Raw genomic sequence first — 134700 nt, 5'->3', positions numbered from 1 at the left:
ACATTCTGTGCCGTATTATATTTAGCAGTCTGATACAGAGAGAGGGGCCGAGGCACTTTCGAACTTGGCAATCAGAGTAAGGTAATGCTGCCAGCCAAGAGAGAGAGAGAGAGAGAGAGAGAGAGGGTTGTATTGCGAGGCGGTTGACATCTTGTGTAACCTGACGCAACCTTGATTCATCGCTAATGTGGACACCAGAGCTGGGTGAAAGCTAGAACAGAACATGGCTCCCTCCCTGGTCACCTGGCCGCCACCTTAAGTGAAAACCCAGGATCCCACACAACACACACGCACTCTTGGTGGGGGGGGGGAAACATAAACTGAACACAGAACTGAAGAAGAAAAATAAAGAAAAAATAAAAACACAGGCCAGGCCAACATCTGGACAATTTATTCACGAGTCACCCCCCACCTGGGTGTTTTCTGGCCATCTTTGCGGTCGGCTGCGGTGGAGTTGTAATTCCAGGCACATTTTGCCGATCGGCCGGCTCCAACGGGGGGGAGTCGGACAATCGTTCCTCAAGAGCCGCTCCCTTGCCCAAATGGAGTAGGCTTTAATGGCCCTCCGCGCTGCCCCCCCCTGATTAAACATGGCATGTGAGTGAAATACTCACCCGGTAAGAGTCCGTCCGCTCCTAAAACATTCACAGCCCCCACAGGGGGAGGGCTGGGGTTACTGCATCCCACCCCCCCCCCCCACACACACACACACACACAGAAAATCAATAGTCAACCCTGCTGTAACTCAGCCTACTGTAACTCCTGAAATATTTTCTCAAGAAATGTACCTGGAGGGGCACTAAGAGTTTATGGACAACAAATCCACGGCGGAAGTGTGATTATAAACGATACGCAATGCTGGGGGAGGGGGGGGGGAGGAATGGGAGAGGCTTGAAGAAGCTACAAAAAATCTCAATTATGCTGTGACACTTTCAAAATGTTCACGGACAATGATGAAGGCAATTAAGACTTGTGGTGCTGTTGAAAAGGCTGAAAGATCCCCTTAGTAATGTATCAGACATTCAGTTTGGTCCAGACAATTGATGGTAGGGTAGTAGACAGAAAACATTCTAAGCTGTTGAGATCAACGATCCTAACTGAAGAGTAAAATATTGCTTTGGACTGTCTTCTCACCACAGACAAAATCAGCTATCCTCTGAGGCCGAAGGAAGAGAGAAGATGCAAGATTTCGGAGTTGCCGCTCATTACTTCGACATGAGCAGACAACTTATAGGGGGTTCACTTCTGGCTTTGATCTTGGTGTTTGTGAGAGTGGGAAGAAACTGCAAATTGCTGTGACTCAGCAAGGTTCCATGAAAAACGTATGAAACCGAAATTTGCAATTTAATAGACAATACAGGGCATCTAGACAAAAGGCATCATATATTTCATACCGTCAGATTGTAGCACTTTAAGAGCGGTTGCTTTTCAAATGTTTTGTTGAAGATGGCAAAACAACTACTGAGGCCATCCAGACTTATACGTTTGCTATCAGAATAAGAACAACATAAGCCAATTTATATCGCGGTATTGTCGCTCATTTCAGGAATACTAGGCTATATACGCAGCACAATGATCTCTTACAGCCATTTCTCTAACGATAACTCTCATCACAACCTTGCTTCGAATTGGAGAAGGTTCCGGACTGAAACTCCCTGGTTTGTACCAGTTTAACGTCGAGGACCTGCCGAGCCAGATGCTGCATCCTGTCCGGCTCTCCGCATGTTACACATCCATCTCTCGATTGGGGAAAGAGGGGCTGATTTCTTTTCCATAGCACTTAATTCCCAAGTACTTCAGGTTCCTTCATTTCTTCCCAACCATTTCCAGATGTGACTGCACAGAAGCAGATAAATTGCTGCTCTAGTTTCCCCCTCTTCACCCCCCCCCACCCTTTTTTCTGTTTCACAGCAACGACCCCCCCCCCCCCCCTTGTTTTCAGTGCATGCTCACAGTTTCAATTTAGCCACTGAAGCTTGTAAGACGTTCTGGTGAGGCGTTTTTATGCTGACTTGCATTAACGTTCTTGACCGCAAAGTGTAAGGCAATGTCTTAAACATCACAGCGAGTGCCGGAGAGACCATAACAAAGTCATGCTAATACAGGAGCCCATCACACAGAGTCCTATCATCTACTGCTCTTGAAGCACAGTCGCTTCAAAGCACTGGAAACTGGAACCAAAAGACCTGTCAAAAGGGCGACGTTAACATCCCCTCAGAAGTTCTCTCTGTAGAATCTGCTTAACCCCGACGATAGAGACATCCCTTTCATTGTGCGGTACAATTCAGTGGGTTGTCAAAGCGCGCACTGACGTATCGCATGTACCATCTGGATATAGCCTAGCGCGAGTGGGAACATGGCGGCCTCGATGATTGGTGGGCTGTCCGTGACCCGGCGCCCGTCCTCGTCGGTCCCCGAGGCGCGCGTCCTCAAAACTCAAGGCGAGCCCGACAACGCGGGCCTGCCAACGCGCGTGGCTACAGCGTGACGGAGCAAGGAAGCCGGCGCACAGGAGACCCAACAGGACGACAGAGACACGTCGTCTACGTCCTCGCGCTTTCATTCGCGAGCGTCCTCCAGCCGTGCCACACGTCAACAAGCAGTCTCAAATGTATAGTTCAACACCCCCCCCCTCCCCCTCCCCAACCCCCCCGGCCCCATCCCTCCCAACAATGTGCTTCCACTTACTCCGTATATTGATACCCCCCCTCAGTAACAGTAACAGAGAAACAGAGACCGACGCTGCCAGACAGTAGCTTACATAGCCGGCTGAGGAGAAACAGGCGTCACCGCACTCCATAGTAAATGAAAAGGGTTGGGGGGGGATGAATAGTGAATGGAGGCTAGGGGGCAGTTTGTGCGTGGGCACACTCTGGTAGAGTAACCTTGACGTCAGAGCAAGTGGGCGAGGGGAGCGAGCGGGGAGGGGCTAACACCATGAAGCCCCCGTCCCCGTCCTCCCCCCTCTATCAAACCCACCCACACCCTCCCTTCATCCCTCCCCCCCCCCCCCCGCCTGAAATGGACAGCACATTCCAGGCTAATTATGCATTTGGCGTCGGGGTTTCTATAAAACTGTGTGAGGCAAAAGGGGCCCCTATGAAACCTCAGCTCCCAGAGAAAGGGGGAGACAGGCAGGGGGTTGGATCCAGTCAGTGAGGTAATGTGGAGAGTTAAGAGTGTGAACTGGCTCTGGGCCTGACCCCTCTCTCCATTCCCAGGGCTACAGAGCTCATCTCTCGACATCTGTATCCAAGCCCCCTTCAAAACAGACTACCCTACAAGACATTGCAACAGCACACAAACAAAAACACAAAGTGTGTTTCTTTTTTAGAGCTCGATCTTGTGTTCACACTGGTTCTACTCTAACATCAATGACAAGTCCTGCTGATTGCAGATTCTTTCCCATGTTCCCAAACCTGCACCGTCTCGGCCCACAAAAACTTTGGGTGATTACTCAGTCTGAAATGTATACATTGGATGAATTTCAGTTGCTTTGTTAATGCTGCTGCGTCATGAGCAAAAAAAATAAAAAAGACAAAAGGAAAAAAATAAAAAAAGAAGATGATTCATTCCACATCACAAACATGACCACAGACAATGAGACTCTTTTGGAGCTTTTACAGTCATGTCTGACTTGTGCTGTTTCGCGCGGGAGGGATAACAAGATACTGAACATAAGTTACACTGAGAAAGTCTTACGGAATTTAACTGCAAGGAAGACAAGAGGTTCCAGCTGTGATCATTCAGCACAGCTCTCACAGTCTGACAGGCCGATCGAGACAGAGGTTTGTAGCCTCTGAAAGGAATTTGGCCCAAAAATAGGGCAGGGTCCCAAATGCTTTGTGAGAACGCATAAATATCAAGCTTTCCTTTGCAATTACGAAATCCCAGGGAAAAAGCAAAGACGCTCAGGCTAAATTTGGACGGGGACATGCAAATGTCTGTCTTGTTTTCCGTCTTGTTTACAAGCTTGCTGGGGTTTGAAGTGGCGTGGATCTGACTGGGGAATTGACTGGGGATGTGTGTGTGGCGGATGGGGGGGGGGGGGGTGAGGGAGGGAGGGGGGGGGGGGTAGAGCGGTAGCAGAGCAAGTCTGCTGAGACTCAGTTCTTCTTTAATTTCTGCATTAAGGAGCTGGCTAAATTTAGTTCCTCAGTGCAGCCTCCTGCTTTTTTTCCCCCTGACATGTGGCAGAGCTAGTCAGGAACTTGCCTGTTTTAGCATGGATGATTCATATTCAGGTGCCTTCAAAAATAAAAGGGCAGGATCTTAACCCTTGTGCTGCCTTCGGGTCACATGACCCAAAGGTTCATAACGAACCATCGTTGTGTTTACCCAATTTTACCCAATACAAAAACAAATAAAAATCATTTTCTTTTAACCTTCGCAATGTGGAGGGTCTGAGACAGCCTGACGGTTAAAAGAAAATGCTTCACTTTGTTTTTGTATGCGGTAAAGTTGTCACAATACGACGGTGGGTAACAATGACTGATGGGTCAGAATGACCCGAAGAGAACACAAGGGTTAAGCCCTGCTGTACACACAAGTGACTGAGGAGACAATAAGTAATAGCTCTGACTATTACTCAGCCTTGGGTTTGGATAAATAAAATAAAAAGACTTCTAAAGGCTTGAGGTAGCCTATGTGTTTAATTGATGGGCTCTCTTTTGAGGCACCAGAGAAGCAAGGCCCATGGTGCTTGTGTCTGATCTCTGATTGAGAACAGTGGAAACCAGTTAGGATTCCAAATTCATAAAGGAGCCACAACACGTATCTTGGTGCGACGCGCCCTAGTCTGTGGCAACAGAGGGTTAAATATAACACTGTGGAGCCAAAGCCCAGCCTATGTCTGCCACATCGTAAATATCAAACCGATATGCTTACTGCTAACGGCAGGCCAGCACAAGTTTCAGGCTCTGGGGAGCTCAAATCTCCATGGCGCGGTCATGGGCAACATTGCTTCCTTCACTAATCTCCATATGTTGACGTGTAAAATGCAGGACCACACACAGGCCCGAATGCCTCGGAGCACAGCATCTCACCTGCAGTTGGACACCTTCCAACCATGCAGCGTCGACACAGGTGGTAGTCTGAGGGGACTGGCTACCTCCACAGGAGCCTTTGAAATGGCTGCGAAGCTGTGCTAATGGACGTCTAAGTGGAGTGGAAAGAGCGAGCTCAGGGGCTGATGTAAGGGCAGAAAGTTCCAGATGAGCTACTTCTCTTCAGCAGACCCACCGTCTCTGTAGTTCCAAACAGTTAGCTACCGCTAATGTGTCCCACACTCGCTAGTTCTACAGCGGAACACAACATCTTTTAAATGCAGAGGTAAACTAGTTTGTTGACGCAATGCCCAAAAATGTGTGCTTTCTGTATCTAAAATCTAATTTTAAAAGTTAATCTATAAATCGTTTTCAAATATTATTTTTCTCTAATGGATGGTTTTAAGAAGCTTATACATTCAACATGTCCAAAAAATGATACTTAATCATTTTAGAAATCTGAGTATAGGTTCAGACAATCTGACATGTGTCTAGTCCGAGGGCAAACATGTCAAATGGCATTAGTCAAGGCATCCTTTGGACCACACAGACCGTAAACAGTAAAATCAAACTTAATCAACAGAACAAGGGCCTAAATAGCAAGCTGTGGGCGCCCTTTCAACTACAAAGGCCTCGCCGTAATGGTGTCGTTTCAAGCTGCCATACTGAGCTGCCTACTGTAAGCAGCACAGAGAACATGTCCCCAAAAAGGCCCGACAAGAAACCCTTTTATTTCCGGGCTTCTTCAAAGTGCCGACCACACAGATGCAAGTTCCCGTGGGTTGTCTAAGACGAGCCTGGAAATATTGAAAGTCCCCACATCTGAGAGACAGGCTTTGGAGAGGTAGAAAACCTGGGTAGTGTATGCACTTGTCTCATGTGTGGAGAATATTTTCAAACCTTGCTAACCCCTTTTCCCCCAATTCTCTACCTGATGCGTGTGTTTGTGCACGCCGCATGCAGGCCTACGGGTCTCTTCCGCCCCCCAGAGATTCGTGACCTATTTGGAGAAGAATTTGCTGAATGACCTCAGACCACTATCCAGGATGTGGAAACGGGGGGGTTCAGTGATTTTCAGGATGGAACTATGGATTGCTTTTACCTGAGCTAGGCCGAGCACTGTACGGTATAGGCAAGTGCATTGTAGGTGGTCTCTCAGACAGCAGCGCATGAAAGCCTCTGAACAGCCAGATATGAAACATTAATATTGATCCTCATAACTCATTCAATGCCTCTGACAAGTTGTACGCCACATTTCAAAAGACAGGCTATTGGAAATGGGCTTAACCTTCTCAATGCATTTTGTCGACAGCCTCCCATCAAGTTTACGGAAACATCTTGGATTACAATTCCAGCAACGTGCTTCCCAGTTCTCCTTATTGGAGGACAGCCGTTCCCTTGTTAGAGATACAATCCCCAGCGATGGCCATGCTGTTTCGGCCCAAACATTTAAGGCTTGACTTGTATCTCTAATGCCTTTCCCATGTGGAGCCCTTCAATAGGAAACGGCCATAAAAACGGAAACGACACACTGGCTTATTACTTGCAACATGTGCATGTGCCATCGCTATCCACTCCCATTCAGAGTCCCAATTAAAGAGACCCTGTCCAATTAAAGTTCCTGTGTGCTGCAAGGCCTGACGAGGCCTGAACCCAGCCTGTCAGGAGGAGTCACCGATGGCAATACTGCAGTGAAGTAAATAAGTTGTCATCAATAATGGAGGTGGAATCCTCCGAGTCCGGGCTTTGCTCTGTCTGGTCTTGCTCGTCCAGACAGGCAGACAGGCCCAACGCCCCTCTCCTCTCCGCTGAGCAGCTGCCTTGACTAATATCATCTGATGGGTTTTACCATGATTATTGCAGGGCTTTTTACACAACCCCTACGCTATGCATACTTTATGCAGGAGGCTATGTATGGCTGTCAAGACACGATGCATGCCGAGGGTGGCGGAGGAGCCCTGAGCTGTGGAGTGTGGGGCTGAGCAGGCGTTTTCTTTTCCTTCGTTTGTCAGGAAATGGATGCCAAACAGGGACATGCCATTAAGAAAGTTATGTGCAAGGCGAACAGATAAGCTGTTATCTCCCCCCAAAAATTTGAGTTAAGCTGTTAGGAGTTCACCTTAACAAAATGCATATGTACTAACTTTAAATGAGATGAAAAATCTTAGAGCTGTGAACAATGTTAGTGACTTGTCTATTGACTATTCTGAAATAAAATACATCTTTTGGATATTAGACAATAAATGTAACTTAGTAATGAGTTATGACACGTAGGCTATGGACAAGACATGACAATGGTTTCAAAGTAACATAGATTCTGACCATTTAATAAGACATTAAGCATGATATGGTCATTTAAATCAGGAGGATAACAGTAGCCTACTAACCCACTTGACCGAAAAATAGCATAGGCTACCGTTTAACTAAAGAGAGGCTGCGCGTTCGTAAAATTACAAGGCAACCTTTAAACTACTCAAATATAGACTAATACTAACATATATATTACAGAGACGGATTAATGCAAAATTACAATACATATTGTCCCCAAAAATCCCTGAAAAAACTGGTAATCCGAAATTGCATGGGAAATGCCGCTACGAAGAGAAAGCAACCAGTTTAAAAGCCATCTTGTCATCTTGAACGAAAAATATATTTTGTTTCAAGATGCAACGCTGATCGTCGGTAAAATGTCGCGCGGGATACAATAGCTAAGAAGAACCCATTTCTGTGATTGATGATGAGATCAACCTGTTCCCTGGCCGAGTCTGGCTATGGCGGACACTCGGTGGCCAGGAACAATGGTTTAAACAAGCGCATAGTCAGGCATAATAATACAATACATCTTCGGAACCTTTATCATATCCTTCTCTGTAATCCTGTATATAATTTTGTCCTATAAGAATGATCCTGTTCCCACTGAGGATATTACCTAGCGTAGCCTATAAACCCATGAGACTCCCGTCTACCGGGTGACGTGTAAATTCGAAACGCATTCCTTTGATTGTAGCCCTGGTCACCAGGATCGATATTACGCCCCATCTCCGTATAACAAAATAGGTTTTCGGACATTACAGGTTTAGTGCATGCATTAATACTTACATGCAATGACAATTTATATCATTTGATTTAAATATGGCATTTTGAGGTTAATAATTCCACGTAATAATTCTCCATTTAACGAATGTGGTTAAGTGCTACACGGGTAACAGGGTAGGCTACAGGGGGGGAAAAGTAGGAAAAACACAAATTATTTTCGACATAGGCCGCTTCAGCTATAAACTCGCACTGACGGTCTGGTCCATCTTGGATTCAAAAATGTTCGATACTTTATCACTGTTGAAATGGTCATCCGCTATCGAATTCATGGTCACCAGTCTAGGCTTAAGCAAAATCGAGCCAAACTGTGGATCTGACATTTGCCTAACATGCAAAAACACCGTTTTAAAACGATAGTTAAGGATCTATTCAAATTGTACAAACGTATAACTTCACGCTTCCGAAACCAATTTAAGCTACGAAGGACAAACCAGATTTTTCACATGTCGTGTTAAGATAATCTATTTCGAATTTCTAACCTATATTTTTTTAACACCAAGGGTAGCTGCCGTTTGCATATTGTGCACTGATCTACACAAGCAAATAAAGAAAAAAAGCATTAAACTGACCTGCGGAAATAACTGGTATCATGTCAAACAAACACGCAAACTTGAACTTGAACGCAACGCAAATCCCTTTCGCTGGTCTAGTGCGATACAAAGTAGCTTTGAGTCGTCGATGGTTTTCATAACAATCCAGGTATAGACATTTTCAAGAGTTTGACATTTACAGCACAAATTGAAAAGGGAATGATTAGTCAGCCAATGTTTTGCTATTTGCTTAGGATACAGCACTTCCCTAATTAACAGGCGTCTCGATACCCTTTCACTGAATGTGCTATAAGGAGAGCAATTGAAAAAACATACCAATAAAAACTTTGTGCATTCTTATTCAATAGCATCATTTCTTAAGTAAAACATTTAAACATAATATGTAGAAGTCACCCAACTCTTCAGCACAACTCGTTTCAGCACCACAGCGCCACCCATGAGGGCTCGAGACAACAGACGCACTTATTTCTTTAACAAAATTATTCAAACAAACGCATCAAGACCATCAAACCTCTACTAAAAAGTGTGAAGTTGCCAGCATCGCATGAAAATATTCTTTGATGAGTGTTGATTCGCCTTTGATGCCCAGATTGCCATGGTGACCGCTTCCCCGCGGCCATGATGTCTGATCGATGGGAATTGAACAAAGAGGATCAATTTCCGATCAACGAGAGAACCGCTTTAATCAATGGGAGAAGAGAGCTCCAAAAGCGGCCACAAACACCGGCAAAGAGGGGCTCAAGAGCAAAACCACTACTCGACAACGGTTCTCCTCACATCAGGCTTCAAGAAAGCATAGCAACTTTAAGAGAAAAGGCTGACCTGCAACTGCTGTAAATCAAAGCGCTTCCAATATTGAAACATCGATCCCGCATTGGCCGCCATCTTGAGACATATTGAGACGGAGTGAGAGGCTGATAGAGAGAGCGCGAGGGGCTGGAGTTCAGTAGAAAGGAGGGGGAGTCCTCGCAAAACACGGAGCGGAGCGATTGAACAGGGCCATCGCTTATTGAACATGGGCGCGGAATGGAGTTATTGAACAGGAACCTGTGATATTGAATAGGGCTACGGAATAGAATTATTGAACGGGAGCTGGCAATTTCTTTAACTGCTAAAACACGGAATGGATTTTCCACGTAGAACGGCGAGCTGTGCAGTATGATCAGTATGTATTTTGTTAATGTTATTGGCATTGTTTTGGACAATGTTGTAGTTTTAGCTACAACTATTATTGTGGTATGAAAAAGACGAACGATTTCATGCTCCAAATTGTTTCTTTTTCGAATTGTATTTTCTCTTTATTTCTTTAGTAAACTTGATATTGTTACATTGACATCAATGGTTTAATGTAGCATAATTGAACCACGATTCTACATTTTGATGACGAAATCAGATAAATATAACTCCATTGTTTGAACTGTGTCCAACACTTTCGATTTACAGTGCTAGACACCTATCATGTAGCCTACTCATCATGTTCTTAGCCGTTGCAAACTAAATTCGAATACAATGGTGACTTTGTAGGCACATATATTTATCAAATAAATGGTAATTGATTTGACGATTGAATTAAGTTCCATTTATTTGTCTTTTTTCCTCAAATGTTTTGCACTGGCATTTCTCATCAGTCTATCTCATATAACTACATTATCCTATAATGTAAAGCCAATAGTTTAGATTCTTTACCCTACATAGTGAATAACCTACTTTCTCTTTACCAATACTATTCATCTTATATCTCATGTGTATTGAATTTGAACTTGAACTTAGAAGAACAGCGCCTCTGTAGGTTTGCAATTCAACAAGCAGTCTGCGGTCGCAAAGTATTGTTTTTCAACAGTCTCGTATAATTACGGGATGACCTGTTTTGATACGTTACATGATGGTTTTCATTAATGCATGCTATATAATATGCGAACATTATCAAACAGCTGAACCTGTAAGTTATTTACATGTATTCAGATGTATCTAAATTTCGGGTTTTATCTCTGGCAGATTTGTGTATAGGCTATAATTAGTTTTCTTAATGTTCATTATAAAAACTTGAATATAGGCTTGGATGTTTCACATTGAATTAGTGCCTTTAGAAAGAGTAGCCTAATCACAAATATCAAAATGTTTTTTGTGAAAAGCTGTAAACTAAATGGTGGCAAAATATACTTATCATTTATGTTGTATTCCAAAATGGAATATTTATATATATTTGCAGATTGTTTTGGATGGTTTAAATGTATCCTTTCACTAAACAAAAGCTTGTATAGTTCAAAGCAGTTGTAAAGTTAAGCTTCATTCAACTTTTGCCTTTGCTATAGCCTTTACAAAAACGTATCAATTAAACATGTAATGTAAACATGTCATATGAATTCAGCTATGTCTTTGTAAATATTTCAGAGCATCTAATATATAATACTGAAATATAATTGAATACTTTCAAGTCCACTCTCACAGCATTTACTCAAATTTTCATTTGAGTCATGCAACTATACATTTAACATTCCCCATATGACCTACAGCACCACTGGAATGCAGACCAAACTAGTTCCTGTAAATGTATGGAATTTATCATCCTTCCTCAGACAGTATGTTATCTAATTAATCACTTTAAGAAGCAAGAGAACAAAAGTGCCTTCAAGGTGGAACATCTGGGGATTGTACAAAAACGAACATGCGTTTCAAGTACATGAAAACATGGACTTGCCAGTTAAACCAAACAAATGAGTGTTTGGCTCAATCTTTTTAGACTTCATTCTCAGTCTAACCCACCTATGGTATAAAATGCCTGCCTGTTTAATACTGGATGCTTTTTACATTTCAAAGGTGACTTGTTTTCCCCCTTTACCCACATTTCCTGTAAGCTGACAGGGTGGAGTGCACATAGTGATTAAAAACCAAACTTGAAAGACAGGCCCGCTTGCCCTTTTAAATACACAAGTGTGAATACACAAGTCTGCGGTCACATGAATGAGACACTATCATAGCAGTTGCCCTTTCTCCGAGAAGAAGCCTGTACAAGACAGCGGGAGTGTGCAAGCCCTGACGGCCATGACAGGTGGTGTGTTGAATGATTAGGATGCAAATCAACAGACAGACACAAAAAGACAGACTCGATATACAGACAGAAATAGGCCCTTTTTCTTGTTACTTTCTTGAGGCTCAAAGAAAACAAATTTAGCGTGGTGCATACTGTACATCCAAAGCCACTCTTGAATCCTAAATGATCTTCTGTCACTTTAACTCTCAAATTGAATTGTTGTTTTATTCACTTTTGAAATGGCTAAACTAAGTTACAGCCCTGATTGTGAAAAACAGGAGTTTCAATGAAGTAAGCCTGCAGAAACATTTCACTGACATGGATTATCCTATCAACATAAACAGGCTTCAGTGAGAAGGTACAGAATGACTTGACTCTCCCGAAACGCAGGATTCATTCACCTGGCTCTCCCTCTGTGTTTACCTCTCCTTCCTCCTTCAACCCCTCCCCCTAACATGCCCCCCCCCTGTTTATCCGCCTATCCCTCGTTCTCTTGTTCTCGCTCTCTCTGACACCACCTCAACGTTGAGTGAGTCTGAGAGATTTGCGGCGCCGTCAATCCTGGCACCATCACAGTCCACCATTTCAAGGTAATCATGCATGTGAGTGCGTCAGTATCCCAGGGACCCTCTCTCCCTCTCCCTCCCTCTCTCTCTCTCTCTCTCTCTCTCTCTCTCTCCCTGTCTCTCTGTCTGTCTCTCTCTCAGAGCTCCCAACACCTATCTGCCTTAACAAGGAGGCCTTTCACCGTGACGCTTGTGTTTAGACTGGGGAAGATGGGAACTGAACAGACACGGATGGGTGAGCTCGATAAAGGAGTGTTCATCTTCTGTCAGGAAAGAAAGAATGAGGGAAAGAAAGAAGGGGAGGGAGTGAAGGGGTGTGGGGGTTGGGTTATAATGATTAATTATGTTTGGGTTTCGCCAATTATAATGGAAAATTACAGTTAATCAGTTTGACACAACTGTGTGCTGAGGTAAAAATGAATGCCAACCTGAGTGGAGTGTCTCAATGTACAGTCCAGCTGATACCTGTAATGCAATTAGAAAGGTGTTAACAGCATGGAGGATGTGTGGCCACTCAACATGACAATAGTGAATGTGTACCAACGCTGTGTAGTCCGTACAAACAAAACATTGTTATCATATGCCAACAAGACACATCAATATAGTATGTTGGAATAACAGTCACTGTTTCTCTCTCTCTTTGTCTCTGTCTTTGTCTCTGTCTCTTTCTCTCTCTCTCTGTGTCTGTCTTTCTGTCTCACTCGAACACACACGTACACACACACACTCCTACCCCCTCCTTCTCATACATACTGTACACAGTCATGTTTTGCACAGGAAGGGGGAAGTGATCCCCCTTCGGGGAGGAGAAGAGCAGAATGGAAGAAAAGCAATGAGAGGAACAGGGTTGAATAGCCGTGGCAGAGGATGAGATGGAGAATAGCCCAGACAAAGAATCGGAGATTCGGCACCAGCTTTGGAAACGTTAAACAGTAAAAGTGAGAGAGAGAGAGAGAGAGACACACACATAGAGAGAGAGAGGCAGAGATACAGACAGACCATCCGTGGTACACAGCATCGCAGGCCTGCTGTGCTGTGCAGAGCTGAGGTGAGGATTGGGAGGGCCCCAGTAGACCCCTGCGGCTCTCTGCTCCTCCCCTCTCCTCAGCGAGGGGGCTAAGGGACCACTCAGCCCAGCGCCTTCAGTCCCACTGGCAATTTGTTTTTCTAAACCACCAGAGTCTGGTGCTAGCGCTATCGCTAGCCCCTCTCCTTCCCTCTCCCGCTGCATGTCGGATTCCTCCTGTCTTTTCACATCTCTTTTGCCTCTCCTTCTCTTTGGATTCTCTCTCTTTCGTGCCTCTACCCCCTCTACCTTTCAATCTGTCCTCTGTGCACCTCTCCTCGTTCATTCTCCCTTTTCCCCCCCATCAATCCATCCCTCCCTCCTTCTCCCACTCAGGGCCCTCTAGGGAGCCCAATTAGGGCTGTCTCCCCCACACGCAAATCTACCCAGGACTCCCCACTTCCCCTAGTCTTTTTTTAATCAAATAAGGTTTCTCTAGAGGCTAGTCCTCGTTTTAAGGAGACGGCACGCCGGATTAAATTTTAATTAAGGAAATGTTAGCCTTTTAGAATACATTGAAAATGAATGGAGTTGGAGAGGCGAGGAAAGCCACCCGGCATGTATTGTTGGGTGCTTGTCTGAGTGTGTGTGTGAGTGTGTGTGCGTGTGTGTGAGGGTGTGTATGCGTGTGGTGGAATGTCACGCACATCATTGTGCATATGTCAGAAAAAACATAACAGCTGTACGTTACAGACCTACGTTAAACAGATATGTGCATGTGGAACATCATCCTGCTCAGGATGTATTGAAGTAAAGACTTAGAAGTTCAGTTTCATTGAAATATCACACTAATCCCATGAATGGACGGGGTCTTTCTCTGGAGACACGTCGCCATCTATTGGTGTTTGTGTAGAACTGCAAGTCTCATATTCGGTTTACAAAGAATGAAAGTCTTTCCACAACTTGAGTCGAGTGGCTGAGCATTCTTTACCAGAGGCTCATAAGAGCTTAAACAATGGCTTAATGTGTTATTAATTATTAATTAATTATTATAGCATTAATTATAGCATTTCTTTCTTTCAATACCCCAACACATCACACCTATCTGCGAATCAACGTTTCAATTTGGTAACGTAAATCCAATATCGAAAGCGTACATCTCAGTATGAATAACGACACCAGAGACACTTGAACATTCACAAATCCCAGACACAGAACATACCTCCCTGTGTTTCCACCCAGATCGGGGAAGCAACTCATTCAAACTGTGCAGGTCTCAGTTCTCCTTTCCCTAAGACCCCACACCAGCAGGGGGCGCTGTGGCTCCGTGACTGACTGACCCGTAATGTGCTGAGCTCCCTAAAGACGGTGACAACAGAGCGAGCCTCGGGTGGATCAGCTCCCAGAGCCTGTTTGCACATTCACCACAAACAGCCCACGCTGAGTGGAGGACCCCTGCGGTGCCGCTGCGTTCAGAGGAAGATGGTGAATGTATGTAAACAAGGCTGTTGTGCAAACGTCCATGTATTTGTTAAGCAGCTGGGAATACTATTTGCCTTGGTGACCAATGACACACTCGAAACTATTTGTGGTTTACTGGCACAGCAACGTTAAGGGAACTAATCATTTCTAGGTCTGCGGATTGCTGGAGGCACTGGCTCACTTCCAAATAAATACCTCACCTGTGTTACCAAGCCTGGGAGGATTGGGTCATTTTTCTGCAGGCCTATATAATTTGATCTGTGACTGCAACCATGTAAATGTGGCCCCATTCTAGCCCACTAATGTCTACCTGGCCCACATTTCTTAATCGTTGTGTCTTTCCATGTAGTGGTAACAAGGGCTCAGGATCCACAACCAAGAGGAGGACAGGCCTGACGTGATTGGCAGGTGTGGTGTGTCACTGTGTGGTCAGCAAGGATAGGCAAGTGAGGTGATTGACACGGATGGTGGCACAGGAAGGGGGGGAGGCCTATGGACGGTGCGGAGAACTGGAGTGATTGACATGTGGCAAGGTTTTCTGCATATGTCACACGCCTGGCAGGAGCCCAAGCTGTCTGCGTTATTGTGAGAATGCAATGCCCAGGCAAGGTTGCCTTGGAGACCTTGAGTCTTTACTGCTGCCTGTGATTGGAGCAGCACCCAACATGGACACGACCTCCACCCCCATCCCCCAACCCGACTCCACACACAGACGTGCCAGGTGCCACATCAATAGAACATTCTCCACAGTCTCCCCAAGCCTGTTTTCTGCGGCATCATATTGTGTGCAAATGTTTTTTTTTCACCCCCCACACAAATACACACACACACACACACACACACACACACACACACACACACACACACACACACACACACACACACACTTACCAGTCAGCTATAACAGGCCTGTCCCCAAGGTTGGTTTGGGTGTGGAGATGAGTTACTGCGTTGTAACAGAACAATGATCACCTGTTTTCCAGATAGTATATAAATAAATCTGCACACACACACACACTTCCAAGCCATATCTGCACTGCTGAGGTCAACATGAGCTATATTCTTGAGTATACAACTCAAGGGGGATTGTGTTTCTGTCTGCAATCTGCTGTTTTGCCAAGAATGCTGTGATCCCAAATTATTTGAGCGTTTCTTGTGGCGCTGAAGGAGAAGTGTAGTCAACCAACTAGTATAACTGTAGTCAAAACAACAAGTATTCTCAAGACACTTACACGAACGAAGCATTTCTCATTGTCAGGTCAAAACACGTGACCGCATCCAGTTTTAGCGTTTAAATGAAGTCGTGTCATGACCTTCGTACCCTCGACAAAGCCCATTGCGGCCAATCTGGTCTGCCTAAACCCAATCATGCGCCCCTCAGACAGCTGGAAATCCCCTGCAGCTGTTCGAAGCACCATCTTCCACCACCAACGAGACGAGGGCATCAATTCATTACCGTGGTAATCTTGCGGGGGTCGGTGCCCAGCCTAATCACATGACCTGTCAAATCTTAGGCATCGACACTTCCTCACAAGTACCCAGAATCCACTGCGGGACAAGGGACGGATGTGACCGTCTGACCCGTGGGCCCCTCCGGTCCTAAGATAGTGACGGACCAACAGCACCCTGCGTGTGTCAATTACAAAGGCTTAACAATGGGTGTTCTGGGGGCGGGAGGGAGGTGATGGTCCTTTATATGGCTGGCATGCCTGGGTGATGCCCCCCCCCCCCCCTTGTCTAAACATAGCGCAGGTGGGCCCACAAAGCCAACTGTGTCGCTATATAACTGCGAAGGGTCATTCTTATGTGTCCCCGACTACACAGAGACGTGTTAAGAAGCTCCTCACAATGGTAAGGCTCTTTGTCACCTCTTCTTGGCTTCTTGATTGTGTGAGTGAGTGGGTGGGTGTGTGGCTTTATAATTGCTGTTCTAAGGCTGGTCAAAGAGCTGTGTGCAGAGACTGTGAAAGAAATGGGACAGCTTCCTGCTGTGGTTAACAAGTTAATGGAGAATATTTCCTGACATTTTCATCTAGATAGTGAATCCTCACTAATTGATGGTATCTCTCTCTCTCTCTCTCTCTCTCTCTCTCTCTCTGTGATGCTTGATAGCAACGTGAAAAAAACATTTTTTAAATCTTTGCATGTTTAATTGGACAAACACATTTAGTAAAATATATATATATATATTGTAAACGTATATAGTGTTTCTTCTGTCTTAGTTAAAACTTTTTTTGTCTTTGATATTTGTCTAATCCACTCACTCACACACATCACTATGTGAAAATTACCAGCAATTCAACAATTATTTTGGTCACTGTACCGCGAGTCAAATTTTCCCGTATACAAATCGAAAACTTTAGAAATAACTTTTAACTTTTGAATTATAGAACAGGCCTTGTTACCACTGCACCATGATGTACAGTAGCATGGAAGTTAGGTATGGAAAATGATCTTCCAGGTGCTCTTCCGATAACAGGTTTAAAAGATTGAAATATAACAATCATTTCACCTGTGACTCAGGCACCCAAGAAGGCAAAGAAGAAGACGGCTGAGGCCAGCTCCAATGTGTTCAGCATGTTTGAGCAGGCACAGATCCAGGAGTTCAAGGAGGTGGGTTAGGATTTGGCCACTTTATTGTATTTGTCAGTGCGTGTGTCTGTCTGTGTGAGTGTGTGTGTGTGTCTGTGTGAGTGTGTAATGTTCATATGAGTGGACATCAACAGTATCCAACGGTGAACACGGACAGTAACAGGCAGTGCAGGATGTGAAACTAACACACACGTCAGGAATGGTCTGGAATAAAAACTTTACATTTCCTGACATTCTCCAACAACCAGGGTTGAGGAGAATGGCAGCCTGCTATGTGTGAAGCTTCACTTCCCCTTGGGTTTCCCTTCCAGGCTTTCACCATCATGGACCAGAACAGAGACGGCTTCATCGACAAGAGTGACTTGAGGGACACATTCTGTGCTCTAGGTGAGACGCTAGCCCTTTCGCTAAGTCCATGTGCCAGTTGTACTTTGTGACAGCTCCGTGTAACAAGTATGTCTTCCTTCAGGTCGTCTCAACGTAGGCAACGATGAGCTGGACGAGATGGTAAAGGAGGCCTCTGGCCCCATCAACTTCACCATCTTCCTCTCCATGTTTGGCGAGAAGCTTAAAGGTCAGACCGAAACTCTTTGAGGCTAATGCTAGTGCTAAATGCCAGAGCTGTTGTTATGCCTGTTGTTCCTTGCTTGGCAGCCATCTTTTACTTACCATAGCCAAACCATTTCAAGGTTTGATAAGCCATACTTAACTACCAAACTCGAGCATGAAAGTAAGGTACTTACTTAATAGAACTACTTTCCAATGAATGAGGGGATTGAATAAAATACATTAGTTTGTGGTGCTGATTTGAAGCCCCTATATCTGTTAGCACAGTTGTTGCTCTAATTGTAACAACATTTGCCTTTTTGCATTGTAGGTACGGACCCAGAGGAGACCATTCTTAACGCCTTCAAGATCTTTGACCCTGAGGGAAAGGGTGTGCTCAGAGGAGAAGAGTAAGGCATATTCAACGATTTATTTTCAAAAGATAACCACGATCTTAATGGAGCTGTTCAAAACGACAGTCACTCTAGCGAATAAACAATTCCAGTATTCCTGCACAACCGGTGAAAGTCATTCATGTCCTGGTGGACGTTTCTAACAAGACATCGTTTTCCCCTTCCAGGATCAAATATCATCTCATGTCTCAGGCAGACAAGTTCACAGAGGCTGAGGTAATGCACTTCTCCCTGGTTCACTGAGGCTCGGTGGAATTCAGTTTGGAATCAGGCCCGCTTTGTGTCGGGTCAAGCCATCCTTCATCCACTGTCTTAGACCCATCCATCACAGATGGGTATTTCATAGGCTATACCTCAAACACACTTATCCCTGAACCCAACCTCCAAAGCCCCATCATGGTCTAGTGAAGTTATGGATGAATAAGATCACCCGGACCATCTGTAGCTCACAAAACCAGATAAGAGTCTTACTGTACGTCAGACTGACAGCACATCAGACCACAGCCTCCATCCTTCATACAGATCAGATGTCTGGAAGATAAATCGTCCTCCATGGGGGTTAGCTGCTACAGTAAAATCGTTTTAAAACAGGAAAGAAAATGCCCCTCGCCGGAATAGAAAAACTCAAGAGTGAGAAATGATTAATGGATGCATTGGTCTCACTGTCTCTGAATGTTGGCAAAACCTTTTTGTATTTACTGTTGTACGGACTCTCACCCTGCCAGGTCAATGACATGTTCACCAACTTCCCCCTGGACGTCGCTGGCAACTTGGACTACAAGAACCTGTGTTACGTCATCACCCACGGAGAGGACAAGGAGCAGGAGTAAAGGAGCCAATCGCACGCCCACAATTACCTGTCAATCATCTTGGTCTGCCCTCCCCGTCTTCAGTGCCTTGTACGTGTCATCATATCCCCTCCCACAACACACCATCCCGACCACAATAAAAGTTTCATAAAACGTCATTGTGTGGTTATTTGTATGGCGTCAGCAGGTGAATTATGATTGGGTCATTGCTACGTCGGACGGTATCTTAAACAAAAAATTGAAAAGGGACTCGTTAATCCATTAGATTATGATTGGGTCATTGCTACGTCGGACGGTATCTTAAACAAAAAATTGAAAAGGGACTCGTTAATCCATTAGATAACCTTATCAGGTTTGAACTAAAAGACACAACATAACAGATCAATGTTGCAATAATGCACAATTCCTTATGACACACTTGTGCGCCACATGAAATGTACATGTATAGCACTATTAATACTATAACAAAGTGTTTTCTAAAATTCAATTTGAAGCACACTTTTTCTTTATCATTCCAAGAGTTTCTTGTTGCGTGTTGTTCAACACAGATAACTCTTTTCAGATCTTATCTTTACAGAAGATAAGATTTAAAAGGCCCTCTTTTGGACATAGATTAAGCCTCGTTCTAGACAAAATGATACATCAATTGAAAGTCTTTAATTGTAAGTTGTCTTGTTTTAGTCTGTGTCTGGAGAACTGTGCCTATGAATGCAAGATTCCATATATAGCATTTACACATCATGAAAACAAACTACTTTAATATGAATACAGTGTGTAATTCATTGTTGATAAGATTCCTTTTCAAAAATTAAGTCTTCATGGCTTCCGAGGGTGCAGTTTCGACAAGTCTTTCGCAGACCTCAAAACACTGATACATTGTAAGACCCACAATCAGTCAAGATTAGGATCCATCAGCTTTGCATAACAGCATACCTCACAGTTGTGTTTAATGTCAAACAAATCTGCAATGAAATGTCATGTAAAAGTAACAAAGGTAACCTTTTTGGACCGTCTCACGCTTGGATGCGTTCCATTACAAATATTGAAAGGAGGTTTGCAAAAAGGAAATCTGAAGTAATGATTCAGGATATTGCCAAAAAGACATGACAGTTAAGCTGCAATAATAAGCTGGCTGCACAGTGTGCAAATGAGTTGGCCAGACTCCACACTGAACGGCATAAGCAAGGCCAACCAAAATTCCTGCTCCATTCTCAACCCAGTCCACTTTATTCAAGCTATACATAGCACTAATGTATCAGATCTGGTTTTCAACAGGTGCATCCAAATTATTATGTAAGAATCATACTTATAAAAACAGGTTTATTTCCAGACTGAGACACTGGTACAGTGAAAGGGGTAAAGGGTATTGGGATCCGATTTGGGGTAATTCAATTGCGTTGAATTCGTACAGTAAGTTACAGAAAAGATATTTATACAATTTCTTGGTAAATCCTGTGCAAATAGTAAGGCCAGAATGAAAATACAGTCAAAGCCAAGAACATTCCAAAGCAGTCAATGTGACCTCGGTGCTAGAGCCCTCTACAGGGAGACACGGCTAGGGGACAGTCATTTGGCTTTTTGGCAGACTGTATAAAACAAGAGTGACCAGATGGAGAGGACTACAGTCAATTGAAAAGGTTCTTGATACCAGCTCGTTATATCCCTGTCGTGCCACTACGGTCAAGAAAAACAGTACACTTACAATGTAAAAACAGATTAAAAAATAATGATTTTGTTTATAAAACGTTTAACCAGTACAATGGCAAAAATGGATTTCGACAATATTCCTTGGGCATCTTTTGCAATGAACGACCTATCAGAAGATGCATATGTTAGGACCAGTGCCTGCACAAAGTGGATTAAATTCAGTTGTGCCTATGACAACTATAATGTCAACAGACCTACCCTCATCAACATCAATGCACGAAAGTCTTTTGTGTTATTTCCTGTCCATGAGAATGGTCACTCCCCATGGTCCTATACAGCCCCTGTAAACATACGGAGTGTCAATCTCAATCTCGAACCAATCAACAGTTGAGGCAACAACAAAAAAACATGCTCTCCAGTGATTGGCAGGAGTGTCTAATTGCCCGCCCTCCTGACTTGCTGCTCTCCAATCAGCTTCTGGTCTCCCGCAGTGCGAGAGTGGAGGAGGGTATTGGGATATCCAGCCCAGACCCTGGCTCTAGGGGGTTCTCTGAGAAAAGAGGAAAGAAAAGGAAAGAAAGGGAAAGAGAGAGAGAGAGAGAGAGAGAGAGAGAGAGAGAGAGAGAGAGGGAGGGAGGGAGGGAGAGAGAGAGAGAGAGAGAGAGAGAGAGAGAGAGAGAGAGAGAGAGAGAGAGAGAGAGAGAGAGAGAGAGAGAGAGAGAGAGAGAGAGAGAGAGAGAGAGAGAGAGAGAGAGAGAGAGAGAGAGAGAGAGAGGGGAGGCAAAGAACGAGGGAGGAAAACAAAAACAGAAAAAGAGAGTGCTTATGCTCAATCAAGGTTTGAGATCAAAAGAGCGCCCCCCCCGCTCCTCCGCACGCTGCGAACTTCAAGGGACCCGAAGGAGTGCAGCACGTGGCGCCCCTCACCGTGAATGCCGATCATGTGCTCCAGGATGAGGACCCTCTCTGCCAGGATCTTCAGAGCTTCCCTCAGCTGCAGCGCCCCCTCACCCTGGACACAGTCACAGCAGCACACCGTCCACACTCAAGCACGAGCAACAATAGAAAATACTTCAAAGAGCAGTAGGAATCTGGGGGGAGGGGGGGAGGAAGTCGAGTGGGATCACAGCTAGTTTTAGTCTGTGTCGATCCCCCGAATGCTTTGTATGTTACGTTTGGGGCATTGGGTCGTTTTCAAAACCCCACGTGCGTGATTGAATCTCAAACGGGCCTCCTGATTGGTTAATGATATGGAGGAAATATGCATCATCACCTCAGGGAGACCGTCTCCTGGCTCTCCCTTAGGTCCTGGAGCCCCCTACAGAAACACACACACAGGAAGACACGTCAAGAGGAGTCGTGACGACGTGACACATTCCTCACAAGCTGCCGTAACGCGCCAGGTCATAGGTTTGTTGTTAATTCGACGTGTTAACTCACTCGCAAGCCCTGTTCGCCACCGTGTCCTGGAGGTCCCTGTGAAACGAGAGATAAACACAAACATGAAGGGGCTGGGATTGAAGTTGATTATGGCATTGTTGTGACATGGGAAAACAAAGAGGGCGTCCAGCGAACTGGGAGCAGAGCATTTCAGATTGGGACGCTCATCTCAAGGTTGAACAGCTGAATTCGATGGGTCTTAAAAATGGCCGCTTAGCCGAGCCTCACCCTCTCACCAGCATCTCCTTTAGCCCCACGATCCCCGGGCCTGCCCGACAGCCCATCTCTGCCCTGGAAACACAGGGAGCCACAAATGCAGCCTACAGTCTATCTACCACACACGTCCATACAGAACTGACATGCAGGGATGCAACACAATCACAGACTGGGTATTTAGAGAAGTCCAATTGGACTCAATACCTACATTTCGGCCGGGGGGGGCTGGGTTGCCTGGCAACCCCATGGGTCCGGAGCCACCTGTGGAGTCCATGACATCATCATCACCATCATCGTTTCTTCTGAAGGAACACACATGTTAACTGTGTTATACTGCAACAGTGAGTGGTGAGTGATTTTACCTGGGGGGCCAGGGGGCCCGGCTGGTCCTGGGGGGCCACTCACAGGACTCTGGCCATTCCATGGAGAGATGTCTACCTCATCGTCTAGATCAGAAACAGAAACAGCTTTCATTTTTGGGACTTTTCAAATAATGCTTTGCATCGCTGCACAGCTGTGGGTCTCTGGTCTGAGAGCATCCAGAACAGTATAGCCAAAACTGAGATTGCTAGATTTGACACAGTTGTGACACGGCCAACGTTGAGGTAGGGAGCGGTAGCTCTGGAACATGTTTAGGAACTGTCCCGTTTAAAACACACACACACACACAGGTCTGAGGTTCGATTGGAGAACCTCTCCTTGGCGTTTTATAGAGCAGGTTTCTGGCTTGGCGGGCGCCTTAGGTTGCCAGATCCAGGCAGCTGTGCTGACAGGTTACAAATTGGCTCTGATTTACAGCAGACCAACTGCAGACAGAGCCCAGGCTTAAACAAAGCCAGCCCACCATCAGTAATTAAATACAGCTTTCCACCCATGCAGGCCGAGGAGAGGCTGGAGTGAGCCTCTACTGCACTCTGGTGGTGAAAATAGAAAGTGCATCCGAGGTAAGCCAATGGATCGAATTACATCGAGACAGCGGTGAATTACCTCAACTGGTTTTGGGACCTCGTTTTAAACCTTTAGCCGGCAATGGACGTCATCTGCAAATCTGCCATGTCACCACTATGAGCCCTGTTGGCCCACAATGCAGTTTCAAAGGAAGCCTCCCATTCCAGGACCACTTGGTTCCGTTACATGTACAGTACATGTAACGGTATCAAAGGTTTCTGTCTCACTTCCCGCTCCTACCGATGCCATGCTGCTCAAGTTCTGGGAAGTCCATCAAAGCAGCCAGAATGGGAACAAGGCTCTCTCTGCCTGTCAAATCTCTCCGGTCCTCAACGAGCTCTCATTGGACAACAGACAGCACATTCCAAGTACCACAGAATACAGCCCCGCTCGGAGGAAAAGGGAAAAAGGGCCTGGTTTAAGCAGACTACTCTCTCCCAAGGTCATGGGAAAAAAAGGCATTTTAAAAACAGTGTAAAAATGGGTTATAAGTCACGAGTGGGCCACAAATCTCGATTAACATGTAGATACTGAGAAAGTGGCTTTCCAGACCACTGATTGTCCATGCACTGTCCACAGAGAACCAGGGGGCGGAGCAGGAGACTGCTCCTTATCTTTGCTATTTGACCCATCTCTCTTTCCCTTCATTATTAACTGACACTTCTGTGACATATGACTGTAACAGGCGCGTACGCCAGAGAGAAATATGGTAAGAGAGACGATATATGAGACTGCTGGATATGTGAGACTGTTGGTCACAATGTGAAAAAAATCTTGACAGGGTGTGACGATGACCTTTTGTATGACACATGGGGGAAACTGAAGTTCTCGAAGTTCTGTCTGGTGTTTAAAATAAAATTTTCGATGTGCTGCCACAAAATATATTCAACCACTCTGAGAAAAAAAAGGTGATCTGGGTCACAGACACATCCACCCCTTGTGCAGCTTCAAATCTACTCACACTGTCCCAGCTCCCGGAGGCCAAACACATCTCCACGGAGGAGGTGAGAGGCGGGTCCTGGCGGGCCCGCTGGCCCAGGAAGACCCCTCTCCCCTGGGATCCCTCTCTGGCCCTGGGGCCCTGTGGGATGGAGGGTGCAACCACTCTTATGGCAGATGACAGAAACCTCCTGTGTCAGTGTAGCATCTCCAGAGATGCGTCTCAGGTCAGTAGCATTGTATGAGCAGTAATGGTAGACGAGTGGGCGGTTTCAGACTTGTACCTCTGGGTCCCACCGGTCCAGGTTTCCCAGAGACGCCCGTCTCTCCAGCGCGCCCTGGAGGGCCTGCGGTACCCGGGGGCCCCACCGGCCCCGGAGGGCCCCGGGCTCCTTAAGAAAGAAACAGGTTCGAAACCTCAACAGACAAACCACGGCTGGGATATGCATCTTTTTCACGACACAATAACTAAACCTAGGAAAGTCCGAAACACATGAAGTCTGCCAGGCTTGTCCCAAGAGCATCCGTCGAGTCCTGACTGTGTCGGCCTATCAGAGAGGCGTGGTTTCCTCACCTGGTATTCCGTGGCCTGGAGGACTGAGGAGGGTGGGCTTGGCTGCTCCCACCTCGTTGTCTGCTGCCCTCTCAGTGTAGGACCTGATGGGAATAGGCGGAGGCCCTGCTTCTTCCAGCAACAGAATCTGGCCCAAAATGGAAGCACGTTAAGATTTTGTCCCCACGGGCACGTTTTGTTGTTGTTGTTGTGGTTGTCATGTGCCCGAACTGAGAGAATCTGGCAACCAAATCAATTTTTTTACCTTGGACTCAATGGTGCTCAGTCGGTCGTTCACGTCGGCAAAGCCAGTGCAGTTCATACACTCTGTACGTGGAGATTAAGACACAGAGAGTGGAGAGGGTGATGTCATTCAGGGCAAATCATTTTTAACTATACAACCTTGTACCTTTAAATATTCGTGTCTGTACCGGACACACCGTATACCGGACAGTAGACATATTAGCAATTCCAGGGGAAAAACGGTGGACGCACAAATGAGCTCAGAGATGTTCAGGCTTAAAAAAATCAAAATAAAACGAAAACACACGTACTGCATGCGTTTCCAAAAGCAGCGTAAATGAGAGGGAGAGAGAGAAAACAAACAGATGGCAGGGATGGCCTATCCTGTGTTGTTTTTGCTGAGAGAGCTGAAGTCTTCATGCTAGCTTGATGTTGTGAAGGGAGCAAGGCTAAGCAGGAGCACTAAGCCAAGGTGACTGTGGACAGACACAGACAGCAGACCAGAGGTAGAGAGAGAGAGAGAGAGAGAGAGAGAGAGAGAGAGAGAGAGAGAGAGAGAGAGAGAGAGAGAGAGAGAGAGAGAGAGAGAGAGAGAGAGAGAGCATGCAGGCTGGAAGACCACACGCTATGTAAGGAGAAGTTGCAGGGAAAAAAGCGGTTGCGAAGGTGGGGGTGAAAAAGACACGATAAATGAGTAATAAAAGGTAAAGTGAGCAATGCGAGACAGACTCTCGTCTGCTGATTCTCTTGGAGAGAAAACAAAACCTCCCCCCCTCCCCCCCCCCCCTCCTCTACCCATCCTCTGCCAAATCTGCCAGCTTAGAGCCAAAGTTGCCGTTTCCCTCTGAGTGACGCTTGGCATCTTACTGCTGTGTGTTCAAACAGCAAGGCCACCCCTGGCCCACTCCAGTGACCGTCATAGACTCTCTGCACGCTCCGTCGCCTCTGACAGAGCAGCATGCCAGCCGCACTTTACCCATCCCCGTGCCAACGTGCCCGGGTGTGTGCCAACACGCCTTGTGAACATCTCAACATGGGGTTGAGACAGAGGGCCATAACCAGGTTGGCATGTCCTAAAATGCCCTTTCATACTCTGGGATTGACGGTCGGCAAATAGCTCTATTCACTATTCAAACGTCAAAGAACTTTCTTTTTCCTTGGACGGCTTCATGGAGGAATAGTGGGATCCATTTGTTGTTGTTATTGTCTTCATGTGACATGAAGAAGATAAACCGACAATAGAACAAGACAAGCAGCCTAAACAGACTTCTCAGAGCCCCAAAGGCACTTACATTAACCCTATGAACGCCGATTTCATATCTAAATCAGGTCTGACCAAGGACTCGAACCCCACTTTGAACTTGTATTTTTTTTCATTTTTTTTTCATGAATCCATCCCTTGTCAAAAAAGAACATTTACGCCCAAAAAGCTATGTTTTGGAGGGGTGGGGGGGGGGGGGGGTTCTGAGTAATAAGAATGACATCAACATTTTAGTGTTTGCTGACAAGTGGAACTCTGGAGTAATTCATCAGCTTGTTCTCAGCTCATTACCTAGGTGTGGCATGTGTTGGGAATCATGGAAAAACGAAGAGATGCAGGATGCCATGCCAAGAGAAAGCCATAGGAAGACGAGGCGATAATGAGCAAACAAGACAGGAGAACCTAAACACGTTCTCATTCAGAGCTCGCCTTCAGCGAGAGGCTGGTTCTGGGATGCATGTGGCCACACGTTGCTTTCTTATAATGCATGCTTGGGCTCGGATCGTTCAACTGGAGTTTGAAAAAAACGAGGATGTTTTACAAATAGCCAGCGTAATGAGTACTGGGCCCGTTGATTGAAGAGATGCAGGCTGCCAGCACAGCATGTGCTAATGACGCTTGTGTGCACACTGCTGTGTGTGTGTGTGTGAGTGAGAAAAAGAGGGAGAAAGACAGAGACAGACCGAGAAAGAGAGAAAGAGAGAGAGATAGAGAGACAGACAGAAAAAGACAGACACAGCAGTGCATTGGTGGCTGTGAAAGGTTCCAGCCAAGAGTGACTTTGAATAGGAACATTACTAATTCATACACTCAAGCTGTCTTTAGAGTTGACGCACAATCAAGCATTGCAGCTTTTTGTCCCCCCCCCCCCACACACACACACAAATTCAAACGGCTATATAATGACTGCCAGAAGCAAAGGCTAAATGGTGATATTTCTCCTGGCTTGAAGGAAAGGCTGAATATAATTCTGGAACAACAAGAAAATAACCTTTTATGGTCAAATCCATGCAGTGTTTTTGTGTTACGTTGTCATAGGTATGAAAGGGCATCAAGGTCTGTAGCTGGAAACAAAGTGTAGTCTCATTAAAGATGATGAAAGTGATTGTTTCAGTGTGCATATATTGATAAGACCAACTGGAGCTGGAACTTTGATAACTGATTCGTGACCACCAAAAGAAATCACCAAAAGCGTGTTTACAGAGATTAACCTTCCTGGAAATGAAGTTTCCAGTGGTACAACCACCTTCCCAAATGTGTGTCTACCAAGTCCATCTATAAGTGTTCTGCTGTAAACAGATACCAACAGACAGCATGCGTAAGAAAATCATCAAAAAATGATTACCACAGTTCGAGTGACTAGCCTACCAAACCCTGACATCATTCAACAGAATACACAGACCTAAACTGAGATCGGGTCTGCATCATTTAAGAGGGTGGTGGAGATTTTGGCTGCAGCACTCAGAAAGTGGACGTTTCTGGTCGAGGCAGTAAAAGATAGATGAGCCGTTAAAATAACAGCCTGACTGCAGCCTGCCAAACCTCATAAAGACCATGTTTTCCCTCTACCCCTGAGGAGTATGCTCAGCCACATCCTGACCTGAACCAGTCAGCCTCACAGAGGTCAAGTGTGTGTGTGTGTGGGCGGGGGGGGGGGGGGGGGGGGGCGGTAGAAGTAAAAGATGCAGGCTCCTCAAAAAAGCAACAAACTTCTAAAAAGTTCAGAGTCCTTTTTTGAGACCTTATTTGGCAGACAATACTGGAGGCTGCTGGAGTGCTGTTGTTTTGGTGTACGCTACAAAAACGAGGCCAGACATCTGTCACCCAGACTCCTCCTCGGTGCCTGCTTCCTCTCTTTCTGCATTGTTTGTTGCTTTTAATTAAACAAAAGATTACACTGTGTAGTGGTCTAGATTCAGACGTAAAAGGGCCTTACCTCAACATGAGTGCAAAACAAACTATGGGCCCTGTTATAAATGTGCAACGTCAGTATATTGGCAAAGATATATTTCAAATAGACAAGCAACGATCATTTATTTCAAAAGATTTGGTCATTATACAAGTCATTCATGAATGTTTTGATGAAATATAGCCATTGAGATTGAACACGATTCAATTGCAGTTTTGGTTCAGCTGCCTCATCCAATATTAAGATTTAGGTGTATTTTAGAATTACTCTTAAACACCTGGCAGAAAATAGGCAATTCAGAGCATGATATGTGACTGAGCTTTGATTAAATCTGGATTAAGAATGACAGATCTACTGCATGTCTACCTAATCCATTCCTTTATCTACTGAAATAAAAGAAGACTTCTACACAGATAACAGATCTTCAACACCTGCTGGAATTACTCATCACATACTGTGAGCCATGAAGCTAAATCCATCTGTCTGGCTGTGGGCTCCACTTCAAACAAAGGCAAACGATGAAAAATTTGACCTCTTGCCGATTCCCCTCCCCCCCACGCACTTTCTTAGAGATACTGTACACCTAACTTCCTCCCCTTTCCTCTCTTAGCCAGGTCAGAGATATCAATGGATGAACTGTTGACCTTCACAGTGCTTGTTGTCGCCGTGAGGCTCAGGTAAGTCGATGAGGGTCGACTTCCAGGAGACGGAGTGCTCTTGGAGGCCTGCATCCAGGCACGGATCGTCCGCCTTGAAGACAGGCGTGCCTTTCCTGTAGTGTAGTTGCACCGTTGGGTAAAGGTCTACCTCAGATCACTGGACAGGGGAGGGGAAAAATACAGATGTTCTCTTCAGTCGGCAGTAAAACGAGAGAAAGAGAGAGAAAGAGAGGCACCCCCCGAAGACAATGGTGAACGCAGACCGTGCAAGGTGAATGCTTTCTCCAGATGGACGGCTGGGGTGGACCCATTTGAAACTGTTGCCAGCAACAGCGAGGCTTCGCAAAGAGGTAAGATGATAAGGACAATTACGGTTATGAAAGCAGACACACGCACTAAGTCACCCCCGCACGCTCGCTTCATCGGGCCGACAGAGCCGCTCAGCACATCCCTTGTAAAAAGCGCAGTCCCGATGTAGCCTCCACAAACAACACATGCCTAAATTAGTGATGGGCATTCCGGCTCTTTTTCGTGAGCCGGCTCGTATGGCTCAGCTCACTAAAAAGAGCCGGCTCTTTTGGCTCCCGAACGGCTCTTTAAAAAAAACATGTTTTAACTATGAATTTGACTATGATAGGTGTGAAAACAATTTTAATTAAATTATTAAATGAAATCATACTCGACCGTAACCACATATCTTTAAAAATGCATTGATTTGTCATGGCTCTCCTCCGAGTTTTGACTACTCTCTGACTGTGTGTGAGTTGGCTCGGCCCTCCCTCATGCAGGATTGACAGGAACCGAATGTGAGGATGATCGTGTGCGCCTTTAAGCCTACAAGTATTTTTTTGTTGTTCTTTGAATTAGTCAATTATTTTAAATACAATTAAAATTCATTATTTCATAATCATTTAGTTTTTATAGGCTGTATTAATCTATTAAAAATAGAGTCGGCTCTTCAGATATGCGAGCCAGCTCCCGACGTTCACCTTCAAGAGCCGGCTCTTAGAGCCGGATCGTTCGCGAACGACCCATCACTAGCCTAAATCAACTTCATCTTCTAAACAGTCTGGAAGATTCTGGAAATGTTTGGTTGCAGATCACGTCATGAAAAAAAACACACTGATGAACCCCGTTTCCATCACCAGCAGAGCGGAGCTAATAATAGCTCTCTCTCACTCTTTTGTCTGTCTCTCATTTTCTCTCTCTCACTGCAGACAAAACATAGAGCTCGTTCCCAGGCCTACAGAAGGTATGCATCAATATACATGGGTAAACAGAAGACAAGCAATAAGCGACTACACATCCAGAACTATGTCTGGCTCCCACTGTCAGAAGGGGTTTCGAACCAGGTCTCACATATGCAGTTAGCGCAGACCGCTCTCAGAGGAGGTCCCTGTATGTCGGTCCTCACAAACAAGTCAAGATCTCATCTCACTATTGGGAACCACAACAAGGCACAACCACCACTGGTGGTTGAACTGTGACAACAAGCCCTGCTGGGAAAGCCTCCATCGTGCCAAATCCCATGAGACAGAAAGAATTCATCGCCACCTTATCAAAAACACGGGAATGATTTGACCTGCGTCAAAGAGCAACGCGATGGTCAGTGATTCAACAAGTTATGTACACAATCTAATCTCTCCCATCCATGACTCACGGGCCACAAACTGGTGATTTATTCCTTTAGTGCCTCTACATCTGCTAAGCACTTTGAGACTTACATTTACATGTATTCATTTAGCAGACACTTTTATCCAAAGCAACTTCCAAGAGAGACAAAAAGTGCATAGGTCAATGATCGTAAACAACGAGATAGCCCCAAAACATTGTGGGTAGCCAAAACATGAAGCATGCATTGTGAAAAGCAAATAAGTGCCAATGGGAAGAAACATAAGGGCATGTAGTTAAACAAGTTGCAATTAAACATAATGAACTTCAAAAGTCCAAGAGTGTACCTGTAGGAAAGACTTATTAAGAAGTGGTAGAGGAACCCTGTGTACAGTATACTATGATTGGTCTGAGGTATACGGTGAAATAGTATGCAATAAGTATAATCTGACTGAAAGGAGGATTCTTTTACGTGGCCAAATTTATTACAGTGAGGGGGAGACCTCCCTGTTGTGGAGCATTTGACAAATTTCTTAGCTGAAAGGCTTCAAAACGATGTGAGATTTAAAATGCTCCAAGGAGTGAATGATGCCGTGTCTCATGTAATTCAGACCTCATGGTACAGTGTAGTAACAGAGGTCATGTGTTCTCACTTATACAACTCTTGTTAGGTCCACAACTCTTGGCAAACACTTGACTACATTTTGAACAAATTGGGGAAAAAAGTATTTTGTGTTAAAAGGGAAGATCGATGCACCGCTGACAAGGCTGCATATGCTGTCTGATTTAAACAGTCTACACCAGAGCAATGCATCTCGAATAGCTCAGTAATTAGGCTAGCCATCTGCCCTATAGACATATCAGAACTTAGAGAAGTATAAGGCATTCCCTGTGTTGGATTACTAGACAGACTGGTACCCCAGCTGTCCTGACAAGTATCCCATTCCAAACAGTTGCTCATACGAACATGTGGTAAAATGATGGCCGATTCTGGAATTACAGTATTATGGAGTTTGCGGAATGTGGCTTGATTAGACGTCTGGCTTACTTGGAGCCCAGCAATCAGCTGGCAGCCTTTGCGGGATGCTAAATCGAGCTTTCTGTGAGAAGGTGGTAACGTCCACGCAGCCAGTCTGTCCTTGGTGGTCAGGGCTCGAGTTGCTGGAGTCCCTGGCCTTGGGCTTGCAGATTTACAAGAGGGTCACAACGGGTGGAGAAAAAGCACACTTCCTGCTGGACTGTCAATTCCCCACGATACACACAAGAGGCAAGTAGGCCAGTATATCACTAGGCAGTCATGCTTGGATATTTCGACTCTGCACAGCAGAACCGAGACAGAGTAATAGACTTGTCAAAAGACAGCCGCACCCCTTTAGCATCTTGGCCTCAAATACCATCCATGTATCAAAACATTTCTGTCAGGAAACATAATGTGAGCAGCCTAGTAGCTGTCATGATCATACATTCGAACAGTAGCTCTTGTTATTTATAATTCAGAGGACATTGCTGGTTCCCACAGCGCATAGCCAAGTAACTATTGGAGGAATAGTCGAATGTGAACACTACCTTCAGTGAGTGTACATGCAAACAGATAAGCCAAGCACTCGCCTGGGTTCGCATCTTCATTACCAACATAAACTGCATCTCAGAACATCTGTGAAGATCTCTCTGCACAGCTTGCTATCGCTAGCTGTCAAGTGTAGCCCTGTGTGCACTAGTCCTTGTTATTAGGCCCAGCGTGCCGAGGAAACCGGTGAGCACCGAAAGAATCTAGTTATCGGCGCCATCAACCGCAAGTTATGCGTCCCCCGTCGCCTTTAACAGTGGAGTATTTTCGCTCCAGTCTTCTTCAAGGATTCAGCTGGCTGACAGGATGTGGCGAGGACAGGCCTCTCTCAGGGCCTACAGGGCTACAGGGTACCCACCTGTCCCCTTCAGCTGTTCTCATCTATTTACTGGCAGCAACTCTCTTCCCCCAAGGCTCTGCTGTCTGTCTGACTGTCAAGTTCCTGTGCAAGGCAACTCCTCGCATGGGTTATCTCTCGTCATTCCGTTACACATCTAATTACCGTTTACAGCAGGGAAGCTTGCTCACAGACTGGGATGGGGTTCAAACAAAAATCATTATTTCAAATGGTTTTGAACCGTAAATTGTCGAACGTGTTTGACTCTTTAAAAAAAAACAGTTGATCGCATTTGGCTTGTCCCTGTTTGAGATTTCTTCACTGGATAAAATAAGCATGCGAATGCATGACTATATACTTCCTCTTGCAATGTTTCAACACCTGGCCAAGCTATTATAATTGTATTAAAGGCGGGCCAATCAGATCCAAGTATGTCCTTTGGGCAGGTTCAGGCTGGGTTTCAGTATTTGCGAGGTCAGGCCCAGTATCAGTACAGCACATCAAATACAATCCCTTTGATCAATCTGTTTAAAGTGAGACTCGACCTTGTCGTGTTCTCAGATGTTTCGTTCAGGCATTAGCGATACAAAACAAGTTATGGAAAAATCAAATCTGCATCATAATCAGTTCACTTGAGGACAAACAGAAACACAATTCCGGGCCAACTTCCCAGCGGACGTGCGAGGGTGTGCAAGTTAACCCGCGCACATCTGGAGAGCATTCATGAACTACATAACATCCACTCGACCCACTTGATACCAGACACGACGTCTTTCGAGTAGCACCCTTGCCTAGCCCCACCCCTGTGGGACGTACATGTGGCTAGACCGCAAACACTTTGAAACGTGTGGATTCAACATGACCCCGAGAAACCCAACGCAAACCCCGCTTATAAAAGGAGTGCTCTTGATGGTAAAACACGCACACCTGAAAGACAAACACCCAAGGCCGGGCGAACACGTTTTGATTTGCTCGTCGTGAATTGAGTTCTCGCTCATTTCCAATTACTGTGAGACATGCCAAAAGCCCTCTTTCACCTTGAAATACATCAACACATCCTGACGCTATGAGCTACTTTGTATGCAATCCTTCAACAGAAGAAAAGCAACAAAAGGGCTTCTAAGACACAGATGGAAACGCTAGGCTTCAATGTGGCTTTTTGTCAACAGGAGCAATAGCCGGAGTGGATATCTGACAGGGTAAAAGATACACTGGACGTCCAGATAAACTCTTTATTGTCGTCCCATTGCTGTGCTGGATAAGGGGGACAACATATCCTCAAACACTCTACAGGAAGATAACTATCAGAATGACCGTGTCGGAGAGGAGAAATGGGAAGGGTGTGGGGGGGGGGGGGCATGGAAAGGGAAATGAGAAACAGGCTCAGAGCCCCCCAGCATGGTGATTACCCTCCAGCCTCACAATCAGTGGGAAGGGGAAAAAGCTCATCTGGGCCTCGCGTAAACACAACCTTCTTCTTCACAACTCGGCCCATCAAAACTCCATCAGCATCTAGCCAAAAACAACACGAGATGCTTTCGCTCCTCTCCAAACTAAACGCCCAAATTGGTGATGGGAATGATGAGTTGATTATCTGTGTCGTGGATAGAGCCGGGCCTACTGCTTGTGGAACATTGTACTTGGTCTACTTTAATCGTTGCGCAAAATTATGATGCTTTCTTGATTGTAGAAGAGAGGTTGCAGAGTTCAAAGATATTGTATAGGGCTCAAATATACCACACAGGGCAGTTAGCAACCAGACCCAAAATGTTTATACATACAATAGTGGGGACGGTGCTTACAAAAATAAAAAATTGTAAGCAATTGCATTTCCTGCTTTCCATTTCTCTGTATGACCAGATATTTTCAAATTCCATCTGAATGTAAAGATAGCTGTACGACACGGGGACGCTTCTGCCAGAAGCGTTTTCGAGTGCGGAAGGAGAAGAGGAGCCAACTTGGAGAGACGCCATCTTGTCTTGAGGAGTCGTCCGCTTTTCGCATTAGCGTGTTCACAGTATGGGAGCCCATCCGAAAAGGTCCTGCGACGAGAAGAGCTGTCGAGATAGAGCTGGGATACATATACACGGCACGTCTTCCCATGTTTGATGTCGCTGAAACACGCGGGCTCGTGTGCAGTGGGGGGGGGGGGGGGGCGGGCTATATTTAGGCCAAATCTCATGTTGTCGACCCAGATTTTCTCCCTTAATTGGTAAAGACCAGATTCTGCTGCCGTCAGATGTTCGCGGCGGTCTCCTGGAGCTGGGAGAGGAACTGATCGGACGTCTTGGGGGCTGGAGTTGACCAACTCTCCATGGGACGCCCTTTCATGCGAGCGCCTCACCAAAATATTTTCGTAGATCAACAGAGGGTCCGGGGTTCCGAGAGGCCCTTTGCCCACAGCCTTGAGCAGAAGGACAGAAAGAGGGGGAGGAGAGAGGGAGCAGGCGAGCGAAAGGGGAAAGAGGAGAGGCTGGAGGCCTTGATTGATTTACCATGCCAGAAGGGAGCGTGGGGGCCCTTGGACATGACCCAAGCCAAATGCAACACATCTCACGAGGGATCTGACGCCGAGCCAGGACGCCCTGAACAGACGAGCTGGTCTCGAGAGGTCTGGGGGAGATCTTTGCCTCAGTCTTTCTTCTGCTGACTTATGGGGAGTATCTGTAGGGTGGGTCAAACGTACCCGTACATCACTATCGTTTGGATCTAAGGGTACTCTGAAGTCTATGTGGCTTTACCTGTCAAGTGAAACGGGATCTCCGGGATCAAAAGGAACACACGTCGCCTCCAAACTGAGGCCAGAACTTTCCTGGTCTAGTAATTGTCAATGAAAGCGCAGATTTATTCCCTGTTAAAGCTTTATAAAATGTTTATTTCTTTCCTTTTTATATCCCCAACTCCTTCCTTCCTACCTTTTCTGATCAAGACGAGCAGAGAGCAGCCGTTGGTTCGTGACAGCACTGTACTGTACTAGTTCCTGTATGTGCTGAGGGGGTGAGTCTCTAGCTTTTGGCAGGACAAGTAGCACTGTTGTACTGTAGCAGCGCTGGAGAACTGCCACAGGCAATCTCTAAACCCAGGGCTGGTGTTCCGCTACAGATTTATTGCTTTATAATGGGGATATCCTCTCCAATGGTCATTACCACAGACAGATACGAAGACTCTGCTTCGTTAGAGCAGTTTCCCAGACCTCCGGATCGTCCCGGGAGACAGCCAGGTGTGCCACAAACTGAGCTAAGTGGCGATTTAAACAAGCGGCACGGGAGTTTGTGCCAGTCGTGATTTATGAAGAAGTCGATACAAAAGCAGTTACGTGTCGCTGCTCACTGGGGATGAACTGAGACCAGGCTGAGATGGCACAACACTGGAACACTGTCGAGGGCAATATTAGTCAAAGTGTGTGCCAGTGCATGCGCGGCCCACAGGTAGGTCTTGTATTCCCAGGCTGTGTAGATCTTAGTTATGAGGACTGTGAGCAGTGAGCCTGCTAACAAGCCTGCCTGAAAACTGTCTGGACAGTTGCAGTCCATGGCATATCCCTCGGTACTGGAGTAGGAGCAAACCCCACCATGGCAGAGTGTGAGTATAAAGTAATTGCTGACACCCACAGATACAAAAAGTTGGAGTCTTTGTCTGTTTTTTCTACCGCTAACCATCACATCTAACCACCACCACTTGGTGAGAGACTGTGTCTGACCGGCTCCTTTGAAAGGCCCGCTCCACAGTGATGAGGCCAGGACCTGCCATACCGCAAGGCTCCATATGGACACAATTATTCCAAGCACTTTGACCACGTCTAAAAATGTTTGCAGACACATTTCCAAAAGGTTAAGCAAACATCCAAAATCTATGCACCTTGGTTTCCCACAGGCACTTCTGATGATATCTCTCCCCCCCCCGTCGCCCCCGCCCCCCCCCCCCCCCCTGCAAAAAAAAAACCTTCGGCTGAACTTCACTTCTCAAAAATATATTAATCCCCACACCATTAGTAATGAAGTTGAATAACGAGACCTACTATATCTGCTCAGGCTCAGAGAGGAGTTGGTAATGTTGGTATTATGATCGAAGACAGAAGATCATAAATTACTGTCTTGTCTACTACCTGGGTCCGTCTAGACGAACGTCTATTGTGTTGCCATAGTAACATCACAAGGAACTGTCAAATGCAAGCATGCCTGACCAAGTATCTGCCATCATCAGACATAATTCAATTAGCCAGCGCTATGTCATGCTAATGGATATATAGTTGCACCTGGAATTCAAGCTACTGACTCATTGGATTGTATGCTGATGATGATTTGTGAATGCACTTACCCACAAAGCTTAAGATACTGGTCTCCAAAGTCAGACTGTGCTGTGGGGGCTGTATTGTGGGTATACGTTCCCAGGGTTATCTGGAGTCAGTTGGCTGAGCGGTGAGGGAGTCGAGCTAGTAATCCGAAGGTTGCCAGTTCGATTCCCGGTCATGCCAACTGACGTTGTGTCCTTGGGCAAGGCACTTCACCCTACTTGCCTCGGGGGAATGTCCCTGTACTTACTGTAAGTCGCTCTGGATAAGAGCGTCTGCTAAATGACTAAATGTAAATGTAATGTAAATCTCACTGCCTCTCAGTCTCTGGATCGGGGCGCAGGGGTAGGGGGAGGTTGGTGTGGAGGGGCTGACTTTGCAGGTTGTGAATCAAAACAAAGCAGTTGGCATGTTGGCTGTGAGAGAGCAGCTCCAGTTCGACTCCTGAAATCTGGTCACTGTAACCCAAGCTGGGTCTGGGAGAAGGGGGCTCCCTCCGGGAAAGGCAACCCTGCATCCCGAGGGAGCTCAGGCTGTCCAAATATTTGACCAAACACGCAGATAAGTGTCTGTAGCCTGCAGACAATCAGGGAACTCAGATCCGCTTCTTGCATACAGTATCGTATGCTTATACACATCCCAATGCAGAAATGTAGATCTTAACTCGTGAACAAACACAGAACTATTCACCACAGAAAGGGAACTCATCTCAACGTGTACACATGCGCGCACACACAAAATACTATATGGCTACAGCTGGTTCCTCGACAGTATCTCAGAATGGTGAGATGTTGGTTTAAACTTTCTGTAAATAGAACGGAGGACAGAAGTGAAGACACAGAATAAGAGAGGGCATTTACACCTTAATCCAAGTGCTTCCGCTGTAAACGAAGAGTTTAAGCCGAGCAAAGAGAGGCCAGATGTTCTCAAGCCATGGCTGGAGAGTGAAGGAGAGGCCTCTTTCAAGAACGTATCATCAAAATCCCTCCATTGGTCACAATTGGGCGCTTTTTCCTGTGTCTCACTCCTTCCGTTGACAAATGCATTCCAGATCGGGCCCACAGAAGTCAGGGATCGGGCCAGGCTTCTCCAGCTGGTCCCACCGGCCCACCATAACTCACGTCTGCTGTCGCTCAGGGAATAACACAGACAGACAGATGCACTTCACAGCCATGCCGATCGCCTCGCCTCACAGACCCCCCAACCACACCACCCCCCACCCCACACCCACCCACAGGTCAGTGCCTCATTTGTTTATTAAAAAAAAGAACCAGAAACAGTGCTAAATGGCAGTTAGAAGAGGGTTGGAGGGTTGCTGACATGGTTGTGTACTGAAACTCTCTTGATAACCATTTTGCTCTTGGACTCTCTAGACAAAACAATAAAACATGTTTATAGTGACTTGGAGATGGATTCCTTTTTGGATTTGATGTCGATGCTTGTGTCGGCAGATTCTTGAATCGGATTTGTTTTTCCTCACTGTGTGTCCTGATCTTCAAAATCATGATGTGTTTTTCTTTGGTTGGTACAGAGGGGGATTTAGGTGATGACGGACTAGAATCAAAACACCAAGTCTGTTATGAACTTTGAACCCAAGTAATCTGTCATCTTAGAATCCCTGAATAGCTCAAATAAAGTTCCCAAGTGGATCCCAAGTCATTTGTTACAGTCAATTGAAATACAAGCCGGAAAATATCAATCAAACATGGATAATGCCAAAGAACAGATCACTACAAAGCACATGTTTTAGTTGAGCACAGCAAATGATTGTGGCAGCGTCCTCAAACTTGTGTCATGAAAGCCACTGAGGCAGAGCAAAAATATGAGTCAAATGAAAAATGATGACCACAACGCTCCTTCTTCTCCTCAATGTAGAATGAGGTTAAACAGAGGGCCTCGGAGCCTTAATGGATTGGATGCATATGGGAACTCAGAGGGACACGACGAATATGGGAAGCACATGGCATATGCGGACAATTCGGTGAAACTGATCGAAAAAGAATCTGTTGCGGTTGGTTCCCGTGACATTCCGGAACAGCTTGTGTAAAAAATGTGTATTCCATTGGCTCAGGACCTTTACAGACCCTTTCGGTGCATGTGAAGTTATGGGAAGGGTTGTCTGGATTCTTGGAAGAGTATGATCTAAACTGCTTCCCCTCCCCCCCCCCCCACGTCACCACCATCAAGTTCACTAAATGGCTGAATACTGCACATCAATTCCCCAACTAAGGCGGTTCATTTAGCTGGAATTCATACCATGTGCTCACAAAATGCGTCTCTGGACTGACATCTCACGAGAACCCTTGCTTACACAGTCCCCTTGTGCTGTAGGCTCTGTGTCCAATTGTTCCTGGAGAGTGGACGACGATAGACTTGTCTCTTGACCAGCTGTTTCCATTAGACCAGTGCAACTTGGGTCGAGACAAACAGCTGGTCATACAGTATGAGGTCCAACTCTCTCATCTACCCACTCAAGTACACCGTGACAGACATATTGAGACACACACACACACACACAGGCAGGCATCAAGGCCAGAGGACACGCTCGCCGCCCGAGCACATTACAGCACGATGACATCCTGGGGAAGCTCACTGCAGAGGCGTAGCAACGCGCAGCCTGAAACAACAAGCGTGTGTTGGTTTCGATGAACGCGTCGGCCCTGGGAGCGAAGGCTCTCTCAGACGAGTGCGTCAAGCGGGGGGAGGGGGTCCTCCCATCCCAGGATGATCTCATTCCACTCCCCCAGAAGCAAGCTCGTGCCACATGCGGGTCTTGCCACCGAAGTGAGACGACTTCTGGAGCTACGACTTGCAGGCCGGCTCCCAAGGACTGGCCCAGGTGCACTTGTGCTCTGACGTCTTTCAAACTGCAAAGGTCGCACCTGGGATCTTTTTACGATGCTTTGTACAAAAGCCTGTTTTTCATATGATGACAGTTACGCTGAGGAACATGGACGTCTCAACAGGTCAACTTGGTCCGCCTTTTTTAAGTACGGAACAGTGACACGGGGTGTGGAGTATCATATCATAATATGTCTGTTCTTTGTCAAGTAAGTCATCAATCCCTGTCTACACCATTTTGCCTTTATTTCCGGCTCCTTCTGGCATTTCCCACAGGGCAGGTTTTCTTCCCTCTCAAGTTCCCATACATTTCAATAGATGATTTTGTAAGTACAAGTAATCCTTTACTTAAGGACTATCTGATTGTGGATTTCAGTAAATAAGGCAACAACACAGATGTTCATGACTCAGGGTCAAGTGGCTGAGTCCCGAACGGAGACTCTACAGTTGACGTTTCTCCTGTTCTGAGGTGACGGACAATCTAGAGTCAGTCTACCCTTTCAAGGGACTCCAGGGTCTGATCAAAGAAGGGCTGGAGAGGGTGACAGAGTATGGGGTGATGAGAACTAGAGGAAACAGGGAGAGTAGGAGAGGGGCTTGCAGCATTAACAACAGCTGGAGCTGGATGACCTTGTTTTCCCCTGAAATCTACAGCAAGGCCTGCCCCCACACCCCCCCCCCCCCCCACCACCACCACCACCCCTCCAGCAACACAGCAGGGCCAGGGGCTGGGGGGGGATGAGTACACCCAGGGTCACCACAGGTTACCCATTAATGTGATGAAGGCTTCCAGAATGAGGTCTCAGTGAGAGACCTCATTCTGATGTGTGTGTGTGTGAGAGAGAGTATGACAGTGAGAGTGAGAGTATGACAGTGAGAGTATGACAGTGAGAGAGAGAGAGAGAGAGAGAGAGAGAGAGAGAGAGAGAGAGAGAGAGAGAGAGAGAGAGAGAGAGAGAGAGAGAGAGAGAGAGAGAGAGAGAGAAATAGTGTTGTTGCTGTGCTGTAAACATAGAACAATACAAACCTTGGTGGTCAATCTAAATTTAGGAATAACACCTATTACAACTGTATATCAGTATCTGCCAACATTCTGCAATTAACCTCATTTCACGTCTTCAAAACATATGCTTGCATTCAGTAAACTGACTCCACTGTGCTGGCACAAAGGGGAGGTCATGTTTCAGGGTTCAACATTCAACACAACTCTGATGTGAAATACAAAGAACAGTATCAGACACCGATCTTAAATCTGAAACAGAAAATGTTGGTGACCTGACAACAGAGGGATACGGTCTTGTGTGCTTTTGGTAACCCTGCTCAACGTCCCTTAATTTCCTGAAATCCTCTCATATTCTTGAGCCAGCTACCTTCTCATGCATTCACTGTGCTTTGACTGTGTTTGGGAAAACATTTATCCAATAAAAAGGTTGCTAAAAAAGCAACATCTCGTCATCTAGCTTAGTATTTAAGATTTTAATACTTCTTGGCCCATCTGATGTTAACAATAGTGTGCCAGATTCCTTCTGATTGAGAGGCGTGACAAAGAGGCAAATATAGGAATGCAATATCCTTCTAAGTGGTAATTTTCCTTCGCAACCGGCCCCATCTTTTGACTCATCCTCACCACAGCCATTCAAAAAACAAAACAAACCTCAAAACAAAATGTCCAGCCAAAGCTACACCCGTGCTTTGGGTGACGATTGGTGCCCATTCCTCTGCCGGATTTCATATCACACACACAATTGAAACTTGAAGACAAAAAAAAAGGTATCTGGACAACAGTGAGGCCCAAGGCGAAAATTATAAAGTGTCCTCAGACGACATTTATGTTGTTGTGTAGCCTTTAGCCTTCAACTCATCCCAACCAAGTAGGCAAGAGGAGGAGAGGAGCTCTCTGGAGTCCTACTCACCCTTACTGCAGTCTTCTCCCAGGAAGCCTGGGCAGCACTTCCACTCCAGGGCTGTCACCTGCCGATACGTCAGTCTGTACGTGGGCCTGACCAGGGTCCTGTAACTGAAAACCCACCACATATCACAGAACGCTGCACTGGGACATCTCACTGATTTCTACCTCATGAAGAAACACACCTGTTCAGCTCCTAGACATATCCAGCTCCTCCATTTGTCATTCGTAACCCTCTTTCTTCGCATGCAGCTTCAAGTCACTTCAAAAGAGTGTTTTTTATCGACTTTTATCAAAACAACAAGGTTGGTCCAGGCTGACACTATGACTGAACACTGTGAGTCTATTTAGAATTCTTGGATGGATCCCAAAGACATAAAACAATGGAATGCAACCATACAGCTACAAATCACACCAATCTATATGATAAACAGCTACGCTCTTACATCAGTGTCTTTTCTGGGAGCAATGGCAGACTGGGGAATAGAGGAATGGGAATGGAAAAAATCACTGTTATATGCCTTTATGGTGGCTGACTTGCTATTCAGTGTGGTGGGCCTGGGAGTAAATCAGCCGTCTATGACCAACATACAATGGGACAGAGTGTTTTCAAGAGGGGGGGGTGGTGTGTGGGGTGAGTCGTAAGACAAACTGTCAGCTGGATGAAGTTAAAGCCCTATTAGGCAAAAGATACACAAACACCATATATCAGTGGATTATGATCCCTGTGTGCAATGCCTGGCCTGGCGTTTCGTGAGCTGAACTGAAACCAAAATCAATAATATGCTCGTTCTCACAAGCTTGCTCATGAGAAGATGCCCCCTTCGCGGTGTTGTGGACAGACAGCCGTTAGTGTATATTTTCATGGACATGGAGCAGACACGAGAGAGGAGCAGGGAAATGGTGACAGTGTCGTCCATACCTGATGAGGTTAGAGCAGGGCCCGGGCCACCGGCAGCTCTGAAACACACGCTGCACCAGCGCCTCGGTCCCGTTGTGCACCTGGCATGACACCGTTTTCGACACAGTGTACTGACACCAGTTCCTACAAGGAGGAGAGCATGTGGGACACTGTTAGAGAATGTCCCCGCGGGCAATTGGTGGGACAGCGAGGTTGAGATACAATTCATGATGGATGACAAACCCGGCTGTCATTTGAGTACGTGTGAGAAGTCATAGACCAGGGCTGTCCAACCCTGTTCCAGGAGACATATCCTCCTGTAGGCTTTACCTCCAACTCCAGTTGTAACTAACTTGATCCATCTTATCGACATGCTAATTATTAGCATCAGCTGTTCTTAATTAGGGTTTGGGTGATAACGACAGGATGGCAACTCTCCAGGAATAGGTTTGGACATCCCTATCGATCAATTTGACGAGTTTACATATTTCTGTAATTCAGTGATGACTAGGCAGTTTCGTTATACACCTTTGCACCTTATTCTTTTTCCAGGTACAATTAACAAATGTCCTCTAGTCGCTGCTCTGCTTGACAGTTAAGTCAGCTATAACGGGACTGATTAGAAACAAAACCCGAATCTCTAAAATAACAGAAAAGGAGCGTTGGGCAGGAAGTAAATTCAAGAACAGCATCTGCTGTGAAACCGACCTGCGTACTGCATTGGAGCCTGTAGGGGGTCCGACAATTTGTTCGGAATTGATGCGTTGCAGTGTCACACCTGGAAACTGATAGAGAAACCCGGTCCCTCGTGACAGACTGGGCGACACCATCCAAACAAAAAGAATACTTAAAATGACTGAAGCTGTCATGGTCCTTGTGAGAGGTTCCTTCAAGTGTGAAAGGTAGAAAGAACGCTACCTGTGAAGCGAATGCATACAGTTTCGAGAAGCGCGTGGGGGACTAATAAAAAAGCGACGGCGTACTTTCTCGAATATTAACAATAAAGCAATTGAAACATAGACAAAATTGCAATGTCGACAGACATAATTCTGTGATCTTCCTGTCCTGCCTTTGTCGTGTTGCTATGGCTTTTGTCTCCCAGATAGTGGGATTGCCTTGCTAGAGCGTGCCTGCGCTACAACTCACAGAAGTTTCTGAGAATTCGACGGCGCAGCAGATGATAAAGACTGAACGTTTTCGGGCTCAGATATTGGTAATGCGAGCAAGGGGATCTACCTTGGAGCAAACGACTACTCGATGGTTGTCTAAAGGTAGCAACACAGCATGATAAAACCTAATAAAATGTTATTAAGTCATTATCGCCACATGTACAAGGAGGGGAAGTATTAAATGTCTTCATCATTTGGTTCATTTTATATAGCCTATGTGTAAGAAGTACCCTCCCATCCGTTTTTCCACTTTATTTTGTCAGGATCAAGAAGGTTATAGACCAGAGGTAGACCAGCCAACAACAGCTAGGAACACAACTCAAATGTATTGTCTCTTGGGCCATTGTAATTGTGTTAAAGCCTGCGGTAATGTACCCAAACGGGCCTGAAGATTATTTAATCACCTGACGGTATACTGAAGAATCACCTGAAGGTCGAAAAGGAATCATTAACTTCGACATTAACTACAAAATCCTGAGACATGCTATAATGGGAAATGTCACTGCATGGGCATAAGGCAAATAGTTTCCCATCAACATTTGAGAATAAGGGAAGACATGTTATTAAGATTTACAGTTCCTACGTTTTAAAAACTAACATTGAGTCATTTCTTTGAGAAATTGAATTAAAGAGTTTAATTCCAAAAAGGAATTTGTTCTTTGAATAAAAGGAAGGAAAAACAAACACCAGTCATTTGTCTAAAAAGACACATGTAATTCATAGCCCACAGTTGGCCAATGACTCATACAGAGAGCGTAATACTGTCAAGAATGAAACAAAACAAACCATTTCAAACTAAATATTATCAGAATACATTTCAATAATACTGAATAAACATAAAATGTGAGACCGTAACCAAATCCTCTTTTATGGTTACCTGATGAAGCTAGTTTGTGTCTAAGAATACACATACTTCTGGGAACACCTCTTTTTGTTTATTAATAACTCCCACAAGGGAAAAGCAGTTCCTAGGTTGTTAATATGTAATGACCATTCATTTATAATTCAATATGAAGTAAAAAACTTTCCTACAAAGTATATCGAAGTGCCTTTTAGTTTTTGCCTCCCTCTTGTGGTCAAAGTATATCATTGCCCGCGAGAGGTTTCCCACAGCCAGTCCAGCTCAACTCTCTGTCCCACCTCCCTCCGCCTGTCACTTGCACCTTCTCCGGGTCAAAGTTCCAGTACTCCTGTTCCCTGAAGAAGAACACCTGGCCATCAGGGTGACTCAGGGCACCATTGGTCCCTTTGGGGATTCCCTTCCAGTCTGTCAGGCTCCGGGGATAATAGGGCTCAGGGCTAAGGGAGCCCAGGTTGAGGACATAGTAGCGCTGGCCCTTAAACAGGACAAGGTGGCCCAGTCGGGGGTAGTAGAAGGCACAGTCTGGGTGGCCTGGGAGACCAAGCTTGCTGCTGCGCATGGGGAAGCCAGGCTCCAGAGTACTGTTGGCATAGCGCCACACTCGTCTGCCTGAGGGAGGAAGGGGTGGAAGGGGGGAGGGAAGGTTCAAGGACACAGGACATTTCAAAGTCGCGCATCATACTTATAATCATGCTACCTTTTGGTGTACTACCTTTGAAAAAGTAGAACTTGTTGTCCAATAGGGAGTAAGCAGCCGCTTCGATGGCGAGGGGTAGTTCTGCCCAGCGACTGTGTAGAGGTCGAGGGGAACTCACTTCCCCCGCTGATGACACAGTCCAGTAGAGACCCCCGTGGAACACCAGAGTGATGCCATTCTGATCTGAGGGGAAAAAAAGCCAGATAATGTGACGAGTCAAACTAAGTATGTCACACCTAAATGTGTCTATGTGATTATTGTGCTATGAAGGGATGAACAACACATCATTGATCCCAGGGATTTAGCTACATGATTGTCAATTTCTGGTTCCCTGACGGACTGGATGCCTGCCCATGTTAAATGAACGGTGTCCATCCAATTTCAGGTCACAAGATGGCGCTACTTGAATGTCTGTAATCCTACATCATTGCTCTTCAAGCCTAGTCCTTAGGGCAGGGTAGAAAGTTTCTTTTAAGTTCTTTTATTAGAAAATCATATTTAACTGCCGCCTCCTCCCCTTATTAAAAAATCTTTGCCACCCACATTTCAAAACAAACCTACGCCCTTGCTTCAAGGCCCACTGTCCTGCATGTTTTAGATGTTTCCCTGCTCCACCCCACCTGATTCAAACGAATAATCGTCATTAGGCTTCTGCAGAGCTTGATGACGAACCATTCATTTGAATCAGGTGTGTTGGAGCAGGGAAACATCTCAAGCATGCAGGACAGTGGGCCCTGAGGACCAGGGTTGAAGCCCGCGGAGCCACATGATGGGAGGCATTAGTTAGCTCTCATCTTGGCAGCTAGCATCTTGTGAAACTTCTCCCCTGCGCAAATCAAGTCAAATCAATAACCTGTACGGCCCTTCTTACAAGCAATGTCGGAATACACTAGCGATATGTGTGCAGCGTTTGACCTATTTAGGGGTGCTGGAAGGTTGTTCTCAACTGGGGTTGGAGGGCCACGACACACTACAGCATGGTGGTGGACAGTGAGCCAACTATGGAGGAGACTGACACATCCTTTCATATGTCTTAGGTCCTCTCGGGAAAGAAGCAGGGGGGAGTGGGACATGGACAAAGTGGACGCTATGGGGGGGGCTGTGTCAGCAGCATCGGTACCCATGGTTATGGCGTCAAAGAAGCCCTTGCAGTATGGAGGCGGGGCGGGCCCACGAGCGCCCCCCTGTGCCAGGTCCCAGTCCTGAAGGGAAGAGCTGAACACCCAGCCAGGCACCTGGACCGCATGGCCCCTCTCTGGCCTCCCTGCGGACAAACGGTGACAGCGGGGACACGGGTAGCAGAGGTTTAGAACGCTGTGACATAGTCAGACACATTGTATCACGAATGGACATTTGGAATTGCTGGAGATGTGGTTGTACTGGTGGATGTAGCACGTATTCAAGTATGAAAATGCCAGCCAAAATATCAACGTAAGCAAGCACAGGACACACCCAGTGGAACGTTCGTAGACAGATAAGGGCAACCTTCTGGCAGTGCACTCAAAACAGTTAGTTGGACGCCAAGAAGTCAAAAGAGCATGGGGCTTTCCAAGGTCGTAAGACAACAGACACAATGTCTCCCCTCTTGATTTGTCTCGTGTTACCCACCCATTCTGTTTTTGTGAAAGATTGCACAAACACTGGTAGACAGATCAGATAAAGCTGACATCCTTAAGGAGAACCAGCCATAACATTGAGACATAGTGCGTCTAGCCTTTTCTGCTTTGCAGGCTAACTGGAAACGTTGCTGCCTGTTTACTTTACAGTGTCTTTGAGAGGTTGTGAGTGCCTGGAAAAAAAGACGGACAGTTTCCAGCTGCCGGAAGCCTGGAAACGGGATGCTGTGATCTCTGGACATCCCTCTGGGCACTATGACACGTCCAGGATGGAAACACTGACCATCACTGGTGTAGTCTGTGACTGAGAGGATTGAGAAGTAAGCTGGATGAAAGGGTTTAGCAGAGGCTAACATGTAGTACACACTTTTATCGGTCAATTCCTTCAACAACTGTGACTGAAACACAGCAATATCAGCAATATTGCACTATTGTACTTCACTTGTCTTAGGTTAGTATAGGTTTATAAGGTTAGTATAGGTTATTATGTGTATTATGTGTATCTAGAGGTTTAGTATACTGTATTGAATATTGTATATTATTGTATATTAGGAGGTTTACTATATTTTAGGTTATCATAGATGTAATCTATGTTCTGTGTACTTATTTTATGTTATGCCAGGTTGCTTTGCGTTGTCTTGTCCTAAGAATGTCAGTGCCCAGTCTGACCCTGTGTTGTTCTGTGCATCTGACAATAAAAGACTTGAGCTGGAACGGTGACTATTCATCGTTAACGGGTGACAAACGAAACATATCACCCATCTTGTGTCGTTTATCATCAATGAACAGGATTGGACGGAAGGGTGATGTCACTGCAGGTGGCCGGTACTGTCTGGTTTTGCACGCGGTATAGTTCTGACCCAGTCTGATCCGATCTGGGGCTATAGCATCGCAAAATCAACAAGTGCCTTCTGCACAGTCTGTTCCTCTCCCTGGCCCGGGCCTCATCCTGCTTCCTCCTGCACCTGACCACGCCTTATCTCCTCCAGATGTTCTGTGTCTTTTCTCGTGAGCTCACGCTTCGATTCATTCTACTCATGCTTCAATCTGCATCAGATTAGATCAAATCTAAAGGAGCGGGAAATAAGATTAGGGCTACTTAGCTTTTCAAACAAGAGAAGAGAGAAGAGAAGAAAGGTATGATTTTTTGAAAATTTTATCATGCAGTAGTGACACACGCATGCAGGAAGTGGCGACACTGGGAACACACACACACACGCATGCGGAAGGGACCAACAAGGACAATGAGAAAATAATTGAAAGGATTCTAAATAAGACTTATCCAGGACTAGAGGATTCAGAGGAAAAATTCAAACATTTTCACCGCATCCCTGGAGACCGTACCGTAGAGCTTCTGCACAGCCGAGATGTCGTCCCAGCTCAGCACCGTGGCCTTGCCCAGCTTTTTGTAGTAGGGGGACATGAGAGAGTGTCGCACCGGGGAATGTTCCAGACCCAGGGTGTGACCGATTTCATGTGCGATCACCATGAAAAGGTTGTGGCCCTTGTACCCATTCAGCGTCCAGCGTTCCGCCATGTCGAAGTGGGCCTCCCCTCGACAGGGGAAGAAGGCGTGGGCGAGGGCGCCCCCTGTGGGTTAACAAAGAAAGGGGAACGAGTCGGAAGAGAGAGAATCCCCAAAAATCCCAAAAAACAACAGATATTTCACCGAGCCTTCGTTGGAAAGAACCGCTTCGCTAACAGCTGGCATTTTGTAGCTAGTAATGCTTCTTACATTTTGTCACTGTTGAATTGTGGAAAACCAGGGTTAGGTCTGCATGTAGTCCAAACTGGAACTAAATAGGGTATTGGTTAGGTGGTTGTCCTCACCTGGACCATCAAAGGCATTCCCCATGCCATCGTTGTGCTCCCCTTCATAAAAAGCCAGCCGGATATCAGCTGAGCCTTGGCTGACCTCTCGGAAGACCAGCGCAGAGACGTTGCTCCACAGCTGGAAGGCAGTGCGCACAGCCAGGGCCACCTGGCCCTGTGGGAGGTGGGCAGGCCAGTTCACCACCCGGTAAGACAGGTGACGTTTGTGCCACTTCTCATCTGTGGTTACAGTACAGCTGTGTTGGTTAATTTTTGTTATGGGGATTTGACCTTTTGCGGCCTTAGCACTCAACACATCCTACCACACGTTTTAGCAGACCGTATTGAGGTGTTACTGGCAAAACAGTTAGCTGGACCCATGAGAGAGAAGGAATGTGGAACACTGCAATGCCACAGCAAACAGCTCGCTAATCCGGGTCCCCAACACCAAGCTCCGCACCATGGGTGACCAGGCTTTTTGCACGGCAGCGCCGCACCTGTGGAACAGCCTCCCTGACCACCTAAGGGCAACACAGACACTGGACTCTTTTAAGACTGGCCTAAAAACCTTTTTATTCAGAAAGACGTTTCCTACTTTTAAAATCTATTTTATTATAGTTTGTTTTTAACTATGTTTTACTATGTACTGTGGCACTCTGAGATTCAGAATGTACAGTGCGTTATAAATTAAATAAATTATTATTATTATTATGTAGCAGCTTCTTGACCACTGGTTTTGGTGTTGGCTAGTTTGCGTTAGAAGATTGGACATTTCAGTGAATCTGTGAATGTGGATATGAGAGATATAAATGTCCCAAAACATATTTTTAATCTTGATAACAAAAATAAATGTTACAAAGGCCTTCTAAGAAGACACTTTAACATTCATGAACGAACAAGAGAAGAATAACTGTGGATTGATACGGTAACAATATCACATATACATTCATTTTTCATTGCCTTGGCCTCAGTTCCAACCATGAACTGGTAAGTGTTGGCTGCAAAGGAAAATAACTCTATGCTTCAATTTCCTGTTCAGATTTAGTATTTCAAATAATACCTCAACAAAATATGACCCAGACACACGATTTCAATGGATACACTGAAATATAATCTCTTCAGTGGACCTCAAGTTTGATCCTTCTCCAAGCATCTCCACACAGCTGTCAGTTATTTTACTGAGTCAAAGCTGAGTGGTATTTGATGCCTACATTCCTATAGTATTAACCAGTCACCCGAGGGGATGGTGGAATGTCTTCCCCAGCTAGCCTTGTGCTCTGATACCCACAAACATCTCCATTTACCCAGCAATACCTATCTCTAACACGGTGGAGAAGTGTTGGACAGACTCCATTGTGTAGCGAGGCAGATGGACAGGCTGGCTTACTGGTTAGTTTCAGACATCTTAATCATTTAGCCAGGGGTTTCTCACAGAGGAGTTGAGATTTGGCAGTTCGCTCAACATAAATAAATGATAAGAGTAGCTTTGTAAGCAGGGAGTTTTGTAATCACTTGAGCCTTGCTTCCCACAGACAAGTGAAGATACGTGAAATCGCTCATAGTCAATAAATGATTGCGAATGTTGTGTAACCTGATAAGAACTACAACAACTCGATTTTCAGTGTCAACAAAGAATGCATTGCCTTTGAGACTTGGAACTTATTAAGTTTAATATTAAAGGATAGACAGTAACTGAGGAGGTCTACTCTTATTGAAGGGAAAACACATCAGACTGTGTTGATCGAACATCTAGAAAGTTATTCCTGACGTTATGTGATTAGAATCAAACTGAAGATGAGTTAAAGCACCACTAATGGAAGTAAATGGCATGGGGGACATTTTTGACCTCCTCAATCCAGACATTGCTGTAAATGTTGTGTCTACATATCATTTAGTGGAGTCAGGTGGCTGAGCGGTTAGGGAATCGGGCTAGTAATCAGAAGGTTGCCGGTTCGATTCCTGGACGTGTCAAATGACGTGTCATTGGGCAAGGCACTTCACCCTACTTTCCTCGGGGGAATGTCCCTGTACTTACTGTAAGTCGCTCTGGATAAGAGCGTCTGCTAAATGACTAAAATGTAAAATGTAAATTTAGGCATGATATGTAAGTAAATCAGAACCCTAACCCTAATTCCAACAGACCCCATGTCACATTTTGTACTGAGGCCTTCCTCAAACAAGGGCACGGCCCCCTCTGCAACCCAACTGATCTGGGCTTGATGACACCTCTGCAGCCAGATCTCCAGAAGTCCACTAACCTAGCGGGATGTGGCGCTTCCTGCGCAGGTTTCCTCTGTCGGTGGCCGCATCCCCCAGGAAGATGGCGTTGACAAGCTGGGCCCAGGCACTCTGGCCCCTGTCGTCCTTCACCCCACACCTGGGCACTGCCATCTGACGCTCTGTGGCACCATCCAGCCGCCCCGTGACCGGTAGATGGCTGAGCCACTGGAACTCCCTGAAAAACAAACAGGAAAAAACGGGAGAGGAAGAAACATGAGTGATGAAAGGATGCGTAGTAATGTATAACAGATGTATAGAATGCTTGAACAGTATACAGGGAATGTCCCCAGCGAACGCAATGTATTGCTACGTGTTCACATAATCACACAGACACGATCGCTAAGAGCTTTGTGCGGAACATGAAAGAAAAAACGCATTCAGCTCGCCTTAAATGCGAAAAGCATGTCGTGTGAAATGCACATTTCATTTAGTCATTTAGCAGACGCTTTTATCCAGAGCGACTTACAGTAAGTACAGGGACATTCCCCCAAGGCAAGTAGGGTGAAGTGCCTTGCCCAAGGACACAACGTCATTTGACACGGCAGGGAATCGAACTGGCAACCTTCGGATTACTAGCCCGATTCCCTCACCGCTCAGCCACCTGACTCCCATAGTCTAAACGTTAGTGTAAACAACGTCAGTCATAATACTAATATCACCTGGATAAATACCAGGCTCCGATAGCACTCTGCTTTTCCCATTAAGGAAATTAAGCCTTTGTTTTTCCAATATAACATAAACATTGGATACATTTCGATAAATCTTTTAAATGGGACAGATTTTCTTCCCATATAGGCCACAGACTAAACCCCAATGCAACTGTGAAAACAGAGAAATGTGCTTGCTTTTTCATTCAAGTACGACTAGGGAACTGCAGGGGCACGCTTAAAGCTTTTGTTAATGCTTTTTGAATGTTAGTATACTTAAAATATGTTTACACTAAGAATCCACAGGTTCCCCCACACGGTATTTAGCAGAGAACCAGTCATTTAGCACTCAACTTATCATTTCAATTACTTAAATGATGCCTTTTTGGAACATGGGTTAAAGAGGGTTAAAGAGCTCTGAAGAGGTTGAACATGACACCTTTAATGTCTTTACCTGAGAGCTGTGTTGACCTCAACTGCATTGTGTTTGTGATGGTCTTTCCCCTCAAGGTATCCATATTTCTCTAGAAAATTCTATGGTAAAAACAGAAAAGCAAACTAGTCCATTCATTGCACACTTCCAAATACGACAACATAAATAAGGAACAGTTGGGAACACCAAAGACCAGACATCTGGTCAAAGGGAAAGGATGAAAGTGGAGAGCTAACATGAAACAACCACGAACTTCATCAACCACTAGTTGGATCCAACCAAGGACATAAGTGAGGGGCTAAGTGGCGTAATCAGAGGAGATTAAGGGAGGCTAGCTCGGCATATGCTAACACCACAAATGCCATAAGAAACTTTCTCACCGCTAACAGAGATGTTTATGGTGGAAAGCGAGCTATCTGGATTAATTAGCCCCGTGAGGGTCGCTAGCACTGTTCCCATGCCCAGCTGGAGGCAGACATTATGCATTATGGGATGGGAAGTAGTCTGGCTAATGGGTAGCCCTCCTTTGGGCTCTCAGTGGTGTGCTCGGCCCCTTAAATGGTTGCCTGATGGAAAACAGCCAGCACAGCTGGGCAGAGAGGAGAGACTGTGTTCAGCTTTAATACCATGGGCTCATCCAGTCACAGGCCCAGACCACAGGCAAACACAGATGACTTCTTCGTTGGATTTCCAGAAGCTTTGTTGAAGAAAACAGCACACGGGTAACGTTGACGCAGAAGTCAGAAGTTGATTTTAAGAGGTCCCATACATTCCTTTAAGATTGAAACATACTAAAGACACTGTACAGTGGTATATTTACCCTAAGGTTATGAGCTTACATTTAAAAGTTAGCGTAGACTAGTTATAACTTAAAGGATGACAGTCAAGTTTTTGTGTTTGTAGGCGGTTTAACTAATGGCCAAACAACCAAAACTATTCCCCTAGGTTTAAAGGAAAAGGGGAAACTGAAGAGTGTATTAACATTAACCAAATTATGCCAATACCAATGGAATTACAGTTATTTGACTCTTATGGGTTAAATCAGAGCAAGAATGATCAAAGGAAGGTTAAATGAAATATATATTTAATAACATTGCAAATGAATGAAATCAATTACAAGGCAAACATGTTACAAAATAAAGGTTTTAAATCTTCTCTACTCTACCTTGATTATTGTAAATCAGAGAAAGAGTAGGTGAGCAAGGAGAAGGAGTAGGACAAGCCAGAGCTGAGGAGAAGCCCTCAGGAGATGAAGAATCCACAGAACAATGCTTCACAATTCCCTTTATACCCAAGAACAACCAATCAGACCACATCTTGACCCTTACTTATCAACATATGACTAGCAATGCTACAGTAAGTTACACAATGAGGTGTGAGAGCAATAAAGTAGAGACTCCGTCCAGCAACTCCATCTTTTAGCACATGAGAGGTGGGGGCAGGGTGACACCAGGCCTTACATGTTCTTTAATAAAATGACAATATCCTTTCAAACTGAAAGATGTCTGGTTTGGTTGGGGCAATAAACAAGGCAATTAGGCTGACATTTTAAAGCTAGACTACAAGGAGCATGCAACACATGTGTTTATCAAAAGCTTCACTTAAAATGTGTTTACAGACTGTAACTGTAACATGAAATGACACCAACCCCAGGGAATGGCTTGTACAATAGACGTATAAAACATGACTTCTGAGGACACAGACAAACAAATATGTACTTCCAAAAATACATGTCTTTGTTGCCAAGGCAATTAGGCTGACATTTTAAAGCTAGACTACAAGGAGCATGCAACACATGTGTTTATCAAAAGCTTCACTTAAAATGTGTTTACAGACTAGTGTAACATGAAATGACACCAACCCCAGGGAATGGCTTGTACAATAGACTTATAAAACATGACTTATGAGGACACAGACAAACAAATATGTACTTCATACATGCAAATACTTTTGAAAAAGAACAGGATATTGATTTTATATAAATATAACAATAATGCCTGGGACAATTTCAATGCCAAGAACTGTAACCCTGCCTCCTTGCAAAGATGCTTTGTAGAATGGAGCCACTATTTTTATGAAACTGATATAATACTGATATAATACTAACAATTAAATTTGCTTTCCACTATTTGAGTGGTGATAGGTCAAGTGGAGTTGTGAATTCCAATAGTAAAGGCATGCTAAAAATGCAAGAACCAAACTCTTTACCATATGTAGAATCTATCCAGTCAATTTCGTGGCAAAGTTGTTGTCTTAGAATAATAAAAAACGAACAAAACATCTAAATTGACATCCGGAAATTGGAGCTGTGTTCACAGCTACGAGAAGGCTCAGTCACTGTCAGGTCATATAGTCTTAGCATTTTCCCATGTCACACAGGTCATGTGGTTTGGGGAAATGGTGTCAGACAAACCTTACCCTGGGCAACAGAGGGTGTAATGTATTGGCTCTGAGACCAGTGGAGGAATCCAGAGGGCAGCTTTACAGAGACTTAAGGTCAGGGAAGGCAGGCAAGCTGAGGTCAGAAACAAACTGGGTTTTGTGTGCAAAGCTATAATACTCTCTGACTAGGCCAACCACCTTCAAGGTATGTTTACCCAGGAATAGTAAAATGATCACAAAAACCTTTTCAGCCACAAAAACGTGGTAAGACTTTGAGTATCAGGGTCAGTTTATACGTTTCCCAGTGTAGCTATTTGTAAAGGTTTGGGTCATTGAGAAATTCAACTATACGGCTGTAAGTTCAATTCTATCGAAGACATTAAACAACTAAATGACTTTTCCTGTTCTAGTACAAGAGACTAGATTTGGATGGGCAATAACCTGGAATTTAATCGCAGAAAATATTTGTTTCCGAACAGTTTATACATTGTGCGAGACTAAAGAAAAGCATATCCATGAGAGTATTGCCTTTCATTAACGGCTACAAAACTCACCTCTGCACTGTTTTCGGATGCACTCTCAACGACTGCTACAGGTGATCCATCGATTAATTTCGATATGAGAAGCAAGCTAGACAGCCAAAGACCGAATGTCCCTTTTTTTAAGTCAGGTGAACTGTACATCCTGAATATGCCAGCTGAAATTTAGTCACACACAAAATGTCATATTTTCTAGTGCAATGTTGCAGCCGCGGTTCGAACAAGATGCCCTCATCGTCCAGTGTGTCGAAGCGTGTCCGCAGTTCGAGTTGACCACCGCCTACAGCAGCGAGTGGGGTGTGACTGGGGACTCGACAACATTGGGCAACTAGATTACAGTAAAGATTGCGGTATGAAGTTGAATCATATCATTATGTAAAAGTAAATACGTTTCATTGAGTTTAACAGAAAGTTATTTTAATTTTTTATGTAGATATGGTCGACAAGGAAAGAAATGACGATGTTTGTTTGTTATCATTTATTTTTGGGATCCCTTAAAAACCTGTTCTGGCATGACAAGATGTTGAAAGGGGCTGAGTCAATAAATTTGATTTAATAAGTTGGGTATATGTAGATAAGTATTTATGATATCCCATGTGACCTGCAGGTGTAGCTATAGGTGGTTGAGTGGGTGGGTAACAGCCTCATTAGTTTGAGGTGCATCTTGTAGACAGCAGCCACCGGTCAAACCTCGGGTCAAGAAGACACAAGTATGTTAATTATGGGGACAGTTGAATATCCTATTTCATGCAAGGGCACAGTATCTGACCAAACTATTTGACCATCTAGATCTTTCGATGTTATTACCTTTTCTTGAGACTCTGTCCCTGGCTATCACCCGCTCTCTGACTGTCACTCTCCTCAACCTGCGGACAGTTGCTGTGCTCCACTTGTTGAGATTGGATCTCTTTCTCTCCCTTCTGCTTTCTGGTCTTGACTTTCTTCTTCTTCTTCTTCCCATCGCCTTCCTGTTGAGTTGAAGGATACAACTGTGATGGCGTGTCTAGCACATCCATTTCAAGTTGCAATGGTCATAATTATACACATCCATACCTCTCGGGCTTCATCTGGTCCCTCCGCGAGCAGCTTCCTGGTGTTAGAGCTCACGGTGATGATGGTGTTAGGGCGGGGAGGGCGGAGCTTCACAGCGGGTGGAGTCTCAGATTGGGACGGCGTCCCAGGGATGTCATTTATGGTGAAGGGGGCCACAAAGGTGGGGGGAATCGGACACTGCCGGACGTTCTCTACGGGAACGAGGGCCACAGGAGGAGCCGGAGGTTGTGATCTGGTGACATTGTTATCGGTGAAGGGCACCACCAGAGTGGGAGGAGCCAGGGACCCTGAGACCTTGTGCCAGAAGGAGGGGACCACAGGAGAGGGCTCTGGCACGGTCAGATGCGATTGGGGCATCGAGGTCACAAGAGGAGAGAGGCCACTCTTAGAGGACCAGGGTTCATAAACCCTCCCTGGCGTCTGTGGACGATGACAAAAAGAAACGTATCAGCACGTTCGCTGATCATCTTCTTTGATCTGCATGTTTGATGTGTATCATGTTTGTATTTTCGTGTTGTTTCGCATTTTATCCATATGTTTTAATGCTGTAAGGTGTCCTTGAGTGCCTTGGAAGGCGCCTATAAGTAAAAGGTGTTATTGTCATTTTATTATTATGACCTCATTTTTCTTGACATGATCAACATATGTTGCAGTAAAGACCCCCAGCTGTCTGTGATGATCACTTACAAAGCTCTGGGTCGAGGGCTTCCTCTCTGCCTTAGAGTACTGGTTACTGTGCAGGGTGCTCAGCAACTCTTGCAAGCTCTCCATCATCTGCTCACTGCAGGTCCTGCAATCCTCGGACAGCCTGTCTACGTCGCTGTCCCACTTCTCCTGCTCCTCCACGTGAAGGTCGGCGTTGCTGCCGTTCCTCTGCGCCATAAGCAGGAGCGCTTTCACCTCTGGGCCGGTTCGCTCCAACTCTTCATAATCCTCCCTCTCTTTCCTTCTCCCCATCAACTTAATTCTCAACCTTCTCAGGCACCCTCCTAGCCGGCTTCGTCTCTGGCTCTTAGCGTCCGGTCGGGACAGCTCTTTCAGGTGCTTCCTGGTGGCCAGGTCCTCGGAGATTCTCCCAAAGCTTGCAAGCAGCTCCTTCTCTAGGATGGCCAGGTTCCGTCGGACCATACTCTGGGTCTCCTCCCTGGCTCTGGTCCACTGGGCCTCCTGGTCCTGCTTCTCCCTCTCCCCGTGTAGGAAGGGGGGGTACACCTCAACCGGGACCCACGCCGTCTGCAAGGCACTCACGGACAGAGGCACAAGGCGGTGTCGCTGCAGCTTGTCTGGGTTGATAGCAGTCTGCACAGATGCAGGTGTCTTTTTCTCAGGTGTTTTTGTAAGCTCCGAAGAATCCTCGACAGAGTCACAAGTCCTTCCAGACTGTGGACAAAACCAAGAGAATTGACGTTCAATCGCGTTCACAGCGCTTTGCGGTTTCATAACATGTAAACACGGTGGTGACCTAAGCGTCGTGCGCAAGGAACAGCAGATCTCTCACCTGAAAGTCTGCTTCATTGAAGGAGTGACAAGAGAGATTGTCACCCTGGTTTACATCCTTCATCTGCTGTTCTGTCTTTCCACTGGCTTTGGTACACTGAGTGAGAGGGAAGAAAGGCACAGTCTACTCTCCATGTACCTACAACTCCAGAGCATAGAAGATGCATCCGTACTGTTTTATCCTCTTCAGGCCGGAGTACATTGTCTTCCTTCACTTTTAAGGCGTGGGGGGGGGCGTCCTTATCCTCGAATTCCTGCTGCGTCTTCCTTCCGCCATGACGGTGGTCGGGATCTTTACACTGAGTGTCAGACATGCCGCTGGTTAGATTCTGTCCATCGATAGTCAATAAAGTTGGATTATGGAAGGGTGCGTCTGTCTCACCCCAGATATACAGTCAGTGCGGGAGTAGATGGGGATGCAATCAGAGTCGATAGAATGAGTGGAGGCGGTGGCAGCTTCATCCGTCTTCTCTTTCAGGGGGTGTCTTTCATTCACACTATTACACTGAAGACATAACAGAGACCGAGGTCATCAAATGTATTCTTTTGATCAAGGTAGGATCTATACCAAAAGACGTGGTGTCAACCTCTGGCATCTATTCTATAACATGAAGTTATTGTGGCCCTGATATTGGTCTTGGAACCAACCTGACTCTGGGAATCTGGCTTGGCTGAGATGTAGGCTTTGTCACCAGACATGCCATTCTCAGTGTTCACTATGATGAGCTGGGAGCCAATGACGAAAACAGTTAGTTTTAAAAGCTGATCGGTAACAATTAGATCCATAATATATTGTGTGCCCTTGTGTCAAAAGCTTTTCTTGTTAGTCACACGAAAGGTTAAATGTTCGGCAATGTCACACCTAGTTTCCTGCCCGGAAAACCACTCCACATTCACTTACTGGACTTTCATGAGTCTTTGTGGTGGGCCTCAAGATGTCATCTGGGCCTCTTTTTCCAAAGGGAACCTGTCAGCAAAACACCAGTTTTTAGGTGTAAGCTTGTAGCAAATTCAATGTGTTTGCTGCTGTTTAAGTTAATTTCACTAACAGGTGTTAGTCTGTCTTTTGCAGTCGGCTTCCTTTGGAAATCTGGGTTTCTTTGCAAAGGGATCAACTGAAAGAACAATAGGTTACATAAAAATAAATCATACATTTTGAGATTAAATATACGCACACAATGTGAATGATTAGCCTAATTTGCCAATGTTAATATCTGGTATTAGCATTACTCACATGAAAAGGACGCCTTCTTAACGATTCTTTTCTCTTCTCGGAGTCCATATCCAAATTACGATTTCCACCACTAAACAGAACCATAGTTTCGGTAAAGAAATACTTTCATGGTCAGGGTAAGTATAATCCACTCACACCTATCACTTTCTGTCCAAATGTTCTTCAAATAAATAATGTCATGTTTTTTTCATAACAGTTTTTAAGTTACAACATTTTACTTTATAAAATACACTTAGAAACTGTAGAAGAAATGCATTATTGTAGGCTACCAACAAATCCAGATCACACGAGGAAATCCATTCGATAAACTGGTCTGAAATCAAATATTAAGCCGTCATTTTCTCAGTAACATGATCAGTAGATTCAAGAAATAAACTGAGGGTTTCGCTAATGCTAATGTTTTATTTTAGTCGATCTTACTGTATTACATCAGTGGAATACGGCATAATGCTTAAAAAGGATGCCCCTCAAACAATTGTGCATCTTTTTTTTGAATGTATACATGTGAAATTCTTTTTGATTTATGTTGAATATTTAATTAATACGTTGGAGTGGAATTTAAAAAAATAAGAAGAAAAATAAGATAGAGAAAATATGTTATTTTCTATTATGACAAAAAGGATATAGCTTAGACTGGAGCCACCTTATTATAAAACAACTTTTTATATTAATTAGTTTTATATACACAAGCCTTTCAGACCATTTCAAGGCTGAGGATTTATTTATTTATTTTGAAACTTTAAAAGGACTTTCAAGCCGGAAATCTGTCAGAACTATGGACATTTACAAATAATTGAATTACTCCTCTTTATATCGACTCTTTGCCTATACCTCTCTGTTCGTATATTACTTGTTGTTTTTTGTAATTCTTTGCAGAACTCTAGCAGCTTTCTATGAAGCGATTGTGTTCTTATTTATGTACTGTAGCGTTTGAAAATGTTAATAAGCTGCGCTTCTTGTCTATGAGGGCATAATCAGGGGCGAATGTTTGTTTTCATTGTGGACAATTAAAACTTTGTTACTGAGGATGCGGCAGTTAAATTCAATGTTCATTAAGTGGGGGGGGGGGGGGGGGACAGATTTGCCGTTTCCAAAAAGTGTATGAAACCTCCGCCCACATAATTCACAACCCATGGGACAGGAGCCTACTATAAACGCAGACATACGGGGAGAGGGGAGCACTGTTTATTATCTATCATGAGAGCCTAATTAAATCACGCGAATCTTTCTTTACAGACATTTTGTAACAACTCACTTTTAGAAAATGATTCGACATCGTCTTTTGTGTAGGTCAAATTGAGCTAGTTTGTATTCCTTTCTCTAGAGAGAGTGCAGTGGATCACATTTGTAAACTCAGCTAGTCGAAACAGTTTACGCCGTTTCAGCGGTGTTGGGGTTTTCAACCAACCAATCAACCCACAGTTGATTGGTAAATAACATCACACGTTAAAGTTTTATCATATCACAGCACATCTATCAAATCCTTTCAAATCTCTTCAGATTCATAGTGGCAAGAAGTAGGCATTTATTTGGGACATAACTTAAAGACAACAGTGCAAAGTATTCAGGTGGCATTTAGTGAGTGTTTATTGACTTACTAGAGTAGGCCACAGGAGAAACAAAGAGTACGCACAGACAATGATGGCATCCTTCTGAACACCGGGTTTAAGACAAGTGCAATAAACATCTGTGTTGTCAATAATACCATCTTCCAATCATCTCTTTCTCTACTCTTACATGCTTTCATTTGGTCCTCCATACAAAGAGCTGTTGATGACTGCAACATTATTAGCATTGATGTCATGAGAGCGTAGGAGTTGCAGCTCGAATGGAGACAGGCGTGGCCCAGTATGCAATTTTAATGACTGAGCTGGTACTGGGAGTCTCACAGGAGGGGTAGGTGTAGGCTTGTTGTATCTCTCGGGGCAGCAGGGTTGTGGAGCCGAAAGGTCAGCATGTCTCCAGTCTCAGCTGTTCTGCTGTTCTTTGTGCACGACGATTCCTTTGGAGATTAAGTCAGGAATCTCCACAGCCAACCAGGGACCCAGCTAAAAAAAAAGAATTTGCTTAGTCACTCTAAAACCTGGGTCTCATGATTCACAATAGTAATTCATCAGTTCGGATATTAAGAGATATTTATAGTGGGAAGACTACCAGGAATAAGCTATAGTTTGGCCCAGGTATAAATGTTGACATTATCCAATGCACTCGCATGTCTGCACACACACACACACACACACACACCAGCATCTAACTCATGCAGCACCTACCCCCAGGGCCATCAGATGAGCCAGCCCGAATTTTGGTACGTTCCTCGCCCACAAGGGCTTGAAGTGGTCAGTCAGACAGATCTTTCCACCCCTGCAATAAGGACATATGTCAGAAATCATGTGAATGTGTGAATGTGTGAATGTGTGAGCCACCAACATGTGTTTGAGCACCTGTGTGTCTCACCTGTACATTTTAGCTGTTTTGCCATCCAGCTCTGGGATAGCCACCTCAGGGGCAGTCGTGGGATATGTCACAGGGATCTAACCAATAGGAGGGCTGATTACTGACCTTTAAGATGTCTATCCTTTGCTTATGTTGCAAATACACTATGCATTTGATATTTGATGATGATAATTGGTATCACTCTGAATAAACACTCACATCAAACTCTACGTCAAATTCATACTTCATCAGGTCGTGGATGTACCAGCACTTTCCAAACCACCTGAGCACAACAATGGTGAAAAAAACACAATACAACACCAATAGGTGAACAGCTCACTGCCTCAACATCATACAGTTGCCATGTGATGATCTGTATTTTGCACTTAACAGATGTGGTGTGTGTGTGGGTGCCAGACCTTGTTCCCTCTTTGTTGGACTCCAAGCGGAACCAGTCATTGTCAGCTACCTTGTTGTTTTCCACATACTGGAAAGAACAAGAGCAAAACAACACCACAACTACTCAAAACAGGTTTTAATTATTAAACATACTTTTCCCACATCAAATACGCCTAATGCCTCAAATGTGGTGACATGTAGTGCATGCAGACAGTCCGATTGGGAGCCACGTTAATACTATACGGCTACCAAAATGCAAAGTGCCAATAACTTGACACGACAATGACAGCTGGCTCCAAAGCATCTGCCTGTCATAATTGTACTAAACGTAGATGACAGATCAGTCGAGGAAAACTTGTTCGTTCTTACTAATTTGACCAGCTGTTGACAGTGACACGTACGAGTTAGATAGCTCGCTAGCTGGCTGAGCTAGCTTGTCATCCCAACACCAGTGCTATTCTCGCTTGCAGCACGCAACAAAGTCCAAACAGTTGTCCCAGTCTCACCTTGATCAGTGCGAGGTACTCCTCTCTGAGCCGCTGTACCCACAGCTCCTTGTCTCGTGGACCGGAGTTGGTTTTCAAAAGTGGAATGTCAGACACTGCTTTTCTCGTTGCATCGTCTGCCATGTTGAACGGGATCAAAATGATCTCTGACGTCACCACGTTAGGGAAACAGAAGACAAATGATTCGATACATTTGAAATTAAAGGAAAATAAATGTAAGAATTTAAAGAAAATGTGTGTATTTATTAAAACCAACTCTTTATTTGCCTTCTTTGCATGTTTATGTGACAAATACCGAGAACAAATATTGTTTTAGAACAGGAACCAAAGCACGACGTTTACGTTTCACGCGGGATCTGTGTGTAGGTGACACTCTACATCTGGCAGAGGTTTTCCGTATCAGCTGATCACAGCATCTCTGTCTGACCTGGTCTGTTTCTTAGAATCGTTTGACTAGCTACAATAATATTTCATACTATTAACAATATTTCAGCGTCTTTGAATTTTGTGGATCACTCAATAGCAGTGGAAGTAAGTATTAGGATGACAGCTCCGAAAATGTAGCTCTTAATGTTTCTTGCTAGCCAGCTAAGGTCATAGCTACAGTACTGTGCTGCCTGTTAAGCAGCCACGGCTGCTGTTCTATAACAAATGACTATCATTCCATTCATTAGCTAGAGTCAATTTGTGTGTGGCTGGGTAGGTGGTTTACTGTTTGACCATGTCGGCACAGGCTGAAAGACATTAGGGTGAGAAAATGTTTTTTGAGTGTGTGTGTGTCTATGTCTTGTGTGCAGGAGTTGTGGTGCCCTCATGGGCAGTGTTCTGGCCTTGTCTTCTGGTCCGGGCCGTCAGAACTGGCCTTTCTCCACGGACAGTCCACCTTCTCGCTGGGACACACCGCCTGCCCACTGGGACACCCCTCCTCGCTGGGAGCGGAGAGACGGTCGCCTTCCCAACCCAGGGAGCTTCCACGCTCTGCACAGGAGCTGCAAGGGTAACGCCACAACTTCTGCTAAAGATCTCCAGCTCTCGGCTGAGAAGGTCCTAGATGTCTCATGTCCCTCCTTTTTTTCCTCTCCTCCTCAGATGTGTTTCCTCAGCAGATTGAAGGTGTCAAGATGATCGTCAACAAGACGCTGAGCAGCTTCTTTAAGGTTGACTTTGACTTGTCGTCCCTTTTCTCTCCCCCTCTCTCCCCCCTCTCTCTCCCCCTCTCTCCCCCCCCCCCCCTCTCTCTCTCTCTCTCTGTCTCTCTCTCGCACACCTGTACAGCCCCGCCGGCAAGCATTCTGTGAAACTTGAAGCTATATAGCATGCCTGGTGTTTTTTATTTCTTTGTATGACGTGTGGGTGTTTGTGGTGGTTGCTTCTCAGGTCAGCCACACGCTTCACCTCAGCGCAGTGAGTCCCTCGCAGTATCGTTTCCACGTGGAGCACCTACAGTCCGACGACTATGGCAAAGACACGGTCAGATACTGCCCTCGGTTGTGCTTAATACTGCATGTGTGAATGTGGAAAAGTAGAACATAAATCATGATGAAAAAGAAACTACAACATCAAAGTCCTGGTTTGCATCTGTGTTTGCATGTTTGTTTGCATGTGTGTTTGCATTGTCATTGATCCACACTAAACCAATTGTGAGTCTTTGATTGTATCTTTCATTTAGACTTTTGGCTGCACTGTAGCGCTTTGCATGCAGGAAAGGTGCATTACAAATAAAATATATTATTATAATTATTTAGTCTCGTATTCCCAACCGTTTTTGTACTTTGTTTGTCACTGTGCCCTGACTGTATGTGTCCTTTACCAGGACTCCCCAGTGTTGATTGGGGAGATGGACTCCTCAGGCAGTCTAAATGCTCATTCGCTGCTGCATCTCAGTGAGCGCATCAGGACTAAGGCTGTGTTCCAGGTGAGAGTTCCAGTTACACCGTGTGACAGCGATGGCTGTGTTTGAATAAGAGCTTCAAAATGCACCCTTCACTGACTGTCTGACACGTTTGCATATTCCACGGTATAAAATAGAAATTCCTGCCCTAACGGATCCGTTCTTATCACAGAAGGATGAAAGCTTTCTGCTAGGACTTGGCCAGGCCAATGCTTTTCTTCTGCTGTGTCTATAAATAGCTCACACTATGTTTGTCCTCCTCCCACTGTGCTCCATTGCCCTCTGCAGGCTAAGATGTGAAACTGCCTACTTAAAAGCTAGAAAGAAACTGTGGATACTCTGATAATGTTCTACTGTTGTGAAGGAAAAATGATATCATTTGTATTTCCTTTGGCTTGAATTGTTAATAGAGTAGAGAATAAGTTGCCAAAGTGGTTCATAGTATAGGGAAAAATTGTGGTTTGATTACAAATAGTGATCATCTCTCTCTCTCTCTCTCTCTCTCTCTCTGTCTCTCTGTCTCTCTGTCTCTCTCGCTGTCTCTCTCTCTGTCTCTCTCTCAGACACAGCAGGCTCAGTTTGTGACATGGCAGTTTGAGACAGAGTACAGAGGAAGTGACTTCACCGCGGCTGTGACCATGGCCAACCCAGACATTCTACGAGAGTCAGGTAATCAGAGCCAGACAGGCGTGCAGCATGCCAACCGGCACGCAAACCAGCAAGCCAACAAACAGTGTCGACAGCTCGCTTCAGTGCTGTTTCACCCTTCCTTTTTCACCTGTCTAATGTAGTCAATTGTGTGTGTGTGCTGTGTGTGTGCGTGCCTGTGGAGCAGTGATTCTGGTAGCTCACTTTCTCCAGAGTGTATCGTCTGGCCTGGTGTTGGGGGGAGAGCTGGTGTACCATCGTGGACGAGCAGAGGAAGGGGGCATACTCACACTCGCCGGCCAGTACTCAGGTTTGTTTTATGTGTGCAAACGTATGTGTTTGAGGGAGGCATGTTATGATAGGCAGTAGGCACTTGACTATTCACCTGGTCTATCGTCTGACCTGTGGGATCCAGTGCCTTTTTATCCTTATCGTCTGGTCTGGTCTATGTCAATGTCAGGGCCAAACTGGGTAGCCACACTGAATGCTGGGAAAGGAGGAGCTCATGCCAGCTATTACCACCGAGCTAACAAACAGGTAAATAAACTCACACACGCACTCACTCAGATGAAGCTTGTGTTTTGGACCATCGGTGCAACATTCGTGTGTGTGTGCTTCAGATCCAAGTCGGGGTGGAGTTCGAGGCCAGCACTAGGACACAGGAAACGACCGCCTCCTTCGGGTACCAGTTGGATCTGCCTGAGGCCAACATGGTCTTCAGAGGTGAAACTCAATTCCACTGGGAACATTTCACACTTTCTGTGTATCCAGGGTGTGGCTCACACACACCCACCAGGTATTTTGTATTTACGATGATTGCGTGTGTGTGTGTGTGTGTCTGTAGGCATGGTGAACAGCAGGTGTATAATAGGAGGAGTGTTAGAGAAGCGTCTCTCTCCACTCCCAGCCACCCTCCTCATGGGGGCCTTCGTTAATCACCGTGGCGACAAGCTCCAGGTTGGTCTGGGCATCAATGTGGGATAGACTTCACTCCTATCAAGACTACATCTCCCAGAAGTCACTGGGGGAACCCCCCTCCCTCACAGGCCACTGGACCCACTTCAAAGGCCTCCTGGATAATGGAGTTCCTGTCTCAGAGACCTTCTTCCAAGCAACCACAGGCTTGCATATCACTACTTCTGGACACTGAAACCTCATAAACTTGACAAAATGAGGAAATGTAGATCCCCCTGACCCCGTCACCAGACCCTAACCCCACCCACCAGGCTAACAAAGACGAGCCAAACAGGAAGTTGAAAACAAGTCTAGCACTTGGGAGTCTCCCTCTGCTCACTGTGGCGTACACAGAGCAACTGGTGAGGGGGTCATGCATACAAAAGACATTTAGATTCCTCGTCTCTCAGTTAGAGTAGACATTAGGTCAACTTTGTAGGTATAGCGATATGCAGCGGTGTGTGTGTGTGTGTGCTTGTGTATTCAGGTCAGTTGACTGGAACTGGAACTGCACTTGACTAAGACAGGGTGCTGCTCCAGCCATATCCACTGCGACCCTCCCCCTGGGCCGAGGGGGGGGGGAATGTCCATAAGCATGTCACCATGAACTGTACGTGCAGTATATAGCTGCAAATGACACTTAACACAGGGAACTGTATGCAATCTGCACTACTCACATACCCTGCCTCTGGCAGCCTCAACACTTTGGCAGACAGATGAAATGTAACTCATTTACTGAGGTCATTTATCCATATTTGTCTTTGTCTATTGAAGAAATCGTCTTCTAGGTGTGTGTGGGTGAGAGAGAGGGAGAGAAAGAGAGAGCCCATGCATTAGCTAGTGTCTGTCATCTCTTTGTTCTAATTGAATACATTATTTATTATTACTATTTTGCATTGTTTTGAGTGTTTTCGTTATAAATCATAAACGTCTGAAGTTGTTCACTGACGTACAGTGCTGTGAAAATGTACCCCCCCCTCCCCCCCCGCTAAACGTTCTACTTTGTTGCACATTAATGACGTAGAGAATATAGTATTCAAATTCAAGTGGGATGCAAAGAAAGCCTAAAGGAACAAAAATGACTTTGAAGTTCTGTGTTTCATTTGTCTCGAGTGCAAGGCCATCCAACATCAATCGGCAGGTAGGAAAAAGGGACTGCCCTCGTTATTCACGACAGTGATCTATACCTACAGGAATGCTCTTCGGCAGCTGTGGAATGATTGCATTCCGGTTCGTCCGGCTACTGTTTTGACAGAACTATAGATTTGAGTCGTGTGATCGTCAATTATTACAGGGAGTGGAGCCCAGACCATGATCAGACCAGATAGGTAAAGCCGTTTCCTGCTTCCCCTATTCTTTGTGTTCGTGTAAGCAGGTTTGTCTTGTAAATCCTGATTGAAGCCACACATCTGAGTGTTTCTCTCAGGGCACGCCGCCTCCGCTCTGTCAACACACTTTGTCTCGGAGTACTCTCAGTCGGGTTTGAAATTAGAAGTAGGATCAGATCAATGATGTGGACAGAAAGGCAGAGCCACCAGCTCTTAGACGTACCCAATAATGTCAGACAGAGTGCATCGTTTTGAAGGTGCAGTTCGTGACCAATGAGAAGGTTCTCGTCTTCCCATGGGAAAACATCCTGACTGGCGAATGCTCGGTGAGTCGCATCATTCGTCATCATGTGTCGTATTTAATCACCTGTGGGGCTATTCAAGAGAAGGCATGTATGAACTTGATGTTCTTTGCACCAAGTTAATTGACTGTTTGGATCAAGAGCTCTTTATTTCAGGGGAGTCAGGTGGCTGAGCGGTTAGGGAATCGGGTTTGTAATCTGAAGGTTGCCAGTTCAATTCTCGGCCGTGCAAAATGACGTTGTGTCCTTGGGCAAGGCACTTCACCCTACTTGCCTCGGGGGGAATGTCCCTGTACTTACTGTAAGTCGCTCTGGATAAGAGCGTCTGCTAAATGACTAAATGTAAATGTAATGTATTTGGGGGTGGGGTTAGGAGGAAAGGGTCATATCTGGACAAGTCTGTCGGAGGGAAGTCGATTCTTAGTTATTCTACCCAGCCTCAAGTGACACAGTACAGCAGCACATATCATGATCTATTTTTGTTCTTCCATATTTCCTTAGATATGTCTGACAGCCCTGGGATAGATTGTTATGATTCGGCTGTTATTGTTTCTGCAAGAATAGGCTCTGGTTAAGGGCTAAATGAAAGGATGGACAAACTAGAGAAAATCTATTTTACCCTCTATACTGTGAAATTGTTCCCTGGCCAATCATGCTCGAACCCTCTTTTTGTGTTACACAGGTGCCATACAGGAGCCTCCTGTGAACACAGGCATGAGCAATTCAACACTGCTCAACAGGCATTAGTAATCAAACAATGCTCATCTCCCACTTGACCCTCATCCCAAGGCTAAACCAACAAGTGTTTTTGTATTTATGTGTGAGTGTGTGTGTGTGCATGCCAGATGCACTCTCCCCTCCTCAGAGCATAAATGTGGAATTCCTTGACTTCACTGGTCGTGTGCGCTGGTTGCCGGGCCCAGGTAACCCTAGCGACACAAACTACACTGCCCAGCTCAAAGCGGTTGAGTAAGTTCCAGTTTTATATTTAAATATTTATTTGCAAATACGACAAACAACAGCTCATATGGTACAGCTGACAGAAGACAAATAAGACGAGAAATAATATAGTGAAATAATATAATAATATTGTGAATATACAGATAGTGAAATAACATTTCAGTCAAAGCATAACTTATCCTGGTCACAGGGAGTGTGAGTGTCAGACTTTGTGTCTGAGCAGACAAAAAGTACAGTAGTATTAGTTAAATAAAACAAATAAAACAAAAGGGGGGTCAGATGGCTGAGCGGTTAGGGAGTCGGGCTATTAATCAGAAGGTTGTTGGTTTGAATTCTGGCTGTGCCAAATGACGTTGTGTCCTTGGGCAAGGCACTTCACCCTACTTGCCTCGGGGAGAATGTCCCTGTACTTACTGTAAGTCGCTCTGGATAAGAGCGTCTGCTAAATGACTACAAATGTTAAATATCAGTAAATTAAATAAATATGGCATAAAGAATCCGGTTACAATCTCACAATCAGGCTACTAGTTAGAAGTCAGGTGGATCATAAAGTTATCCCAAATCCCCATAGTCCCAGGCTCTTTGCCCCTTATCCTAGCCAGCATAACCTCATATGATGCTGTCTCACTCATGAGGAGTTTCCCCTCCTGCATTGGTGGGTTCACGGGTGATTTCCAGTGTCTCAATAGAACTCTGGCAAGAGAGGCTATCCCAACCATCAGGACTGAATATGAGCTTTTTGTTAGTGTTGGCATATCTGTGTTGTCTCCCAAAAGGCAAAGTCTTTGAGATATTGGCATGGTTACTCCTGCCCATGTCCCTAGGAATTCTAGTATGTTATGCCAAAATGGTTTGACCATAGAGCATTCCCAAATGAGACGCAAACAGGTGCCCCTTGTAAATGTTTTACATTTCCAAAATGTGTTGGCACTTATTAGTCCTATTTTAAAAAGCCTATTTGGTGTCCAGTAGGACCGGTGCAATATTATGTACTGAATACATTTCCCCCTAGCTTCCTTGATATATTTACCATGATTAGCCATAATCTGTTTCCAGTGTCTGATTTGAAAGTATTTCCAAACGTCTCCTTTCTCTTCCAATTTGTACTTATGGACTAATTCAGTGAATTACATAAATATATGTAGCCCACTTATACCCTATGAATTAGAGAAGGGCCCTGAGTTCTTATTATTAACTTTACCAACAAATATTATTTTGAATTCCTTTTGGTATATCGTGAATTTATCAACTATGAAATTAACTAGTGTACTCTATGGTCTTATAATATATAATTATCCAACTATAATCATTTACACACATGCCGGCCGGCCTAGTTATAGCAAACAGCAAACCCCCCGTTGCAGGCCTGTGTCGATGCTCGGGTGCGGTGAGACCCAAACTGACTGGTCACTTCACTCTGTGAGCAAACAAATAAAAATAAAGTACCTTAAACTGTTGGTGATCCGTGTCTGTTATGCACTTGTTTCAGCAGAAGAAAAGCAGGATAGAACAGAATGGCGTTGTCCACGTGTGTAGTCGATACCGCGTAGCTAGGCTATTCCACCCAACGGAGTTGGCACGATGTCCGGGCAGCTCCGATCGTCTGACGTCCGCTATATTAAACACTTCAATTTGTTGCATCCACGTCGGCAAACAACTAACTTTGTAACCCTTATGTTAGCTTTGTTAGCTAAACAGTGGCCAAAGTCCAAGTTCCCAGTGTTAGCTTTCCAGCTAAACACTAGCTAAAAGTCCATTGACTGTACTACAGTAATGAAAAGAATCACGGTTCGATCACAAACGATCATACATACAGACGCTAAACTTCGAGTAGAAGATTTCTAGGCTGCTTGCCCATGCAACATAAATGTCTCTTCTTTGACTATCGCGTTGACAATCATGAAACTAAATGTTACACTTCTGTACAGTATTCACGAACTTGCTCCTACCGCTTTCAACCATGAGCGGGGTTCAACTCTCCTCTCTCTTTTCTACGTTTTACGTCTACAATCTTCCTGTTTCTTACCTCAACCAATCAAAACAAACATTCAGATAAATCATTGTCCCTAGGTACTAACATTTAATTCTCACAATGAAATCTTTCTAAACAATTTTACCACAACATATTTAACATTATTAATTGTAAACTTTAACTATATATTTATAACCATTGAGCTGTAACCCTTTTATTTAACATAGGCCATCTTCTCAAATGTATTTATTACAACCAAGTATTTGTATAACTATACTTTCCACTGGGTTACACCCTTCCCCTTCTAAATGTCTGATGTCCACAACAGACTTAAACTGAACTATGAACTTAAAATAAAGGGTGTAGTGTAAGTATACACTAGCTCTTTCCAATTTTAATAACAACACCTCTGTGAACAATGGTAAGAGGTTGATCTCTTGCTTTACCGGGCTCATCATATGTAAGTCTCATTATTGGTTTAACTGATCTTTTTGGTCTAGTCTGTTTATGAGTTACTTCTGTTTTAAGATTACTAGCCTTACTATCATCCTCACTGGAAACTGGCTCAGGCTCTGTGTCAGTCTCTTCTGCAGTTACAGGGTTCTTGTCTTCCTGCACCGAGTGTTCTGTCACCGGAGGGCTGTCACTTTCTTCCGAATGCACCTCACTCTGATTTGGGCTTACTGAAATGGACTTTTTCCCCCGTGACAAGAGCTTTTCTAGGTACGTTCTGTATGGTCTATAGGGCCAGTCGCACTCCAGATCTGAAGAATCTGAGGATTCACTTACTTCTGGTACATGATAATTAGTTACCACTGTCTTTCCCTTACTACCAGTACTTACTCGAGTCTTAGGTCTTGACGGAACATGATCATCATTGTCCAACACAGGAATCCTCACAAACTCTCCTATGGGCAAGAGTTTATCTCTGTGTAGGGTTTTCAACTTCCCTTTCCCACTTTCAGGCTTCAGCTTGTAAACAGGTAGGTTTGGCATCTTCTGTTCGACAACATAGGGAATGTCACACCAACGGTTCTGAAGCTTGTGTTTCCCTTTGAAAGCTAGGTTTTTAAGCAACACTCTGTCGCCAGGCTCTAGGTTTTGAAATGTCACTCTTTTGTCATATGCTTTTTTATTACGCAGATGAGTTTTGTCTGAGGCTTCTGTAGCCATCTGATAAGCCTTCTGCAGATCTTTTTTTAGCTTTGCCACATAGGACGAGTGCTGAGGTTCTCCTTTGTCTTCGGACTGTGTCCCGAAGCACACATCTACTGGGAGTCGGTCTTCTCTCCCAAACATAAGAAAGTAGGGAGAGTATCCCGTAGAGTCGCATTTTGTGCTGTTGTAAGCATGCACCAAATGTACAACATGTTGGCTCCATTGTCGTTTCTTTCCTTGATTCAGTGTGCCCAGCATGGACAATAGCGTTCGATTAAACCTTTCTGGCTGGGGGTCACCCTGCGGATGATAAGGGGTTGTTCGTGATTTTCTTATTCCCATCATCTTCAGCAGTTCCTTGATCAATTTGGACTCAAAATCCCGTCCCTGGTCGGAATGGATTCGTGTTGGCAGTCCATAATGTATAAAGTACTTCTCAACCAGAATCTTAGCAACGGTGAGAGCTGTTTGATTTTTTGAAGGAAAAGCCTGGGCGTATCTTGTAAAATGGTCAGTAATGACCAACACATTACTTATTCCTTTTGAATCCGGTTCCATAGAAAGGAAATCTATGCAGACAAGGTCCATTGGCCCAGAACTCACTATCTGGTGCAAGGGAGCAGCTTTTTGGCCAGGGCTTTTCCTTAGAATGCACTCTCCACAGTTTTTGATGTATTGCTCCACATCAGCAGACATCTTGGGCCAGTAAAAACGGCTTCTAATCATGTCGGTGGTCCTTTCCGCTCCCAAATGACCTAGGTCATCGTGCATGGACTTCAGCACCACTGGTCTGAACTCAGCCGGTAGGACAAGCTGACAAATCTTCTCTTTTGAATGGCTTTGGCTCAAGCGGTGAAGTAGTCCATTCTCCATGACTAATTTCTTACTTTCTCTCTTCATTGACAGGATCTCCTGATTCGGGACTACATCATCGGGCCATTTGCCGTGCTTCACAGCATGACTCGTTGGTCCTATCACAGGGTCTTGTGTTTGAGCCAGGATTAGCTCTTGTCTGGACAACTGTCCCAGTGTGTTCAACTGAACACTGGTAGGAAAAGCATATATGTCAGGCACGCACTCAGGGGAAGCTCCAAGTTGCTCCACATACCTTGGAGAGGCTTGCGAGGATCCCAGAACGCCAATATGCTGACAGATAGACTTGACACTAGACCGAGAGATACTTTGCCAGTCTGGATCCTCTTCTGTCGGCTCCATTCTTGATAGTAGATCTGCGTCGGTGTTGTTCCTGCCAGGTCTGTAGATGATGTCAAAGTTATAGACTGACAAATCAGACAGCCAACGATGTCCAGTAGCGTTGAGTTTTGCAGACGTAAGAACATAGGTGAGAGGGTTGTTATCCGTACGAACTGTAAAACGGGCTCCATATAGGTAATCGTGGAACTTTTCAACAACTGCCCACTTCAGAGACAAGAACTCTAACTGGTGAATGGGATAGTTCTTTTCCGAAGAACTCAGCTTTCGGCTGGCGAACGCCACCGGTCTCAAGCCTTCTGGGAACTCCTGATAAAGAACTGCGCCGAGTCCAGAAAGACTGGCATCCACATGTAAGGTATACGGTTTGCTAGGATCAGCAAAAGCCAGAACTGGAGCATTGGTGAGACAGTGCTTGATCTTCTCAAATGCATCTGTGCATGACTGGTCCCACCTCTCTCCAAAAGGTGCTCGTTCATCCCAGTAAACATCACTTTTCCCTTTTTGTTTCTTTCCATGCTGTGTTGGGGCGTACCCCTTCGTTAGCTCAGTTAGAGGGCGGACAATGGATGAATAGTTGTTAACAAATCTGCGATAGTATCCACAGAAACCTAAAAACGACTGCAAGGTCTTCAGAGTTGTAGGCCTGGGCCAGGTGGTAACAGCCTCAATCTTTCCAGGATCTGCAGCAACACCATCAGCAGACACAATGTGGCCCACGTATTTAACTTTTGTCTGACAGAAGTGGCATTTGTCAAGCGAAATCTTGAGTCCAACTTCTCGCAGTCGGTCTAGGACTTTCACGAGCCTCTCCTCATGCTCTTCCAGTGACTTTCCAAAGATGATCAGGTCATCGAGATAGACCAGTACTTAGAGGAGGTTCATGTCTCCAACCGCTCTCTCCATCAATCTTTGGAAAGTTGCGGGCGCTCCTGTCAGGCCTTGAGGCATTCTTTCGAATTGGTAAAATCCTAAAGGACAAATGAACGCAGTTTTTTCCTTGTCCTCTTTGTTCATGGCTAGTTGGTAATAGCCGCTGCGCAAATCCAAGACGGAGAACCACTTGCTCCCTGATAAGCAGTCCAAAGCCTCGTCAATCCGGGGAGTGGTGTACTGGTCTGGGACAGTGCGGCTGTTGAGCGTACGGTAGTCTATGCACATCCGTATCTCCCCATTCTTCTTCCGAACAATTACTATCGGTGACGCATATGGGCCTCTGGATTCTTTGATGATGCCGGCAGCCAATAGTTTCTGGATATGACGTCTAACATCATCAATATCTGCAGGTGCGATGCGTCTAGAGCGTTCGCGAAATGGTCGCGTATCGGACAGCCGAATGTTATGCTCCACTCCTTTCGCCTGTCCCACATCCAGTTCATGCAGAGAAAATACATCTTCTCTTTCAGACAGTTTTTCTCGAAGCCTTGCTTTCCACTCTTCAGGAACAGGTGAGTCCCCAAATTTCAGCAGACTGGGGTCGAAACCAGAGGTTGACTGTTTTGGCACTGTTGTGACCACATCAGTGGGACACAAACAGCCTAAAATGGTACCCACTTGTATGGTGATATTTCTGAGGGACTCGTTCTGGACAAGAACTGTGAACCGGTTAACATCAACAGAGTGGCTTGGAATTACCATGGACTGTAAAAGGACGCCTGCAGGAAGGTTTGTGAAAGAGGGTTCCACCATTAAAATTTCATCAGGCAGTGGCTGCCTTAAGTAGACTTTACCAATGACTTGACTGGTTTGTCCTGCAGGTAGTACCAGTGGACCAGGGCCCTGCCACTTCACACATCCTACTTCATCGTCATCGTCTTCGGTTTCCCGAATTACCTTTGTGGGGCTCTTTGGGTGCTCCAAGCAGGTGCTTCGAATGCCTAAAGTTTGAGCCATATACCCCCCAGGTGTATCTGCACACAGCTGAGCGAGTCTTTTGGGAAGGCTGGCTTTGGCATTAGTCCCGATGATCACAGGTGTCTGGTCAGGGCCTGCTGGGTCAGGACAAATCAACGCCAGGACTGAAATGGTGGTTGGAGCGCCAACCACTTTCTTCGGGAACTCTATCTCTACCACTACATAGCCCAAGTAAGGATAGGTAGAATCGCTTAGGCCCCAAATGTCTAATTGGCTTACTGGATTAATCTGAACATCTGACAGATGCTGATTATACCAAGATTCGAAAATTATGCTTACTCGTGAGCCACTGTCCAACAAGGCATCACACAGGTGTCCATTAACTTTTAGTGGCTCCAAAGACGAGGGCCCTATTAAACCTTCTGGTAGGTCTGTTGACTTGAAACAATCCACTGCACTCTTCCTGACTGTACAACCCACATCAGGCTTAGCTGCTGTGCTGGTAGACTCTGGGTTGTCACTTTTGGCTTTTTTGAGTGCTCCAATAAGCTTCTGTATTACTTTTGTTTGATTTTCAGGATTTCTGCATTTTCCTGCAATGTGTCCATTTTCTCCGCAACGGTAACAGATGTATTCATTTGAGTCGGTTGACTGTCTTGTCTGCGTATTAGGTGTAGGACGGGTGCTGCCTACGGCCATCACAGTTGATGGGGTTGCAGATGTATTTGACTTCTTTGAGTCAATTTTCTGTGTTAATTGTCTCACTTGTTTCTTGAGGGCTTCTACTTCAGGGTCCCGACTAGTCTCAGTGATTGGGGTTGAGAAAGATGGTTTCTCATCCCTTTCCTCTGTGACTTGGTGAGGTTTTGTCGCCAGAGTAGCAAACATTGACTTAATTTCCTTAATCTCAGCTCTTAGACTTTGTATCTCTGACTGTTTGTTTTCAGACTGTGGTTTGACATGGACTGTGCGCACAGACTGATTTAGTTTAGCTCTAGAGGACTCATATTCTTCTTCCGTGCGGATTTCCCGTAGTAGTTCAAGGAAAGTTGGAGGGTTAACCTTCCTTTCTCTAAGTCGCAGTTGGATTAACATCAGGTCGGCATCTACAGCCCCTTTAAGGAGTTGTTCTAAACGAGCTCGATCGGTGCTACTGGCTGGGAGGCCGCCACGTTGTACTACTTTGGACAGGCAACGCTCCAATCTTCTTAAAAAATCTGATAGTTTCTCTCCAGATTGTTGTCGTTGCAGTCTAAAAGCGAAATACAAATCATCTCCAGATTCAGCCAGTCCAAATGCGCTTTCTATAGCTTCCAAGCATTTCTCGGGAGTGACATCAGGGTCAGATGAACGCACTGCCTTCACTACTTCTAACGCCTGTCCTTTTAAGCTTTCCATTATCCTCCTTCGTTTCTCTTTTGGTGAGCAATCACTCTCTTCCACCATTAGGTAAGCCTGTTCCATCCAATGGTCGAATTGCTCTTCTCCGGCTGGAGTAGGTACAGTACCTGAGAAAATGCGCAGGCGACGATAGCCTCCACTCTCCAGAGAGGGCTTCTTGGTTTTGTCTAACAGGTCACCAACTGCACGAAGAATGGACTCAACGGACGAGGGGGCTGACTCTGAGCTGGAGAATAAAGCCTGCAGATCTTCTACAGATTTTCCCTCGGCTTGAAGCAGAGCATTCAGTTTACTGTTAAAATCTTCAGATGTTCCTCGGTTCCTCAAAACAGTGTAGATTGGCCATGCTTTTAATCCTTCTGCTGGGAACACTTCAGGGGGCACATCTAAATCGGTTAATTTTCCTCTGCATTCACAGAGTACCATGAGTTCACCTGGTGTCTCACTTAACGTCCTTCCTCTCACACGCACTCGACCAAGGCACTTTATAGTCTGTAGAGCATCTTCAATTTCTGCTATTTCTGTGTCCTCGGGGACCACTGTCAATAGGCAATGACTCTCGTCCAGTGCTTCTCCTTGACACCAGTTCCTTAATTTGTTTGTGAACATTTTCTGACTGTGCATTAACCCTTTCACACGTAGGTTCTAAATTCCTTGACTGGTCCCCCAGAGTGAGTTTTTTATGCGCGTGAGTTTGGATCAATCTCAACGTTCCAGAAATTGATTATGACGCATTAAAATCGAATTGCTATACAATTTAAGTATTTATCGGTTCGCATTTTCCATTGACCTAGTTTGCACCCCGTATTAGTGACGAATACTCCATTCATTGGTTGTTTTGTTTATCCACCTTCTCGTTACATATTTCTTCCGCTTCAGGGGACTGGCGGAAGCCTTCAAAGTAGATATTTTGGCTATTATTATGGTGACTGAAGTATTTGTATAACTCAAATTATACCACCCATATAGTTTGCACGATACTGAGATGAAAGCATGAACTGTTGTATTTCACGAGGTGATGTTTTTGCCAAACTAGCTAGCTCGTAGTGTAGTAAAGAGTCAATCAACAAGTTAGCTGTTGCTAATTTACTAGGCTATGTTATGTTGTTTGTGTGGTCGGATTATAACGAATACAAAATAATTTGGATACATCCAGTCAGTCTAATTTGATTTCTATTCATCGTTTTGTTTTCTCTAGCTGGCTTCCATCTCGTAAACCTTCTGAGTTGGCAACGCAGCCAGTGTTCACAAAATAAGTTACTGGATGGAAGCCAGCTAAACGAAAACAAAACGATACATTACAATCCTAGTAATACGCTAGACTGACTAGATGCACTTGCATTACTTTGTTATAATCCTACTACACAAACTACGTAACATAGCCAAGTAAATTAGCAGCAACTGTTGATCGTCAACCAAATTGAGCTATACTGTAGGCGAGACTGGAACATGACTCCCAGACACCTCGGCGAAAGGCGATCAAGCTCATGCTGCTTGGATACCTTCAAACCTTTTTGGTTGGCTTCAATTTATCTGGGAAACTTTTCTGGTGAGTAGATTATTTATACCCACAAAATATACACATACCTGTGGCATGATATTGAGACGAAAGCATGACCTGTGGTTGTTTTCCACTATCTGATGTTTTTGCTAGCTAGCTCGTAGTAAAGGGTATTATTCAGGTAACTAGCGATTACTAACTTGCCATGTTTAGTCCAATTAAAGCAAACACAATAATTCAGACATCCATTCTATATTGATGGCTATGTTTTGTGATCTCTTGCTACCATCTACTGTCATTAATTTCCGTGTTGATAGAAAATGTATTCCTCATTTATTGTCAGGCCACAGTTCAAGCTAAAATGAGAGCCAAGTGTAATTTGTTTGGAAAATCTGGGCTAGGGCTAGTTGATGGACGACATGTAGAATAAACCAGACTTTATGCTTATTCAATCTAACAACCTATTGAAATGACAAGACGGCAATGTATGACTGTAATGTTTCATAGGGTAATGAAACGCACCACTTGTCATACCACTTGATTGCCTGCTGTTGACCGTTTTCTATATCTTGAACATCTCCCTATAATTTTACAGGTGAATGTTGGCCCGCACAGGCCCCGTTCCAAGAAACAGAACATGACAGCACTGCTGTACAAATTGTCCATGTATAGTACATGGCCTTCTCTCAGGTGACGAGCAAGTACGGTCAGCACAAAGTGACCATTCCTTGCTGAACATCAACGAGACCGTCAAACACCTAATTCCTTGATGTACCAGCAGCATGTTTATTTTTTTGCAAAGGCTGAAAGCCCATCTCCCATCCCACACCCTCACCACATTGCATAGAGGGACTGTAGAGAGCATCCCAAGGAGCTGCATCACGGCCTGCAGAGGACAGTGAGGACAGCTGAGAAGATAGTCAGGATCTCTCTGCCCTCCCTCACAAACATCTATACCAAATGCTGCATCCCCAAACCCACACGCATTGTGGACAAACCCATGCACCCCACACGCTCCTGTACATCATCAAACTCAATATTTTTGCATATTGCTGCTACCTCAATAACTGATGTCCATGTATTATGGTATTAGTATGTTATGTTTACATTCAGTTTCCCTTGCACTAGCTTACTTGTTTACATTCACAGTATCCCCACTTCTTGGTGTTTTGAGGCATTTGTCACAAATTTCATCTTGTCTTATTGGACCAATTTTATTGACCTAATTCCACACAGTTGTTGTAGTTGTCTAGGTTATGTCTAGGTCCTGGAAGAACGTTGTTTTGTTTCATTGTGTACTGTAAGTATATGATGACAATAAATACCAGTTGACTTGTCATGACAACAGATCCAGAAATCCCAAGCCCTTCATGATCCTGGATGTCCATAGTGGATCCTGTGTAAAGGATCATGTCCTAAACATAGCCAGTACATCACACAACTCAAACATGCTGTACCTTTTTGCCGATATGTTGACGGAAGCTTTGCCTACCCCTACACAGTGTCAAGGTTTTAAATAATTTTGATGTGATATTTTTTATAGCTGTGTGCTAATGATATCCATTGATATGTAACGTGACAATGACGAGATTGTACCCTTTCCTGGACATGTAATTAGCTACCTGAAATGAGTAAAAGGATACGTGTTAAAAATTAAGAAACGTGTTGGTGTGGGCTTTTTAACTTATTAAAATATTTATTAAAATAACTTAGTACTGTCATTACTGTTCCGATTTTTAAATATTCACACAGGTGAATCCACAGTGAATTGATATATATTATCGTAGTGTAGCTTTCGAGAAGCTAACTTGGCTAATGACGATAATGTAGGCTGACATGTTTTTTGTTTTGATCAGTACTCTGCATTGTGGGTGTCAAATGGTCAACGAGATGACCTACTCTTCTCACGAGAAAATACTGAGGTGTATGGGGTACATCATCAAGGGTCATATTTGTTGCCGGAAGACAAAAAAATCAAAGATGGCCTCTAGTAGCTTAAAACGAGACGAAAGACAGACGAATGTCAGATGTTTTAGATGCATATTTGTGAACGTATATCTATTATTTCGATCTCTGGTTGGTTGTACAATAGTAAAATCTGTTGAAAGCGATAGCCAAGTCAAGGAAAACGGATAATATTTTGGTTTACTAGGTGGCGTGAGTAAAGCGTGAGTTATTTTTGGTTAGCTGTTAGCTAACATTAGCTAAACTAAATTGTTTGAACGTTTTCTTATGGATAATAAAGGTAAACTTTCTCAAAATATACAGTAAATTGAGATTCATGTTTATAACATACGCGTAGGCTAATGCTGAAGAGTTTATTGTTACGTAATAAGCCAAACTGGACATTCTAAAGGACGCGTTCCAACACACCGGTGTGTTGGTACGCTCCAGGGACCAGCCAGGACTCAACACACCGGTGTGTTCGTACGCGTCAAAGGGTTAATTTTGCTAATTGAAACTGAGGTATTTCAAATGTTTTCTTATTTTTTAAATATATATTCTAAGTTGATAAGAAAGACTAAGACTCATTAATGGCTAGAAATTCAAAACGATCTCAGCAGTGCCTCCATTTATGTAGCCCACTTATACCCTATGAATTAGAGAAGGGCCCTGAGTTCTTATTATTAACTTTACCAACAAATATTATTTTGAATTCCTTTTGGTATATCGTGAATTTATCAACTATGAAATTAACTAGTGTACTCTATGGTCTTATAATATATAATTATCCAACTATAATCATTTACACACATGCCGGCCGGCCTAGTTATAGCAAACAGCAAACCCCCCGTTGCAGGCCTGTGTCGATGCTCGGGTGCGGTGAGACCCAAACTGACTGGTCACTTCACTCTGTGAGCAAACAAATAAAAATAAAGTACCTTAAACTGTTGGTGATCCGTGTCTGTTATGCACTTGTTTCAGCAGAAGAAAAGCAGGATAGAACAGAATGGCGTTGTCCACGTGTGTAGTCGATACCGCGTAGCTAGGCTATTCCACCCAACGGAGTTGGCACGATGTCCGGCAGCTCCGATCGTCTGACGTCCGCTATATTAAACACTTCAATTTGTTGCATCCACGTCGGCAAACAACTAACTTTGTAACCCTTATGTTAGCTTTGTTAGCTAAACAGTGGCCAAAGTCCAAGTTCCCAGTGTTAGCTTTCCAGCTAAACACTAGCTAAAAGTCCATTGACTGTACTACAGTAATGAAAAGAATCACGGTTCGATCACAAACGATCATACATACAGACGCTAAACTTCGAGTAGAAGATTTCTAGGCTGCTTGCCCATGCAACATAAATGTCTCTTCTTTGACTATCGCGTTGACAATCATGAAACTAAATGTTACACTTCTGTACAGTATTCACGAACTTGCTCCTACAGCTTTCAACCATGAGCGGGGTTCAACTCTCCTCTCTCTTTTCTACGTTTTACGTCTACAATCTTCCTGTTTCTTACCTCAACCAATCAAAACAAACATTCAGATAAATCATTGTCCCTAGGTACTAACATTTAATTCTCACAATGAAATCTTTCTAAACAATTTTACCACAACATATTTAACATTATTAATTGTAAACTTTAACTATATATTTATAACCATTGAGCTGTAACCCTTTTATTTAACATAGGCCATCTTCTCAAATGTATTTATTACAACCAAGTATTTGTATAACTATACTTTCCACTGGGTTACATATACAATTTTTATAAAGGTCGCTAACTGTAAAACTGACTAACTGAATAAAGGACTGTATAGGTTGATGGTTCCGGTATGGTGATGCCGCCCTGGTGTGTCTGTAAGAACACCTCTGGAGTCGGAATGCAGTCTTATGGGATTGGGGATATGGGTGGCTAATGTAGGCAGCACAGCAATACACAGGACTCAGGCATATTCAGTGTAACTCAAGGATCTTTATCTTTGTATTTCTGTTTCTGTTTGTGGTAGTTCGTCAGTGACGCACAAACATGTCTGACAGGAATGTGAAACAGTAATTACTTTTACTGGTAAACTGAATAGGCATAATGAAACTAACACCGTGCAGTCTCTTGTGGTGTTTTGCCGCGAACTGACCAAATCACGAGATGTGCTGAGGAACAGATCTCTGCGCATGCGCAATTTGCTAACGTCTCTGGCCTTTCTAACACAGCCGCCCCCACATTTGATGTCAAATGTGCTCTTGGAAAAGGCCAGCAGTCATCCAGCTGCAATCATGGTCCACTGGCTTCATCATCAGGGATCTCCGGTAGAACGATGAGACGAACAATGGGCCTGGTGTACACTCTGTCCTTCATCTGTACCTCCGCTGTCCTCACATGGTTATCGGGACCTGGAAACACTTTCACCACCTTTCCGATCTGCCAGAGAGACCGGGGTAACTGAGGATCCACCATCATGACCACGGATCCAACTGTGAGGTCAGGAGCAGGAGTTTTCCATTTACCTCTCATCTGCTGGCCAGGTAAGTAATGCTTCACGAAAGCAGTCCAGAACCTGTCTGCAAGCACCTGAGAATGTCTCCACCTCCGACGTCCAAGGAGCTCTGATTGTGGGTAAACCACTTGAGGCAGGGAGCTGTCAGGCCGCCCCATCAACAAGTAATTAGGTGTAACTGGATCTAAATCGGCAACATTGGCTGAAACATAGCCGAGGGGTTTGGAATTGAGTATGGACTCAATTTCAATGAGGACAGTCCTGAGAACCTCTTCACTCACAGTCTGGGAGCCAAGGGTGGGGTGTAAGGCAGCCTTAACTGAGCGGATTTCTCGCTCCCATGCACCACCAAAGTGGGGAGCAGCAGGAGGATTAAAATGGAATGATATCTGCTGAGGAGCCAGCTGCCGCTGGAGGTCAGGTCCTAAGTTGGTAAAGGCCTCCTTCAACTCCTTCTCACCCCCACGGAAGTTGGTTCCCTGATCTGAGTATAACTCTGCTGGTTTGCCTCGACGAGCTATAAACCTCCGAAGAGCCATCAAGAAGGAGTCAAGGTCGATGGATGACAACACCTCCAAGTGTACAGCTCTTGTGGTGAGACACTTAAAGATTATACCCCACCTCTTTTCTGTCCTTCGGCCCAACTTGACCAGGAGGGGCCCAAAGCAATCAATGCCACAGGAATAAAACGCTGGTTTAAACAATCTGAGCCGGGGCGTTGGCAGGTCAGCCATCTTCTGGCCTGCTGGTTTGGATCTCCATCGGCAACACTCAACGCATCCGCGCTGGTGACGCTTAACTGCCTCTCGGCCTCTTAGGATCCACACCAAGCGTCTCAATTCTGCAAATACTCGTTCAGGTCCAGGGTGGCACAACTTGGCATCGTACTCCTGGATGAGCAACCTTGTGGAAGGGTGACTAGGGTCAAGTACGATAGGGTGGACAGCTGCTGGATCGAGTCCCTCCACTCTACGAAGCCTTCCTCCCACTCTAATGACTTGATGGGTTGTGTCAAACTCAGGTGAAAGACAAAGGAGATGGCTACTGGATGCCACAGGTTTACCTGCCTTGATTTGTTCGTAATCCTCTGCAAAGCTCTCTTGCTGAACATTCCTGAATGCCAGCATCTCTGCAGCCTGATATGTACTAGCAGGCGGTTGTCCAGACAGGCTAGCCGCCCCATGAAGCTCCTGAGCAAGAGAATCCACCAGCTCCTTCCAGGTCTTAAAGCTAGGCCTATCTGTTCCCTGTGGGTTGGAGGTCGTACTTAGCCCACAGAAGGCGGAACGCTTGAGTTCAGTGGTGTCCTCTAACACAGAGTGGTTCGGTGGATGAAGGATTGGCCACTCTTCCGGAGATGACTGTAAGAATTCTGGTCCTTGACACCATCTGTTAGGCCTCACAAGCTCTTGCAGGGTTTTACCTCTAGTGAGGTCATCTGCCGGATTCCTAGAAGAATCAACGTATCTCCAGGCCTGGAGGTCAGTGAGCTCTTGTATTTCTGCTACCCTGGTGCCTACAAATACTTTAAAGCGACATGACTCAGAATGTAGCCATGTAAGGACTGTGGTTGAATCACTCCAAAGCACCAGGTGGCGGATCTCAAAGGTGAGCTCATTTTTTAGCAGCTTTGCTAACTGAGCTCCAGTTACTGCTGCACAGAGCTCCAGCCGGGGTATGGAAAGTAGTTTCCGAGGCGCAACCCTGGAGCGTGCAAGGAGGAAGGCCACATGAATCTTTCCGTTGGCATCTTCGGACCGCAGGTAGGCGACTGATCCGTAAGCCCTTTCAGAAGCATCACAAAAGATGTGTACGTCTCTCTTGGTGTCTGGATGATCCATGTCAGCTGAGGTGTAACATCTAGGCAACTGTATCTGAGGCAGGTATGCAAGCTCAGTTTCCCAGGTACGCCAGGCTGTCAGAAGCTCTTCAGGGAGATTGGGGTCATCCCAGTCCCTCTGCTTCTCCCACAGCCGCTAGACCAGTACCTTTGCCCGTGTGGTGTAAGGAAGGATAAACCCAAGAGGGTCATACTGACTAGCTAACACACGGTAGATGTTGCGCATGGTGATATCTTGATAGGTGACTGGTCTGTGCTTGTAACTGAAGGTGTCAGCATCACATTGCCAGCTAAGCCCTAGCGTTGACTCATGTGCTTCTGTCTTGTCATGGGCCAGCCACAGCTCCAACTTATCTGATCTGGCATCTGCAGGCAAGTGACTGATGACTTCAGCCCAGTTACTGGCCCACTGGCGGATTTCAAAGCCTCCGGAGGACAAGAGGCCTCTTAGACTGTCGATTAACTGCCTTGCTTCCCTGGTAGACGGCAAACTCTGTAAACAGTTGTCTACATAGAAACCCCTCTCTATGGAAAGCCGCTCTTCACTATTGGGCCCGCTGTGGTTGAACACATGTCGCTGCAGTGCGTAGGTAGCACAACATGGGCTGCATGTGGTCCCGAACGGGAGTACTTGCCATTCATACACCTGCGGTGTTTCTTCCCTCCGCATGCTGCGCCAAAGGAAACGAAGAAGTGGCTTGTCTTCAGGCAGTAACAGCACCTGGTGAAACATGCCCTTGATGTCACCGCTAATGCCGACACTGTGCTCTCTGAACCGCAGAAGGACTCCTAGTAGGGAGGGGCTCAATGTAGGACCAGGCAGGAGAGAATCATTAAGGCTGAGGCCTTTGTACTGAAAGGAGCAATCGAACACAATCCGTCTCTTACCGTTATGTTGAACCATGTGGTGGGGGATGTACCAGCTCTCACCACCTGCTTGTGCCTCTTGCATCGGTAACCTTCTTACAGTACCAGCCACTTCTAACTTCTCTATTTCTGCTTCATAAGCAGCTGAACTCTCTGGGTCCTTTAGTAGGCGTTTCTCTGAGCCTCTGAGCCGTGGCATCGCAGCCTCCATGGGAGCATGGAAGACAGGGAAGTTCTTCTTACGGAGCAATGGGGTGGCATATCTGAGAACGCCGTTGATCTCAACTCTGGTGGTCTTTGAATCCAGTAGATCGATGACTTGTTGGTCTTCTCTTGAGCGAGTCACCTGCTTCTCACCTCTAAGTGGCAAAACGTCTAGTTGCCAAAGCTTCTCCACATTCCTCTGCAGCTCAACTTCCAAGGGACTTAGTGAAGTGAACAAACACTGCTGGGGCGATACTTGCAACTCTGTTAGCCTAGCTGGACCCTGGAGTGTCCAACCAAGCCTGGTCTTAATGGCTGCAGGGCCACCTGGGGCTCCTAGACGAACTCGTTCGACAGGGGTTATCAGGTGAGGGTGGTCTGCCCCAATGAGCAGCATCGGGCTTACTCTGTCAAAGGACTGCAGGGGAATGTCCTGGAGGTGCCTGAACTTCGACTTGAGGGTAGCCACAGGATACGTGTGATCAGCAAGGCTGAGGCGTTTGGCAGTGAAAGCATCATCAATCACAAATGCTTTGCTAGGCTGGGTGATGGAGGAGATTTTGAAGGTGACAGACATGCCACTCAATGTTTGCACATCTTGGCGAATGGTCCGCAAGGCTAAACTTTCTGAGGGCCCTCGAAGTCCTAGTTTCTGTGCAGCTGCAGGCAGAAGCATTGTGCGTTCTGATCCATCATCTAAGACTGCATAGGTGTCGAGTGTCTTGCTCCCATGCTGAATGAGGACTCGAACGACTTTCAGGAGGACTCGGCTACACTCTGATGGTCTGTCTAGGTACAGAGTCTCTGTAGCAGAGCTTACAAGGCAGGACCCTTCTCTGGTAGGCTTGACATTGACATCATGCAGGATCAGGAGATGTCTACCTTGACACTTACTGCAGGGCTTCTTCAGGTTACACTCGGCTGCCTGATGCGATCTCCCACAACGCCAGCAGCGCCGATTGGTCTTTATCCACTGTATGATCTGGTCTTTATCAAACGACTTAAAGCGATCACACTGGCTCAAGAAGTGCTCTTCACTCTCACAATATGGGCAGTGAGCTTGCCATGTTTTCTTCTTGCCTGTGCTATCTGGTTTCTTTGCTGCTGGCTCTGCTGAATGCTTGGTAGAGGTGTCATCAGCACCATGAAGCACCGTAGCTGGACGAGAAGATCTAGAATCATGCTTCTGCTCCTTCTTCCTGTCTGGCTTGGAGTCTCTGATACTAGCTTGGCCTTCGCTGTCCTGGCACCATGCTTCATATTGCAGCCATTCCGAGAAATCTACCAGGTTGTACCCTGTTCCACATCGTCTAAACATGCATCTACGGAATTCTGATTGCAGGTCCGAGGGGAGTTTGCTCAAGAGCCGTTCCACGTGCGACCCACACCTGAGCTCCACTTCACCTTCATGCCCAAGGGTCTGCAGCATCCCCTGCAGGGCACGCACTTGTAGGGCAAATCTCTGGAAAGCTTGTGAGTCTCCCTGCCGTATGTCTGGAGCATTCATGACGGTGGCTATCTTCTTCATAGCTAGCTTCTGAGGTTGACCAAACTTATCTGTTAAGGCAGCCATGGTGTCTGAATAGGGTGTAGGTGAATTCAGATAGGCATCAGCCACAAGACGAGCCTCGTCTAGCTTAAGATGGTCCAGAAGAACCTGATAGCGGAACAGTTCTGTGGCATCAGGAGGTAGGAGGTTTTCTAGTGCAATCTTGAGACGGGTGAACTCACTCGGATCTCTGTTAGAGAAGTTTGGTATGGTTGGAATCGGACCTCGATAGGTTCTCTCTCTGAGAAAGGCTGGTGGCTGCTGTGCAGGTGCACCGTATGCAGTTCTACTTGCATCATACTGAGGATGAGGATGTAATGGCATATATGCCTGTGTGTGATTGGCTGACCGCAGAGGCACTGAAGTGGTTGCTTGTGGGTTCCGGCTGAAACCAGACTGCTGTGGGTACACACTGCCGTAAGGCTGACTGTCAAAGGCAGGTGCATTGTGATAGTCTCTTCCAAGAGACTGCTGTGTAGGTAACTGACTGTAGTGGAAGTGCTCACCTGGATGTGGAGTAGGCGGGTAGGGGTTCCTAGGCATAGCTGATCTTGCTTGGTCTTTAATGCCTTGTAGCTCACTCATCATCCTGTTCAGGGAGTCCATCAGGATCTGGTCTCTCATGTCTGCGGGCTGCGCAGCAGCAGGATGATCGTAGGCTCTGTGTGCTACCTCTGGAATCACATCTCTGCGATGATCATACGATTGCGGCATGTAGGGCTGAGGTGCAGAGTAATGCCTGTGAAAAGGCATACTACCACTCTGAGGAGGTTGTTGAAACACAGGCTTTGAAGGAGGAAACATGTAAGATTGCCGAGGAGGAGCTTGAGCGGTGACCAAGGGAAGCTGACTGAGGGAAGGAGCACCATCAATATGAGGACTCTGTGCAGACTGCTCATAAGGTGAAAACCCCATAGGTCTGCTATGATGCACTGCTTGTGCCCTTGGAGGTTCAGGGACCTCCCAAGGCCTATGTAAGGGTGAAGAAAACTGTTGTACCATCCCTGGTGGCGCTGTCATCTTGGACGCAGCACGGACCAGGCGCTGCTGGTAACTGTGATCTGCAGGTGCTTCATGGATATTCCACTTATCCAGTGTTACGTAATCTGCATGCTGGCTAAGAGGGCTGGCGGAGCGAGATGAACGCGGTGTCCTCCTCGTTGCTCCTTCCAGAGTCATGCTGTGATGCCTGTCTTCTAGCCCCTGTGTATACTGTGCTGCATTGGGTTCCTGATACTGCACTGTCTGCCGTCGGCCCATGCATTCAACATCATCCTCTCTGAGGTAGGCATGCGGATGAGACCATTGCTTAGGGCGTGTAGAAGCCATTGGAGGTTCCCCAGGAGGTAAAGGATACTGCATTCCGAAGGCTTAGGAATCCAAAGAAGCACCACTCAATCCGGCTCGAAGGACCAATGTAAAACTGACTAACTGAATAAAGGACTGTATAGGTTGATGGTTCCGGTATGGTGATGCCGCCCTGGTGTGTCTGTAAGAACACCTCTGGAGTCGGAATGCAGTCTTATGGGATTGGGGATATGGGTGGCTAATGTAGGCAGCACAGCAATACACAGGACTCAGGCATATTCAGTGTAACTCAAGGATCTTTATCTTTGTATTTCTGTTTCTGTTTGTGGTAGTTCGTCAGTGACGCACAAACATGTCTGACAGGAATGTGAAACAGTAATTACTTTTACTGGTAAACTGAATAGGCATAATGAAACTAACACCGTGCAGTCTCTTGTGGTGTTTTGCCGCGAACTGACCAAATCACGAGATGTGCTGAGGAACAGATCTCTGCGCATGCGCAATTTGCTAACGTCTCTGGCCTTTCTAACACTAACTGTATTTATTCCATTGTCTAGCCACCGTGTCCAAAACACTTTCTGCTTCCCTATTCGTACTTCTGTATGGTGCCAAAGTGAGGCATAAGGCTGTTTGTCAAGCGAGAGTTTGTGCATTTTATGAACCTTTGCCCAGACCTCACACAAGTGCTTAACAATTGAGTTCCAGTTCTACTGATTAGTCACATTGCAGACAATTTCATGCAACCTTTCTGTGCTTGACCTGTCGAGTCCCAGGTTGTGGGCTCAAGGGTTGTGAAAAGGGATCGCTCACAGAGCAATATGTGGTAGCATGAGAGAGTGACAGACAGACAGACAGGCAGGCAGACAGACAGACGGTGAGAGAAAGAGAGACAGACGGTGAGAGAAAGAGAGACAGAGTGGACAGTTACATCTCATGCTCCTGTGCAGATGGGAAAAGGTTTGGCGTGACCTGAGAGGGTGCAATCATACCGTCGCCACCGAGTGTTCTCTGGACATCCCGCTCACATCAAACCTCCACGCTCACTACCTTGTCCGAGTTAGAGCTGAGAGATGGGGGGAAACGTCGCACTGGAAGACTCTGAACCGAACTGTCCAGCCCTACGGAGACAGTGAGTAGCTTTCACCTATATTGATAATCAAGTCAGTCATTTGCTCGGCCTACAAAATACCACCTTATTTTGTGTGTGTGTGTCTGTGTGTGTGCACGTCTGCTAATCCAGGTCTGCTCAGTGCTCCCACTATGGATGTAATGGTGGAGAATCAGAGTGTGCATGTGTCTCTGAACCACCGACAGACTGTTCTCCCCAGCCTTACGTACATCCTCACACTGCGTGATGGGTCGGGAGGCCACATTACCACAGTAAGGCCACGCGCTCACCCACACGCGCTCACCCACACGCGCTCACCCACACGCGCTCACCCACACGCGCTCACCCACACACGCACACACGCACACACGCTCACCCGCACATCAGCAGCAAGCCTAAATGGTTCGTTTTCTTCCGATTTCAGGTGGAGACCTCGTCACATCGAGAGTTTCCCAAACTCCTTCCTAACCACTCCTACTGCCTCTCGGCCTCAGCGAGACACCAGTTACTTCACCACAAGACCGCGGAGAGATGCTTCGACCTGCCACCACGCCAAGGTAGCCAGGCAGTCTGGGAACGACATATCCCGTTAGCGGACACGTTTCCTCACTTGCCGTTTCATGGTGAAAGCTTGTGTCCGGGCTTTCTCTGGCCAGTGCTGTGTGTCTGATCTGTGTGGATGTTTTCCCAGACTTTGGGAAGTACGTGGTCGTGGCTGTGGGACTGTTTGGGCTGCTCGTTGCGCTGATTGGACTGATCGCAGTCACATGGAGCTGCCAGGAGAATGAAGACCACACCCCCATCATACGGGTACTGACCTCTGACCCATAAGCCTATTGTCATCCATCACATTGCTTCTCCCCACACAATGTCTGAACGAAATCATCCCATCTCTTGCTATCTCTTTGTCTTCGACTATAGCATATCAGGGAATCCTCCACGCAGTGCTTGCTAATCCCAGAGAATGTGCATTGTGAGCGCCAACATTGGAGGAGACAGCTGGATGAGGAGGTGGACATCTACATATTCAGATTAGGCGTAGCCGGGGCAGACCCAGGTCCCTGGTTGATCCCTGGCAACCAGGGTACCAACCAGGGTACCAACCAGGGTACCAACCAGGGTACCAACCAGGGGTCAGGACCTCCCTCCCCGGCCATATCCGTCAACCCAAGCTGCCTCTCTGACTACACCTCCGCCTTGGATGACCTGGAGTGTGACCTCGATTCAGACACGCTGACACCTGAGGGATCTGCAGGCCCAACGGAAGACACCCAGCCCCCACAGGGCCTAGACACGGAGGGGGAGAGCGACCAGGGGAGAGTAACTGACACCGGAGTGACCGACTCAGACAGGACAACAGGTCATGGAGTAACAATCCAGTGGGGAGAGATAGACAGCAGGGTCACAGATGGAGGTGCAAGCTCGGACAGCGAGGGAGGCTGGGACGGGGCTGTGCAGGATATGGCCCCAGGTCACTCTCCTGTCCCCTGGGAGGCGGAGTTAGAGATGGAGGCGGAGTCTTTGGTGGTGGTCCGCTCGGAGTACGAGTCGCACTGGATGCCTTGATCCCCCCCCTTTCCCGTGGTGTCCAGTAATCTTGAGACCTAAACCTGGCTCATTACTCTTTTTTGGGGGATTGTTTTGTTCATAATATGTGGTCCATACAGGGATGCCACACAGTGGTCAGGGGTCAGGATTAATAATGATCTAATCATGTATTTTTTATTTGATTTTTCCCTATCCTGCCGGACCATTCAAATATGGGCATTAAAATGCCCAATGGTTCCCGCCTTAATATCTTTGCTGTCCAATCACCGATTTTATTTCTGAAAACTGCCAGATACTCATGACAAGTTAAGCTCAAAATACATATCATTGGTTAAGGGGTTACTGGGAGGGGAAAATAAATGTATCGTCAGCAACGGCAGCCATTGTTTTTCGAGGCGGAGCCAGAGCGAAGACCATGGGAGATTGCCTACAGTGTTAGATTTACAGCTTCGAATTGAAATCGGAGACGATATTCTGAGTAAAGACAAGTTTCTTAATATGTGTTGTCAATATTGTCAATTAAAAGACTAAACTTTTTACTTACGAAGAATTTGTTTGTGGGAGTGACGCGAGTTTTTTCAGGAAAGAATTGCCTGTCCTGCCAGCAGTTATGACGGTAGTAGCACTGTTTAGCCTCGATTTGAGCAGATTTCTAAAAAACTTAACTAACAACATTAACTAGCTAGATTATATACTCTGTAAGATAAATGTAAATGCCTTGTTTGGCCAATTCGGTCGTTTTGTTTGGGTGAGGGTGAGCGCGTGTGGGTGAGCGTGTGTGGGTGTGCGCGTGTGGGTGTGCGCGTGTGGGTGAGCCCGTGTGGGTGAGCGTGTGGCTCATTACTCTTTTTTGGGGATTGTTTTGTTCATAATATGTGGTCCATACAGGGATGCCACACAGTGGTCAGGGGTCAGGATTAATAATGATCTAATCATGTATTTTTTATTTGATTTTTGCTTAATGTTTTTCATCGTTTCGTGACCTCCTCCCTTACTAAAAAGAAGTATATTAAAGTATACTAAAGTATGGATAGTAAACTGAAACCGCAAACTGAAAGTATGATTTTGTCGCTAACAGTTATTAGCAATGCTAACGTCTCCTGTATCTAGCATAGGTAGAATGTGTGATGATTTAGTTTATTGGCAATGGGGCGGACGTTATTTCATTTTCCTAACTGTGTTTCATTCGACTAAATAATCTGTGTTGTCATGTAAATCTACAATTCACGATGCCTGTCTGTCTATGTTGCGTCTTTCCACCGCAGCTTCGCTCGTTGTAAACCAACCAATCAGCGCGCAGCTCATCTAAATATTCATGAGCATGCCATAAAGGGAGAAAACCTCTCGTTTCATTCTAGGGCTATTTCACAGGGTTGCATTAGGGTGCATAGAACAGCACCCGGGCCATTTTCATCCCAACCAATGTTACATAGCCTACCCTATTCGTAGACCTTAAGGAACTGTGTGACATACCCTGTAAAATCAGTATATGACCCCTAATGAATACAATGTCCAATTAGTCAGATCAAAGGGCATTGTTTTGGTTGTTCGGCCCACTTAAAAACCCTTACAGTACATGCTCAGGTTGGATCAGGATATGGCGTAGCCATTGATGGATAAGCTTTCAATGTGTGAAACCGTGTAGTATGAAGGTGCGATATGTAGGATATTTTATTGGACTGTACATGGTACTTTTTATGTATGCTATTAAAAATGGCTGCTTCATTTTTGGTCTGTTTTTTCTCTTTATTGTATAGTTCTAGTATTCCTGTAAGCCATCTGACTTAGGAAGCTCACATGCAGTTGTAAGAAGCAAAAAAAACACAAGCATTGGCACAGAGTGTTACTAAAGTATGTTTATTTCCAATACACAGATCCATAATAATTTACGAAATAATAGTTAATACAGGTGAACATTATATACAAAAGGTTCATCTAAATGGTTTGTCTTTTGAAACCTTTCTTGATGGCTGAACTACAGAAGGTATCTGCTGGCCCATTGGCAGGGTATGAAAATGACTTCTTTCTTTCTTTTCTACGAGTCCCCTCTGAACAGAGAGGAGAAGAAGCCTTTTCCTCCTTCTCCTCGCACTCGCAGGGACCTGGTGCGAGAGCCTCTCTGCAGCCCACTCTCTTTCTTCTTCTCCAACGCCTTCTGTCTCTCCTCCTCCTGCAGGTGCACCTGCTGACTGATCACCAAGCGCATGTCCTCCTGAGAGAGAGAGAGAGAGAGAGAGAGAGAGAGGGAAAGAAAGAGAGAGAGAGGGAGAGAGAGAGAGAGAGAGAGAGAGGGAAAGAAAGAGAGAGAGAGGGAGAGAGACAGAGAGAGAGAGAGAGAGAGAGAGAGAGAGAGAGAGAGAGAGAGAGAGAGAGAGAGAGAGAGAGAGAGAAAGAGAGAGAGAGAGAGAGAGAGAGAGAGAGAGAGAGAGAGAGAGAGAGAGAAGGAGGGACGGAAAGAGACAAAGACACGTTGAGAAACGGCTTTACGGAAAAATAAAGCCGAGGTCCGGCTTTAACCCTTGTGTTATCTTCGGGTCATTCTGACCCATCAGTCATTGTGACCCACCGTCGTATTGCGACAACTTTACCGCATACAAAAACAAAGTGAATCATTTTCTTTTAACCGTTGGGCTGTCTTAGACCCCCCACATTGCGATGGTTAAAAGAAAATTATTTTTATTTGTTTTTGTATTGGGTAAAATTGGGTAAACACAACGATGGTTCGTTATGAACCTTTGGGTCATGTGACCCGAAGGCAGCACAAGGGTTAACGTGAAAAACGGAAACCAACAAGATCTGCACACGATTGCGACGACACGCATCCCTTTCCGTGAGCACGGACACCCGTGGACCCCCACCTGCCACGCGTCGACCTCCTGGGACAGCGCCACCTTGTGTTTGATGGTGTTGAGGAGCTGCTGGGTGAGGGAATCTCTCTCCTGGCGCACGGTGATGACCTCGTTCTCTAGAGAACTGAGCATTCGCACGCACGTTATTTGTATGTGCAGGACAAAGCGAGAAGAGAAAAATAATCAGGGAAAGCGAACGTGTGTATGTGTGCGTTACCTGTAAGAGGGCTTTCCTGGAAATTGCTCAAGATCCTTCCTCAGAGAATCAAGCTCTGCCTGTTTGGCGCTCAGCTAAAATCAGACACAGAGAATGTTTTTGTGTCTTTAGGCATGAATGATCTGTACATGCAACTACTGTGTGTGTGTGTGTGTGTGTGTGTGTGTGTGTGTGTGTGTGTGTGTGTGTGTGGAAATCAGAACCCACCTCTTCTTTCAGAGTGTGTATTTCCTCGTCTCTAGCCTGCAGGACTGCAGAGTAGACAAGGTGAGCCTCTTTGGCCTAGGAGGGGACAGGACTCATCAGAACCATTTCTACACACTGTCAAGCAACCGTAGAGTTAAATAAATAAGTTACTAAATGACATACTGTCCCTTTAAAAGCACTGTCCCATTGTGTTGCACAACCTTGACTTGTCAGAGACGATGAAAGGGAGTAGTTAGTTTGTTAGTTTGTTGATACTGTGCGGTGTTTCAGTTGAAACCTATGCGTTGGAAGCTTTTGTTATACAGTGTGTGAGTGTGTGTGTGTGTGTGTGTGTTTGTGTGTGTGTCTGTGTACCTGTGACTGCTGTATCTCACTATGCAGAGACTGGGGATGTGTGTGTGTGTTCTCCACACTGCTCTCCTCTCCCAGGCTCAGGGCTCTTTGTTGTAGAGAACGATTCAACGTCCGCAACTCAAACACCACCCCCTGCTCCTGCTCCAGCTACACACACACACACACGCACACGCACACACACACACGCGGGTTAGAAAGGTTAGTCCGTGTAGCGCACTCTTACAATCTCTATTCACCCTGTGTCTCTTTTGTTTTCTTTACCTCTGCTTCTCTTTCTCTCAGGCTGGTCTGCATCTCTGTCAGTCTCTCTCTCAGCCCCTCCCTCTCCGCCCTCAGCCTATCGGTGTCGTCTTGGGACGACGCCAGCTGTTTCTCTATGAGAGAAAGACGCTCCTGCAAAACTCTGTTCTGGACGTGGAGAAACGGAAGACGGGGGCAAAAGCAAGAAGAGTGGTCGGAGAGAGAAGGAGGGAGCAGGAGGAGACGAGGACGAGGCAGGGGGGAAAAACGTAGATGGTCACGCACATGACACGTTTGACTGTCGTCCAGAGCACTGCATGGCTGACGGCTGGAAGGGGGAGTTCTGCGTGTGTGTACCTCTGCCTGGGTGCTCCCCAGCTGTGTGAAGCTGATGTCCCGGCTGAAGGACGAGTCATCCATCTCATCCTTGAGAGACCTTAGCTCACACCTCAGACTGTGCTCGACCGAGACAGCCTGGAGGAAGGGAGGAGAGAGGGAGAGAGAGCGGTGAGAGGCAAGCGAGAGGGAGATGACACCAAGATGGGAGGGAGAGATGTTTTCATCAAAGGCTATATAAAACCTGTCGGTTTGCATTTCTGCTTCCGTGACACTGCTTCACAAACACACACCCACTCTCTCTCTCTCTCTCTCGCTCTCGCTCTCGCTCTCGCTCTCGCTCTCGCTCTCTCTCTCTCTCTCTCTCTCTCTCTCTCTCTCTCTCTCTCTCTCTCTCTCTCTCTCTCTCTCTCCACACTTTCTTTGTCTCCCCCTCCCAGAGAGATCCCTGAACTGCAGGTGAGTGTTTACCTCAGCCAGCTGTTCGACCAGTCGATGGTTGTGATTGGCTAGCTGAGTGAGCTGCTCGCTCTCATCCCGCCTCCGGTCCCGCCCCCGGCTGTGATGTCGCTCCAGCTCCTCACGCAAGCTTGTGATGTCAGAGGTGAGCTCCGCTTCTCTCTGGCCTAGCGTCATCTCGCTCATGTCCAACCTTCTCTGGAGCACATGCTTCTCCTGTTGCAGAACCTGACACACACAAACAAAAACACATACACAGCATCACAGTAAATCCATGGACTTTCCCTCCTTTCTTACTCTCTATGTTTGTTTTGCTGTCCTTCTCTTACAGTCTCTCACCTCGACTTCTCTCTCTCTCTGCTCGAGAGCGGCTGCCAGTTCTTCGTTCCTCTCCAACAGAGCCTGACCCAACTCCGCCGCCAGGATCAAGTCCGTCTCCATGCCCTCCCCGCCCTCCCCCACCCGGGAGTGAGCAGAGGAGGAGGGGAGGGCCAGGGAGAGAGAGAGGGAAGACGAGGAGGAAGAGAGAGGGAAGAAAGAGTCTTCCAGACTCGGGGAGGGAAGGCTGTCATTCCGGTGAGAGAACATGGCTCCGGGGGGAGGGGTCACTCAGCCAAGGATGGGGTCAGAGGTCGCGGATCATCATTTCAGCTGGGTGAGGTTCTTATCTCCTTGTCTGCATGGACACACACACCAACACACGCCTAGAGGAGCCTGTGGAAGCACCACGATGGAACGCAGTCTTTGTCGGTTGTTGGGTGAAGGTCCGTGTTGGAGAGAGAATGTGGTGTCTGGGCTCGGCTGGTCTTGACTGTTCTCCTCCTTGTGTTTAGATAGGCTGGGCTGCCTCTCTGGGTCTGGTTAGTTTGGTCTTCTCTCTTCTCTGTTATGGGGAGGCCCTGGTGTGGTCTTTCTGGTCTCTGTTACTCTGGTCTGGTCAGGTCCTGTCGGACAAGGTACCAATGATGAACTGAAGTTTGCATACCAAAAGACAAACACAATTCTTATCTTGTGTGTGTGTGTGTGTTTGTGTGTATTTGGGAGACAGTGTTCATGGGTGTGCATGTTCTGTAATGTTGTAATGTAATCTTCCATGACCTTAAACCAGTTCTTTTGTTTGCGAGCAGCTTTTGTGGCTCTCTTGCTCCACTATTATCATGGGTCCACCACCCACATTCCACAGATATACCACCCTAAAGCTCCTCTGCTATTTCGTCTATTATTTCACCTTGATTGTGACTGCCACCCCTGCTTCCATCCCTTCCACCAGTCCCGGCAACGCCATCCCTACGTATATGTATCGGCCATCTTCCTAACTTATCCAACATCATCACAATCATTTTGTAGTTTTTATCACGGTTTCTCTCTCTCTCTCTCTCTCTCTCTCTCTCTCTCTCTCTCTCTCTCTCTCTCTCAGCGTGTTCCTCTCCCTCTCCCCCTCTCCCCTGGTACTGGCTGGGGTTTGCATAAGCCTCCACTAAGTCAATGTTTGGCTGTTAAATGGGAAAGCCACTCATTGACATTGAGCCTCTATCTAACACAATGATGTTCTGTCCTTTTAATTCTCCCCATTAATTCCCCCAGCCAGACTATACAACACCACCACCAATACTTCTAACAGCGCTGAAACCTAATTTAGACACACTCACAACACAACATGCCTTAAACCCGACCCTTATCCTACCTCATGGTGCTATTTCCTTTCAGTATCATTCTTCTGTAAACAGCAATTCTCTTCCATAGACACTCTGAAGATATCGTATCATTTCTTCTCACAAAAACATACACACACTCACCACTCACCTGGGATCATGGCTCAGTCCACCTAGGGGTCAGTCCTGTGAGTTAGCCCAGCCCAGGTTTGATCTGTCCATAGCTAGGTCTCTCTTCCTGGCAATCCCCTGCCAACTCTTTGTGGCTTTTCCTGTTTGGTTGCTTAGGTACGTGTGTGCTGGGACAGTTTCCGTGGAGCTGAAGCCAGCTCTGGGTGTGGAAACGTATGTAAATGCAGCAAGTGGCTCAGCCCTCTGGTTGAGGGACAGGTAACTGTTGTGTCAGCACCTCATTAGTTGTTGTAGACTCTGTTGCGCCACTGAGATCAGGGTCAGACTGTCAGCACTGACCTCTAGTGGTGGACAAGGCGAACTAGCTGTGACAGATTCTCCCCTCGGTCTCAAACTCGCACAACACTGACACATGCACACCTCAGCTCTCACAAATTTGAGGAATGAATTAGAGGAGCTGTCCTAGTTTGTGCGAGGGGGCTGGCATAAGGTGGCATGCTGAAGATTTAAAGTTCTGTCGGTCCAATTCAGGTAAATGTTTGTGTCTAAGGAGAATTCCAGCATTATGAGCCACTGTGATGTGGGACCTTCTCCAGTCTTCAGACAGTTAGTTAAGTGTGTTGCTATGGGGAGAGGAGTGAGAGAGTGTGTGTGTGTGTGTGTGTGTGTGTGGGGGGGTTACTCAGGGTGAAATGGTGGTTGGGGGTTGGAGGCCTGAGGGTGGAAGGGTGAGGGGGATCGAACAACCAGAGGTCTGTCTTGTCAGGCCCCCGCTCTACTCCTCATCCTGTTTACCTGCTGTACTAAGGACTGAACAGAACTGTGTGTGTGTGTGTGTGTGTGAGGGAGCGAGTGAGTGAGAAGTCCCCCCCCCCCCTCCCCCAGTCTGTTCTCCTTCCCAGAGGCAGAACCACAGGCTGCTCCGCCACCAGCCTCAGACCCAGCCATGCCGTGCACTCTCCACTTCGTCCTGCTAGCCTGCCTCCTGCTGCCTCTCTCACAGGCAGGGAGGCAGATGCCCAAACTGTCCGACAAGAAGCTCTGCGCCGACGCCGAATGCAGCCGTGAGTAAACCAACTACGAATGCAACTTAACAGCCTCTACATTAACCTGCCAGCCTCAAAGTACTGCTGCGTCACACGTTGGAAGTTCTCAAAACGCCCTCTGGGCTGACCAATTTATAGGCTAGTAGATGCCAAACTGTAAGTTTTCACCGTAACCGTAGTGGCAGTTGATCGGTCATGACAAAATATGTAATGCTGTGATGAAGAAGGCGCTTCACTTTTAAGGCGGGATCAAATAGTATTTGAAATCTGTTCAAATGCACCCCCTGTGCTTGATTGCGCTTGTCTGGTGCCATAAAATGAACGAAACTGCCATGAAACATGCAAACTCCTGTCAATTTGGCGCTCCAGACTCAAGCAAATACTCAGTGTTTGCAAGTTTTACAGACCGTGTTTGACCCAGTTCTGTCTCTGTAGACCCCATCCTAATAGCCCGTGCCCTGGAGGACTACTATCCTGGAGACTGCAGGTTCATCCCTATCAGACAAGGACAGCTGATCTACGTCTACGCCATGCTGAAAGACAGAGGGAACCTCTTCTGGGCTGGCAGTGTGAGTGTTAGCACGTGTGTGTGTGTGTTTCTGTGTGTTATGGGTGGAGTATAAATGCAATGGTTTCGTTTATATTCTTTTGTGTGGGTGCAGTTAGGATGTGTAACCATGTCATTCCCCCCTAAGGGTTGTCTAGGCTTAGCCTTCACATGAAGTGTGTTTGTGCCAACAGGTACAGGGTTCCTACTATGGAGAGCAGGAGGCTCGTCTGGGCCATTTCCCCAGCAGCGTGGTGGAGGAGACACACGCACTCATGCCCGCCACCACTGAGGTCAAGACTGATGTAAGTGGACACACATGTAACACACACACACAATGACTTCCCCCTAAAACACACACACACTTATTTTTCTTGCCTCTACTCTCCTCTCCTGCAGAAATGGGACTTCTACTGTAACTGATGCTCAGCCTAAGACTCTACAGTCATGGATGACGGCTCAACCAAGTCTCTGGAAGCTTCCACACGTTACCCAACAATCCGTGCTGTCTCTTTAGAGTAGGGCAGAGCCTTCTCAGTATTACCTTGCCTACACATATAGCAGCTTTTCTTCAACAGAGAAACGTTCAGCGTAACCGATACGAATGTCAGTGTTTACATTCATTGGGTCAAAATAAAGAACCAGCGCTGCTACAAGTCTTTGGTCATCCTTTACCGTTACTTATTCCTTGTCTGCCGTTACCATTGTTTGCCAATGAACTGTATGATACTCGTCTTTAAAGTTGTGGGTATGTCCTGCATGTGCGTCACCAAGGAAGCGCGCGTCAACAAAAGAGCGCGCAGGGGGAGTTTATGCTCTGACAACACAACAGCCCTACTGGTGTGTCGAGTGAGGTGCCTCTGGACGGTCCAGCAACCAGTAGCCTAATTATTTTTCATGTAGCCCCTTTTAACGATCGGAATAGGCGTTTCATTCATTGGATGAACGTGAGTAATGCAGCGTCAAACTTGTCAAAACTTTTGACAACGAAAACAATGGTCTTGTAATTGATGTAGCTCTAAATCAATTTACATATCTATTACTATTTGTTTTGGAAATGTGAAATTGAAAATTGGACGGTTTTTAATTTATCTAGCCTTTTTTTGTTTTGTCAAAGCCATAGCGCTTAGTCAATGCAGTTGATACCATGGTGACCTAAATACTAAAGTGGTAATCGAATGCCCTAGTAGAATAGTGGATAGATGTCTGTCCTTTGTTGGCTATCAGTTGCACTGCTGCAAGACTGCAGGATGGAGTTTCCACTCAGCTCGCCCCCGTTCCACTACGGGTTGCGCGCATCTGGCCAAGGCGAAGTCTGGAGCGACGCGCGCCCCGAGGACAAGTTCCGTCAGTACGGATGGCGCTGTGGCACAAACGAGGATGCCTACGGTCCAGAAACTCTGATAGGAAACTGGGTCGAACAACGTAAAGACGCCAAATATAATAGGATATTACGTCCATTACCTTCCCAGGTACGAGGTTGCGGGGCAGGTGAAACCCAATCCAGCCGTAGCTTTTCTGGTTTGCCCTTGAAAATGACAAACATGTTTTTTTGTTGAGTAAAAAAATTAGACTAGCATGGCTTTGCCAATGAGTTTCCGTTGTAAACACCACACAGGTTCCCTAATCAGTCCATACCCCACCTTCACAGTTCTCTCACTACTTTGAAACCAGCTATTCTTCAGCCTTCCAAAGAAAAGAGAGGAGACCAATATCTACCTGTAAGTACCACAAACCTGGACCAATTTCTCATGCACACACACAAAGGTAAATGACCTGCCCTGTTCTTCCAGGTGAACGGAGAGAGGTGAGGAGTTTCCCGGGTCACCAGCCCGAGTTAGACCCTCCCAGCAGCCCTCCCAACTCCTGCTACCGCCGAGACTACATCCCGTCCTCGGCCTCTCTGCGTGGACGCACACACACGTCACACACACCTAGAACTCCCGAGTTACAGGTACAGGCAGGGGAGACCGAACCCCCCATTTCAACTCCTCAGTAACCCACCACCATCACCTCACCAGGAAGGACACAATCTTTGTCTCGGTCTGCATCTGTCATTTATATTTTTACAATGCAGTCCTACCTCTGTCTAACATAACGCTCACCTGTGTAAAAAAAAAAACTGCAACTATATATACACCAATATAAACAATGTAAAGTCAATAGAAACAATAAAGGACCCCTCTAAAATGTTTAGTCTGTTTGAAGTTTCCCACTGTACTCTAATGCTTCAGCTCCATTAGTTGATCGAACTCTTTCCAACGACAAAAAAAGCTAAATGTGGGTTTATTTGTATTGGAAGTGCCGTGATTGTAATAGGGCTTTCTCCGAGCACTTACGGCCTAAATGACACAAAGGACACAGACTCGGAGCGTTTGTGGTTCATCATTTATTCTTAGTCTATTCTATTGACTACTCAGTTAACATGTGAAATGATGGGTTAATACAGCAGAGGGTTGTCTTGGATACAAAGGAATGATGAAGCCTTAATCAGCAAACGCAGTTCCTGACAGGAGCCCCGGCCCACATGCGCACAAACACCCATGCACGTTTGCCTACCCACATCCACACACGCGTTCTCACACGCTTCCAGGCTTTCAGCAGCTCTGAGCCCCCCGTTACAGCCTTCAGGAGCCCAGTCTTTCACCCATTCCCCAACAAACCTGCGTCTGTTTGCTTTGCCAACCTCCCTCCCCCCCCCCCCCAGCTCTCGCTCTCTCCTTCTCAGCCCTATTCTCCGCTACCCCCCCCCCCCCCCCCCAAGCTCTCCCACCTTTGATCCCCTCCCCCTTTCTCCCTCCTCTTCTGGAGTGAAGAACATGATGTGGTCCCTGGTCGATTAAGTGAACACACTCACTCAGGAATGCAGATTTTCAGGCAAGCAGCAGACACATTCATGTACATTACATTTACATTTAGTCATTTAGCAGACGCTCTTATCCAGAGCGACTTACAGTAAGTACAGGGACATTCCCCCGAGGCAAGTAGGGTGAAGTGCCTTGCCCAAGGACACAACGTCAGTTGGCAACCGGGAAACGAACTGGCAACCTTCGGATTACTAGCCCGATTCCCTCACCGCTCAGCCACCTGACTCCCACCTGACATTCACATGCATACCCACAATACATGCCAACAGGTGCACATATCGATCTACTTGAATAACAACCGCACACAGTCACATGAGCATTTTTTGGGGGGCCTATCAGTATGGTAAGTGTTCTAAGTTGTTCTGTGGTACTGGGATTTCAGAGGTGTTACAATCTCTTGGGTTTGTGATAACTTGCGACACAGTTTTTCCTAAACCCCGTCAGTATAGGGCAGCATTGGTGATGGGTTCAGCTCTGAGGAAAATGTGTTCTTCTTTGTGTCAGGGGTTAGATTCGTAAGTAGATTAGAATTAGAACAAAGGTTGCAAAAGCCCACAGGCCATATCCAGTTATAGTCAAACACTAGACCACTTACCAGACCAGAGCATGCAATGTCAAGCCACTAGAATGGACATAAAACACATTTTATGGCTGTAGACTGGCAGACATTCAGAATCTTAGTTTGATTGATAGACATATGATTTTGAAAGTTAGATTGATGTGAGATTGGTTTGATGCATCCCCATCAAGTGGAAACAATCAAATTCAAATGTGTTCTTGCTATATTGGGTGGACCATTGTTTTGTCTATCAATCATTAGGAAATGTTTGCGTCCCAATAAAAGCTTTTGGAGATCTGAAGGAACAGAATAGGTGAAACTCTTATGAACTAAAGCTGCCCTCAGTCATATGGCTGTCACCGATTCTGTTGTAAACAAACACGGATTGAAGTCAGAGACAGACAGGAAGCAGCAGGGGGGGGTCAGAGGTCAGACTGGGTCAGAGGCGGGCATGGGCTCTACTTCTTCTGTGGTGCAGCCCCATCCTCGTAGGTGATGGGAATGGTTCGCTCCTGGCCAGCGAAGCCCCGGGGGGCGTAGATTGTCAGCACGCCGTCACATGACAGAGACGAGGTGACATCACCGCTACCCACGCCCCCGGGAAGCTTGTACTTCCTCACAAACTCCCGCGTCACAAAGCCGTGGTCATCCTGCTGGGACACAGAGAGGAAACGTGAAAGGGGAGGGGAGGGGGGGGGGTGTAAGAGTAAGAGTCCCTGTTTGTAGTCCACAATATTCTAAACTGAAATTCATCTCTCCCACATGCCCTTTTGTGAACGTGTGTGTGTCTCTGTGTGTGTCCTGACCTGTCGTTCCTCGTGCCTGGCATGTATTCTGATGAAGTCTCCATTGATGTTGACATTAATCTCCTCAGGAGAGAAATGCTTCACGTCCAGATTGATCATGTATCGATCCTTCTCGGCGCGCATCTACACACACACAAACGCACACAAACACACACGCACACAAACAGCAAGAGGGTTATGTATTTGCCTGGGGAATGCTGTGGGCTGAATGTCCAAAACCAGCGTTTGACAAGGCAACGACAGACACGGGAATACAATCCCCCCACCACCCCACCCCAAAACACACAAACAATGGTTTCTCTGTGTCGTATTGTGTCAGTTTCTCTGTCCCTTTCTCTCTCTCCTGTTCTCCCTCACTTTCACACACACACACACACACACACACACAGAACGGTACAGCTCGTTCACGGCTCTGTTCATTCCCTTCCATCCAAAGAAGTTAACAGTAGCAGGAAGGGTCAGGTGACCTCACTTCCTGTCTTACCTCGGCGTGTCCACCATCGGCCCAGTTGAGCCATCGTGGAAAGGAAGTCCTCATCCAGGGTAAGGGCCAGGTGAAGGGCCAGCCGAGGGCCAGGTCTGGGAGAGCTTCTCCGGAGTACAGGTCAGGCATGCGGTGGGAGAAGGCCCGGCGGTACCAGGGGTACTGGATAGGGACATCCATGATTCAGCTCCGTGAGAGAGAGCGAAAGAGAGAGATAGAATGAAGGACAGAAGAGGAAAAAGCGCGCGAGAGAGAGCTCTGGGTACTATGGTGGGATAGGTTGCCGTTGCAGACAGTTTGGTGGTTGGTTCCGCTGGCTGGACCGTGGAGCTGGTTGATGCAGCTGTTGCCTCTCCCAGCAGGCTCATATATACCCCTCTCCGACCCCCCCCCCCCCCCCCTCTCCCTCGGGCCCTCTGCCCTCCTGTTGTCTCGCGCCCCTCCCTCCATCCCTCCGTCTGCCACCCTAGCTCTGGTCCTGCCAGCAGTCTGATCCTTCTGGAACAATGATGTCAACTGTTTTTCTCCCTTCATCTCTCTCTTCCTCCTCTCTCTCTCTCTCTCTCTCTCTCTCTCTCTCTCTCTCTCCACACCCACTACCTCTCTCTCTCTTTCTCTCTCCATGATGGGGTGATGCCCTGGCAGTGAATAGTGCTGATGCCCCTGTGGTCACTGCCCAGGAAATGCCCCTGTCTGGGTGTGTAACGTTTGTGAGTGTGTGTGTGTGTGTGTATGCATGTAACCTCAGTGCCAGAGCATTAGAGTTAGTCCTAAAGTAGACAGAGAGCCAGGGTTGTGGACATGGGCAGGAGACGACAGGGTACAGGGGGCGGCTGGATGTCCGGTGGGATATGCCTGTGGTGATTAGCAGTTTTGGCAACTAAGTGCGTGTACTGTAAGTGTGTGTGTGTGTGTGTGTCAGGTTTCTCTCCCCTTGTTTTTTTGTTTACATCTAAACTCTTGCTACAGTTCTTCTTCTGACGTTGCTGCTAACTGCATCACTACTGCGCATATGACTGCTATTAACAACCCAAGCCATCACCTGTTAATCCTTAGGGTACTATCTGTCAAAAGGGAATTAAGGATATTTATGTAATTCTCTACCAATGATCTTCAAACAGACACAAGTTGGGCTGAAGGTGTTTTTGGGGGCAAAGAGATGTACCAAGCAAGACCATACCCCTCATTTTCTGTATTGATAAATACAATATTTCAAGCTAAACTGATATCTACCAGTAACTGTAGTAGTAACATGTACCAGACTAAACCAGCCATTCAAATCAATCACATTATCCAGTAGTACAGACATGCAGTACAGAGATTTGAATGTGCGCTCGACTAGAGTCCACTTAACTGAGTCTGTTCTAAAATTGTGATAGAGAGTGTGAGAGTTTCAAAGTGTGCCCTCTCTATTTACAGTGCCTTTATCACCATCCCTGTTGAGCCAGACATTCCTTCAGACCTGTGCCCCTTCATCTCTCTCTCTCTCTCTCTCTCCCTTTCTCTCTCTCCCTCCCCCCCCCCCCCTCTCTCCCTCTTTCTCACTTGCTGTTCAAACTTCAAATCCTGTGGCACTTATATTGTGTTGACTCTGTCTCTGGACCTTCTTTTCCCTGTCTGCCCTTTTCCTCTCTCTCTCTCTCTCTCTCTCTCTCTCTCTCTCTCTCTCTCTCTCTCTCTCTCTCTCTCTCTCTCTCTCTCTCTCTCTCTGTTTCTTTCTCCCTCCCTCTCATTGTGTTGCAGAATGGCAGACCGAACGGTCCCACATGCGTATCCTATGAGTACCCAGTATGAGCTGAACTCACCAAGCCGTATCTACGACCAAACATTCGGAGAGGGTAGGAACCTGATGTTTGTGTGTGTGTCTTTGCTTGAGTTTCAGTGACTTGTGTGTTTCTCGTGTGTGTGTGTGTGTGTGTGTTTGAGTTGGTGAAGTAATACCGCTGAGGATGTGATAAGGTGGAGAGTGTGAGGTTTTGTGTCGCAATTGTTTCGTTGTCGATGTCATCATCAGCTGGTCCTCTGTTCTCAGAATTTGGTTATTCTGTGTGTGTGTGTGTGTATGTGTTTGTATGTGTGTGTGTATTTATGAAGGAGAGCTGCAGTTACACTGACCTGGGCAAATCTGTGTGTAAAAATAGAGGCTCCTTCTAAATGGGGTTCCCCTTAATAAGTTATGTCAGATATGCAAGCCTGGAACATTCTCCTAGTACGATAGATATGGCCTAACCTCGTAACCTCCAACACACACACACACACAAATCAAACCATTTTTAGTTCCCCAGAGCCAAACAAGCCAAACCACTGAGCCTGTTTACATTCAAACACAAAGGGATAGAGTTAAGGAGAGAGGGAGAGACACCCATGTATTGGGACGTCATAGCACTAAAGCCATGGAGACTAGGGACGTAAATATACACCGTATTGATGCAACAGTGAGACAGGAAACTAAGTATAGCATACAAACACACTGACAGCACACAGAGATCATTGGGGCAGGGGTGAGGTCATAATGTTCTGCTCAAAAGATAACATGTAAATATTTTGGATTACACTGATATTGGAGACTGGCAGTCTCGTATTCCCTTCCGCACTGGGTAAACACCTATGGAATGCTAACTTCCTCTTTTTGCACTCTTAATTTACATTCAAACTCAAATTACCTAATTTATGCCATTCCTTTTCAAAGGCCAGACTGGCACTTTATTTGGGTATGGATCTGTTTTTTTATTAGGCCTATATATCAGGAGAGGTTCTAGACCATTTCAACTAGGAGGGCCAAGCTGGGGCCAGATGTACTGTTAGAGGGGGCAGATAAATTAAACATTATTGTTGTCATATAGTTTTCTTCACTGCATTGCAGGCATTCACAGGCAAAAGAGCATGTTTATAATTATTCAGACTCGGGGGCACAAAGGGGGTCCAAGCTTGTTGTCATAGGGGCACTGGCCCCCCCTGCCCCCCTCCCAGAACCGCCCCTGTATACATTCATTTCTGTTGATTTTGATTTCCGTCCCACTTCTCTGCTCCGTAGCCTTAACGCCACAGGACCTGTTGACCCCCACCCTCTACCATGGATACTACGTGCGTCCACGAATCACCAAGCAGCTGGAGCGGGGCTTCTCACAGATAGAGGAGGAGTCAGGAATGTGGCGCGTTCAATTGGACGTCTGCCAGTTTACCCCCGACGAGCTTACAGTGCGCACTGTTGACAACCTGCTGGAGGTGAGCGAGAAGGAGAAGGGCTGAGTGCAGCGAGGCTGGTGGTGAGAGAGAACCGAGGAGTGGAAAAGAGAAGGAGTCAATAGATTCAAACGGACAAAAAGGATGATAGGAAGAATGGATGTTTAAGCGAGAGAGGGCAAGAGAGGGTAAGAGGAGACCGGTGTAGCCGGTGTGTATCGGTTTAAACTCACTCCTCAAGTATGTAAACAGGCCACCCGCGTCAACGAATAGCTAGCTTTTCGTTGGCGTAGCTGTTAGTGGTCGTGCTTGGGAAGTCAGAGGTGGCGTGTTCGACCCCAGTGAGGGGCGAACATCGGCCCGTATACCTCTGACAGAGCAAGACCACGTCTGTTACAACGGCATACTGAAAAGAAAGAGACCAAGGACAAATTAACGGTAGAAAGACAAACAAGAAGAAGAATGGGCAGGTCGCAAGAACGCAAACAGAACGGAATCTGTCCTTTCACCTCCGACCGTGACCTCTCTCTCCGTCTTCTGCAGGTGACAGGAAATCATTCCCAGAAGCAGGATGCCCACGGTTTCGTCAGTCGGTCCTTCACGCGCACCTACATCCTGCCTGCAGGCGTGGACCCCCTCCTGCTCCAGGTCCACGTGTCACACGACGGCATCCTGACAATGTCCAGCCCCAGAACCACCCCCGAGCTCCCCGTCACACACCTATGCACCATACACACCGACAAGGCCCCCAAGAAGTCCTAGAAGGGAAGCAGCCTCTGAAAATGAGGCTCCAGCAGCTGGACTGTCCTACCAACCAGAGGTTTGAAACCATCTGTAATATCCAAGATGATCTGGAAAGGAACTTACTGGGAGTGGGCGTGTCACCTCACCCGTAGCTTCCGGAAGCTCCTAACCACTTCTGGAGGTCTGGGAGAGAGGAATGGTTGAGCTACGGTGTTGCTGTCCTGACATGCACAGTTCATGCACACACCGCTCTAATAAACAGCGTCTGTGGTTAATGGATATACAGTCCATCGGTTAAACATCACCTCCCACAGATTATGTCCGTAGCTCTCGTGCTTGACTACAGTTGTGATAATAAAAAGTAATCTGGTATACAAACTGCGTCTACGTTTAATATGTCAGGACTCATAAGTATGTCCACTTTTGTAGCAGCCTATCTATTTGCAAAATTCTATGTGATCTATTTTACATTACAATCTAAATGAGCGTTTACCTCCCAATGACTTAGGTCTGTGCTTCAATCAAATCTGACAGCCAAAATGACATCGGGAATTTTGATTCAGTCATTTGAACACCGTACTGCGTCAAATAATTAATTTGCTGATAAACATCTTTAGTTAATCGTTGACAACAGTGATTAACGACAGAAAAAAACAGTGTAGGTAGCCGCGTGTGTGTGTTTGTGTTGCATTCAGGCGCAAAGTCCAGACCACTTTAACAAGGTCGTTCCCCCACACTATTCCCACACCGAGTCCGTTACACCTGCAGTTCGCTCCTCCTTCACTGAACAGGTATTTGCATTGAACACGGAAACAAAACCTAATTCAACGAAAGTCGCTCGGGGGATTTACTGGTGATGAACGACCATGGGCAACGGGTTGAACAAAACACTCGACAGGTAGGCATAGGTAAAATTAAACTTCACATTCACCTTAAATAGGCTACGTTTTTATTATTAGGCCTAATCGCTGGTAAAGCGTATTTGTCCTGTGAAGTGTTGAGGTGGTAAGTGGTTGTAGTCTAACGGAAATGTTTCCACTAAAATGCTGTTGGGCTATACATACCTAGCTTCACCATTGTCAGTAAGTGTAAACTATAGTTGGAGCCAAGTAGTACATTTGCCAGCTTAAGGAATTTGATCTTTGACCTAATTTCGGCATCTGTTATTGATCCATCTGTTCAATAAAGACTGTCATTGTGTTGGCTAGCTGTTTTAGAGAATGTTTCAAATGTAAAGGGTGGTTGATGACCTGGTTTGGGCGACCATGGAATAGAATGGAATAGATAATGAATGGTGCCATAGTGATGGGTTGTTCGCGAAGGAGACGGCTCTTGTAGGTGAACGTCGGGAGCTGGCTTGCATATCTGAAGAGCCGACTCTATTTTTTATAGATTAATATAGCCTATATAAATTAAATGAGTATGTAATAATGAAATAATGAATTTTAATTGTATTTAAAATAATTGACTAATTCAAAGAACAACAACAAAATACTTGTAGGCCTAAAGGAGCACACGATCAGCCTCACATTCTGTTCCTGTCAATCATACACGCGATGTCCACCAATTATACTGCATGACGAAGGGCCGAGCCAACTCACACACACTCAGTCAGACGAGTAGTCGAAACTCGGAGGAGAGCCATAACAAATCAATGCATTTTTAAAGACGTTGTGGTTAAGGTAGAGTATGATTTCATTTAATAATTTAATTCGAATTGTTTTCACACCTATCATAGTCAAAGTCATAGTTAAAACTTTTTTTTTTAAAGAGCCGTTTGGGAGCCAAAAGAGCCGGCTCTTTTCAGTGAGCTGAGTCAAACGAGCCGGCTCACGAAAAAGAGCCGGAATGCCCATCACTACATGGAACCATGCCCAAATAAATATGAGTCAGTCAGCTATTCCAGATTCATAACAGTTAAATACAGTGTGTGTGTTGTTTTTTCCCCAGATGGGGTGCAAATCCTCGGAAATTAAACAAGAAGAGAAAAGGTGAGACACCCACATGACATAACTTATCAGATTTAGAATTGATCTTCCTGCAGTAGGTTGCTTATTTTTTGCAGCCACCTGCCCACCTCTGTCATAAGGCTACATGAGATGAATAGAAAGGAAGTAGCTCATTTTATTAAGGAACTAAAATTCTCTCTCTCTCTCTCTCTCTCTCTCTCTCTCTCTCTCTCTCTCTCTCTCTCTCTCTCTCTCTCTCTCTCTCTCTCTCTCTCTCTCTGTTGTTTGTGTGTGGATGTACATGTGTGGATGTGTGTGTGTACATGTGTGTGTGTACATGTGTATGTGTGTGTGTCAGGTGATCCAGTGGAGCCTCAGGAACAGGTCAGATTCTCTCTATAGTTCCCTGAATGATGCATATTAACAGTTTCTATTTGACCATAATGGACATATGATTATAACTTGTCATGACCATATTCTGATGGCACTTTCTCTCCATCTCAGTTTGTCTTACTTTTCTTTGTGGTTGCCCCCCCCCCCCCTTCCCCCCCCCCCACACACCCCACCACCCAGGTCCCAGACGTCCATATATATGACGATGTTCCTGACGAGGGCCAGAGGCAGAGACAGGACTCTGACGGAATTCTCTATGCAGACCTGCAGCTGAGGCCCCACCCAGCCGCCAGCGGAGGGAGGAAGTTTCCGCGCCCCTCAGATGAGCAGCATACAGAATATGCCTCCGTAAACTTTACTCCCAGGGGCGAGAAGCTCAACCAAAAACTAACCAGCCTGCAGCGCCAGTTCAGCCCCTCGCCTGTGAAGCCCTCATCCCTGCCCGCCGACATCCTCATCCCCCCTGGTGCTCTGAAAACACCCAAACGCCAACAACAACCGAGCCCCAGCAGCCCCCGCCCCACACACACCACCCAACACAAACCAGTTGTGGTGTAGAATTGACCAACACACACAGAGACTTTTTCTATCTACAACTTTTTTTATATAACTTTAAGGACCTCACCCATGATTGCTAGATGATTGAATGGTTTACTCTATTTATCCAACTTCTTATATTCAGTTGTGTGACAGAATGAATCTTGATATTCATAATTTTTTGTGTTAAATCTTTAATTTGACTATTTATGTGTATAACATTATATCAAATAACTCCATGTTGTATTAAAACAAAAAACGTCTGAAAGTTATTTAATGTGTTTGCTGTTTGTACTAGCTAAATGTATGGAAAGTGGAAAGCTTCATTTCAACCAATTTGCTTTGCTTAGCACGTGGTGTTGGTACATGGTAACCATAGAAACGTCCCGGGCTGCGCTGCAGTGATTGTGTCGTAAATGGATGCCTGCAGCAAGTTTCACTGACTTAATCGATGTAGACAGAAACAATAGCTCATTCAGTCTTGGTAAGTAGATAAAAGGGACAGGATATTTATAGTGCCGTTTGTTTCAGATGGTTATAAAGGAAGTCGGTTTGGTTTTCTAAATAAACAGTAGAAAGGCATGCACGCTAACGTTAACAGAAGAACTGAATGACTTGAGTCAAACCGGACGGATGAATACGGTAAACTAGCAAGCTAAAATATCCTTGCTGGCTTTAAAAAGTACTATACATTTACTGACATATTGTTGTTTTTTTACTCTTGCGGAATGATCAATGCTGAAAAAGTATTTAGACGGAAGCATAGAAAGTAACTCACAATGACTTTCACGCAATCAAACAATAGCCCATCCCCGTGGGAAACACTTGCTGGAAACCCAGCCGATGACTTGTCCGACATCAGTCCCTCTTAAGAGCCTGTTTTAAGGGACATTACGCGGGGTCGGCCCTATGGTTCACCATCACATTTTAGTTGTTTTATATTTTGGGGGACATACACAACTAGTTGCAATACTGTACAATAGTTATGTATGTATTCTTGCAATAACGTACAGTCTATGGTTTACTTCCTCCAGTATCTCCAGAATGGCTAACAGGACCAGCAAGTCTTCCCCAGGCCACGGATCTGTAAGTGTTTCGTTTGGGGAGGATATCCACATCTTCCCTCACCAATATTTATAAGGTCTCTAGTCTAGACAACATCCGCTGCTTTTAATCTAGGCAGCAGCTGTCAAGCGTTGGCAGAATGCCGTTAGAATTCAAAGCAGATATGTATCAGAGAAAACACATTACCTATGCTTCTTAAGTGAAACAGACATTTAAATAATTAGGGTAAAGCCATTATATTTGGGATTTCAAGTTTTTCATGCGTTCATGAGCGTGGCCACTGGGGGGAGATACACTCCATACTATTTTCTCATGCTGCATCCGTAAGGCACTGTTGGCTCTTGTCAGTCAGTCACACTTCTCTCGCTCTCACATCAAATGTAGCCTGTATAGTACTTACAGCCTATGTCAAGAGTCAAAGACCTACCTATGTGCACTTGCAAGTATTGACAAGGATGACAGCGGAGCATGAGTGTAAGACAGGAAGTCCGCACACTGAGCAGGAAGGAAGAGGGTTTGTACTGTGAGGCAGAAAAAAAAGAGCTGAGTATTTCACCAGGGTGTGACAATGAGTGTAAAATCTCTCTCTTTACCTTTATCTCTTTATACCCTCTCTCTTTTTCTCTTCTCCCAGCATCTCTCTCACTGAAGTATTTGCCAGGGACTTCTGATAGCTCTAGTCTAGTTACCTTTCCTGCTCCCCTGGCCCTTAGCTACTGTTAATTTCTTCGAGTTGACATTGTTAGTTGGTGTTGTTGAGCTATACAAGCAGGACACTCTACAATGTAATCATTTTTATATTAAACAATAATTTTAAACGCTGTACACACCTCATAGATCATGTTGCAGGCGTGCAACATTAAAGCAGAGAAAGCCAAGCAGCCAGGTATATGTTTCTACTTCTGGCCAAGCATCCGCCCCGATCAGCCGTCCCCATGGCGACAGAGGAAAGCCAGGTTGTGCGCCTGCGCGGAGGATCCCCGTGCTCATGTATCCTGTTTCAGCAGCAGACAGTGCGAGTTAACGGAACCGACCAGTCCCGATAACCACGGTGTTTTTTATGCATTTTGACGCCTTGCTCGAACACAGTTTTGCCACCAAGCGACGAATGGATCGCTGGTAACGGGAGGTCGAGCCGATCCCCGGTGGTGTGTGTGTGCTGTGCGCGCAACTGAATGTGTGGTCGGTCTGAAGGATGATTGCCTCGCTGTCCAAAGGGAGTCTGCTGGATGATGTTCTTCAGGAGGGCTTCAATGAGGTAGCCTGTTAGCTACTTAGCTTACGGTAGCCCGTTACAGTCACACTATCAACAATGTAGCTTGCCACGGTAGACAGTTGTCAATAGCTAAGCCTTGAGTCATTGACAGAGTGTCTCGACGTCGTCTTTTTGTCAGTTTCTATATGCAGCAAACATAAACACCCAACGTTTAGTTAAAGACGAATATATAACTTGAATTTCATTGAATGGTTACACTTGTCTGTACAATTTAGTCACCTCCTTTCGAAATATTTTTGTAAAAAAGCAGTATTTATGAATAAATACATGTGGCTAATGACTGATTGAAAGACAGTCGTGCATGTGGCTAAGAGAGGGTGTAATTTGGCATTCCTCAGAGCACAGTATCAAAAGGCCTAGCAGACCTTGAACAAATAGTTTATGACTTATTCATGACTGCAGAAAATTACATTTTGGTGTGTTACACGTGTATCAGACTGCCTGTATAGATCTGTGTTGTATACATAGCCTCATAGAAGAGTTGAGCTGTCTCTGATCTTAGGTTTGGGGCTAACTTGGCCCATGAATTTCAGATGTTTCTTTCTCCTATATAATTGCGTCAGAGGCAAGGGCAGTGATTGCTACACTTCAAGGAAGGAAGGAGGGGTATGTTTGAGTTTTCAAACCGGGTGGTTACCCACAAGGGTAGTTAAAGGGGATGTGTGTTTGTGTGTGTGTCTTTCTGAGCCGAGTCTGTACCGAAGGACAGACTGTCATTGTCTCTGCCCATCCAGCGCATGAGGGGAGATTAACCCAGATATCCCACTGGCCTTAGTGGGTGTGAGTGTGTTTGGGTATGAGTGTGTGTGTGTGTGTGTGTGTGTGTGTGTACGCAGTTAGGGCAGGGGACTGTATCAACAGTTATTGTCTACGTTGATAGAGCTGAGAGCAAGTGAACAATCATCATGGTGAAATCCCCTCCTGAAATGACCTCATAGCTGCAGTCATGCAGTCATCTCCTGTCACAACATTCTCACACACAGTTTCCTTCTCTTTGTTCTAGTAGATATGTAGATTGGACTACACATTGAAATGGTAATAACTTTATAATGTGTGTAGCCCACCTGCCTCTCAGTATTCTGCTTGTGTGTGTGTGTGTGTTACAGCAACAGCTGGCAGCCTATGTTTCCTGGGTGAACTCTCAACTGAGAAGGAGGCCAGGACTCAAGCCTGTCGCCGACCTCCGGCGTGACCTGCAGGATGGAGTGGTGCTGGCCCACCTGATCGAGATAGTAGGTCAGTACTCCCACGCGTGCAAACACACTCATGCTAAACCCGCACATACACTCACAGACTGCATCCGCCAATGTGTGGTGTTCTTTTTTTGTGTATGTGGAATGGCTGATATGCTGTCTCTGTCTCTGTGTCTCTGTGTCTCTCTCTCTCTCTCTCTCTCTCTCTCTCTCTCTCTCTCTCTCTCTCTCTCTCTCTCTCTCTCTCTCTCTCTCTCTCTCTCTCTCTCTCAGCGGGTGAGGTGTTGGAGGGGGTGCATTTGACCCCAAGGGACCGTGAGGAGAGCAGAGAGAATGTAGAGAGAGTCCTACAGTTCATCTCCTCCAAGCATATACGCATGCCCCACACCTCTGCCAGGGGTATGTAAAAACTTGCACGCACGCACACACACTCACACACACATACAGAGTTCCAAGTTCTAATAGCCACAAGTTGTTATAGTTCATCACTGGGGGAGAACAATATTTATCTCTCTCCATCCCTTACGCTCTCTTTCTCCCTCTTTTTCTGTAGATATTGTGGACGGTAACCTCAAGTCAGTGATGCGGCTAATCCTGGCACTTGCCGCACACTTCAAACCATCCGCCAATCAAAGAGCCGCGTCAGGCTCTGGGCAGAGTCACGCGGGGGCCTCGGCCAATCACAGACCCCTCTCCACCGTCGCCATGGCCCAGAGCGCAGCCGCCGCCTTGGCAGCAGCACGACTCGATGCCTCACGGCCTGGACGCCACACACACCTCCGCAGGTAGGCTCTCTCTCTCACAAACGCGCACACCTCCGCAGGTACGCTCTCACACTCACACACACAGTCGGATACAGCGGTGTGCATGCGGCCCTCTCTTTCTTAATTCCTTTTCGAATGAGATTAGACACACGCACAAGCTCCCCTGTAGCGCTCACACACTGCCAGGGCTTTGGCACCCCCTGCTGGTCCGGCATGGAGACTGCCACCAAACTTGACTCCACTTTAGGACGACCTGTGAGTCTTTGATTACAGTCAGCTGGAAGCAAACATCTAAGGGCTCTTGCATGTGGGCTTCTCTCCACACCACTGTGTGTGTGTCTGTGTGTGTGTGTGTGCGCGTGTGTGTGCGCGTGTGTAGTGGCTGGAGTGTCGATGAGGACGGAGGGGTTTGCGTCCGGGCCCTGGTGCAGCAGTACGAGAGGGGGACCCCGGAGGAGGCGGAGTCCGCACAGCCCAGCAGGTGACTCGGGGGGGGCCATGACGCTGAAGTAACACACGCTCACACACACACACACACCATGCCAGTGCATGTCTGTGGGCAGCGGGTAGGGGGGTGCCGCTTTATCACTGACTGCCTTTGTGTGGACGAAGCGTATGACTGCGGCGTCGTGAAATGCCCCTGCGGCGTTTTCGACCGTGATCTGTCCTACTACTCAGCTGTGTGTGCGTGTGCGTGTATGGAGGGTGGCGGTGGGTGGAGGGGGCTCCTTAGGGCAAGATAGTGAGATGGATAAGGGGGGATGATGGGAAAGAACAGAAATATCTTCTCGGCCAATCACGCGGCTTGTGTGTTCTTGTTTGTTCACACTTATCTGTTCTCTCTCACACACGCACGCGCACACACACACAGAAAGTGATCTGAATCATCTCGAGTATGGAAGCACAAAGAGAGCTCCCTGGGATATAGCAGAGATCTTGAGAGAGGCAGGAGCCGGTTGGACGGTGTGTGACGCTGTCTCACGCACGTCGCTCTCCGTAGCGTGGAGACATTGTCGGGAGGCGACCAAGTTCAGCACCCCAGTTTGAGTCGGAACACAGCGCCGCGTGCGTGGCGCGCGTGCGTGGCGCGCGTGCGTGGCGTGCGTGGCGCGTGTGCGTGCGCTGAACGAGAGCGAGGAACGAAGCATCGACTGTGCTGCTGCTGTTGTCATGGTGACGCCGTGTACCCGAGGATGGATGGGGGCGGGGGGGGGGGTGTCAGGAGGGAAACACAATTTTTCGATGCAATGAAGATCAGTTGCACAAGTCCGTTCTTGAGGAGGTAGGGTGCGCGCGTTCCCGGCCGTGCCGACCATGGGAGGGAAGCAGGTGAAATGGTAAGGGTGTGCGGTGCGTGAGTGTGTTTGGTTCGCGGCGGGGTGTGTGGGATTCGGGAGGAGAGGGATGACATGCTTCGGACACGCTGTTTGGCTGTCGTTATACGCTACAGAGTGTTGAGATGCTGTATGGGTCTGTATCTCTTCTTTCCCCTTCTGTTTCCTCTCTCTCTCTCTCTCTCTCTCTCTCTCTCTCTCGTTTTGTTTACGTGGAAAATAATGACAAGAATGAAGAAAGAGAATTGCCGAGCTGTTATTTACATCCCAATCCCACAGTTGTCAGTTACACGCACACACACAAACACACACCCACACACTCTCAGTAAACAGACACACACAGTCAGTAAACAGCCTAGTTCTACTCAGTTTCAAATGGACCTACATCTGTGGTGTTCCTTGGTGGTCACCACGGAGACCGGCAGAAAAACTTTAAAAGGGACACACGCACACACTCGCAGTCTCATACACAACAGTATTAACATTCCACGCAGACAACATCCTGGTTTTAATGGAAACAAGTTTGGAATATTGCAGATTGGAATTGCATCACTGTTTATGATGTTCCTTAAGGGTGACTTGCATGTAGATCACTGTCTGTGACTAATAGGGAGACGTATGTGGGAATGGGGCTGTTTGGCACCAGTATACAGTTTGGTGCATGTGCACACGCATGTGTGTGATGGGGGAATAATCCGGATTTGTTCCTCCCCCAGCCTCAGTTCTTCAAGCCCTCCCCCCTCCCCCAGAGTCCCTCCCAGCAGCCAATCCGAGAGCAGGGAGCAGGAAGACAGCCAAACACAGGAGAACAGCAGTGAGTCCTGACCAAACATAATGCCAGCCAATCAAAGGCATCTGAACAGCAAGTAACTTTCTCTCTCTGTGTGTGTGTGTGTGTGTGTGTGCGTGTGTGTGTGTGCGCGTGCGTGTAGGTGAGCATTCCCAGGTAGTTGTGCAGCCTGTCTGGGTGGACCCCCTCAGTGAAACTCTGGAAAGAGAGATGCAGGAGACACGGAAAATGATTTCAGCTCTACAGGTACACACACACACACACACACACACACGTGATATTCCCCCAAGGCCCCAACACACACACATGCATTATGGATTACATACACGTGCTTACACTGTAAATGTGATATTCCTGCACTTCGAGAATCCAGTACATTGTATATAATGAATGGGATTTCTTTGAACATTACCAAGTTGGTATCGCATTTCCTGTGTGTGTGTGTGTGTGTGTGTGTGCGTGTGTGTAGGCACTGTTGCTCCATGGCTCATTACCTGAGGATGAGCAGGAGCTGTCTCTTGGTCTAGGAGAGGACAACGCTGAACATCAATTGGTACATCAACCTCTCTTATAAGTTTCTCTCTCCCTCCTTCTCTGTCTGTCTCTCGCTCCTCTCTCTTTCTCCTTCTCTCTCTCTCCCCTCTCCTTCTCTCTCTCCTCTCTCTCATTCTCTCTCTGCCCTCCGCCTCCAGCGTTCTTCGTGTGCTCACAGCAGATCAAGTGTCCTCGCTCCGCTCCCCTGTGCTTTGTGTGCGAGAGTGTGTGCGTAAGAGAGAAAGACACAGGTATCCGCTTTCCTCTTCTGTTTCACCAGTCCTGCGTTGCTCTCACACACAGTTCTTTCTCTCCCCCCCCCCCACACACACACACACACACACACACACACACACACACCTCTCTCTGTCGCTGTCTCTCTGTGTTCAGGTTGTCATTCGGAGTCGTCTGGACCAGAGCATGGAGGAGACTCAGGACCTGAAGGTAGAGTGAACGCACGTTTATCCCAGCCCTCCGGGCTCCCCCCTGGCCCCCGGGCCTGGGGAGCCGGACCTCCGGGCTCCCCAGGGGTGTGTTCTGTCCCGTGGGTGTTCTCTGTGCGTTCGTGTGGCGGGGTGGGGACGGGGTGGTCGTACGAACTGCTCTGCTGGTTGTGAGGACGGCTTTGTTGTGTGTGTAAACGTCGGCCGGCGGCCTCTCTGAGCGGTGTTGTGTCTGTGGTGGTCGTTCCAGAGGGAAGTGCTGCGCTGTCGGCAGGAGATGAGGAACCTGCAGGGGGTCAAGGTGAGACACACACACACTTTGGTAAACACGCACACGTACAGAAAAGGTCGAATCTGAAGCTGAGTGGAAGTCCCTCAGCCGGGCTTAATACTCGCTCGAGTCTGTAATGGATACAGCGTCTCTGCTCGTGTGTGTGTGTGTGTGTGTGTGTGTGTGTGTGTGTGCGCGTGGACAGGAGGCGCAGCAGCAGAGGCTGTGCGTTCAGGAGGCGTCCGTACTGCAGCTGAAACAGGAGCTGCTGAGAGCTAGCATGGCCCGGGACGAACTGACCAGCCAGAATGTACGACACACACACACACACACACACACACACCACACACACACACATATACATTTTAAACTATATAGATGATGAAAAGACGACCTCCCCTGTCTATAGATAGTGTTTGAGTAACTGTGTGTGTGTGTGCTAGACGGAGCTCCAGAGGAAACTGGAGGAGCGGAGCAGGCTCCTGAGCGAGTGCAAGGTGAGACACGGCCAATAGCGCGCCTCCGTCCACTCAGCGCGCTCACCGTGATTGGTCGCTAACTCTTCCTGCCTTGTCCCGATTGGGGGTTTGCAGAGGGAGGTGGGGCAGAAGGACAGACTGCTGCAGCAGCACAAACACAAACTGGAGGAGAGCCACCAGCAGAAGGTATCAACACAGACGTCATCCCAGAATACAGTGTCTATCTGTACATTCATTTGAATATACTTTAGATATGTATTATATTGAATGAGTGTGTGTGTGTGTGTGTGTCTGTCTTCAGACCACACTTCAGAAGGAGCTGGAGTATAAAGACTCTGTGCTGCATGAGCTGATGGGCCGAGAGCTGCACCAGGTGAGCCCTCCATCACATCAGGCACACCCAGGTAGGGCTGCCATGTGTGTTTCTTATTCATGTTGTGGTGTGTGTTCTCTGTGTGTGTGTGTGTGTTCTCTGTGTGTGTGTGTGTGTGTGTATGTGTGTGTAGCAGCAATCTGGCGCTGAGAACAATGGCTATTCTCAGCCTGGAGGTCCATCTCCTTCTGTCTCGGGGGTGAGTCTTCCCAAGTCGTGTGTGCCGCTCTAAAACATGGTTTTAAGATGAGTCAGGGATATGGTGATTCACTGTTACTGTGTGTGTGTGTGTGTGTGCGTGTGTGTGCTAGCAGGCCGAGGAGCTCCAGCTGGTCAGGGATGCATTGAGGAGCCTGAGGAACAACCTGCGAGACCACGACCCTCAGCACCACACCCTGGACACCCTGGAGCAGGGCATAGCCTCCCTCACCGAGCGGCTGCACTCTCTACACACACAACGGGTATTCTCTCTCTCTCACTCTCTCACTCTCTCTCTCACTCCCTCTCTCCCTCTCTCTCTCTCTCACTCACTCCCTCTCTCTCTCTCTCTCTCTCTCTCTCTCTCTCTCTCTCTCTCTCTCTCTCTCTCTCTCTCTCTCACGCTCCCACTCACACATGCATACACTCTGGGTACTATCTCACACGTCAACAGAGACAAGCTGAGAGATGTGTGCTGGGCATGGCGTGTGTTCATGCATTGCGTGCGTGTTCTTCACGTGTCCTTTTGCTCCATCCCAGGGGAGGGGGAAGTCTCCTGGACGCAAGGCCCCACCGTCCAACCCTGACTCCTGGCCCACGCGCTCCAGTAAGCTCCCCCTGTCAAACACACACACACACACACACAGAGACAATCTACGAATGCACCCTGGCTGTTTGTGTGTGCGTGACTGGCGTCTTTGTGTGTGTGTGTGTGTTCTCAGAGATGGCTCACTCCCAGAGCACCCCAGCGCTGAACTCGGCGGCCAGTACCAAGGTGCTGTACTTCACGGGCCCCTCGCTGACCCCCTTCATGATCAGCATCCCCAAGAGGTGAGCGGCTCGCTGGACCTCCCCTGTCCACGCTGTGCACAGCAGCTTCGAGACATGACGAGAGGGTTTTCTAGGGGCGGCCCCCAGTAGCTGGGGGAGAGTTTGCCTTACAATGAATGAAAATGTGTGACACAGGGGCTTGGGTTTAAATCTGACTTAAGCCACTTTCTGCCTTGGGTGTTCCCCCCTATGTCTCTATTTGTTTTCCTGTCTCTCTCTCTCTCTCTCTCTCTCCCAACTGTCCGGTCGATAAATGAAGCTGAAAGAAATGCACATTTGTTTTCTGAGGTTTTCAGACACAGTGGATAGAGATGTTCAAGTATATGACCCAAGTTCTGTTCTAAGGTTGTATGTAGGAAGAGGAGTCGTGTGTGGTCACACTGTCTGTGTGTGTGTGTGTGTGTGTGTGTGTGTGTGTGTGTGTGTTGCAGGCTGGGTGAGGTGACTCTGAGAGATGTCAAGGCAGCGGTGGACAGAGAGGGGAAGTACAGATACCACTTCAAAGCCCTGGACCCTGAGTTTGGCACTGTCAAGGAAGAGGTGAGACAAAGAGAGAGAAGAGGGGAGAGGAAAACGAGAAGGGTTATTTATCGAGCGATTTAGTCAAAAAGTGTTTTTTTTTTGGTGGCCAAAGTGTTTTTTTGAGCGATTGTTTAACAGAGTGTATCTATGTTGAGTACGTGTTTGACCTCTGACCTCCCGACGTCCAGGTGTTTGTAGACGAGGCGGTTGTTCCTGGATGGGAGGGGAAGATAGTGGCCTGGGTGGAGGAGGACAACGGAGAGGAGAGGTGAATACTCTTACACACACACACACACAAACCGCTGAACGTACACACACACACACAAACCGCTGAACACACACTGAACGTACACACACACACACAAACCGCTGAACACACACTGAACGTACACACACACACACACGCACACAAACCGCTGAACACACACTGAACGTACACACACACACATGGTCACTCACCATCTAGCTTCTTGTTTTTCTGTCTTTTTGTTCCTTCAGGACCTAGTGAACTCTCACCCCCCCCCCCCTCCAACACGTACAGCCCCGGCCCCAGAGACACACTGGCTGCAGACTGGCTGCCAGGAGACAGGTGGATGGTGGAGGAAGGAAAAAATGCAGCCAGAAGAATGCCTGTCTGGCCATGAGCAAGTGGAGAGTGCCAACATCCACCGCCCTTCCCTCTTGACCACCCCATCAGTCTGGAACTTGAACAGGGACACAGAGGCTAGACTCTGTGCTAATGAAAAGCTCAAGTGTTTAGGTACCTTGTGCCTTATCAATGTGCGCATGTGCAACCCTAATCATCCCCCGACGATCAGAGTCATGAGATGTTAGGATAGTGCTAGGACATCTGAAAAGAAATGATGATGACATGGCGATTCTCAATGGCCATGCAGCAGTCGAGCTGCTCTATTGCCTTAATGCAGTCTACAAGTAGACTATTCACACACACACACACACACACTTGAAGATTTGGAAAGGCTCTAACGCACCTCACACACACACACACACACACACGCTCTTGTCAAGTAGCTGACTCACCACTGCACAAGAATACTGTATGTCAGAATACTGTGTCATTGGGACTGAATGCGGGAATAGTAGTTCACGGTATGCAGAGTAGATAACACTGCAGACTATTGGTGTCTAATGTCAATTTAGTTTGTTGTTGTTGTACATATATGTAAATAGATGTATATGCTCTACTGTAAATGGTCAAAGGCAGAGAACAGTTTTTTATGTTTGGTTTCAGAGAGAGAAGTGTGTCGTTTATATTTTGAGACTATGCCTGACAAAGTGTGGGACCACAGGTGGAGGGAGAGGATGATACGGTTGCCAGGTTGGAGAGGAGCCAGGGAGAGACTGAGGTGGAGAGGTCAGAGTAAAGTGTAGGTGTCATAGTTCTGTTTCAGATTGGAAGGTCCACTGGCCTGCTCTCAAGCCAATCATGGGTAATTGTGATGGATGACATGGAAAAAAAGGAGAAACGGAAACCAGCGTGACCCTTTGGAGGATTGGAATTTGACACCCCAGCCCCACAGTATTTAACCTGCCCGTATCCCTATCTGACTCCTTAGTCCTCAGAGCTTTGACCACTACTGCCAGAACAGTGAGGCTGTTGTCAAAAACTGTTTCAAAACCAACAGCTCTTAGTATTGACCAACTCTTTAACAGATCACTCAGAATTGTGACAGCACTGCATGAAATGATGCCACCCAACCACTGATGGTGGAGTGCATAGATCAACATGATTGTTGCACTCACAATATGTACACTCCCCAATAAATGTATGATTCCCATGGATGTTGCAGTACATTTTGATGTTTTGTAGTGGTGATGGATGTGATTTTTTTTTACCGTGCCCTGGTGGTGATGGATGTGATTACACCCAAATACCATGTTGCGACATTTTTACGACAGGTGCTAGGCTGGTGATCTGGGTTGCCAGGTTAAAACATTTGTGACTATTCTGAAAGAAGAACGAGATTATTAATATATGTAATATGAAGGTATGCATTTCGACACTTGCCTAAAATACTGCCTGGAATTTAAATATTAAAACACCAAAATACCAAGCAGCTCTTGTCTCGAAGAAAGTGATTTTAACAATACTGGCAACCTGCTCTAGGACAAGCCGAAGGGGAGCCGTAAAGCGTTGTGTTTTTTTGGAGAGGGAGGTCATTGGAAAGTGAGGTAGCTAACTGGGTTTTTTCGGGAGACAGATATTTACTCGCTACCGTATGGTATCAGACATTCTGATGCCACAGTAGCCAAATACGAATCAAAGAAGGTGCTTTAGCTATATCACTTACAAGAATGCTCCGTTTAATCTTGCGGCTGAGGCCGTCCGCTGCTATCCCCTGCTCCCGTACCCTCCCAGGGCCTGCGCTCAGCTCACGCTCCGGACCGGGGGCCTGTCATCTGAAGCGGTACCATTCTGGTGTGCGATCCCGGGCTGTGTGCAACGGTGTCAATTTCAACACTATTATATTCACAAACAGAACATCCCTGTTGCAATGTCCTCAACCTGTCAGCTGCAGCCAGTCCAAGCGATGCTACAGCCTACCCCCTCACCAGAAGGTAACTAGGTGTAGCTATTCTAGCAGCTGTAATGCTAGTGCTAATAATGCGATTATTTTACTTGACTTATCTAGTTAACAGTGTGACCGAGTGATTAGCTACATATTCTTTATTTTTAATCTAAATGTGATGGTATGCTTGCTTCATAAATACAATAGAAAGATTTGGAAGATGGAGAACTACTGATTGTCATGTCTGTCAACTACATGCCAGCACTAGTAGCAACTAGCCCGGCGTGCTAACGTAACGTCTATCACCCTTTCTGTCTTGAGTGGTAGTTGACTGTTGCTACAATGACTGTTATGATTGGCTACAGTTGTTAGCTGCTGGATTGAAATAGACTTTTAAGTCGGAGTCTATATTCTTAGATGGTACGACTGTAGGTCATAATACTGGAATGGTAGTTGAGGTGTCACCTTCAAAAAACACAGCAGTAAGGCATGTACAGCAGCCGCTTTCTGGCATGGTTTTCTCATGCAGTTGCTGTTGGGACTAACCCTGTACTATTGCTCAATTGCGTGAACCATTAACGTTATCAGCCGTATGCCGCAAGAGGCAACACGGTTAGATCAATGTGTGTCACTGCCATTTATTTAATTGACCGTGAAGAAAAAGCTCTCAAACTTTTGTCTCGAGCCAAGGGTGCGTGTCAGTCCAAGTCCCTCTTCTCTCCTGCTCCGGTCCGTTCATCTGGTTCTCAAGAGACATGTACCACGAGTGAAACAACAGTGATGGTTCTGTCAGAACTTCAGCCCTGTTGTATCACTCGTGATACCATGTCTCATCTCGACACTCAACTTGTGTCGTCATTTCTCGTGGGGCTCTACAGGTGGAGCTGCCTGCCTTGTCCCCTACCATGCAGACAGGAACCATCGCTCGCTGGGAGAAGAAGGAGGGAGACAAGATTGGCGAGGGAGAACTCATCGCTGAGGTCAGTAACCGCGCATGCCCCGAGATGGGGCGTGGCGACTATTGTTGTTGTGTCTTTCAGATCTTATAAAGCCATCCAACCAGAAATGTACCCGTCCAACTGCTTGTGTGTAGGTGGAGACTGATAAGGCGACAGTAGGGTTGGATATAATGGAGGAGTGCTACCTGGCTAAGATCCTTGTTGCCGAGGGCACCCGGGATGTACTGGTGGGCTCTGTCATCTGCATCACTGTCGAGAAGTAAGTCCCGTTTAACAGCGGCTGTCCGTTGGTATGACAACAGTGGTTGCTTTGGAGGCTTGATCCATCTCAAGCAGAATGCGTCCGTCAGAATGTGGCGTTTCGGACGTTTCATTGAGATTATCGCTGCGTTACGCGTGTTCCCCCGGCGTGGACCTGAGTCGAAAGTAACGTGTGTGTCGGTGCTCCTCAGCCCTGATTTCATCCCAGCCTTCAAGGACCTGTCGCTGGAGAAGCTAGCCAGCTCCGCCGCAGCGGCCGCCCCGCCTCCACCCCCACCTGCAGCCGGCCCCGCCGCCCCGGGCAGCTCCTACCCCCCACACCTTAAGGTAGGCCCGGCCTGGGACCGCAGACCGTAACGGGTACAGCCACATGGGCCACGATACAGAGACGTGCAGATAGTGATATTCGCTGTGCGTGCCTCCTGATTACCAGTGGGGAGCTTTCCAGTTCCTGGTCGACGTGTCAGGTGATCAAACTGGCCAGGAATATCTGTGTAACGTGTGTGTGTTTTGTAGATCATGCTGCCCGCCCTTTCCCCCACAATGACTATGGGCACAGTGCAGCGCTGGGAGAAGAAGGTGGGAGAGAGGCTCGCTGAAGGGGACCTGCTGGCTGAGATCGAGACCGACAAGGCCACCATCGGTCAGCATGGCTAGAACACACACGGCGTCACACTGCGTCTGCATGTGCCTGTCCTGAACCTTCTGGAACGTGCGTGTGTGTGTGTGTAGGTTTCGAGGTGCAGGAGGAGGGCTACCTGGCTAAGATCATGGTGCCGGAGGGGACCCGTGACGTCCCCCTGGGGGCGCCCCTCTGCATCATCGTGGAGAAGGAGAGCGACATCGCGGCCTTCAGCAACTACGTAGAGACGGGCGTGGCCGAGGTCCCTGCACCGCCCCCAGCTCCAGCACCGGTAATACACACACACACACACACACATACACACACACACACACACACGGTCAAACTGGGACTCATACACACTGAAGCCTACACAAGTCAACTTACATTAGCCCACTCTTTTTGTTCACATTTTCATACATCCTCATCTCAATCTTGTGTCCAATGTGTGTGTATGTGTGTGTGTTGAAGGCCGCAGCCCCTCCTCCTGTAGCGGCCCCCGTGGCGGCTAGCCTCGCGGCCCCTGCAGCAGCGAGGAAAGGGCGCGTGTTCGCCAGCCCCCTGGCAAAGAAGGTGGCGGCTGAGAAGGGCATCGACCTGGCCCAGGTGACCGGTGAGTCCACGCTGTTGTCTCCCACACAGGGTTTCTCAGGACATATCATAAATGATGCGTACATTTATATTGGGTTTTCAGTAATGGTTCTTTTTCTGAAATTGGTGAGTCCAATAAGCAGGTTCGATACGTTTCCCTATTGTATCAATTGGGTTTCACTTGTGTGTTTCTAAGTTGGCGGATACAAGTTTTTATGGGTAATGAAGAACCGCATCTCCAATGTCTTTCTGGGTGTGGGTCCTTCGAAACGGGTCTGCTCTCTCTCTCTCTCTCTCTCTCTCTTTGTCTGTCTCGATCTCTCATGCTCTTTCCGTCTCTCCTCCTCAGGCTCCGGGCCCGATGGCCGTGTCACCAGGAAAGACATCGACAGCTTTGTCCCGCCTAAGGCTGCCCCTGTAAGTCATCATTGCCTGGGCCAAAACACGACGACACGACGTCGAGCACATTCGCAGGTTTACCGTGTTGTTGTTGTTGTTCCAGGTGGCAGCTGCAGTCCCGGTTGCCCCGGCAGCGCCCGCCCCTGCCCCTACCCCCGCCACCCCCGCTCCCACAACGGTCCCCGCTGGCACCTTCACAGACATCCCCATCAGCAACATCCGCAAGGTGAGCGCGCACACACACACACACACACACCGTGGCCACGGTTCCCACAGACAGAGCTGCGGCCCCTCTCCTCACTCAGAGAGAGTGTCGGTCGTAAATGAACGTCAGAAGCTGGGGTGTGATCCCTCCTCTCTCCCCCTCCTCCTCCTCCAGGTGATCGCTCAGAGGCTGATGCAGTCCAAACAGACCATCCCGCACTACTACCTGTCTGTCGACGTCAACATGGACCAAGTGATTGAGCTGAGGAAGGAGCTCAACGAGGTGAGTGTGTCCCAGCAGCCCCCACTAGCACTGCTTATGAGCGGACGTGGACGCAGAAGACAGGTTGTCGTCTAAAAGAAACGAAACAAGTATTTTGAAATGTTGTCAGGTGCTCTGGGTGTATTTCTCTCTGTATTTGAATGTTGCTTGGCCCATCATTGATGTGTTGAATCCCCCGTCCTATCATTGTCTGTAGGAGGTGAAGGCCCAGAACATCAAGCTGAGTGTGAACGACTTCATCATCAAAGCCAGCGCTCTGGCCTGCCTCAAGGTCCCTGAGGCCAACTCCTCCTGGTTGGACACGGTCATTCGCCAGTGAGTGCGCACGCACACACACACGGTCAATCTAATGCCCTCTCAGTGTGGATCATTAGGGTTTGTTTGTATTCATGGCTCTCCTGCGTGTGTGTGTGTGTGTAGGAACCATGTGGTGGATGTCAGCGTAGCCGTGAGCACACCTAACGGCCTGATCACGCCCATCGTGTTCAACGCCCACACCAAGGGCCTGGCCTCCATCTGCTCTGACGTCTCAGCGCTCGCCGCCAAGGCCCGCGACGGGAAACTCCAGCCGCACGAATTCCAGGTGACACGCGCGCTGCACACGGTTACCTTGACTATGTTTTCCCTCGTCATTGTGGGGGACTTGTCCGTTCCAGAAGGCGTAGTCATTGACAAACCAGTTCAAAGTGACAAAAACAGGAACACTCGATGTGAAGTTATTTTTTAATTGGCTTGTGTGTTTTCCAGGGAGGTACGTTCACCATCTCCAACCTGGGGATGTTTGGCATCAAGAACTTTTCCGCCATCATCAACCCTCCTCAGGCCTGCATCCTGGCCGTGGGCGGCTCCGAGAAACGTCTTCTGCCCGCCGACAACGAGAAAGGGTGAGAACATCCGGCTAGTCGAGACATGCTTAGTCTTACTGACTTGGTGGAAATGAGTTTTGTAACTGTGTTTATGGCCCCGAATTCTGAACCTCCTGAATGTTTGTGGGTTCCAGGTTCGACGTGGCCAGTATGATGTCGGTGACCTTGAGCTGTGACCATCGGGTGGTCGATGGCGCGGTCGGAGCGCAGTGGCTCGCCGAGTTCCGCAAGTTCATGGAAAGACCCGTCACCATGCTGCTGTGATTGGATGATGCCGTCGCCATGCCATTGTGAAATGCTGGATCCAGTCGCCCGAGTCGATCTGATTGGTGCAAATCGGTCAAGGTCGTCCTGTGATTGGCCAGTCTACCACAAGGACACTCTTACTCCTCCTCTAAAAGGGACGAGGCAGAACTCCTTATTGTACGCTCGCTCTCTCCCTCTCCCACTTCTCTCTCTCCTCTATCCTCCATTGATACTGTATTTATTAAGGCCCCATGTCTCCTGTGAGACTAGATTTAGTTACAGTTTAACCAAGTTTAGAGGCTCAGGCCCAGAAGGGAACTGTTACAGGCCCAACCAGTGTGCAAACATAACCCATGGTGTATGTATGTGTGTGTGTATGTCGGCCCAGAGTATATATATCTTATCTGTGAGTGTGAGTATGAGTGTGTTTTAACGGCCAAAGAACAAGCAGCTCTCTCTGGGTACCGAGTGCAAGGTTCTCCTGGGTTCTCCACATGCTGGCGGTTCTAAGATGGCTGAGGGGAATGTAAACAGATGGATGGGGCTGATCACTGGTTAACTGAACGTGAGACACACAGGTCAGAGCTAGACACACACACACAATAAACTAGCTCCCCATCTAACACAGAGACAAAACCTACTGGTATCAAAACAATCTTTGCTGTATAAATGCTTTGTCTGTATGAATGTGTTGTGTGTTTACTCAACTGTGGGGTGCTATGGAGAGGGTATAATGTAAGTGCTCCTCACTATTGTGGGGGGAGAGATTCTAGTATATTGTTATTGTATATCATCCTCGGGCTTGCAGGTGTCAGTGAATGAGCTACAGATGTGTAAGGTATTTGTAAGCATAGCAGCATAGCCCTCCACAGTGGGCGGAGCTACCCCCCCCCCTACTACCTTACACCCATCCAGTTCCTTCAGATCTGTGAGACCCTGCAGGTTGGGGGGCGAGGAGTTTGTTTGAAAAATCCTGAATGTCGGGATGCGAGGGGAAAAACGGATTGATGACATCACACACTCCCGACTCAGCACTTTGTGGTCTCGGCCAATCTCCACGGGGGAGCGTTTTCTTTTCTGACCTTGATACATACACCAACTTACAGCTGAAACGTTCTGTATTTGACAAACATGCTCACAAAGTGATGGAGATAGATGTACTGTCATTCGATGAATAAATTGAAACAAGTCACAGAGACGGCAAATATCATGACTGAACGTTTGGAATGTGTTGAGAGATTAAGTTAAAAATAAAATAAAAAGGGGTTCCACTTCATTTCTCAATTGTATGTCTTATAAACATTTTACCAGTAATGTAAAACAAGTTGTTTTATTACAATGATGGTCTCCATATTCGAAAAGTGTGTTCGAGTTGAATTTGCTCTTGTTTCTTTGAAGGTTGTGTTTTTACTGGTGACATAAGGAAAAGCTATACCAAACATTTCGCATATTTTTATATCATCAAATAAATCCTTGGCCCCCAAGAGTGGCTTACCCCTACACATCGTTACACACATTACAGTCAGTCCCTCCTCATATTGAAGTATATACTTAAATCGACATTTTTCCATTGTGACTAACCCAGAGCATCCTCTTTAGACCCAGACTGAAGTCAGCTGCAAAAAATCATAAATGAAAATCAATAGAATCACTGTCGTCAGGAAGGACCACTTTGATGATTCAGTCAGTGAGCGCTGCCACTTTTGTCACGTTCAGTTAGGACAGGAGGACAACACTCCTCTCAACCAAACTGACATGGGCCCACAGTGACCCTACGTTTGTCACGTACAATACTTGTGACATTGAGGCGACAGAGACTAAAACCAATACATTCATAAGGTTACGGTTGCTTCAGAATTGACAGAGAAGGGCTCTCTTATTGTGTGGTTTAAGTTTTACTCTGCGAAACAAGCAATTAACTCTGGACACATAACTTCTTAGCAAAATATTAAAAGCATTTATTTAAGTAAAGAAGTTAAATGCGTTCAGTTTAATAATGGCATACACTTTTGCAGCTTTACAGATTTGGACTTGAATTCAGCTAGAAAAACAACTTCAGTCAAGAATTGTCACAACAGCCTATGGTTTTACTTTGATCCTAAAGTCGAATGTACTCCAGTCCTCAATTCATCACCATCACCTTTTCTTAGCTATTCGGATACTTTCTCAAGAATGTTAGTGGTGCTGATTGTGCCTCATCAAAGAATGCGTCTTTATTTACACTACTGAGAGAAAAAGTATTAATTGTGTAAACAAGATTAAATGTGTTGCCTCCACACTTTACTCAACTCCTGTACAGTTCAAATTGCTTTTAACGTCAACACTTTTCACTTTGTACAGTTCAGTACATCCTAATTTTTCGTTACCGTTAGGGATAACTATCTATTTTGAACATCTCATAGGGTGGAATCAACACCTCGTCCTGCTCATGAACTACATTAGACTCAAGATTAGCGCCGAAGCACGTCTCTGTTCTTGTCTTTACTAAAATCCAAACTAATCAAAGGAGTACCATTTGTAAGAGCACGTGCTATTACAAATGGAGCGATTTGACTTTTGGCAAACGTAATAGACTCGCTGTTTTTGCTGATGCTGAATCGTCTTTAGCATACATTACATTCATTACCAATGTAACTTTAAGTTAAACATGTGTGTTTTAACTTTACCTGGGGAAACTGACTTCCCCTTCAGAGCTCGGGAGCAGCTCAGTTGCTCCAGTCTTTGCCCGGGATATCAGTGCCACCGCACCGCAGCAGACTCGCTGTGCGAGCCAGACTGTGTGAACGCCGCTCTGCACGTTTGATGCAGGGACGTAGCTATTTGAGTAACTATGAAACTAGTTTAATCCCAAAAGTCGTCTTGTCTGAGACCAAAATATTTAAATTTTTCCTTTCGTACTTACTGCTAAATCTAGTGGCCGGGCAACTCTTATATTAAGAACAGAGGTGAAAGTTTAAATGTTTGTTTAATGTCAAGTTTGAGCGGTGCCCTCTCCCGCTATGTGGAAATGACGTTATAGTAAACACCACGCTGGCCGGATGTCTTTGACAGCGCCAAATTTGTTCGGCAAACCAGTCAAAACAGGGAGACAAAACTCATCGTGTGTTGACTCAGTTAGTATCTGGTTAATTTACACCTTTATAAACTAACTACAATTGCCTTCTTGAGCAAGATCCCATCAGGTAAGCTTTGCATTTTCAGGTCCGCAGTTTTAATGTGAATTATTGTACATATTTTAAGTTCAGTCCAGTATTAGCTAGCTGCGTGTAAAAGTAATCTATCTAGCATGACAGAAGCGTGGATGCGGTGAGAACTTGTATTTGCAGATTTATGCATGTGAACAATTGTGAATAACCCATGTATTGAGATGGCTATTGTGATCTAGGTGGTCAGCCCGAATAAAGCCATCATTGCATCAATTTCGTCTCGCATTTACTCGTCAGGGCATCTTGTTGAACAGCGATTTTTTTCATTTGCGTTGTCTTTACAGTCAGTAATGACATAAAAAGTCGCCAACGTATACATATAGTCACAATTAACATTGACTTGAGCCAAATCTTGTTCATATGAGTTTATAATCTATAATCGATATTGGTCTGTGTTTCCTGTTGACCCGAACACCCAGTGTTTGTATTTGTAAACGTCAAAAGCATGGCAGTGCCCTTCGTGCAGGATTGGGACCTGGTCCAGACTCTGGGAGAGGGAGCATATGGCGAGTGAGTACCCCTGCACCTCCTCCTTCTCTTCTCCTTCTCTCTCACACAATTATATCTTCCATCTCCTCATGGTTACCTTAAATGTTTATCCTCCCACCTTATTTAGATATCTTAATTCTCCTTTCATATTTCATATTGCACCAACCCTTCTGACATCTTCCCCTCCCCACCACCTGCTCTCACAGGGTGAAGTTGCTGGTAAACAAACACACTGAAGAGGCTGTAGCCGTTAAGGTCATAGACACCACCCAGGGCAAAGAATGCTTAGACAATGTCAAGAAGGAGATCTGCATAAACAAGGTATGTATACTTGTGCACGCGTGTGTGTTCCCATTATCACCGCTTCCTGCACTCGTGTGTGTGTCCCTGCTGCATGACAAAGCGTTTCTTTTTCATGCCAACCCCCCGTCTGCCCCTAGGTACCATACCGTCCTCTGTCAATAGTTGGCCTGGGTTGTAAGAGGGTTATAACGGTTAAAGTAACGTTGCAGAATGTGCTATCTTCTCCTCCATCAAATCTAAAGAGACAGTGCAATTGTTATCGATGTGGTGTGTGTTTAACGGTATCTGTGTCGATAGGTTCTCAGCCACCCCAACATTGTCCGTTTCTTTGGTCATCGCATGGAGGGAACCACGATCTATCTCTTCCTGGAGTACTGCACTGGGGGAGAGCTGTTTGACCGAATTGGTAAGATGGACAAGGAAAGGAGCCAATCACATGCAGTTCACATATTAAAAAACAGACCATCGTTTGCATGACACCATGTATGTATTCCTCGCCTTGATAATCAAGCCAACGCCCCTCTTCTCTTTCTTTTCCATTTCTCAGAACCGGACGTAGGAATGCCAGAGAAGGATGCTCACAGGTTTTTTCAGCAGTTGATAGCAGCCGTGGTGTGTATAAAGCTCCAGACGTACAGTACCAGCATGCTGTGTTCGAAATCTCCCAAAAGAATCTGGTTCTATCAATATTGCCTTTTTTTAAAATTGGTCTGTGGCTGATTTCCCCTCACCCCTGATTGGTCTGTTCCTCTCCTCAACAGGAGTACCTCCACAGCGTGGGAATCACCCACAGAGACATAAAGCCTGAGAACATTCTCCTCGATGACAAAGGTGTGTGTGTATGTGTGTGTGTCTCCATATTACTGCCTTCAAAGACCCTCTCCTTCATGCGGCGGAGTGTGTCTACTGGATGTACAGTGATGATGCCTCTGTTCCCCTCAGATAACTTGAAGCTGTCAGACTTTGGCCTGGCCACCATGTTCCGTCATCGCGGCCGCGAGCGCCGGCTCACCCGCCTGTGTGGAACTCTGCCCTACGTCGCGCCGGAACTCCTTAGCCAATCAGAGTTCAGTGCTCAACCAGCTGATGTCTGGGCCTGTGGGATAGTGCTCACGGCCATGCTGGCTGGAGGTGCGGTGTGTGTGTGTGTGTTTGGCTCCTGTGACATTGTGCTGCTATTACCTCACATTTGATTAATTTAGCTGACTCTCTTTTATCCAAGCAACATACAAATAGAATAATCATAAACTAAGTACAGCAGAAGGTCAAGGGCCAGAAGTGTGTAGTTCTAACAGTGGTTTGGGTTCAGAGTTACCATGGGACCAGCCCAGTGAAAGCTGTCAGGAGTATTCCGATTGGCTACAGACGAAGACCTACCTACCACCGTGGAAGAAGATACAGCCCACTCCCCTGAGTAAGACACACAACACATACACACACACACACACACACACACTGCACTACGACGATGAACAGTCCAAGGATTTGTCTGAATGTCAGTGTGATCTCTTCCCCTGTCTCCAGGTCTGCTGTCTAAGTTGCTGCTGTCGGCTCCAGAGGAGAGGATCCGTCTTCCGGACATAAAGAAGGAGCGCTGGTTCAGCCAGACATACAAGCCTGCAGCCAGGCTCCAGTCAGAGTCTCAGGGCTCCACAGCCAAGCTCCTGCGCAGGGACTCAGAGAAGCTGCCACTCGACCTCAACAAAAGGTCCGAACTGTGCGTGTGTGTGTGTGTATGTCCTGACCGTATGTGTGTGTCCAGTCTGTGTGTGTACGTGTTCTGGGTATCTGTACGTAGTTGTGTCCAGGTTGTGTGTATGTGTTCCTAACACTGTGTGTGTCTCCCCAGTGATGACCGGATCCAGTTCTCTAGTTCCCAGCCGGACCCGGCAGCGGGGGTGTGTGTGTGGGACGGGAGCGTGTACGTGGGCCCCTCTGCAGGCCAGGTCAGCTTCTCCCAGCCTGCCAGGCCCGAACACATGCTGCTGGGTAGCCAGCTACTGGGCACCCCTGGAGCCAGCCAGGTAAGACACACACAAACTCATTATCCCATACGGACACTTAGGCACCATGTAAAACAATTTGGTACTCTCACACACACACACACACACAGAAAACGATGCGTGTGTTTGTGTTCAGACGCCCTGGCAGCGGCTGGTGAGGAGGATGACTCGCTTCTTCACCACGCTGGACTCTGAGGCCTCCTGCTCCGCCCTGAGAGACGCCTCCATCAGCCTGGGGCTCACGTTCAAACACACCTGCACCAACCAGGTACAAACAAACACACCGGCACCAACCAGGAACTTACACAGACGAGCCAGTGCTGACATTCCTCCCCCGTACCCACCCAGGTGACCTTGAGCACCCTGGACAAACGCAACAACAAGCTCATCTTCAAAGTCCACCTGCTGGAGCTGGACCAAAGGGTCATGCTGGACTTCAGACTGTCCAAGGTAGGCACCCAGGCCCGACCCTGAACCACACACAACTTCCACTGGACCTAATGGTTCCGTGTCCACTATGATATGGTTGACATGGTTACTGATTCGTGTGTCCGTGCCTGTACGTGTGCGTTTGTTTGTTTCCAGGGCGACGGCCTCGAGTTCAAGCGTCTCTTCCTGAAGATCAAGCACAAGCTCAGCGACATCATCAACTCCCAGAAGATCCTGCTTCCTGTCTCATGACCAGCCACTGTCACAAGTGTGTGTGGTGTGTCTATGTGTTTGTATGTGGCAGGAGACGACAAGAGTTTCAGATCAGATCATACGTTTGTACGAAACCATGTCTATGGGAAACTGCTTCAATGAACTGACCCACACCCCTTTCAGCAGCATGTCTCATCGTATTTTCGTCTGTGTGTGTGTTTATGTACTGGATATTGACTTACCTTATGTCACTACATATATGTCACGTATGTCATTACATCAGGGTGCGAACAAACCTGTGTTGAGAAAACCGTGGATGGATGTGTCCTTGAAGAAGCATACCTTGTTTAATATGTTTAGATTATGTACGGGATCAAAACTATCCTGTGGTTTGCGTGAAGTGTTGTGACGAGAAAAGCGTCTCCCTGCTTCAAGGCCATTTGGGTAGGATGGTATAGGAAAGACATACAGGACCTTTCATTGCACTGTGTTTATTTAAAATGTGTCGAGTAAACTGCACAGTTGGAATACAGATGTTGTGAGTCTGATGTTAACTTTGAACACTTTAGCTATGTCCTTTTTTCACTGTACTAATGAGTGGACGTTTTCATGTAAAATAGTACTTTTTTGGGGGGGGGTTTTGTTGTACATTAACTATAAAAGCAAGAAAATAAATAGAGGCATAATAAAAAGTCAATTAAAACTTTGATTAAGTCAGTAAGTCAATAAAACTACTTTGAACCTGTTTTGGTGAAGCTTGCTAATGCATGCTACATGGCAAGTTGTTTCCAATACATTTTGATCTGGGGGAATGATTTTCTACCTCTGCAAACTCCATTTTAGGTTCTATTATATTGAACAAGAGTTTACTTGATGCACTACTCCAGCGTTGGTTGTGTGTGTAGATACAAGATGATGGTAAAAGCTAATAGTATTCTGTTTCAGCACTACAGCATAACACAACAGGTCTTTAACTGATGATACAGTAGAGATAAACTGCACTGCCGTACAGAAATGTCACACTGGACCCAAATGACACGCAGTGACAGATCCTGGTCAACCCCTTCTGTTAGGAGCCTGTTGCCATGACAGTGATGGTGACGTTGACAGGTTCGTTGTCGTCTCCAGGGGGAGGAGGCTGGCCGGTGACAGTGGAGACCCCCAGGGGGGACTGGGCCCTGGGGGAGGAGGCTCTGGGGGAGGCCACAACTGGGTCTGGTGGAAAGCCAAACCACAAATATAAGCATTATATGAATCAAATGGTTAGTATTCAGTAATATATATTATTATTTTTTATGAGGTGTATAGTATGATTTCTACCTGGACTGGGGGAGGGGCCAAGCTCACCACCTCCTTCAGCTCCCTCCATGATCTCATCTTCAGGAATGTTGATGTTCTCTCTGGACTGGCTGTGCTGCCTGTAGAGACACACACCCTCCACTGGTCAATATCAC

General features: G+C 46.4%; 17 protein-coding genes and 1 long non-coding RNA gene across 31 annotated transcripts in view; 11 read left to right on the top strand and 7 right to left on the bottom strand.

Moving 5' to 3' along the window:
- Positions 1-9665, bottom strand: part of cux1a (cut-like homeobox 1a) — a 111573-nt gene extending 101908 nt beyond the window's left edge. Inside the window, 1 exon segment of the mRNA XM_062484918.1 lies at positions 9515-9665. Coding sequence (XP_062340902.1) covers positions 9515-9577 — 63 coding nt within the window. The 5' untranslated portion in view covers positions 9578-9665.
- Positions 9666-16503: 6838 nt separating this feature from the next.
- myl10 (myosin, light chain 10, regulatory) lies at positions 16504-19295 on the top strand. The gene is made up of 7 exons (XM_062485756.1): positions 16504-16628; positions 17301-17390; positions 17681-17756; positions 17839-17943; positions 18247-18325; positions 18496-18544; positions 19054-19295. The coding sequence occupies exons 1-7, from the start codon at positions 16626-16628 to the stop codon at positions 19156-19158; spliced, it is 507 nt and encodes a 168-aa protein (XP_062341740.1). The 5' UTR covers positions 16504-16625; the 3' UTR covers positions 19159-19295.
- A 1142-nt stretch (positions 19296-20437) lies between these two features.
- LOC134039424 (collagen alpha-1(XXVI) chain) lies at positions 20438-43741 on the bottom strand. 2 transcript variants are annotated; one of them, XM_062485289.1, is made up of 14 exons: positions 43115-43741; positions 42428-42550; positions 41513-41616; positions 25146-25207; positions 24902-25028; positions 24612-24719; positions 24350-24469; positions 22803-22886; positions 22649-22701; positions 22453-22515; positions 22225-22260; positions 22058-22102; positions 21712-21796; positions 20438-21334 (listed from the first exon to the last, which is right to left on the bottom strand). In XM_062485289.1, exons 1-14 carry the CDS (start codon positions 43273-43275, stop codon positions 21255-21257), a joined length of 1251 nt encoding a protein of 416 aa, XP_062341273.1. In that variant the 5' UTR covers positions 43276-43741; the 3' UTR covers positions 20438-21254. The 2 variants fall into 2 exon arrangements, with proteins under 2 accessions (XP_062341273.1, XP_062341274.1); XM_062485290.1 differs by lacking the exon at positions 43115-43741 and adding an exon at positions 42650-42743.
- A 526-nt stretch (positions 43742-44267) lies between these two features.
- On the bottom strand, positions 44268-54999 carry LOC134039423 (matrix metalloproteinase-28-like). The gene is made up of 8 exons (XM_062485288.1): positions 54859-54999; positions 51944-52023; positions 50821-51017; positions 48581-48802; positions 48095-48340; positions 46255-46398; positions 45150-45317; positions 44268-45046 (listed from the first exon to the last, which is right to left on the bottom strand). The coding sequence occupies exons 1-8, from the start codon at positions 54985-54987 to the stop codon at positions 44652-44654; spliced, it is 1581 nt and encodes a 526-aa protein (XP_062341272.1). The 5' UTR covers positions 54988-54999; the 3' UTR covers positions 44268-44651.
- A 403-nt stretch (positions 55000-55402) lies between these two features.
- On the bottom strand, positions 55403-58686 carry LOC134039422 (uncharacterized). Its single transcript, XM_062485286.1, has 9 exons — positions 58628-58686; positions 58443-58508; positions 58042-58119; positions 57776-57898; positions 57395-57490; positions 56584-57276; positions 55897-56316; positions 55651-55811; positions 55403-55533 (listed from the first exon to the last, which is right to left on the bottom strand). Exons 1-9 carry the CDS (start codon positions 58673-58675, stop codon positions 55491-55493), a joined length of 1728 nt encoding a protein of 575 aa, XP_062341270.1. The 5' UTR covers positions 58676-58686; the 3' UTR covers positions 55403-55490.
- Positions 58687-60190: 1504 nt separating this feature from the next.
- Positions 60191-62110, bottom strand: ufc1 (ubiquitin-fold modifier conjugating enzyme 1). The gene is made up of 6 exons (XM_062485296.1): positions 61966-62110; positions 61480-61547; positions 61280-61343; positions 61082-61158; positions 60898-60988; positions 60191-60675 (listed from the first exon to the last, which is right to left on the bottom strand). The coding sequence occupies exons 1-6, from the start codon at positions 62086-62088 to the stop codon at positions 60595-60597; spliced, it is 504 nt and encodes a 167-aa protein (XP_062341280.1). The 5' UTR covers positions 62089-62110; the 3' UTR covers positions 60191-60594.
- A 227-nt stretch (positions 62111-62337) lies between these two features.
- On the top strand, positions 62338-66399 carry si:dkey-71l1.1 (uncharacterized protein LOC569883 homolog). 2 transcript variants are annotated; one of them, XM_062485370.1, is made up of 10 exons: positions 62338-62496; positions 62763-62962; positions 63055-63122; positions 63343-63435; positions 63779-63880; positions 64420-64525; positions 64692-64814; positions 64965-65041; positions 65125-65227; positions 65349-66399. In XM_062485370.1, exons 2-10 carry the CDS (start codon positions 62779-62781, stop codon positions 65486-65488), a joined length of 996 nt encoding a protein of 331 aa, XP_062341354.1. In that variant the 5' UTR covers positions 62338-62496; positions 62763-62778; the 3' UTR covers positions 65489-66399. The 2 variants fall into 2 exon arrangements, with proteins under 2 accessions (XP_062341354.1, XP_062341356.1); XM_062485372.1 differs by lacking the exon at positions 62338-62496 and having other exon boundaries at positions 62737-62962.
- Positions 66400-66891: 492 nt separating this feature from the next.
- crfb12 (cytokine receptor family member B12) lies at positions 66892-91734 on the top strand. The gene is made up of 7 exons (XM_062485154.1): positions 66892-67112; positions 67771-68057; positions 88299-88480; positions 88592-88731; positions 88884-89016; positions 89151-89269; positions 89381-91734. The coding sequence occupies exons 2-7, from the start codon at positions 67846-67848 to the stop codon at positions 90023-90025; spliced, it is 1431 nt and encodes a 476-aa protein (XP_062341138.1). The 5' UTR covers positions 66892-67112; positions 67771-67845; the 3' UTR covers positions 90026-91734.
- A 114-nt stretch (positions 91735-91848) lies between these two features.
- On the bottom strand, positions 91849-96608 carry bicdl2 (BICD family like cargo adaptor 2). 3 transcript variants are annotated; one of them, XM_062485157.1, is made up of 10 exons: positions 96473-96608; positions 95009-95639; positions 94682-94897; positions 94232-94348; positions 93896-94042; positions 93635-93781; positions 93281-93355; positions 93074-93147; positions 92866-92980; positions 91849-92219 (listed from the first exon to the last, which is right to left on the bottom strand). In XM_062485157.1, the coding sequence occupies exons 2-10, from the start codon at positions 95255-95257 to the stop codon at positions 92043-92045; spliced, it is 1317 nt and encodes a 438-aa protein (XP_062341141.1). In that variant the 5' UTR covers positions 95258-95639; positions 96473-96608; the 3' UTR covers positions 91849-92042. The 3 variants fall into 3 exon arrangements, with proteins under 3 accessions (XP_062341141.1, XP_062341140.1, XP_062341142.1); XM_062485156.1 differs by having other exon boundaries at positions 95009-95613; XM_062485158.1 differs by lacking the exon at positions 93635-93781 and having other exon boundaries at positions 95009-95613.
- Positions 94242-94925, top strand: LOC134039347 (uncharacterized). Its single transcript, XR_009932764.1, has 2 exons — positions 94242-94381; positions 94655-94925. It is a non-coding gene; the product is annotated as an uncharacterized LOC134039347 (long non-coding RNA).
- On the top strand, positions 96588-98664 carry mia (MIA SH3 domain containing). Of its 2 annotated transcripts, XM_062485161.1 has the most exons (5): positions 96588-96711; positions 97356-97517; positions 97935-98068; positions 98241-98351; positions 98446-98664. In XM_062485161.1, exons 2-5 carry the CDS (start codon positions 97400-97402, stop codon positions 98467-98469), a joined length of 387 nt encoding a protein of 128 aa, XP_062341145.1. In that variant the 5' UTR covers positions 96588-96711; positions 97356-97399; the 3' UTR covers positions 98470-98664. The 2 variants fall into 2 exon arrangements, with proteins under 2 accessions (XP_062341145.1, XP_062341144.1); XM_062485160.1 differs by lacking the exon at positions 96588-96711 and having other exon boundaries at positions 97175-97517.
- Positions 98665-98813: 149 nt separating this feature from the next.
- On the top strand, positions 98814-100238 carry cfap68 (cilia and flagella associated protein 68). The gene is made up of 4 exons (XM_062485159.1): positions 98814-98993; positions 99274-99518; positions 99698-99767; positions 99840-100238. Exons 2-4 carry the CDS (start codon positions 99297-99299, stop codon positions 100043-100045), a joined length of 498 nt encoding a protein of 165 aa, XP_062341143.1. The 5' UTR covers positions 98814-98993; positions 99274-99296; the 3' UTR covers positions 100046-100238.
- A 181-nt stretch (positions 100239-100419) lies between these two features.
- cryabb (crystallin, alpha B, b) lies at positions 100420-103115 on the bottom strand. Of its 2 annotated transcripts, none has more exons than XM_062486131.1 (3): positions 102763-103115; positions 102279-102401; positions 100420-102125 (listed from the first exon to the last, which is right to left on the bottom strand). In XM_062486131.1, the coding sequence occupies exons 1-3, from the start codon at positions 102940-102942 to the stop codon at positions 101931-101933; spliced, it is 498 nt and encodes a 165-aa protein (XP_062342115.1). In that variant the 5' UTR covers positions 102943-103115; the 3' UTR covers positions 100420-101930. The 2 variants fall into 2 exon arrangements, with proteins under 2 accessions (XP_062342115.1, XP_062342116.1); XM_062486132.1 differs by having other exon boundaries at positions 100420-102122; positions 102763-103113.
- A 1157-nt stretch (positions 103116-104272) lies between these two features.
- hspb2 (heat shock protein, alpha-crystallin-related, b2) lies at positions 104273-107067 on the top strand. The gene is made up of 3 exons (XM_062486180.1): positions 104273-104600; positions 105797-105987; positions 106489-107067. Exons 1-3 carry the CDS (start codon positions 104507-104509, stop codon positions 106705-106707), a joined length of 504 nt encoding a protein of 167 aa, XP_062342164.1. The 5' UTR covers positions 104273-104506; the 3' UTR covers positions 106708-107067.
- Positions 107068-107137: 70 nt separating this feature from the next.
- zgc:193711 (uncharacterized protein LOC569781 homolog) lies at positions 107138-109816 on the top strand. The gene is made up of 4 exons (XM_062486181.1): positions 107138-107587; positions 108640-108680; positions 108997-109022; positions 109212-109816. Exons 1-4 carry the CDS (start codon positions 107556-107558, stop codon positions 109587-109589), a joined length of 477 nt encoding a protein of 158 aa, XP_062342165.1. The 5' UTR covers positions 107138-107555; the 3' UTR covers positions 109590-109816.
- Positions 109817-109899: 83 nt separating this feature from the next.
- dixdc1b (DIX domain containing 1b) lies at positions 109900-121444 on the top strand. Of its 7 annotated transcripts, none has more exons than XM_062486177.1 (22): positions 109900-110052; positions 110603-110654; positions 113016-113145; positions 113376-113501; positions 113656-113887; positions 114246-114347; positions 115917-116014; positions 116133-116236; positions 116460-116543; positions 116915-116968; positions 117218-117268; positions 117444-117548; positions 117682-117735; positions 117832-117903; positions 118019-118090; positions 118224-118289; positions 118402-118551; positions 118829-118895; positions 119011-119119; positions 119551-119659; positions 119830-119909; positions 120140-121444. In XM_062486177.1, the coding sequence occupies exons 2-22, from the start codon at positions 110613-110615 to the stop codon at positions 120144-120146; spliced, it is 1914 nt and encodes a 637-aa protein (XP_062342161.1). In that variant the 5' UTR covers positions 109900-110052; positions 110603-110612; the 3' UTR covers positions 120147-121444. The 7 variants fall into 7 exon arrangements, with proteins under 7 accessions (XP_062342161.1, XP_062342160.1, XP_062342159.1 ...); XM_062486176.1 differs by having other exon boundaries at positions 110015-110210; XM_062486175.1 differs by lacking the exons at positions 109900-110052; positions 110603-110654 and adding an exon at positions 111634-111891 and having other exon boundaries at positions 118227-118289; positions 118405-118551.
- A 338-nt stretch (positions 121445-121782) lies between these two features.
- Positions 121783-127810, top strand: dlat (dihydrolipoamide S-acetyltransferase (E2 component of pyruvate dehydrogenase complex)). Its single transcript, XM_062486179.1, has 14 exons — positions 121783-122221; positions 123051-123152; positions 123266-123390; positions 123584-123719; positions 123909-124035; positions 124125-124306; positions 124486-124627; positions 124955-125022; positions 125108-125230; positions 125384-125491; positions 125688-125806; positions 125912-126074; positions 126239-126375; positions 126492-127810. The coding sequence occupies exons 1-14, from the start codon at positions 121958-121960 to the stop codon at positions 126619-126621; spliced, it is 1926 nt and encodes a 641-aa protein (XP_062342163.1). The 5' UTR covers positions 121783-121957; the 3' UTR covers positions 126622-127810.
- Positions 127811-129578: 1768 nt separating this feature from the next.
- On the top strand, positions 129579-133952 carry chek1 (checkpoint kinase 1). 2 transcript variants are annotated; one of them, XM_062485928.1, is made up of 13 exons: positions 129579-129785; positions 130254-130319; positions 130505-130619; positions 130899-131007; positions 131149-131213; positions 131363-131432; positions 131544-131732; positions 131911-132015; positions 132126-132309; positions 132451-132625; positions 132741-132872; positions 132953-133054; positions 133190-133952. In XM_062485928.1, exons 2-13 carry the CDS (start codon positions 130255-130257, stop codon positions 133283-133285), a joined length of 1407 nt encoding a protein of 468 aa, XP_062341912.1. In that variant the 5' UTR covers positions 129579-129785; position 130254; the 3' UTR covers positions 133286-133952. The 2 variants fall into 2 exon arrangements, with proteins under 2 accessions (XP_062341912.1, XP_062341911.1); XM_062485927.1 differs by having other exon boundaries at positions 130229-130319.
- The last annotated feature ends 748 nt before the right edge of the window (positions 133953-134700 follow it).

This window comes from Osmerus eperlanus, chromosome 19, assembly GCF_963692335.1.
Source record: "Osmerus eperlanus chromosome 19, fOsmEpe2.1, whole genome shotgun sequence".
NCBI lineage: Eukaryota > Metazoa > Chordata > Actinopteri > Osmeriformes > Osmeridae > Osmerus > Osmerus eperlanus.
Note: the sequence above shows the minus strand (reverse complement) of the source record. Positions and strands in the feature narration are given on the sequence as shown.

What these genes read in the sequence shown, in the direction of transcription:
- myl10 (XM_062485756.1), top strand. An exon ending in AGATCCAGGAGTTCAAGGAG is followed by an intron (nt 17,391 to 17,680) that starts GTGGGTTAGGAT and finishes TTTCCCTTCCAG; the next exon opens with GCTTTCACCATCATGGACCA. An exon ending in ACAAGTTCACAGAGGCTGAG is followed by an intron (nt 18,545 to 19,053) that starts GTAATGCACTTC and finishes TCACCCTGCCAG; the next exon opens with GTCAATGACATGTTCACCAA.
- LOC134039424 (XM_062485289.1), bottom strand. Translation starts at nt 43,275, where the DNA reads ATGACAGCTTCAGTCATTTTAAGTATTCTTTTTGTTTGGATGGTGTCG. An exon ending in CCCTGCTCTAACCTCATCAG is followed by an intron (nt 41,617 to 42,427) that starts GTATGGACGACA and finishes GTGGGTTTTCAG; the next exon opens with TTACAGGACCCTGGTCAGGC. An exon ending in AAGGAGATGCTGGTGAGAGG is followed by an intron (nt 22,261 to 22,452) that starts GTGAGGCTCGGC and finishes CTCGTTTCACAG; the next exon opens with GGACCTCCAGGACACGGTGG.
- LOC134039423 (XM_062485288.1), bottom strand. Translation starts at nt 54,987, where the DNA reads ATGTACAGTTCACCTGACTTAAAAAAAGGGACATTCGGTCTTTGGCTG. An exon ending in GAGGTCAACACAGCTCTCAG is followed by an intron (nt 51,018 to 51,943) that starts GTAAAGACATTA and finishes TTTGTTTTTCAG; the next exon opens with GGAGTTCCAGTGGCTCAGCC. An exon ending in GAATGCCTTTGATGGTCCAG is followed by an intron (nt 48,341 to 48,580) that starts GTGAGGACAACC and finishes GTTAACCCACAG; the next exon opens with GGGGCGCCCTCGCCCACGCC.
- LOC134039422 (XM_062485286.1), bottom strand. Translation starts at nt 58,675, where the DNA reads ATGGACTCCGAGAAGAGAAAAGAATCGTTAAGAAGGCGTCCTTTTCAT. An exon ending in CAAAAGACAGACTAACACCT is followed by an intron (nt 58,120 to 58,442) that starts GTTAGTGAAATT and finishes ATTGGCTCCCAG; the next exon opens with CTCATCATAGTGAACACTGA. An exon ending in GACCAGATGAAGCCCGAGAG is followed by an intron (nt 55,812 to 55,896) that starts GTATGGATGTGT and finishes TCAACTCAACAG; the next exon opens with GAAGGCGATGGGAAGAAGAA.
- ufc1 (XM_062485296.1), bottom strand. Translation starts at nt 62,088, where the DNA reads ATGGCAGACGATGCAACGAGAAAAGCAGTGTCTGACATTCCACTTTTG. An exon ending in AATTTGACGTAGAGTTTGAT is followed by an intron (nt 61,159 to 61,279) that starts GTGAGTGTTTAT and finishes CCTATTGGTTAG; the next exon opens with ATCCCTGTGACATATCCCAC. An exon ending in CTCATCTGATGGCCCTGGGG is followed by an intron (nt 60,676 to 60,897) that starts GTAGGTGCTGCA and finishes CTTTTTTTTTAG; the next exon opens with CTGGGTCCCTGGTTGGCTGT.
- si:dkey-71l1.1 (XM_062485370.1), top strand. Translation starts at nt 62,779, where the DNA reads ATGGGCAGTGTTCTGGCCTTGTCTTCTGGTCCGGGCCGTCAGAACTGG. An exon ending in ACGACTATGGCAAAGACACG is followed by an intron (nt 63,436 to 63,778) that starts GTCAGATACTGC and finishes GTCCTTTACCAG; the next exon opens with GACTCCCCAGTGTTGATTGG. An exon ending in AGACATTCTACGAGAGTCAG is followed by an intron (nt 64,526 to 64,691) that starts GTAATCAGAGCC and finishes CCTGTGGAGCAG; the next exon opens with TGATTCTGGTAGCTCACTTT.
- crfb12 (XM_062485154.1), top strand. Translation starts at nt 67,846, where the DNA reads ATGCTCATCTCCCACTTGACCCTCATCCCAAGGCTAAACCAACAAGTG. An exon ending in CGGGAGGCCACATTACCACA is followed by an intron (nt 88,732 to 88,883) that starts GTAAGGCCACGC and finishes TTCCGATTTCAG; the next exon opens with GTGGAGACCTCGTCACATCG. An exon ending in ACCACACCCCCATCATACGG is followed by an intron (nt 89,270 to 89,380) that starts GTACTGACCTCT and finishes CTTCGACTATAG; the next exon opens with CATATCAGGGAATCCTCCAC.
- bicdl2 (XM_062485157.1), bottom strand. Translation starts at nt 95,257, where the DNA reads ATGTTCTCTCACCGGAATGACAGCCTTCCCTCCCCGAGTCTGGAAGAC. An exon ending in TGGGGAGCACCCAGGCAGAG is followed by an intron (nt 94,043 to 94,231) that starts GTACACACACGC and finishes CTCCACGTCCAG; the next exon opens with AACAGAGTTTTGCAGGAGCG. An exon ending in CCAGGAAAGCCCTCTTACAG is followed by an intron (nt 92,981 to 93,073) that starts GTAACGCACACA and finishes GCGAATGCTCAG; the next exon opens with TTCTCTAGAGAACGAGGTCA.
- mia (XM_062485161.1), top strand. Translation starts at nt 97,400, where the DNA reads ATGCCGTGCACTCTCCACTTCGTCCTGCTAGCCTGCCTCCTGCTGCCT. An exon ending in CGCCGACGCCGAATGCAGCC is followed by an intron (nt 97,518 to 97,934) that starts GTGAGTAAACCA and finishes CTGTCTCTGTAG; the next exon opens with ACCCCATCCTAATAGCCCGT. An exon ending in CCACTGAGGTCAAGACTGAT is followed by an intron (nt 98,352 to 98,445) that starts GTAAGTGGACAC and finishes CCTCTCCTGCAG; the next exon opens with AAATGGGACTTCTACTGTAA.
- cfap68 (XM_062485159.1), top strand. Translation starts at nt 99,297, where the DNA reads ATGGAGTTTCCACTCAGCTCGCCCCCGTTCCACTACGGGTTGCGCGCA. An exon ending in TACGTCCATTACCTTCCCAG is followed by an intron (nt 99,519 to 99,697) that starts GTACGAGGTTGC and finishes CCACCTTCACAG; the next exon opens with TTCTCTCACTACTTTGAAAC. An exon ending in GAGGAGACCAATATCTACCT is followed by an intron (nt 99,768 to 99,839) that starts GTAAGTACCACA and finishes CTGTTCTTCCAG; the next exon opens with GTGAACGGAGAGAGGTGAGG.
- cryabb (XM_062486131.1), bottom strand. Translation starts at nt 102,942, where the DNA reads ATGGATGTCCCTATCCAGTACCCCTGGTACCGCCGGGCCTTCTCCCAC. An exon ending in CCGATGGTGGACACGCCGAG is followed by an intron (nt 102,402 to 102,762) that starts GTAAGACAGGAA and finishes GTGTGTGTGTAG; the next exon opens with ATGCGCGCCGAGAAGGATCG. An exon ending in CCAGGCACGAGGAACGACAG is followed by an intron (nt 102,126 to 102,278) that starts GTCAGGACACAC and finishes TCTGTGTCCCAG; the next exon opens with CAGGATGACCACGGCTTTGT.
- hspb2 (XM_062486180.1), top strand. Translation starts at nt 104,507, where the DNA reads ATGGCAGACCGAACGGTCCCACATGCGTATCCTATGAGTACCCAGTAT. An exon ending in CGACCAAACATTCGGAGAGG is followed by an intron (nt 104,601 to 105,796) that starts GTAGGAACCTGA and finishes TCTGCTCCGTAG; the next exon opens with CCTTAACGCCACAGGACCTG. An exon ending in CTGTTGACAACCTGCTGGAG is followed by an intron (nt 105,988 to 106,488) that starts GTGAGCGAGAAG and finishes CGTCTTCTGCAG; the next exon opens with GTGACAGGAAATCATTCCCA.
- zgc:193711 (XM_062486181.1), top strand. Translation starts at nt 107,556, where the DNA reads ATGGGCAACGGGTTGAACAAAACACTCGACAG. An exon ending in TTGAACAAAACACTCGACAG is followed by an intron (nt 107,588 to 108,639) that starts GTAGGCATAGGT and finishes TTTTTTCCCCAG; the next exon opens with ATGGGGTGCAAATCCTCGGA. An exon ending in CAGTGGAGCCTCAGGAACAG is followed by an intron (nt 109,023 to 109,211) that starts GTCAGATTCTCT and finishes CCCACCACCCAG; the next exon opens with GTCCCAGACGTCCATATATA.
- dixdc1b (XM_062486172.1), top strand. Translation starts at nt 111,829, where the DNA reads ATGATTGCCTCGCTGTCCAAAGGGAGTCTGCTGGATGATGTTCTTCAG. An exon ending in TGGGCCGAGAGCTGCACCAG is followed by an intron (nt 118,091 to 118,223) that starts GTGAGCCCTCCA and finishes ATGTGTGTGTAG; the next exon opens with CAGCAATCTGGCGCTGAGAA. An exon ending in ATGATCAGCATCCCCAAGAG is followed by an intron (nt 119,120 to 119,550) that starts GTGAGCGGCTCG and finishes TGTGTGTTGCAG; the next exon opens with GCTGGGTGAGGTGACTCTGA.
- dlat (XM_062486179.1), top strand. Translation starts at nt 121,958, where the DNA reads ATGCTCCGTTTAATCTTGCGGCTGAGGCCGTCCGCTGCTATCCCCTGC. An exon ending in CCTACCCCCCACACCTTAAG is followed by an intron (nt 123,720 to 123,908) that starts GTAGGCCCGGCC and finishes TGTGTTTTGTAG; the next exon opens with ATCATGCTGCCCGCCCTTTC. An exon ending in CGACCTGGCCCAGGTGACCG is followed by an intron (nt 124,628 to 124,954) that starts GTGAGTCCACGC and finishes TCTCCTCCTCAG; the next exon opens with GCTCCGGGCCCGATGGCCGT.
- chek1 (XM_062485928.1), top strand. Translation starts at nt 130,255, where the DNA reads ATGGCAGTGCCCTTCGTGCAGGATTGGGACCTGGTCCAGACTCTGGGA. An exon ending in GATACAGCCCACTCCCCTGA is followed by an intron (nt 132,016 to 132,125) that starts GTAAGACACACA and finishes CCCTGTCTCCAG; the next exon opens with GTCTGCTGTCTAAGTTGCTG. An exon ending in CCACTCGACCTCAACAAAAG is followed by an intron (nt 132,310 to 132,450) that starts GTCCGAACTGTG and finishes GTGTCTCCCCAG; the next exon opens with TGATGACCGGATCCAGTTCT.